The sequence below is a fragment of the Garra rufa genome, chromosome 8 (genome assembly GCF_049309525.1).
Source record: "Garra rufa chromosome 8, GarRuf1.0, whole genome shotgun sequence".
NCBI lineage: Eukaryota > Metazoa > Chordata > Actinopteri > Cypriniformes > Cyprinidae > Garra > Garra rufa.
Genome location: NC_133368.1, coordinates 31,159,419 through 31,303,597, shown reverse-complemented (window position 1 = coordinate 31,303,597; position 144,179 = coordinate 31,159,419). Strand labels below are relative to the sequence as shown.

The following is a 144,179-nucleotide window of genomic DNA, read 5'->3' as shown; positions in this document are numbered from 1 at the left end:
ATTAAAAAAAAAAAAAAAAACTTTTGTGGTCCATGGTCATATTTGTCTAGATATTTCATAATCTAGTTTTTAGCAGTATGGTCAGTGTTCATTTTGATGTATTGTGTCATAACGAAACTTTTATTTTCCTTTGTATCAGGCTGAGAGACAGAGTGACCATTAAAACAGGTGCCCGGCATATTGTCCATGAGACGGAGGAAGGCAACTTTGAGATGATTATTAAATCAGCACAGAAGTCAGACTCTGGTGTTTACACCTGCAAGATCATCAACGAGTATGGGACTAAACAGTGTGAGAGCAAACTAGAGGTGAAAGGTAAGGGCTTCATGTTCTGTTCTGTTCTGTACAGTTTCTTAAAGATGATGGGTGTCATTTGCAGCATTAAAATACTTTCTTCTTGCCCTGAAAATCCCTCTAGTTGAAGTACTTTACATTATGAGCAGTTTGTAGCTTTCTCAAGCTTTTTTGGGCATAATATGCATTATATAAAGACAGTTTACCCAAAAATGAACTTCCTGTAATTACCCTTTGTTCATCTTCAGAACACAAATTAAGATATTTTGATGAAATCTAAGAGTTTTCTGACCCTGCAAAGACATCAATGTAACTACTACATTCAAGGCCCAGAAAGGTAGTTAGAAAGTCCATGTGGCATCAGACATACGATTTTTTAAAGCTACATAAAACAAAAATAATGACTTTATTCAACAATTTATTCTCTTTCGCTGATGTCACATGGACTATTTCAACAATATCCTTACTAGCTTTCTGAGCCTTGAATGTGGTAGTTGTGTTGCTGTCTACGCAGGATCAGAAATCTTTCAGATTTCATCAAAAATATCTTAATTTGTGTTCCGAAGACGAACAAAAGTCTTACAGGTTTGGAACGAAATGAAAGTGAGTAATTAATGACAGAATTTTCATTTTTGAGTGAACTATCCCTTTAAGATCAAGTCTGCAAAAGCTCAGTCCAGGCAATTTTGAATTCCGGGTATAATTTTGAGCTGATCCGTACTGAGCCATGAACGGATTATGCTGACAGACAACGTATTAGCATTTTATCCTAATATTTCAGCTCTGCTGTACAACACATGCTATTAGCAGACTATGTCTCCTATATCTGCAGCAGATTAGACCCACGCAAAGACTCCTGTGAGCTTTAAACTTAAGCTTTGGACTTCCTTATATGGGGTGCTTTTCTTGACCAAACGTTGATTGATCTTTATCATTTTTCCTGCAGCTCGTCCAATAGAGCCAGGCCTGGCCATCATTCGGCCAGTGAGGGACGTGATGGTGAAGGCAGGGGAGACTGCCTTGTTCGAGTGTCATGTGATCGGCCCGCAGGACACAGATGTTGATTGGCTGTCAGATGGGAAACTCATCCAACCAGCTCTGTTGAACTGTAAGATGCACTTTGATGGGAAAAGGTGCAGGCTGTTGCTTAACTCAGTACATGAGGATGACAGTGGAACATACACCTGCAAACTGAGCACAGCTAAAGGTGAGCAGTTTTTTTTAAATACACCAACAAGTCTGTATCACAAGGAATTGCATTTTCTTGGCTGGGTGTAGCACCTGACCCTTATTAAACTGCCTGTTGTACTTCACATGTCATGTGATTTATAGAGGAGCTGACATCTAGTGCCAAGCTAAAGGTCGTAGCATCCATAGAGCCCCTCTTCACCCGTAAGCTGGATGTACTAGAAGTTATCGAGGGTCGTAATGCTCGATTTGACTGCAAGGTCAGCGGGACGCCACCTCCTCAGGTCATCTGGAGCCACTTTGGTATGAGTCTAATTCCCTTGAGTGCCTCCCAGTGTCAGTCCTGTAAAGTAACATTAAGATGGTTGAGTCATTTGTGTGTCATGTCTTGTGTCAACAGATCATCCGCTGGAGGAAAGCGAAGACGTTCGAATTTTAAAAGAAGGAGGACGGCATTCATTAATCATTTCTCATGTTAGTAATGAAGATGAGGGTCTGTACACAGTAGTAGCGCGGAACTCGTACGGGGAGGACGAGTGTGCAGCGGAGCTATATGTGCAGGAGCCCAGACCGGCAATATCCTCTCAAATGTATGACCTTGTGACTAATGATTTACTCTGACGTTGTTTTAAAGGTTTAGCTCACCTAGAAATGAAAGTTCTTCTTCTTTCGCGAGATATAATCTCAGATATAAACACAATTCTGAAAGAAATAATCCTGAGAAAAAGTCTGAATTGTGAGATATAAACTGGCAATTTCCAGAAAAAAAGTCAAAATTGTGAAAAGTCACCACACGGAATAAGAAAAAAATAAATAAAAAGGTAATTGTGACTTTTTTCTTGAAAATTAAAGAAAAACTGACATAATTCTGAAAGAAAGAGTCAGAATTACGAGATATCAACTCTGAGAAGAAAAGTCTTATTTTTGAGATATAAATTAATACATCTACATATAAAAATAATTGTGAGAAGTCGGAGAAAGGAATAAGAAATAAAAAGGTAATTGTGCATTTTATCTCACAATTGTGAAATTTTCTTTAATTGTAGGTTTATATCTAACAATTAAAAAGAAAAGTCTGAATTTTAAATATAAACTTGCAATTGCAAGAAATCGCAAGAAGGAATAATATTGATAAAAAAATATTTAATAAAAAATAAAAGGCAAGGCAAGTTTATTTATATAGCACATTTCATACACAATGGTAATTCAAAGTGCTGTACATAAAAAGGGCAATTGTGCATTTTTATCTTAAAATTTTGACTTTTTTTCTTGTAATTGTGGTTTTATATTTATCTGGAAAAAAAGTCTTAATTGTGAGATATAAACTAGCAATTTCCAGTAAAGAAATATAAAAAAAAAAAATGGTAATTGTGACTTTTTTTTCTTGCAATTTTGAGAATTGCGACATAAACAATTCTGAGAGTAATAGTCAGAATTGCAAGATATCAACTCATAATTCTGAGAAGAAAAGTCAGAATTTTGAGATATAAACCTGCAATTGCAAGAAAAAATTATTGTGAGAAGTCGCAGAAAGGAATAAGGAATTAAAAAAAATAATAACTGTGCATTTAATCTCACAATTGTGCATTTTTCTCATAATTGTGTGTTTATATTTAACAATTAAAAAAAGTCTGAATTGTGAGATATAAATTTAGATTTGTGAGGGGGGAAAAGTCAGAATTGTGAAAAGTCACCATAAGAAGGTAATTGTGACTTTTCTTGCAACTCTGAGGAAAAAGTCATAATTGTGAGATAAACTCATAATTGTGAGGAAAAAAGTCTGAATTTTGAGATATAAATCTGCAATTGTGAGAAAACAGCAGAATTGTGGGAAGTCTCGAGAAGGAATTAAAAAATAAAAAAATAAAAAGGTAATTGTGCATTTTTATCTCACAATTGTGACTTTTTTTGTCATAATTATGGGTTTATATCTAACAATTTGAGAAAAAAAGTCTGAATTGTGAGGTATAAATTTGCAATTTTCCAGAAAAAGTTAAAATTGTGAAAAGGCGCCACAAGGAATAGGAAATAAAAAGGTAATTGTGACTTTTTTTTCTTGTAGTCAGAATTGCGACAAACAGTTTTGAGAGAAATAGTCAGAATTGCGACATGTAAACTCGCAATTTTCAGGGGGGAAAAAATCTAATTGGGAAAAGTCCCCGGAAGGAATAAGAAATAAAAAATAAAAAGGTAATTGTGACTTTTTTGCTTGCAATTCTGAGAAAAAGTTTTTAATTGTGAAATATCAACTCAAATTGTGACACAATTTTGAGAGAAATATTCAGAATTGTGAGATATAAACTCATAATTCTGAGAAGAGAAGTCTGAATTTTGAGGTATGAACTTGCAATAGAAAGAAAAAAGTTAGAATTCTGACAAATTGCAAGAAGAAATAAAAAAATAAATGTGCATTTTTATCTCACAATTTTAGCTTTTTTTCTTACAATTGCAAGTTTATATCTAATAATTCGAGAGAGGAAAAAAAAGAGTGAACTGTGAAATATAAACTCCGAATTGTGAAGGGGAAAAGTCGGAATTGTGAGATAATTAAGACAATAAAAAAATTTTGTTATTCTTTGACAGAAAAAAACTTCCATACAAACCTGTATGGAGTTATTTTGTCCATGGAACATAAAAAGGAAACATTTCAAAGAATTGTTGTAATTTTTTTTTGTAAGGATAGTTCGACGTGGCTGTTTAGTTCCACACCATAATGTTGTCTATACAGTCTTCAGAATGGATATTATAGCTTTGTGCACAGATTAAAAACAGCATTTTAACAGGTTTAAGATGACAGCTTTCATTTTTGGGTGAAGTGTCAAATAACAAAAATCACTAAAATGTTCTTTCATGTAACCATTTTGTCCATAAAAATGTAACATCTTGATGGTTTTGGTTTTTGATTTGATCTTTACCAGAGCAAAGCTGGAAAAAATGCCCTCCATTCCCGAAGAACCTGAGGTGCCTGAAAATGAGGTGGAACGTTTCACCATGCCAGACTTTGTCAAACCGCTCTATGATCTGGACGTAGTCGAGGGCAGAGAGGCTGTGCTCAGGTGCAAGGTGGCCGGCCTGCCGTATCCAACCATAATTTGGTTTCACAATGGCAAGAGAATCGACAGCACAGAGGACAGAAAAATGACACAGTGTAAGTTAGTTGATAATATAATTCAATTAGCTTAAGCTCTGCTAAGCTTTTCCAGAAAGCAGTCCCTATGGAAATGATAGTGTGAGTGGCGGGAATAGCAGGAAAATAAAGTGTTTGTTCTCTATGTTCTCTCTTCTGTAGTCAGAGATGTTCACAGCCTGGTGATCCGCTCTGTTTGTCATGCCCACGGAGGAGTTTACAAGTGTGTCATATCCAATAAGGTGGGCAAAGCCACCTGCTATGCCCATCTTTACGTGACAGGTGAGTTTAGTATATCATTGGCTTCGGCTATCTGTATTTGACAACTTGAATATGTTAGAAAAAGTGCATCTTAAAGCACTTTAGTTGAATTTAATAAAAATGACTCTGTTCAAAGGTTTACATACACTTGATTCTGTGTTGTTACCTGAATGATCCACAGCTGTTTCTGTTGTTTAGTGATAGTTGTTCATTGTTTGTCCTAAACAGATAAACTGCCCACTGTTCTTCAGAAAAATTCTTCAGGTCCCAAATTCTTTGGTTTTTCAGTATTTTTGTCTATTTTAACCCTTTCTAACAATGACTGTATGATTATGAGATCCATCTTTTCACACTGAGGACAACTGAGGGACTCATGCAACTTTTACCGAAGGTTCAAACACACACTGATGCTCCAGAGGGAAAAACGTTGCATTAAGAGCCCGGGGGTGAAAACTTTTGAACAGAATGAAAATGTGTACATTTTTCTTATTTTGCCTAAATATCATATTTTTGTCATTTAGTACTGCCCCTCAGAAGCTACAGAAGATACTTACATCTTCCCCAGAAGACAAAATAATTTAAATTTAGCCTTTTTTTCACCCCCCAGATCTTAATGCATCATATTTCCTTCTGAAGCATCAGTGAGCGTTTGAACCTTCTGTAATAGTTGCATAATAGTTGAGTCCCTCAGTTGTCCTCAGTGTGAAAAGATGGATCTCAAAATCATAGTCATTGTTGGAAAGGGTTCAAATTGACAAAAATACTGAAAAACCAAAAAAAATTGTGGGACCTATAGAATTTTTCTGAAGAACAGTGGGCAGATTTAACTGTTCAGGACAAACAAGGAACTCAAGAACAACTACCACTCAACAACAACAACAAAAAAACATAGCTGTGGATCATTCAGGTAACCACATTTTTAAGAATTAAGAATCAAGCGTATGTAAACTTTTGAACGGGGTCATTTTTATTATTATAAATTTGTTATTTTCTCTTGTGGACTAATTTAAACATCTTTTATGTGAAATACCTTATTCAGGTTACTACTAAATAAAAAAATAACATGCATTTTGTATGATCCCTCTTATTTTGCAGATTCTGCAAGGTGTATATAAACTTTTGACCTCAACTGTATTCTAAAACTCTTATATTTATAGATTTCTGTTGGGAATCATTTTTAGTTTAGATTAAATTAGAAGTTATTTAAAATTAAATAAAATTAAAATTGAACCTAAAATTCTGATAATTACCTAAAATTCATTGGTCAAAGGTGTATTTTTCAAATATTTTTCTTTGGATTTCCAGTGCCTACTGCTGACGTGAGTTACCCTAAAAGATTATTCAGACACTCCCAAGTTAGCAGCCCGATCGGCATCATATAACCAGCTTATTTCAGATCTTTTCCACATCCCAGACTGTTCAAAATAATACTACAATTTATTTTAAGGCTGCAGCATATGCATGCATGTGTGAAAAATAGCGAGAGACTCCTTTGGCACCAAATAAATATTCTGACTGACACTTTTGCCGTTTTAGACATCCTTCCTGACCCGCCAGATGGGGCCCCCGTCATTGAGTCCATCACTGGCAAGACTATCACACTAAGCTGGAAGAAACCCAGAAGACTGGATCCATCCATTGGTATAATTAAGCATGTTATTTATGTATATATTCATTTAATTTAGAAACTGTTCTTGTACAGTAGCCGTTCTCATTTAAAGGTTTGCAGTTCCCCAAAGGAACATTTTAATTGGTCAGTGGTTGCTCTTTCGTAGCTGTAGGATAATAGAGTTATTCTTAATGGAGTTCACAATTATGTTTCGTTTAAATATCAATTGTTACTCAGATACTTAGGGGAAGTGAAAATAGACACTCTATAGACAAATTTTAGATTATTGTTTTTTTAAGCACAAAATCAGAGAAACGGGACTCTTAAAAGTGAAGTGTGTCATTTCTGCACCACTATTTGCACCAGAATTGCTTGATTCGGTTCAACCAGTGGTGTAAGTTTGGGACTATGGGACTATTTCTACTACTTTTGCGCTTTATTTTAAGTCTTCTAAAGCCCTATGACAGCTTTGTGTAACAAAAGTGCTTGAATTTAACAAATATAAGATGATAAATGACACAATTTTTGGGTGAACTCTTCCATTAAAGAGATCTCATTTGTGATCTTTATTTCCAAGAGTCACTCTATTGGCATCCTCTCTTTATACTAAATGTACTCTGTCAGCATACAGTAAATATTGATAGAGCAACAGTGTGGTGACGCTGGTTGGATAGCATCACAGATGATTAACCTGACCTCCTCTTATTTCCTTAACACATTTCCAAGTATGGTCACCTGCTAAATATAGCTTACTAGCACTGTGATACAGTAACATTTTATTTATTGCTTTTTAGCAGATATTCTGTGTTGGTGATGTTGTTGGAAACAATCACAGATTTACAGCTGCATTGACTGCCCAAGTCATAAAATTTGAGTGTCCTTGTTCCACATTGTCAAGCACTGTTTCCTCTCCTTGCAGTGTAGTTGAAAAATGTATCGGAAGTAATCCGATTTCCTTTTATGGTTTTGGGTTTAATGCAAAAAGATTTTTATTTTTATTTCCAGATCCTAGCTCCCTGATGTATGCTGTTCAGCAGCAAGCTCTAGGGTCGATCCAGTGGACCATCATCGCTTCTTGCCTGAAACAGACCACCTATACCATCACCAATCTGTCTAAAGGTGTCCGCTATGCCTTCAGGGTGCTATCCATCACCAGCAAGGCCTTTAGCAAGCCGTCGCCTGCCACCGACCCAGTGCAGCTGCTAGATAGAGGTATGCCTCAGCAGACAAGGACAGCCACAGTCAGACGGGTCAATGAAATGTATGAGTTACAGCAGGAGACTGGCTTTTATCTCTCCGTCTGCAGGTCCGTACCTCCAGGAAGCTCCTGTAATTATTGACAAGCCGGACATTGTGTATATGGTGGAGAAGCAGCCCTTAAGCATCACAGTCACTCTCAACCACGTCAATGCATCGGTCACATGGAAGAGGTATTTTGCAGTTTGATTGCATTGAATTTTTTCGGAATCATGGAAGCATGTTTCTGCCACTGAATTAAAAAAAGGTAATTGTGACTTTTAATCTCACAATTCTGACCTTTTTTTCTAGCAATTTTGACCTTTTTTCAGAACTTTGAGATATAAACTTGCAATTAGCAAAGTAATAAAGTCAGAATTGCCTGATATAAACTCCCATTTTCGAGTTATGTCAAAATTGTGAGGTAAAGTCAGAATTGCAGGATATAAACGCAATTGTGACTTTTTTTTCTTTCGAATTGCAAGTTTATATCTTGCAATTTTGACTTTATATTACACAAGTCTGGCTGTATAACTCACAATTGTGAGTTTATATCGCGCAACTCTGACTTTATAACTTTCAACTGTGAGTAAGCATCACAGTCACTCTCAACCACTTCAATGCATCAGTCACACGAAAGAGGTATTTTGCATTTTGTTCCATTTGGATCATTTTGTAATTAAGGCTGTTTCCGCCACTGAATTAAAATAATAATAATAATTGTGACTTTTTTTCTTTTTTCTTTTCTCAGAATTATAATATAAACTTGCCATTGCAAGTAATAAATTCAGAATTGCATGATATAAGTTCGCATTTGCAAATTATTATGTCCAAATTTTGAGATAAAAGTCAGAATTGCAGGATATAAACCTTTTTTTTTCTTTTTTTTTTTTAGAATTGCGAGTTTATATCTTGCAATTTTTACTTTATATCACGTAATTCTGAGGAAAATTAAAAGGTAATTGTAACAGTTCTTTTTTATGCAATTCTGACTTTTTTTCTGAGAATTGTGAAATATAATTTTGCAATTGCAAGTAAAAAAAGTCATAATTGGATGATATAAACTTGCATTTGCAAATTATAATATCAAAATCATGAGATAAGGTCAGAATTGCAGGATATAATTAGCAATTGAGACTTTTTTTCCTCAGAATTTATATCTTGCAATTTTGACTTTTTTTCAATTCTGACTTTATAACTCAATTGCAAGTTTATATCATGCAATTCTGATTTTATATCATGCAATTCTGGCTGTATAACTCGCAATTGCGAGTTTATGTCACGCAATTGTGAGTTTTTTTCTCACAATTCTGAGAATAAAAGTTTGTATCACGCAATTCAGAGTAAAAGAAGTCAGAATTGTGAGACAAAAAGTTTTATTCAGTGGCAGAAACTGGCTTCTATATGGAATGGGTATGTTTTGCTATGCGTAATAATTATTCATAACTTATAAAACTGTTGATACAAAACTTAAAAGGATAAATTGCTCAAATTAAAATACTCTCATCATTTACTCATCCTTATGCTGTTTCTTCTGTCAAACACAAAAAAGATGTTTACTAGAATGTCTAAGATGCTCTTTTACATTCAACAAAAGTGGTTGGATATATACTGTATATTTGCAAGCTTCAAGACACAAACTCCAGCTTCAGATCTAGTCTGGCTGCGTCTGCCACAAAAATTTATTTGTTCAAAAACACATGCTAAACTCACAGCACAGAGCTTACTGCATTCATTCACTGTAAACGGAAACATTCTGAGGCACGGAAAACACCAGATCACGAGCTGATCGCCTGAACGAAGTGCATGCTTCACTTTAAAGCGCACAACGTAAACAGACTTGGTAAAGGGCTTAAGCCAACCGATTTCGGTTTTAGTTGATTTGACAGATACTGTGCCAAAGCATAATGGCTTTAAATATATTTTAAAAATGGCATTTTTTGCCCGGAAGACCTATCGTTTCATATCGTCACAAGACAGTTTTGCTATCGCGATATCACAATATTGATAATATCGTTACATCCCTATTATCTATACAATTGATTGCCTTCCATCCTTTTCAAATCATGATTCCCAGAATAACTTTGTATATAGACGTGCCGCACAAGTTTTTCCCTATGCTAATGATTCTTTGTTGCTATAATTTAAGAAAAAAAAAAACAGTACTTTTTTTGAAGAAAAAAAACCCTGAATATTTTTATTCAAGTCTAAAGTAGCCTAACAGCCTACTACAGAAATTGAATGTAATTATTTGAATGTAAAATAAAAACCGCGTCTTCACTGTAAACATTAAACATGCTTTGTTTCCTATTAAAACTACAAAAGTCCTCCATTCAAGAGCAGTGAGTGATGTTTCTCTTTGTATTTTTACGTTTTAGTAATATTAAGCACAGAGACGGCAGAAGGAATATTATTTGTTGCCGCTTACACGTATTTTCATTCTCAACTGTTTATGATAATTTAAGATATAACTGACAAGGGTTTACATGAATAATCATAAACCGCCTCATTTTGAAATATATTTGCGTGCATTTGACCATTTAGGCGCACACCTTTAGCTAAAAGATAACTTTACATGTCCGTGTTCTGCTCCGTCTCTGAGCGCATATACAGAACAGCGCTAGTGTTCTTTCTCGCCTTTAAAAACACAACATCAAAGAAACATTAATAAATCAAAAAACGTTTTACACCTAATTCCATTTGGTCTTTTGTTTCTTGCATCTGTTAAATTGTATAGTCATATAACCTAAAATATTTTGCTTTTGCAAGGACATATTAAAGTAGTTGGCCAAAAGAAAACAAGTAATTATTCTGCTGTTATGTTTTCAGAGGAGCAGTGACATTGTCTAACAGACCGGGTCTGTTTGAGTTGAGCATGCCTGATGATGACCAGCATACGCTGAAGCTGTGCAAGGTAAAGAACAGCGATGTTGGTCTGCTCACCTGCATCGCCAGCAACAAGTACGGCAGCGACTCCTGCATCTTAACCTTGGAAATGGCAGGTATGTTGCTGATTTCAGAATAAAACTACATGACAAACTATATTATTGCACATATTCTGGGTCTCACTGATTTCTCCTCTCTAGTGGCACCAACTTTTGAGACCATCATGGAAGACCTGGATGTGAATTTAGGCGAGACTCCTCGTTTTGCGGTGGTGGTTGAAGGCAAGCCAGTCCCAGACATCCTCTGGTACAAGGTGTGTTTTTAGAAAATTCTTTTTTAGGATTTATATACTATTAAAGGGTTAGTTCTCCCAAAAATGACAATTCTGTCTTTAATTACTCACCTTCATGTTGTTCCAAACCCGTAAGACCTTCGTTCATCTTTGGAAGACAAATTAAGATTTTTTTTTAAGATATTTTTTGATGAAATCTGAGAGGTTTCTGACTCTGCATAGACAGCAATACAACTGACACATTAGGTCTAGAAAGGTAGTAAGAACATTGTTAAAACTCTCGAATTTCATCAAAAATACCCTGTTTTTTTTGTCCCAAAGATGAAGGAAGGACATAAAGGTGAGTAATTAATGACTGAATTTTCATTTTTGGGTGAAATATCCCTTTAAATATGGTTCTCTTTTAATAAATCACTTATTTAAAAACAATTATTTTCTATTCTCTTTTCTATTCCCCATCTACAGTCAAATTAAATTTATTCAGACACCTTCAACATTTCTCACATTATCACAGTTTATTCTCTATAGTTTAGAAAATGGTAATAAAATATGACGAGGATTCAGCGTTAAACCATGTTAAAACAAATTTGTCTTGATAATCACAAATGTATTACAGTCAAACCAAAATTTATTCAGACACCTTCATAATTTCTCACATTATTTTTAGAAAATGGAAATAAAATATGACTAGTTAAACTGTGTCAGAACAAATTAATCTTGATAATGTCAGATAACTTTGATAGGGTATACATTTTTGGGTATAATATGTCACAGTTTACTTTATTTTGCTATCGTCACTTACATAAATGAACTATAGTGTCCTGTACCCACTAGTGAAAAATATTAAAAAATTTATCTGGTGTCTGAACAGTGTTGTTTTTGACAACCATCTTAGATTTAGTCTTAGTCTTAGTCTTTTGGACTAAAATGCTTATTAGTTTTAGTCAAATTTTAGTCACTTCTATATGTGATAGTTTTAGTCGACGAAAAGACAAAAAGGTTTTAGTCTAATTTTAGTAAAAAAAAAAAAGGGGGAAAAAGTAGTCTTTTAACAAATTAATGTAGGTCATTAAGTATTTTGCTGTTGGGTAGTGTCACTTATAAATTGTGAAAATAGCAGATCTATAGTTCAACACATTGTGAGCTTCCGGATTGACTATTTTCACCAATAATTACAATAATGAAGGAATGGTTTTAGACATAAAAGACATATATTTGAAATACACCCATAGGTCCTCTCGCCGTTTGCGACCACCCTGTGTGCAAACTGCCGCCATCATGGTTAATCGTCTGTCTGTCTGAGTGACAATAATGTGACGTGTTGAGCACGTTGTGCGCTGCACGCCAGGTGGTGGGCGTAACCAAACAAGAATAGAATGCTAAAACGCTTGCCATACTAGTATGGCAAAGAGTATTTAATGTTAAAACGGCTTGCCATAGCGGCAGATACTTTTTAGGTTTTAATTGGCATGCACAATAAGCAGAAATGTCATGCATTTTAAACGTCTGACGGACCACCCACTAACATTTTCGTCTATTCTCGTCTCATCAACGAAAACTCACACACGTCTCGTAATGTTTTAGTCATCAAAGAGCCATTTTTATCTCGTCATCATTTCGTTATCGTCATGAAAAAAAGTGCCGTCAACGAAATGATTTCGTCATCGTCATCGTTGACGAAAACAACACTGTGTCTGAATAATTTTTGGTTTGACTGTACATCTGAAAAAAACTTACTTCAAAGGTAGATCTGACTTTTATTCAAACCATGTCAGCCCCTCCTTCTGATCTCTCACTAACATCGCTTCCCTTGAGCTATATCCCTTGGGAGCATCACATACTGTAAATCATGCTAATTTATGCTTTGAATGATACTGTTGGATATTCCATCTCCTGCCTCAAGGCTGTGGCTTCTATTTAATTCGTCACTACCCTGTTCACCTCAAACCCACACAAATGCATTTTAGATTCAAATCACAACAGCGGGATGGCCACTCAGCCGTTTTCCTCTGATTTTTCAGGGGGACACCCTGCTGTCCGAAAGCAGCCATTTCACATTTGTGTACGATGACAATGAATGTTCTCTAGTGGTACTGAACACTCAAGCCGACGACTCAGGAGTTTACACCTGTACTGCTAAGAATCTGGCTGGTTCTGTGTCCTGCAAGGCTGAGCTGACCGTCCACATCAGTAAGCACTTTCACTTTAATAAAGGAGCTTGTATTTCTAAGCACGTTGTTTCCACCTTACTGCAGCCTCGTGTCCTAACCAGGTGAGATAGAACAAAGTGATAAATCCAGCACTGTCACAGGCCTGAGATCAAATTTTTATGGGTGATACCTTTGTCCTTCTGTGGTCCCTGAAGTTTCGATCTATCGATCTGTCTGTCTATCTATCTATCTATCGTTCTATATATCTATCGTTCTGTCATTCTTTCTATCTATTGTTCTATCGTTCTTTCTATCGCTTTATCGTTATCTATCTATCTATCTATCTATCTATCTATCTTGTTGTCGTTCTTTCTATCGTTCTATCTATTGTTCTGTTGTTCTTTCTATCGTTTTATCTTTCTATCATTCTGTCGTTCTTTCTGTCAGTCTATCTATTGTTCTTTCAATCGTTTTATCTTTCTATCGTTCTATCGTTCTGCTGTTCTTTCTGTCAGTCAATCAATATTTGTATCGTCCTATCTATTGTCCTATCATTCTTTCGTTCTTTCTATTGTTCTAACATCTATCATTCTATTATTCATTCTATCATTCTATCTATTGTTCTTTCTGTTCTATCATTCTTTGTCGTTTTTTCTATTGTTCTTTCTATCGTTCTATCTGTTGTTCTATTGTTCTTTCTATCGCTTTATCGTTCTTTCTATCGTTATATCTATCTTTCTATCTGTCATTCTTTCTATCGTTCTGTTGGTCTGTCTATCATTCTATCTATCGATCTTTCTATCGTTCTATCATTCTGTCATTTTTTTCTATTGTTCTATCTGTTGTTCTATCGTTCTTTCTATCACTTTATCATTCTTTCTATCGTATTTCTATCATTCTATCTGTCATTCTTTTTATCGTTCTGTCAGTCTGTCTATCTTTCATTCTATTGATCTTTCTATTGTTCTATCATCTATCGCTCTTTCTATCGTTCTATCATTCTTTCTGTCGTTTTTTTCTATTCTTTCTATCGTTCTATCTATTGTTCTATCATTCTTTCTACCGCTTTATCATTCTTTCTGTCATTCTATCTATTTATAGTTCTGTCTATCATTCTATGTCATTCTCGTCATTCTTTCTGTCGGTCTGTCTATCTATCATTCTATCTATCGATCTATCTATCGTTCTATCATTCTTTCTGTTGTTTTTTCTATTGTTCTATTATTCTTTCTATTGCTTTATCATTCTATCTATCGTTCTGTCATTCTTTCTGTCAGTCTATCTATCATTCTATCACTTTATCGTTCTTTCTACCATTCTATCGTTCTATCTATTGCTATTTGTATCAATCTTTCTGTCGTTCTGTCATTCTATCTATCGATCTTTCTATAGTTCTTTCTGTCGTTCTTTTTATCTATAGCTCTTTCTATCGTTCTGAAAAAAAAATACACATTTATTATTATTTATATATATTTATATTACAATTTTTGTGTACATTAAAGTGGTCATGAACATGTTGAAATGTTTGAAAATAAGCATCTATTAAACTTGTAGTGCATGTGTACCCTGATCAAGCAAAGCTTGCCAGTTAATTTGGACTGGCTTTTAGAAATTATCTTTGTAATTCCTGATTGCTTTTCTTGACTTTCTGTGTCTAGCTAAACAGTACAAAGACGACCCCATGGAGGATGAGGCGTCCATCCTAAGAAAGATGCGGAGGCTCACTGATTACTATGACGTTCACAAGGAAATTGGGAGGTGAGTCATTCGCCCTGAGCCTCACTTGGACATGCACCATTTATCTCTAATGATTTCCTCTGTCGGCCTAGAAACTCAAAAAGCCGACTCCATCAGCTCTCACTGATGACAGATCTCAGGTCTTCTGACTCATCACACACACGTCTAAGGTTTAATAAAGCGTCAGCCGATGAAAGAGTTGGCACATTATTAAAAATACACTTTTGGTAGGGTATTTCAAGCTCCATAATCAAAGAATGATTCAGCCACTTCAGAATAGGCCACAAAACCCTTGAAATTTCACAAGTTGTAGAAAATTGGATCTCTGTGACTCATACAGACCTTTTAGGTTTGTACAAATGCAAATGTTGATTTAAATGTGGTTAATTAATCAACATATTATGCAATTAAATCAACAGCTCTAGTCAGTATGCTCATTGTGCTCCTTAAACCATTTCAGGTCAATTTAGCATTAATGTGACTTTAAAACTGTTTAATGTAAGATGGTCAAAGCCATATTTTTAAAGGGAGGGTTATTTGTTTGACACAGTGGTACACTGAGCACTCGACTGGGCGGAGAAGAGTGCAGCCATTGTGGCGCTGTATCTCTGCTCTGCATGCTGTCGCTCTCTCTTTGCTTTAATTATAGTCTTCATGGCCGACTGCCACCGTTCTATTAAGACCTGAACCCGACACATGCTACAGCACTACACGCATAATAGCTCTTTTCCAAAACCTAGTGAGCTGTTTGCACTAAAAGGATGTTAGGGCATCATAGGTGCACTCTTTGATTCCTTGAATGTTTTGCCAACATTTAAACTGCAAATGGAGAACAAAAAAAGATGATTATGAATATGAATTTAATGCAAAATTGAGTATTTTACACAACATTTATCCGTACACCATCACAGAAATTCTAATGGTTTCCCCTACAAATGCCATTACAAATATTACAAACCATCAACTTTTAACCATTAAAACCATTGATTTTTTTATGACACATTCCATTAGGTTTTAAAAAGCCACCAATAGAAGGCGACCAATTACCAGTACAAACCCACAGGGTTTCCATTTAAATCAATACAAGTCCCACTACAATCAGCAAAACCATTACAAATTCTGTGATGGTTTCTTTTGTTTTTATCTTTTCATTGGCTGAATTATGCTATTATTATGCTATAGTTTTTCACCTTTTTTCCCCAAACAAATGTTCTATTTTCTATGATTTGATGAGAAATGTTATTTTCTTAGAGGGGCGTTCTCATACGTGAAACGAGTGATACAGAAGGCTGGAAAGAATGAATATGCAGCCAAGTTCATTTCCGCTCGGGCTAAACGGAAGACCTCCGCTCTGAGAGAGCTGAACATCCTCTCTCATCTAGACCATGAGAGGATCCTCTACTTTCACGACGCCTTTGAGAAGAAGAATGCGGTCATCATCATTACAGAGCTGTATCCTTTAACATCTTTGAGAGCTTTAGGGATCACCGACCATAAAAGCAAGCTTAATTAAGCAAAGTTTAAGTTTTTATTTTAAACTTTGTGACATTTAAAGTTTGCCATGATGACTTATAATTTTATGAGTCAGAAGTACAGATGAATAGTGGCCTTCTGCACTGAGAGGTGTTACAGCTGCTTGTGTAATCTGTGCCATATATATTCACACCTGCCTTAGAATCGTTCCGGTGTGTATTGCTTCAGTCCATCTGTTCTTCGACTGTCACAAATAGTTGGCTTATGTGTCCTTCAAGGCAAAGTCTCCTGGGAAGACAACAAAGAAAGGACATCTTACATAAAACATGCACTTAAATTGATGCAATCACAGAGTGGAGACTGAAATTCTTGAGTCCATATTTGAATCTGGAATTCAAATCACATTTAAGCAGAAAGTTTTAGGCTTTTTAAAAATTGGAAACAGAATAGTTTAAAATGAATATAAAATATAAAGGTTTTCCACTACTTCTAGGTTGCAAACGTAAAACAAACCAAATACTGATACTGTTATTTTTTTATAATTGAACACTGAACTTATACTATTATTATTAAAATATATAAAATAATAATTGCTGTGTAAAACAGATGTGTTTTCGCTTTTGGACCCTGCTTTGTACACTACCAGTCAAAAGTTTTTGAACAGTAAGCTTTTTAATGTTTTTTAAAGAATTCTCTTCTGCTCACCAAGCTTGCATTTATTTGATCCAAAGTACAGCAAAAACAGTAAAATATTTTTACTACTTAAAATAGTATTTGTATTTGAATATATTTTAAAATGTAATTTATTCCTATGATTTCAGAGCTACATTTTCAGCATCATTACTCCAGTCTTCAGTGTCACATGATCCTTCATTTTTATTATTATTATTATTATTATTATTATTATTAATAATAATATCTAAATAGATGAGTACTTTTTTAGGATTCTTGGATGAATTAAAAGATCCAAAGATCAGCATTTATCTGAAATAAAAAGCTTTTGTGACACACAAAATACAAAAGCTTGGAGTCAGTGTAATATATTTATTTTTTGGGGATGAGAATAAATTATAGAAATTAATACTTTTATTTAGCAAGGGTGCTTTAAATTGATTAAAAGACATTTATAATGTTACAAAAGATTTCTATTTCAGATAAATGCTGTTCTTCTGAATTTTCTATTCATCAAATAAACCTAAAAAAATTCTATCCAGCTTTTCAAAAAACATTTATTTTATTTTATTTATGATAAATGTTTTTGAGCAGCAAATCAGAATATTAGAATGATTTCTGAAGGATCATGTGACTGGCGTAATGTTGCTAAAAATTCAGCTTTGAAATCACAGAAATAAATTACATTTTAAAATATACTGAAATAGAAAAAAGTTATTTTAAATAGTAAATATATTTCAAAATTGTACTGTTTTTGCTGTACTTTGGATCAAATAAATGCAGGCTTGGTGAGCAGAAGAGACTTCTTTTAAAAACATTAAAAATCTTACAGTTCAAAAACTTTTGACTGGTAGTGTACACTATCTCAAATCCAATCTGGCACAATCACACTTCATCTCACAAGTTGTAGTGATGATTAGTTGATCACAAGCTTTGCCCCATCACTGTGATTGTCCTTGACAATGTGTAAAGTTGCCATGAGGAGCTTCTCGACAGACTTACAAAGAAATCAACAGTAATGGAGTCAGAGGTGGGTGAAGCAGTTTGATTATTTAAAGTTTTAACAGACTATTCTCTTACAGTTTGCCACAATTGGATTTGTCCTGGGCCATTTCTCTTTGCATCCTCTAGTTACCTAGAGGATAAAGAATGTATTCTTTTATTTCACAGTTGAAAGTAGCCTCAGATTTTAGAGAATAAGGACAGGAGTAGCAAAGGTGATATGTATCCCTAAACTGTCTGAATTGTTTACTACAGATTCGATCCAGCGTGAGGCAACTGTTGGAGGGTATTAGTTATCTTCATCAGCATGACATACTTCATCTAGACATAAAGGTAAATGTTATGTAATTGCTGTCATTGTCATTTCCCTCCATAAGTAAGCAATAATCACAGTAAGAAAACGATGTGTTGACTAGACTCTTCTTTTTTCCGCTTAGCCTGATAATATCCTCATGGCAGACCCTAGTAGTGATCAGATCCGCGTTTGTGATTTCGGAAATGCTGTAAAGTTCACGCCTGATGAGGCACAGTACTGCAAATATGGCACTCCAGAATTTGTCGCCCCAGAGATTGTTAACCAGACACCCGTCTCCAAGGCAACGGACATCTGGTAACGCACCTGGTCCCTCTATCACAAAACAGCTCTTGAACAAATCTGCATGCAGCCTCTAAAGTATCATGAATACAGTAGTGTCTCACAATTTAACTTTTTTTTGTTGCAGGCCTATTGGAGTTCTGACATACTTATGGTAGGATTATTTCAATTGTCTATTAGAATAAAATGATATTATGTTAGTTATTTTAGAGTTGTGTTATGCAACTGTATGTTATAAATGAGCAATATCACATGAGTAGCCGTGTGATATGGCTGTATATAGTTCCGTAGGTAATCACAGCATGCCGATATACAGCCATAACACATGGCTACTCGTGTGATATTGCATTTATACAACAATTCGACAGCACAAGTCTGTAAGTACATAAGAATTAAAAACGGAGTGTCTTTAAAAACCCTGTTTTGTGCGAACTACTTCCTTTCAGATTCAAATCTCAAGCTGACAGTTTAACAGCTGAGCCCAAGCCTCTGTTACTAATTTGAAAACATGAAAATGAAAATAATACTAAAATACATTAAAGTATTACTGTATTAAAAGATTACTGTATTATTTAGAGTATTATGAGAGGGATGTTAATCTTTCACAGCTCAATCTCATATTCACAATAAAACATTAGTTTGAATGTCCGTTGGCGAAAGCGTTATCTTTGTCGTACTATCCATTTATCTAATAAGTGTGATTTCCAATGACAGTGCTGCTCAGTGCATTTTTTTGGCTGTGACTTACAAGGTGTTGCTGAAAGGAAATGAAAGGAAAGGTGATGTGAGGCCAAGTATGGTGACCCATACTAGGAATTTGTGCTCTGCATTTAACCCATCCAAGCACTAGTGAACACACACACCGTGAACACACACCCGGAGCAGTGGGCAGCCATTGCTTGTTGGGGGATCGGTGCCTTGCTCAAGGGACTCACCTCAGTCGTGGTATTGAGGGACCTTTGGGTTACAAGTCCGACTCTCTAACCATTAGGCCACGTCTGCCCCCGTAATTAAATATAACATTATAACACAGCATTAAATATAATGTGATGAGATTTTGCCCTCAGCCAAAACTATTTGCTCTAGAAGAAGTAAAAGATCAATGAGAGCAAAGACTGCCGTTAGATTTACTCAAAAGTAAGCAAATTTTCAAATAGACCTTATCTTTACTAACTAACCGCATATAGAAAGAACTGTTGTATAAAAATATATATTTATATTTACTTATAAATATATATAATATATATATTTTAATTGTAATAATCAAACAACTCTGTTTTGCAGTCTCACTGGAGTTTCTCCTTTCGCTGGAGAAAACGACCGCAGTTCTGTTCTTAACATCAGGAACTATAACGTAGCTTTTGAAGAAAGCATGTTTACCGACCTCTGCCACGAAGCTAAGGGATTCGTCATTAAACTGCTGGTGGCTGATAGATTGTAAGTAGAATCTACAGTGCTTATCTGCTGCACCACACTCCTGTTTGTAATTTATTGTGGATAAAATTATTTCTACTGCTAAGAGCACTTTGTGTTAACTGGCAATTTGTTTAATGTTTTTTTTTATCTGCAGGAGACCCGATGCTAATGAATGTCTTCGGCACCCCTGGTTCAAGGTAACAACAAAGTAGAGGAGAAAAGACGAAATGTTCCTTTTTAGATCCTTGGCTATCCAAATGTGTTATTTAAATTAATACAACATCAAGTTAATTTTATGTATTTAATGGAAACAGTTATTTACAGTGATTGTTAAAATACATATTTTGTTATTTTAGACCCTGAATAAGGGTAAGAGCATCAGCACAGAGTCTCTTAAAAAGTTTTTGTCCAGAAGAAAATGGCAGGTAAGATAATATTAACGACTTGCTCAAAACGTTATAGATTATTTTTGTATGTCATTTTAACAATGTTCAACTATCTCTTTTAGCGATCTCTTATCAGTTATAAATCTAAGATGGTGATGAGGTCTATACCTGAGTTACTGGATGACTCCTCCAGCCATATTTCCATTGCTGTTCCACGACATCTGAAACAAGGCTCACCACCACCTTCGTCATCTTCAGATTCGGATGAAGACATTGATGAGCTGCCTTTTATCCCAATGCCCATAAACACGGAATTCTCAGGTTCTAGAATGTCACTGACTGAAATTGTAGGGGATGATGAATTGACTGGTAGACCGAATGGAAATGCTGAGCGGCCTGCTTCAAGCCATCAGAAGCAAGAGCCCATGGAAGTGGAGACATTAGAGGGTGGAGATGCAGCCGCTAGGGGTAGAGCCAGGAAGAGGACCACACAAGATGAAGAAAAAGGCTCATCTGATGAAGAACCAGCAGAATTGGCCAAAAGAGCAGAACAGGCAAAAAGACCAATGCGTAGAGGTTCAAGCATGGAGTCAGATGAGCCAGAGGGAGCACGTCGCAGAGGAGAGTTACGCAGAGGGAGCTCAGCTGACAGTGCCCTGCAGCTCCACATCAAATCAGAGGAGGGCACAGAAGAAACTTCTACTGATGGAAGCAGAATTCTACAAAAGTCAGTATCTATGGAGCTTCCAAGGAGAAGCCCAAGTCCAGGAGCTGCAACGCTTAGCCAGGAGGACTATGCCCTGAAACTGGAACTGATGAGGCAGAGACTTCTCAGGGGTGGCTCTGTAGACAACAAGATGAGTGGATTGCGTGGCCCATTGCTGGAAACATTAGGCATGGGGGATGAGAAGCGCTATGTGCGGGGGTCTCGCCTTGGTAACCCTCCGCTTGTTAGAGCGGCATCCAGCGAGTCACCTAGAGATGATGTCCCAAAGACCAAGATACTCCGCAAGAGTGCTTCCTTCAGCCAGGGTGATTCAGAGCCCATGCCCCTGCACAGACGGATGGGAGCACCTCTAGAGATCCCACTGGCGCAAATAGAAGAGAGACGATTGCAGGAAGCTGTATCCATGTCTGCTCTCACAGAGCCAGTCAAGGATGCTCGCCCCCTCACCCCAAAAATTCACACGCCAGAACCAGAAAGACGTGAGAAAGAGAAAATTGAAGAAGAAGAAGAGTCAGAGGTCTACAAGGAGAACAAATCCGAAGAAGTCATTGTTGTGCCAAAGACTAATGCAGATGAAACCAAAAGTGTTGATCAGAAATCTTGGGAGATTGATGCACAAGAGAAGGTCCAGAGCAAGTTAGAGGAGCTCAGTGAAGAGTCTGAAAAAGTGGCTGAAATTAAGCCAAAGACCCCCATAGCAGAGGAAACAATTGAGGAAGAGAAAGAAAGAGAGGATCAAGAAACAGAGAAAGAAGTGGAGCCTCCTGTTCCAGAGATTGAGGTTAAAGAAGTTGAGGATGATGTAAAGGCATCACCAAAGTCTCCAGAGGTCATCATTTCCACCAGCTCAATCATGGTGACCCCAACAGCTGCCCCTACTCCCAGCCCCCAAAGTGTCGTCTCAACCTATGTGACTCCATCGCTCCCTGCACGTACAGTGCTCCCAGATGGAAGAGTGTCTGCATATGCCAGTATCATGCAGACCATTATGGTACCATCAGTCCAGGCATCTAGCCAATCTGATCCTGTGCCTACACCTACACCAACAACCCCAACAACCATCCCACCATCAGTTCCAGTCTACGCACCCATTTCCAGACACATCTCAGAACCAACCCTTTTGTCAACTTCTTCATCCAAACCAGACCTTCATCAAACCACTGAACATCCTGCAGTCTATTCTCGAGTTGCCTCAACAGAACATCCTCCTAAAGAGCCAAGTCCTCCTAAGACTCCCACTCGTGCCTCCCCTAAGCGAGAGCCATCTCCTGGAAGCAACTTTCAGGACCTTGCATCTGAGGAGGTCTTTGAAGCTCGCTTCAAGAAGCGTGAGTCCTCTCTAACACGTAGTCTTAAACGGTTCTCATTCCAGAAGACTGAAGAAAAACCTTCCACCGTTGCTCCAGAAACTGCCGAAGAAATGTATCGGCCAGGGCCAACTGGTGCACCTTTAGAATTCGTACCAAGGAGGTTGGAAGAGAAGTCCAAGTCAGTTCAAGATCTTCGTGAGGCGGAGAAGGACCCTGGGTTCATGAGAAGACTCTCAATGCGCTTGAAAAGAACCCCATCATTGGAGAGGCAAGAAGAGAAGCTCAAAGAGGAGGAAGCTTCAGCACCCAGGCGTCGTCTGTCCTGGGCACTGGGACGGAGGGGATCCCAAGAAAAGAAAGAGATTGAGATGGTGAGGTTGGATGGAGGTCCTGAGCCTCCCCCAGAGCCTGAGTCCAAAGCACCCTCAGAGTCACCTATCCTTGCCATGCGCAAGAAGATTGGCAGTACCATGGCAAGCCTATCCACAAGGATTAGGAGCCACTCTGAAGACAGGAAAGATGATAATGAAATCAAGATGGAGAAGAGGACACCTATATTCACAAAACTGCGGCGTTCCACCTCAGAGGGTGGCAGTTTGAAGAGGATGGGTGTCCCACAGAACCAACTGGCTGCCCAATCGGGGAAAGGGACTTCATCAGAATCTCTCGATTCCATGTCCAGCATCCAATCAGAATCAGCTGTTAAAAGTATGCTATTTTTTTTTTTGGTTTGATGCTCTTAATTTGATACCTCCTTGTTGTTACAAGGCCATATTTTTTTTCCAGGTGCAGAAGTTGAGCGCAGATCACGATGGGATCGTTGGGGGTTGACGAGGGGGAAAAGAGACAAGACAGTTTCCCAACCAGACATCCCAGCTTCCATTGCCAGGGAGAATGGCTCCCTTCGCTCTCGCCAGTACACACGTCTAACATCTGGTATTGCACATTTAATTTCAGGAGACATCTATTTGATTACGTCCGGTTTCATTATAAAGATTTACATATATCATGAGTGAATCAATTATTCATATGTACTTGCTTTAGCACAGCTGTGGGAGATAAATTATAGTCCCTGTCTCACTAATCTTTTCACTGATTCTCTCAACAATTAGACTTCCCTCCTGTGTTCCATATCAAACTAAGGGATCACGTTCTTTTGGAGGGAGATCCCGTCACTCTCAGCTGCCTCCCTGCTGGCAGTCCTCACCCACGCATCTCATGGATGAAAGGTCTGATTCAAATTGTAATAAAAGCTTCTGTGGGACTAAAGATAATATAATCTGACCTAAATTGAGTGCAATATCCTTAACTGAATATTCTGGATATGACATAACTTTGCAATAACTATATTATCTCAGTGCTGTAGAGATTTTGTTCACTATATTGGCTTCATGGTTTTTTTTTCAATCTGTAGAAATTAGTTCTTTCAGTCTTTCACAATATACCGTCTCAGCCAATATAGAGTACTTTGAGAGTTTAAGAAAAATTATTAAACGCATATATTTCTTGGCATATTGTTCTTTGATTAGGGGTTCAAGCGCATAGTGCCAAAACGTTAGAAAGGGGCAGGGCCACTTTTAGTAAAATGCCTAAAACTCTTGAACGGAATGAGATATATTTGCCAAACTCGGAACAATTATGTAAGAGCTCAATCTAAAGTCATAGAACAAAAATTGTGGTGCTTGGCCACTTGGTGGCGCTATAAAAGGGTAAAAAAAGCCTATACCTACTCGACTATTTGTCCTATCAACAAGAAAATTGCTGTGCACGGTTTTGGTCTAAAGTGCCACAAGTGTCTATAAGGACATTTGTGTATCTCAAAAAACAAGGCCCGCCACTGGCCGATGAAGTTTGAGCACCTATAAGACAAGGTTAATAGAGGCAGATCGGAACAAAACTTGGTGGGCCTGTTTGACTCATGGCCCCAAAGGTTTGTAAAAAATTACACTGGGGGGTGATATCGCATTTTTCAAAGGTGTAAACGATTGTACATTACATGGTTTTTCGCACATACCTGCGATATTTGTATCATATGATAGAACTCTTCATTCCAGATAACTTTGCCTCTAGAACCACTGCTATCAATCAAAATGTCTGTTAAATGATTGAGAAGATGTAAAAAAAAAAACTACTTTTGCAAACTAGTCATAGGTTTTTCGCTCAATCTGAAAAAAAAAAACACTGCAGTAGAATTAGGAAAACTCAAAACTTCACGAAAACTGGTGAGCACATGCGACAGGTGATTCTAAGCAAGCATGCAAAGCTTTAAGCTTTAAAGGTCATAAATGTAAAAAAAAAAAAAAACTATTTCTATGGTACCTGAATTTCCCAAAAATTTAGGTGGTTACAGGCTTACTAAATAATACCATTTACTTATGTGCTTAAATGCCTTAGTTGCTTGAACCCGGTAACTGCTGCTTGCAGCTATATTTGTTATTTATTTTTAAATAGGGGATAATCTATAGTATGCTGGGCATTATCACAAAATAAACCTTAATATGGTTAATAGGACTCCATTGCAAATGATAATATTAGATAATTGTACATCAAATTATTCAAGTTTAAATTATTTTATAAGGAGTTTCAGAGTGATTTCTGATTTTTTTTTTATTGTCCTTTAAATGTGTCATTCCTGGCATTAATTTAAATGTGTTGTTGCACTTAACTATGCATTCTTGCTATTTATTTTATTTTAATAAACTATTTATTTTTTGGTTATATATAGAAGGATCTCTTTTCACCTCAAAGGAATGCCACCAAAGTCAAAGTCTAAAATGTCAACATTAACATTAGAGCAGAGCAGATTGTGGCTTTGAGATTATGATTTTGGAAAAAGTTCCTGACTAACATTTTTGCTTTTTAACTTTGTGTATTCTCAGATAAGAAGCCACTTGAGATTGACCCAAGAATGAACATGATATCCTGCCCTGACGGGAGACAGCTGCTGATGATTATGAAGACCACCAAGAAGGACGCAGGCCTTTATGAATGTGTGGCTTCAAATGCACTGGCCACTGTCACCAGCTCATGCGTTGTGTCCCTTGCTCGTAAGTACAAGACCAGAAGCAAATGAGAAAGTGAAAGAAAAATAGATGGGTAAATGAGCAATTGATTGAGAAAACAAAGCAGAGAAGGAAAAGTGCAAAGTTAGGGTCACTGAGACTTTAAATTATTTAAATGTTATTCATTCATCCAAAGCAATTAAATATTCTGCTGGGGGAAGTGTTTGTGTATAAATTGAAGCAATGCAAAATAGTTCATATCAAGACTAAGAATGATTATTAATACACTTGTCAAACTCAAACTTTGACTGCTGATAGTTTCTGACATCGGATTTCATGCATCACTATTCTCACACTTGATGTTTCACTAGGCATGCCCATATTGCATTGCCAATCTCTCATTGAGAATGAATGAGATCTGGTCATTTTGTTGCAGGGAAGTGCTGTCAGTGTGAAACCCCTTCAGGAGGAAATAAAAAGAAAAGTGCTACAACGCAGCGTTGTAGAATTTCTCAGAAAAGTAAAGGCTAGAACAGAGATGAAAGTAGGACATGGTGAAAGAACAGTTAAATTTATTTTTTAAGAGTGCATAGCTCACAGCTAGACTCAGGAAGGAGCTCTTTTAGCCTTGAGAACAGAAATGCCATTGGCTTTTTAACATCGTGAGCAGGCTAATGCACTGCTTATCATTGTGCAAAGCTATTTTCTACAAGAACAGCAGGCCATAAATTATTCACTCCTTTTTGTGCTTCACAAAGCTGATTAATATGGAAAGTTGACTTGCTAGCAGAGGTGCAAATATCATGTAGCTGTCTTACCTGAGACAGTTTTTTTTCTATTGTATTGTATTGTATGTATTTATTTATTCTTTTTGCATTAGCGTCTGCATATATTATAATAATACCCTTCACCTGCAAAGGTCAAAGAAAAATTTAGAAATTGCACAAATGTGGAAAACCATGTGACTTTCTGTAGGAAATATAAAGGTTTTTTTAAGATATGTTTAGCTCTAAAATGTCTAATCAGCTAGTAATGTGATTGTTTGTCAGTCCAGTTTCTATAAAATTGCCTTTCAAAAGGTTTGGTGTTGGTAATATTTTTTCCATTTTTGCCATTATGAAAGCCTCTTATGTTCAAAAATAAAATAAATCAGTAATATTGTGGAATATTATTACAATTTAAAATAACTGATTTGTATTTGAATATGTTTTAAAGTGCAATTTGGCAAAACAGATTTTTTTTAAGCAGCTATTTTTATTGTCACATGATCCTTCTAATATGCTGTTTTGGCATTTAAGAAACATTATTTTCAATGTTTAAAACACTTAAGCTGCTTAGTATATTTTAAGATACTTTGATGGATAGAAAGTTCTAAACAACATATTTAAAATTGAAATTTTATAACATTCTAAATGTCTTTACGGTCTGTTTTGATCATTTTACTATAAAAACTTACTAAACGCTCGATATTATTTTGTAGGTCTGCCTAATTGTCCTGGGACTCCTGAGGTTCCTCAGAAGTATAAAAACACTGCTCTGATGGTATGGAGACCCTCAGACACCACAGCACCATGCACCTACTCTCTGGAGAGGAAGACAGAAGGTTAGTAAACAGCATTCATTATTTATCTTACTTTGACTGATGATTGAGAGTGGGATTTGTAAAGTATGTTGTTGAAAAGATTGTCAGTTAGGTTCTTTTTTTATTTTAAATGCAAAAATTGTAATGTTTTAAAATGGTAATACTGTAATATCTTAATTGGTTTTGTCCATATATAAATAAAAAAAATTATTCCTTCATTTCCTTTTGCTCTACTGCCCTCTTTTGGAAAGGATAGGTGTTGCAACTAATTCTTGTACTCTATTTCTATACAAGTAACAATGTAATATTTATTTTCCTAGGTGAGACTAACTGGCTGATAGTAGCCACAGGTGTGGCTGACTGTTACTACAATGTCACAGACCTTCCAACTGGTGCCGCATACAGGTTCAGAGTGGCCTGTGTCAACAAGGCTGGCCAGGGACCTTACAGCAATCTGTCTGAAAAGGTTGTTCTGGACTCAACAGGTGTGCAGTCTCATCTGTTTCATGCTGTCAGCAGCCAACAGTTTATTTTTGCTCCACAATATTTAATGCATTTTGGGTTGTTTTTCATGTTCTTTGAATACAAATGGCATGTCACAAAACTGACAAATTTGGCTAGCTTCTACCAAATGACAGACACAAAATACACTGATTGGATGCATGGCTTTTATATAATATATACTGCCATTCAATAGTTTGGGATCAGTAAGATTTGTAATGTTTTTTAAAGAAGTCTCTTATGCTCAAATTCCATTTATTTAATTAATAATATATATAAAAAAGTAATATTATGAAATATTATTGCAATTTGAAATGTTTTCTAATTTAATATACTTTAAAATGTAATTTATTTTGAATTTAATTTAATTTTAAGCATCATTACTCCAGTCTGTAGTGTCACATGATCCTTCAGAAATCTTTTTAATATGCTGAGTTATTATCAATATTGGAAACTATTGTGCTGCTTATTTTTTATTTTATTTTTTTGGAACCTGTGATACTTTTTCCAGGATTCTTTGATGAATAAAACGTTAAGAAGAACAGCATTTATTCAAAATAGAAACCTTTTCTAACAATTTATGTCTTAATTAATTTTATGTCTTATCACTTTTTTATTACATCCTTGCTGAATGAAAAGAAAGAAATAAAAATTACTGACCCCAAACTTTGAATGGTAGTATATATATTGTTACAAAAGATTTCTGTTTTAAATAAATGCTGTTCTTCTTAACGTTTTATTCATCAAAGATTCCTAAAAAAAAATAGCACAGGTTCCAAAAAAATATTAAAGGAGTAGTTCACTTTCGGAACAAAAATTTACAGATAATGTACTCACCCCCTTGTCATCCAAGATGTTCATGTCTTTCTTTCTTCAGTCGTGAGGAATAGGTGTTTTTTGTGGAAAACATTTCAGGATTTCTCTCCATGTAATGGACTTCTATGGTGCCACCAAGTTTGAACTTCCAAAATGCAGTTTAAACGCAGCTTCAAAGGACTCTAAATGATGGAAGAAGGGTCTTATCTAGCAAAATAATCGGTTATTTTCTAAAAACATTTACAACTTATATACATTACTACTGTTTATATGTATTTTTAATCAAACAATTGTAGCCTTGATGAACAGAAAAGATGTTAAAAAACATTAAAAATCTTACTGATCCCAAACTTGTGTAATATAATATAATATAATATAATATAATAATGACTACTATTTTTAAAATTTGAGGTCTGTTACATTTTTAAATAACTGTTTTCTGTTTGAATATATTTTAAAATGTAATTTATTCCTGTGATACAAAGCTAAATTTTCAGCATCATTACTCCAGTCTTCAGTGTCACATGGTTTTTCAAAAATCATTTGAATATGCAGATTTATTATCAATGTTGAAAACACTTGTGCTGCTTAATATTTTTTGGAACCTGTCGTACTTTTTTAGAATTCTTTGACCAATAAAAGGTTAAAAAGAACAGCATTTATTTAAACTAGAAAGGTTTTCTAACAATATACACTACTGTTCAAAAGTTTAGGGTCAGTAAATTTGTATTTTTTTTTTTTGAAGATTTATAATTTGAATAAATGCTGTTCTTTTTTACTTATTATTCATCAAAGAATCCTGAAAAAAAGAATCACAGGTTCCAAAAAATTATTGGCAGCACAACTGTTTCCAATATTGATAATTCTAATAATAAATCAGCATATAAGAATTATTTCTGAAGGATCATGTGACACTTAAGACTAGAGCTTTATTCAGCTTTGCATCATAGGAATAAATGATCTTTCATTTTGCAATATTACTGTTTTTTTCTGTATTTTTGATCTTACTGATCCCAAACTTTTGAGCAGCAGTGTAGCTTTGATCACAGAAATAAATTACTTTTTAAAATATATTCAAATAGAAAGCAGTTATTTTGAATAGTAAAAATATTTCACAATATTACAGCTAGTTTGCTGTATTTCGGATCAAATAAATGCAGGCTTGGTGAACAGAAGAGAATTCTTTAAATAACATTCCAAATGCTACTGTGCAAAAACTTTTGACTGATTGGAAATTATGCATCTCTGCTTCATTTTTCATATTCAAATTCTTTTCGACAGCACCCCAAAAGTCCAGTGGAACAGTCGTTGTCAAAACGCTTTCATCAGCTCCGGCTGCTGCACCTGCAGTGGTAACATCTACCATGACTTTACCTGCAATGAAGCCTGCTGCCATTAAACAGGCCGCAGAACCACCAGCGACTTCAGCGCCCTCTACAGTCCAGCCGGTAAAGCCTGTGTCTTCTCCTGCTGCACCTGCATCAGTCACGACACCATCCCCTGCCGCCCGTCCCCCGAGTCATCGTACTGTACCTGATCTCCGAACTCCATCCCCTAGTGCTCCTACCCCAGCTAAAGCTAAGACTACTCTCAACATCACTATGGCCAAACCCTCCTCAGCAACTCCTGCAGCTCAACCTCCTCCTCCCAAACCCTCACCACCCGTCGTCCTGCCCAAACCTCTGACCCCTGTCAATGCGGTCTCCCCTCCATCACAAACTCCTCCTGTGTCTCCGCCTCCTCTGGTGTCCCCTCCGCCTGCTATCGGCAAGCCGATCTCCTCAGTGCCTATGTATGTCCCGACCACCACCACAGCACACGTGACCCCAGTCACCCCAAACGCGCCTTCTCCTGCCCTGTCACCACCGGTGGTGTTAGTTACAAGTCTGAGTCCTGTAGGGGAGGGTACTGGCACACCCAATCGTCTGACTCCAAGTGGAAGAGCCACTCCTTCTGGACGCATCACTCCTACAGGGCGCAGGACCCCTATAGGAAAACCTGGAGATTCGACTCTAAGGCAGGGAGTCCCTCAGAAACCGTACACATTTATGGATGAGAAAGCAAGGTAAAGTGCATTGGATGAGCACGTTTATATTCTAACAGTGTCGCAAAACTTTTTTATGGCCGTTTATGAAATCAACATCAAATAATAAAATCAAAACAACAAATACAAGAGTAACATCATAAATGCTTAACTAGAGTAAAAGAATTGGTTACTGTCTATAATCATGTAAATCAGGTTTTGATGAAATTACTGTTCCATGTTGAGAGTTTTACGTTTATTGTTATTTATTTGTTTGTTTTTATTATTTATTATTTTTACTTATTTGTGTTTTGTTTTTAAACATATTTTATTTTAATTTTAAATGTATTTTTTATACCAAGTAGCTTGTTTGTATAAATTTTTATTTTTGTTACTTTTAATTATATTTTATTTACAGATGTGCATGTTTTATTATTTTATAGTTTAATTTATTTATTTAGTTTAATTTATGTATTTATTTTTATTTATTTATTTTGATTGCTTTGCTTGTTTGTATTAAGTTTTAATTTTGTGACTTTTTAGTTATATTTTATTTACAGATGTGCATGTTTTATTATTTTATAGTTTAATTTATTTGTATTAATTTGTGTATTTATTTATTTATTTTTTATTTATTTTTTTTACTTTTTTCAGACATGCTTATTTAGTTTTATTTGTATTTTTTATTTTTACAATTGCATTATTTTGTTTTATTGTTTTTTGTTTATTTTATCATTTTATTTTGTTTTATTTTTTATTATTTTATCTTATTTTGTTTAATTGTTTATTTTATTTTTGTTTTCTGAGGGGCACTAGTGGTTGTCTTTTTTGTTTTTATTTTAATTAGTTTTGTTTTGTTTTTATTATTTCTTATTTTTACTTATGTTTTGTTTTCAAACATGCATATTTTTAAATGTTATCTTTTATTTTAATAGTTGTATTTATTTAGATCTAATTTTGCATGTTTTAAACTTTTTATTGTATATTTATTGTATATGTATATTTTATTATTGTGTTATTTATTTTTATTTGTGTATTTGATTGTTTATTTTTACATTATTTTGAGACATGCATATTTTGTTTTAGTATTTTTACTTTTTATTATTTTATAATTGAACTTATTTAAAGAGTTGTATTTATTTATTTTATTGTATTTTTTATTTTTGCTTTAATTTTATTTAGTTGTTTTTTATTTTATTTATTTTAATTTTTGTTACTTTTATTTAGTAAAATTTTACTTAATGTGCATGTTTATTATTTCATAGATTAATTTATTTTTATTTATTGTGTACTTCTTTTTTGATTGCTTATTTTGATTTCTCTTCCATGACATCCATGTTTTGCTTTATTTTTACATTTTATTACTTTTTATAATTGTATTTTTTATTTTATTTTTTTTATTTATTATAATTTTTTTATTGGTTTGTTTTATTTTAATTTTATTTTGTTTTATTTGATTATATTTTATTTAAATTTTTTTTGTTGTTTTATTTTCTTTTGTTTCATTGTATTTTATGTTTGTTTTATTATTTTCTTTTCTGTTTTTCGTTTCTTTTCTTTTCTTTTTGTTTTCTTAGGGGGCACTAGTCCTGGGAAGCTAACCAAGATAAAACATAACTAAAACCTTTTTATTTTTTTATACAGTGGCATCAAAAAGAACACTTAGTTTGCACACCTAGACTGCATTTATTTAATTTTATTTAATGTTTTTGGACTATATTACATAATATCAAACCAATGATATTTAATTATATAAGGAAATACAAACACTTTTAAAGCAAATAAAATCACAAAATAGTTTTTTATTATTGTAAGATAAATAAATTCGTAAACCTGAACTTGACGGCCATTAATCTACTTGTATTTTCTTTACCACAGAGGTCGTTTTGGTGTGATCAGAGAGTGTCGGGAAAACGCCACCGGTAACCTGTACATGGCCAAGATTGTGCCGTACGAGCCTGAGAGCAAGCAGGCCGTGTTACAAGAGTACGACATACTGAAGTCCCTCCACCACGAGAAGGTCATGGCTCTGCATGAGGCCTACGTCACCCCACGCTACCTGGTGCTCATCTCTGAGTGCTGCTCAGGGAAAGAGCTGCTCTATAGTCTGATTGACAGGTCAGAGACTGCTATTTACTGATTGTCTTTGTCCTCAAGTACGTGCTTCTCAATCTTTCCATGACAGTGTCCCTTTATTAATGAATTAATTAATAATTAAACATTTTAAAACATTCATTAAATAATCTTTTCTGGTTATTGATTAGGGTTCGACCGATATGTCTTTCTCAGGGCCAATGCCAATACCGATTATTACAGATCAAATAGACTGATAACTGATATTTTGAACTGATATATATATGTCTGGTGTAAAAATGAAAATGAAAATTTTTTTAAATTATTTTATCTGCAGGTTTTTATAGTTGTATTTCTTTTGTTTGTTGTTTTGCTCGTTTGTAATTTTTATTTTTGTTACTTTTTAGTTATAATTTTTATATATATATATATATATATATATATATATATTCTATAATATTTTAATTAGAGACGTGAATGTTTTATTGTTTAACAGTAAAATGCATTTTTAATCATTTGTATTTATTTATTTGTTTATTTTTATTATTTTTATATATTTTAAAATTGATTTAGTTTTATTTTTACATTTTAGTGTTTTTTTTTTTTTAAGTTGTAAAATTAATAATGTTATCTATGTTCCTCAATATCTTCTCTTGTGTGAGTAAAGTAACAGTTTTAATTTAAATTTTTGGGCGAACTATCTCTAATAACTAATTATTTAATAAGTAATAATAATGAATTAATCAATAAATAATAATTAATCATTTAAAAACATTCATTAAATCTTTTCTAGTTGATGAAAGGATGATTAGGGGTCAACCGATATATATGTTCTGAGCCGATGCTGATACCGATTATTATAGATCAAGTAGACTGATATTTTGAACCGATATACATGTTTGGTGTCAAAATTAAGAATACCAAGGGCTCTGACAAAATCTATTTAAATATTTTTAAATTATTTTATTGCCAGTTTTTTTATAGTTGTTTTTATTTATTGTTTGTTGTTTTGTTTGCTTGTATAAATTTGTATTTTTTTGGTACTTTAAGTTATATTTTATTTACAGATGTGAATGTTTTATTATTTTACAGTTTAATCTATTTTTATTAATTTGTGTATTTATTTATTTATTTATTTATTTTTGTTTTATTTTCACTTTTTATTAATTCTATATTTGTAAAAATAATAATGTTATCCATGTTCCTCAAAACATCATCTTTTGTGTGAGTAAAGTAACATTATTTTATTTTTTGGATGAACTATATCTTTAATAACTAATTATTTAATAAGTAATAATGATTAATTAATAAATAAATAATAATTCATCATTTAAAAATCAGATCATGTAAACCGATAACCAATATTTTGAACCGATATACAGTGTGGGGTAAAAATGAAAATAAATGTCAAATTAAGAATATCAAGGGCTCTGACTAAAACTTTCTTTAAATGCTGTTAAATTATTTTATCGGCAAATAGGTTTTGGAAAATTACAGATAACCATAAAAATTCTTAATATCGGCTCTGATAATCGGCCAGGGTGATAATCTGTTGACTCCTATTAATGATAATTAAACATTATTTTTTTATAGTATTTTAAGTTTCTCTGCTAGCATGAATTTTATAAAAAAAAAAAAAATGATGGTTATGATGCTCTTTCATCTGTCTTTCTAGGTTCCGATACTCAGAGGACGACGTGGTGGCGTATATTGTACAGATACTTCAGGGTCTGGACTACCTGCACAGCCGGAGAATCCTGCATCTGGATATCAAACCAGACAATATTATTGTTACTTACATGAATGTGGTTAAGATTATTGATTTTGGTAGTGCACAGACCTTCAATCCACTGTTCCTGAAGCAGTTCTCCCCACCTATTGGAACACTGGATTATATGTGTAAGACAAAAATTGTAATATATTGTTTCATGTATTTTCTTGTTAATTTAGTGTTTCAAAAATAATCCCATAGCTTTTTAAGTTAAATGTACCAAACTCAACCATTCCCCCTCATTTAGGATTTTAATTATGTATTTATTGTAATTAATTGTGCATTTCGTCACACTTTCTAATGTGTTTTAATCTCTGCTGATTACTGAAAGCTCCTGAGATGTTGAAAGGAGATGTGGTGGGTCCACCGGCTGATATCTGGAGCATTGGCGTATTGACTTATATCATGTAAGTGTTGACCACTGCAGCTCTGTCTCTGAAAGTAAATGGGGTCTGTTTTGATATCATATGTATTGTTACCATTTGTGTTGTCTCTTGCATTTTGTCTTCACATTCCAGACGCTCTCTGGAGCTTGTGAGCTGTCAGTGCCTGTGATTATGTTTGACATGAATGCTATTCTAGTGTGTAACTTGAAGTTTTTGTCATGCCGTACACTATTCAGGCTCAGCGGGAGACTGCCGTTTACAGAGAATGACCCTGCTGAGACAGAGGCTAGAATTCAGGCAGCCAAGTTTGACCTCAGTAAGCTCTACCAAAATGTGTCCCAAAGTGCCTCTCTGTTCCTCAAGAAGATCCTGTGCAGCTACCCTTGGTGAGTAAAACAGTGCTTTAAGAAATAGTCATCTGGGCTATATGGGTAAATATCAAGAAACCTGTCAAGACCATGTTTGGGTCACATTTAATCTGAAATCAAAAGGAAGAAAGAAGCCTTTTTGCCTTGATATTATGTGACTTTATATTCATTACAAAGTAAACACATTTTCCTTTGAAATTCTAATGAACATAACTTAAAAAAACATAGTAATGCACAAAAATATGTATTATTTAAATGTTAAATTATTTATACACCATAGTAGAGTTAGTCAGACATTTTTATAGTGATTTTAATCAAATATATACACTGCCTTTCAAAAGTTTGTGATCAGTAAGATTTTTAATGTTTTTAAAGAAGTTTCTAATGCTCAACAAGGCTCTCTATTTAATCAAAAATGCAAAAAAATATATAATTTTGTGAAATATTATAGCAATTTAAAACAAGTTTTCTATTTTAATGTACTTTTAAAATATAATTTATTCCTGTGAAGCCAAGCTAAATTTTCAGCATCATTACTCCAGTATTCAGTCACATGATCCTTCAGAAATCATTGTAATATTTATTATCATTTTGGAAACGGTTGTACTGCTTAATATTTTTTGGGACCTGTGATACTTTTTTCAGGATTCTTTGATGAATAGAAAGTTGAAAATAACAGTGTTTATTCAAAATAGTTTTTTTTTTTTAAAGAAATTAATACTTTTATTCAACAATGGATAAAAAGTGATAGTAAAGACTTATATTGTTAGACAAGATTGCTATTTTTGAATAAATTTCATCAAAGAATAATCAGTAGGAAACCAACATTAGAAATTGCAATAATATTTCAAAATATTATTCTGTATTTTTGATTATGTATATTATATTTGAATTTATTGTAAAAAATAAAGTTTTATAAAATAGTTAAAATAATAGCAGTAAGTAATGTGTGTGTGTGCGTGTGTGCGTGTGTGCGTGTGTGCGTGCGTGTGTGCGTGTGTGTGTGTGTTTGTTTATTATATAGTGCCTTTTTTTTTCTTTTTTTTTTCTTTTTCTTTTTTTTTACAATCAAGCAGACAAATATGTGACCCTGGCCCTCAAAACCAGTCATATAGGTTAAATTTTTTTTAAATTGAGATTTATGCATCTTCTCAGAGCTGAATCAATAAGCTGTCCATTGTTAGACACAACTATTTGAAAATGTGGAATCTGAGGGTGCAAAAAAATCTAAATACTGAGAAAATCGCCTTTAAAGTTGTCCAAATGAAGTTCTTAGCAATGCACATTACTAATCAAAAATTACGTTTTGATATGTTTACGGTAGGAAATTTACAAAATATCTGCATGGAAGATGATCTGTACTTAATATCCTAATGATTTTTTAAAAGAAAAATGTATAATTTTGATCCAAACAATGTACTGTTGGCTATTGCTACAAATATACCCATGCTACTTAAGACTGGATTTGTGGTCCAGGGTCACATTGCATTTTAAAGTATTTGTATGTCATAGTAGTCTTTGTTGTATTTTTCGTTTTTTGATTTCAGGGGAAAAAAAACTTTTTATTAAAAGTGAGACATTATTCGGTCATTATAATTATTCTGCTTGCTGTAATGCTTCTTGTTAACTGATTCATGTATATCTTGCATGGTGTGTTTCAGGGCCCGTCCTACAATTAAGGACTGCTATAACAACTCCTGGCTGCAGGACGCTTATCTAATGAGACTGCGGAGACAGACTCTCACGTTTACCACCACACGCCTCAAGGAGTTCCTGGAGCAGCAGCAGCAGGTCAGGGCCGAGGTGGCAACAAAGCACAAAGTCCTTCTACGTTCCTACCAGAGTACCCCGACCACCCCTACAACACCCGGCACCCCTGCAGCACCCATCTCTCAGTGAGCACAGGACGTCCTCCAGAGAGATGAGAAAACGGCTCTGGGGTTCTCCAGGATAAGGACAGAGAGAGACACAACCTCAGGACATCCCAGCCCCTATAAGCTGCCCTTGGTGGGCCCTTAAGGGGGGGCCGGTTAACGTGTGTAGTGTGTGTTAGCAGATCAAGCACAGGATCTTTTGGCCTTGACACCTTGGGTCAGTTCTGAGACAAAAAACACACACATACACACAAACAAACAGAAAACCTCTCGTCCAAAAGCGTAATGGATTTCAGCGCATTTACCTCCGTTAGCCAGCATGCACAGTGCAGTTGTGTTTTTGTCCAGGACGATGTCCTTACTTTAAGCTCTCTCGTCCAACACCTTTTTTCTTATGACTTTTTGACAAATCTATTTTAGCTGTTCTCAGCATTGGATCTCTAGCGAACGGTCAGGAACTTTGCACCCATCGTGGTTGAGAAGAGTGACTGCATTTCATATACAAAAATCAAGAAGACAGCGATCTAGTCCATCACTTGACGCAAAAAAATGTCATGTCAATGTGTAATTTTTTTGTGGTGTCTTCCAATTGTGAACCAGGGCCTTGAGATTTGTGGAAAATGGTGTAAAATTTGTTTTTTGAACTAGTTTTTATGGCATTAGTAAAACTTTTATTACGGCTAGTTGTTATACTGTAGTGATTATCAGTACATATGAAAACTGTTGACTGAAATCAAGTTAAGCACTCTAGTCAGACGAGATGCTTTTTGTCTTTTACTAAAGTGTTTTGACCTAAAGTGGATTGGTTTTATTGTAACATCGAAAGGCCTCAGTTTTAGGGAGTGACTTTTTGCAAGAATTCCCATTGCATTAAAGCACATACGGTTTGGCTTTTCCTGACACCTAACGAATTCAACTAATTTTGATATGTTGAAGTCTTTGTTTAACAGCAGGAATGTATTATATATTGCCGATTTCAGTGCATACAGTAGCATACGCATGCATCGGTACAAATTCCTCAGTTTCACAGAAAACTCAGTGACTGTGAATGCAAAAGAATGGTATAACGGCCAAAGTTGTCTTTATGTAGAGATCAGCTGGTGACTGGAAACTACCTAGTGATCAATGAATGAAATGGAAATGTCTCAGAAAAGTGCCATTTTTTTCCTAAAGGGACTAGAATATGTTGTAAAACATATGTTAGCTGCTGCATTGACAGTTTATGAGAGTCTTTAGTATGTTATTTGAACATTTTTGCTGTAAGATTCATTCATTTCTCTTTAAATCAGAGTAACTTTATGGTCAAATGATTATTATCTTTGCTCAAACTCATTTTGGTCTAAATAATACAAAATATATAAACTATATCAAGATTTATTTATATAATATATTAAATGTGTTGTCCACAAAAATCTGAGATTTTTAATGACTGAATGATCAAAGTTCTTCAACTTATCTCCATTTACAAATGTAAATTTATGTCTAAAAGTGTTATGAATCCAAAAAGCTGATTTTATTTTGATTTTATAAGACTATGAACGGGTGTTGATCTTGATTTGATTTTATTAGAGACACTGTTATATTACTTACATACACTACCGGTCAAAAGTTTTTGAACAGTAGGATTTTTAAATAAGTCTTTTATTTGATCTAAAGTACAGCAAATACTGTAAAATTTAAAAAATATACTATTTAAAATAGCTGTTTTCTATTTGAATATATTTTAAAATGTCATTTATTCCGGTGATTTCAAAGCTGAATTTTCAGCATTATTATAAAAATAATGTTTTTTGAGCAGCAAATTAGTATATTAGAATGATTTCTGAAGGATCATGTGACCCTGAAGACTGGAGTAATAATGCTGAAAATTCAGCTTTGAAATCACAGGAATAAATTACATTTTAAAATATATTCAAATAGAAAACAATTATTTTAAATAGTAAAAATATTTTAAATTTTTACTGTTTTTGCCGGACTTCGGTTAAAAAAAAAAAAGTGGGCTTGGTGCGCAGAAGAGACTTCTTTCAAAAAAAAAAAAAACATTAAAAATCTTACTGTGCAAAAACTTTTGACTGGAAGTGTAGTTTGTATTATTTGGATTTATTTTTGAACAGTTTGCATCCTGTTTGGTGAACATACTGTAGAGTCACAGAGTCAGTGCTTGTTTTAATCTTTTGTATTTGTTTTTTGTTTAGTTGTTTATTTAATGGACAAGTGAGTGATTCACATGCACAAAAAAAAATCATATAAATCATATTCACAATACAGCAAACAAACTTTAAAGCTGCTAAGCAAAGTGAGAAAATTTTGACTTTTAAAATGTACTTTAATTTGAAGTAAATTGTAAGCTCAGAAATATTTCATTGGATAGAAATTGATCTTTGTGAGTTCAATTTCCATTAAAATAATTTTTACAATACCTTATACTGTGACCACAACAGGAGCAGACAAGGAAGCCCATTGGTCTTGAGGAGTGGGAATGTTGCAGTAAGGTCCTCATTGTTTTTACACAGTCCTATTGTGTCCTCATCTGACCGCAGACAGCAAGTGATCACCTTTGACCTTTATCACACACAAACATTGGCTTAGTTACAAATAACTGTATGCTTAGTGCTTAGTGCAGTGCTTACTATGAGGTTCAGTGCCAACTCTCTTTTGTTTTCCATCACTTTGCATAAATGCAAACATTGGGTTTGTTCTTCTATCCAATTTGTTTTAACTTGGGTTATTCAAATCGGTCAAACTTCTAGTTTCAAATATGTGCGAGAACTAAAACTGAGAAGAAATGCAATCAATAAAGAGGAACGAATTCAGACTCGATATGTTGTTGTGAATAGGGTTTTATATTCTTTCATTTTTTGCGTGCGCGTGTGTTCGCTAGTCTTTCAGTCATGCCGAGCAACCCTTTAATGTGAAACTAAATCAAGCTTTTCTGGAATGAATTATGTTGCACTAAAACAGTGACAATGTGGAGATAACATGAATGTTTTACAGTAGAATGAAGTGTGTATATGTCGAAAACATGACTTTTAATGAATAAAATCAGCTGTCAGCAATACTAAACAAACTTGAATTTATTATCATTATTATTCCAAGTGCCTCTAATGGTCTGAATGTGACTAGGAGACGTCAGAACATACTAATTCAATCAGATGTGATCCATAACATGCTTCACATGCTCAAATAGGACCGTTTTAATTTTCCGACTTTGGCTTTCCACCTGTGCGCTCTTTCATTTTTGACAATTTGTTTCACATCCCTACTTCAGAATCTGACATCACCACCTCAGGGGTCTTTTCATTACGGGTTGACTACAGCACAACTGTTCACTCGATCTTTTATCGACCTCATTAAGTCATTTCAAAGATCAAGATCCACAGAGGACCAAATGCTTTGGTATTTAAAGAGCTCCTCCACCCAGTCTCAAGATAGAGGACTCTCTATGGACCTGTATTTATAAACTCAATCATAATATGAGAACAACTGGTTCGGGTTGTTCGGCTTTGCGTAATTACATCATGTCTATATCCATCTTTTTTCTGATTTGTAAATTTTCTGGGTCTGGCTTCATCTCTCATCCGCATCCAGCTATTTTTAGCTGTACAAAACAGCTTGTTTGCTGCTTGATATTGCAAAATGTGTCTTACCATATTATTTTAATGCATTATCTTAATTATGAACACACTGCAAGTTGTTATTTTTCTCGTTATTTCCTAGCGGCTAATGAACCCAAAGTCTTGCCCATAGGCTTACTTCTGCATTGAAGAAAAAGGTAGATACTTAAAGAAAGAGTCCCAGGTAGACGGCTATATCGCATATATGGATTCTGCAGCTGGTGAATCATTTGTAGCCCCTTAAGAATAGAGTCTTAAGCGGTGCATGATGCTAATTAAAACACATGACTGATATTAGATTATATTACAATTTCAAATGTGCATCTGATATGTGGGATTACACTGTATTAACAAAAGATTTGTATTTCAAAGAGAACAATGAACATTAAATTGCGTTTTGAGGTTAAAAGAATTTCTTTCGATGACATTCGAATGGTATGAAAAGTAGAGATTAGGCTACAGAAATTGAAATCTGTCGTTACAGATAACTTTAATGCACACTAAATACACTTAGTCACGCAATGCTGATGTTGTCAACATCAACAATTTGAGAACAAAGTATAACAATAATAATTTGCATGGTTTGACGTAATCTGAGATAACTTTATGATTTGAGTGTTGTCCTGATGCATCATCAATCTGCCATATTGGCGTCACGGAGCGTAGACAGTGCCACTGAACCGAATGAAACTCACATATTTTGCTGATTATTGCTGCTGAAAATGGTCAATTATTTACATGTTTTGGGCTGTACTGATCGGTCAGACTGGGAAAAACATTTAGAGTACTAAAGACTTCTAAAGATTTTAACAAATCAAGGAGAAGAGTGCAAAAACTGGAAACCAGGATTTCCAGGGCAAGCATCTTGACAACATTCATGTTTGTTCTTATCATTTTCAGTCAGGTTGGTGAAATATTAGGCTAGTATATTCACTAATACTGCTCATACATCTCTTTACCACCTATTAACTTTAGTTTGTCAAAATATTTGCCCTTTCCTGCTTACTATATCCTTCTCTATATGATTTCCCTGCTGAAAAAAAAACAGCTAATAGCCTGGTCTTAGCTGGTTTAAGCTGGAAGCTGGTCTCCCAGCCTGGCCAGGCTGGAAAAGTGGCCAAAACCCCTCTAAAACCAGCCTGCTGACCAGCTAAAACCAGCCAACCAGCCTAGGCTGGTTTTGGCTGTTTTTTCACCAGGGTTAGCAGCTTCACCACCGTTTTTCCGTGGTTTAGACAGCAACACTGCTGGAAAAAAAAACAGCTAAAACCAGCCTAGGCTGGTTGGCTGGATTAAGCTGGTCATAGCTTAACCTGGGTTTTGGCCACTTTCCTGGTCTTAGCTGGTTTTGCTGGGAGATGACCAGCTAAAACCAGCTACTTCCAGCTTAAACCAGCTAAGACCAGTCAACAGTTTTAGCTGTTTGTTTTTTTTCAGCAGGGAAATTAGCATAACAACATATTCAGTAGTACATTAACCATTCTATCAATGCTGTTGTTTACATAAGAGTATGGCCAATATGGCCGCACATCCGAGTAACTTAACTGACCAAACCCTCTGACAGTAGCGCGATTTATTGTAAAACTTTTTTAGTTTGTCAAAACAAAACTGGCAGACATGTTACTTACTTGTTCAGATGACATTTTCAGGTGAAACTTCCTATTTTGGACATACTTCCAAGGCGTAGTATCTGTAATTCCCCAAAACATTATATTCATCCGCGCTGATCGCCGTGTCGACGCTCAATTAATAAGTAAATAAAGGTAGTTCCGCAAATAACTGCAATTGAAGGTTTCAAACAGAGGCGGCGACAAAGAGGAAAAACTTACAGGCTGCATTAATTCTTCGTAATATATGTAAAGAATATAATTCGAGTTTTAAACATAACCTTGAAGGATTTGTTTCTATTTACTGGAAGTTTCAGTGTACCAACATTACTTGGTGGACCTGCCCTATCTTTCCCTCTTTAATACGTGTGTATCAGAAAAATACTACAAAACGCTTTTAAGTTATTTAGCCTACTATTTATGGGTATAATTTGTATTTTTTTGTTTTAAATGACAAATATTATTATCTCTAATATTGCTGTCATTTGCATCACACAAAGCATTTTGAGAGTTTTTACAATAAATAATTTAATACATACTATCAAAATGTTGAATTTTTCCCCTCATAATTCTGTTTTGGTCTCATATACTGTATTTATTTGTTTATTTAATAAAAAAAAATGCAGTAAAAACAGTAATATTATTATATGTTATTACAATTTTAAATAATTGTTTTCTATTTTTTACATATTTTATCATTTATAGTCATTACTCTAGTACTTCAGTGTCACACAATCCTTCAGAAATCATTCTATGCTAATTTATTCAATTTATTTAGTAATGTTGAAAACAGTTTTGAAACCTGTAATTTTTTTCAGGATTCTTTGATGAATATAAAGTTAAAAAGAACAGTATTTATCCAAAATAGAAATCTTTTCTAACAATATAAGTCTTTACTATCACTTTTTATCAATTTAACACATCCTTGCTGAAAAAAAGTATTAATTTCTTTCAAACAAAGAAAAAAGGTAAAACTTACTGTCCACAAACTTTGAACGGTAGTGTATATTGTTACAGAAGTTTTCTATTTTAAATAAATGCTGTTCTTTTTCTCCTATTGATTATTTTATTCATTAAAGAATCCATAATGATGCTGAAAATTCAGCTTTGCACCACAGAAATAAATTCCATTTTAAATTATAATAAAATAGAAAACCACTGTTTTAAATTGCAATAATATTTCAGAATATTACAGTTTTTTCTGTATTTTTAATCAAATAAACACAGCTTTGATGAGTAGAAAGACTTCTTTAAAAAAAAAACATTAAAAATCTTACTGATCCCAAACTTTTAAACAGCAGTGTACAGTCGTGGCCAAAAGTTTTGAGAATGACACAAATATTCGTTTTCACAAAGTTTGCTGCTAAACTGCTTTTAGATCTTTGTTTCAGTTGTTTCTGTGATGTACTGAAATATAATTACAAGCATTTCATACGTTTCAAAGGCTTTTATCGACAATTACATGACATTTATGCAAAGAGTCAGTATTTGCAGTGTTGGCCCTTCTTTTTCAGGACCTCTGCAATTCGACTGGGCATGCTCTCAATCAACTTCTGGGCCAAATCCTGACTGATAGCAACCCATTCTTTCATAATCACTTCTTGGAGTTTGTCAGAATTAGTGGGTTTTTGTTTGTCCACCCGCCTCTTGAGGATTGACCATAAGTTTTAAGATCTGGGGAGTTTCCAGGCCATGGACCCAAAATATCAACGTTTTGGTCCCCGAGCCACTTAGTTATCACTTTTGCCTTATGGCACGGTGCTCCATCGCGCTGGAAAATGCATTGTTCTTCACCAAACTGTTATTGGATTGTTGGAAGAAGTTGCTGTTGGAGGGTGTTTTGGTACCATTCTTTATTCATGGCTGTGTTTTGGGGCAAAATTGTGAGTGAGCCCACTCCCTTGGATGAGAAGCAACCCCACACATGAATGGTCTCAGGATGCTTTACTGTTGGCATGACACAGGACTGATGGTAGCGCTCACCTTTTCTTCTCCGGACAAGCCTTTTTCCAGATGCCCCAAACAATCGGAAAGAGGCTTCATCGGAGAATATGACTTTGCCCCAGTCCTCAGCAGTCCATTCGCCATACTTTTTGCAGAAGATCAATCTGTCCCTGATGTTTTTTTTTTTGGAGAGAAGTGGCTTCTTTGCTGCCCTTCTTGACACCAGGCCATCTTCCAAAAGTCTTGGCCTCACTGTGCGTGCAGATGCGCTCACACCTGCCTGCTGCCATTCCTGAGCAAGCTCTGCACTGGTGACACTCCGATCCCTCAGCTGAATCCTCTTTAGGAGACAATCCTGGACGTCTCTTGGACGTCCTGAAGCCTTCTTAACAATGCAGTGGAAAGTTTTTTTGGGGATTAAGTTAATTTTCATGGTAAAGAAGGACTATGCAATTCATCTGATCACTCTTCATAACATTCTGGAGTATATGCAAATTGATATTATAAACTAACTTAAGCAGCAACTTTTCCAATTTCCAATATTTATGTAATTCTCAAAACTTTTGGCCACGACTGTATATTAAAAAAAATGCAATTTAGAAACATTTTTTTAGCATCTCACACAATATCAAAAACCCATGATCAGATCCTTCTCCAGTACGTCATAAATGTTATAACTTAGGTGAAACATAGCTTGAAATTTAATTTTTCACATTCACTTCTAATTGCAAATCACTTATGCAGAGTACATCTGTTGAAAATCTACACCACAACATCCTGGACGCACTTTGACCATGAATGACCCTTGAGTCCAAGAGGCAGCTATCCACATCCAGCTTCATAGCGAGAGCACTGTGAGTCACAGTCGCGTATAGATGGAGCTCTATTTAATGCTGTGTGCCTCAGCTGAATGTAACAGCTGACCTTTGATTTGTCATCTGTATGAATGTGCACCATTGTCTGTCTAATTCGAGGAAAGAGCTGCAACAAAAAAGGGCCCTCCAACATGTGTCTGCAGGAACTGAAAGATGTGGTTCTGCTGGAGGGCAGCACAGTCCTTCACAGACCCCTTTATCCTGTGGTCAAAGACTGGAAAACCGCTGAAGAATGGACCAATATGAATCAATATGTTTTAAAGGATCCTGATCCTGAGGCCCTGGTCATGTGTGAAGCCATAATGGATATACAATGTCTATAATGTCTTATATTGACCTCTTAAATAACAAAGGAAGTGATTGACATGTAAATTGATAAGTGTTACATTCAGTAGTGAAAATACTGAGAAAGTCCCTTAATGGGGTTTATTTTGCCCAGTAACCATCAAATGGCTTAACCAGCAGACTCAAGGAAGTATAACATCCTCTGAGCAGTTAAACAGACAAACAGAGACACGGTTCATCTTGTCTCTTGTCTTGTGGTTTATTGTCTTCAAATCATGTCCTTTGTCTTCAATTGACAGCAAACAGTGATTCCTCTGTCACTATGCTAAAATAAAGGGCTTGCTGAAGACATCTTTACCCTGTAAAGCTCACTGGATCATATTGGATATGCACATTTTAAGGCCTGTAAATGATCAACATGAGCAAAACTTTGCTGAAAACCCTGTTGCACACAATCTACGACATGCCTTTTGTCGTTTTACCAATTGTTTTGACTTTTTAGCAAGTAAAAGACCTTTTAGTATAATTCTAAAAGCATCCATCTTCAGGTTGTTTTTACAGATTTTTATAAGAAGTAAATGTAAGAATACCTTTTCTGTTGTTATAATATTTCAAGATTAGCACATAGTGGACTGAAGCAAATTATAAAGCAAATTATAATCATACATTATTTTTTACAAAAATAATGTTAAAATATGAGTACTGAATATGATACATTATATTTTGAGAAAGGTTTATTTATACATCTCTCAGTTATCATTGTACTGCATTGCAATATATGTTTTGTCTCTCAAATTAAAATTACAGACCTTTGATCATAAAATTAAACATTTAAATAAATGTATTAAGACTAATTCTTTGTTTTATTTTATTTTAATGTTGTTTTTAGTTTTTTTTTTTTTCTAATTTTTTTGGTCAGTTTGGGTAAAACATAACAAACAAATAAAGGGTTTAATTTAATTTTGGCCATATAACCATATCAGCAATTGCACCTAATTATTTTATTTTATTTTATTTTATTTTTTCTCCACTTTTTTGATCAGTTTGGGTAAAATAAATAAATAAATAAAAAATAAACATAAACATAAAATAAATAAATATAGTTTAATTTATTTTTATAATCAATTTTATTATTTTGTTTTATTTTTTTCTTAATTGTTTTGCTCAGTTTGGGTCCAAAAATAAATAAACAAATATAGGGTTTAATTTAATTTTGGCCATATAACTATCAGAAATTGCACCTTATTATTAATTTAATTTAATTTAATTTAATTTAATTTAATTTAATTTAAATTAATTTAATTTAATTTAATTTAATTTAATTTAATTTAAATTAATTTAATTTAATTTAATTTAATTTAATTTAATTTAATTTAATTTAATATTTTCTCCAATTTTTTGCTCAGTTTTTTATTAAAAAAATTAAATAAATAAATATAGTTTAATTTATAAATTAAATCAATTTTAAATCAATTAATCTTATTATTTCGTTTTATTTATTTATTTTTCTCTCAATTTTTTTTGCTCAGTTTGGGTTAAAAAAAGATCAAAACACAAATAAATAAAGGTTTAATTTAATTTTGGCCATATAGCTATCAGCAATTGCACCTAATTATTTATTATTTTGTTTTATTATTTTGTTTTATTTTTTCTCCAATTGTTTTGCTCAGTTTAGGTAAAATAAAAAAATAAAAAATTAATATATAAATAAATAGATGTATAAATAAATATAGGGTTTAGTTTAATTTTGGCCATATAACTATCAGAAATTGCACTTAATTATTAATTTTTTTTTATTTGGTTTTATTTTTTTCTCCAATTTTTTTGCTCAGTTTGGGTAAAATAAAAAAACAAAAAAATAATATATAAATAAATAGATATATAAATAAATATAGGGTTTAATTTAATTTTGGCCATATAACTATCAGCAGTTGCACCTAATCATTTATTATTTTATTTTATTACTTTGTTTTATTTTTTCTCCAATTTTTTGGCTCAGTTTAGGTAAAATAAATAAATAAAAAATTAATATATAAATAAACAGATGTATAAATGAATATAGGGTTTAATTTAATTTTTGCCATTTATCTTTCAGCAATTTCACCTAATTATTTATTTATTTATTTAAGTTAACAATTTAACTTAACTAATTCATGAATCATAGATAAGGAAAACTAATTAGATCTTAGATAAGGAAAACTAAATGTATCTTTAATCAAGTTTGTGTATATATAAAACATTTTTTAAACAAAGCATCATGCATATGCATATATATTATCAACAGACTTTGAAAGACACCTACATTTAAATCAGGGAAATGCAGGGCCGTGACCACACTGAGAAAAGTGTGAATATAATGTGGTCGATCATTAATCAGTTCATTTCTTAAACTTGTACATTTTGTTCCCGTGATGAGGTTACATCCTTAATCTGATGCATATAAAATGGCGCTAAAAATGAAGAAAAAAGAACTATGATATTTTTGGAAAAGACTTGTGATGTGACAAAAAAAACTTCTAACTCATAATCTGGAGGGTCTTGCTCATGTTTAGAGTGAATGACTGTCGACTGTTAAGTGTAGTGTGTCATGAATACCAATGATGTAAACTTTGTAATCAACATGACAGAGTGCGCGAACTTTGAGGACTCTCCCTGAAGACGGTCTCAAGCCCCCCGCGCTCGCAGCTCAAGCCAAAAAAGTTCGCAAGAAAGTTGCCTCATTTGCTAAAACATAGAAAATACACACGCATTCATTTCAAAATCATCCACGCCTTACTTCTTATGATATATATCATCCGTGGGGCGTTAGAAAAACGTGTTTAAACCTAGAATCGAGCGCTCTCTTACGCCGAGGCCAGATCTTTTAAACTTTGTTTGCGTATTGAAGTTTGTAGATTTTAAAGGGGCAACGCATATTAATCAGACAGGAGTCTGAGCGAATAGTACACTATGTACCAAAGTCAGATTTCTTATCCAGTTCAAGTAAAATATGGAGAAAAAAATAATAAAATATAAATATAGTTAGAACGTTGAAAATATTTATTGGTGGTTTTATTTTTCATTTAAAAACAGTAAAATCAAAAAGTGGTCCCCACCACAATTAGAGGGTTTGCACTTATGTCACGATTTGGTCAATTATCCAGATTATGTACTACAGTGTATTACGGTAAATGCACTACTAAATACATTGTTCTGCTAATTTATCTATGGAAAAAAATATGTGAAAGCCGGTAAATCATATAGAGAAGGACCTAGTACACAGGAAAGGACGCAATATTTTGACAAACTAACTTTAATAGGTTGTAAAGATACATACAAGCAGTCTTAATTAAGATATGCGACTAATATATCACCTACCTGACAGTAAATTACAAGAACAAACACATGTTGTCAAGATTCCTGCCCTAGAAATCCTGGTTCAGCTTGGCAATAACCACAAACACATTTTGTTCCTCAGTTTTTTGCACTCTTTTCCTTTATTTGTTAATGTAAACGTTTTCCCGGTCCAAATGATTAGTACAACCCAAAACATAATACTTGACCATTTTCAACAGCAAAAATCAGCTAAATATATTGTACTATATTTTTGTGTTTATCTAAACTATAGTTCCGCTAAGATGTTTTGGTTTGCGAAGCCAACTTCGTATTGATTATTAAATGTTGCTTTTCAACAAGTACTAAAAGAGATGCCTACAGATGGAAATACGCTTGTTTTTCTTCTGATTCCTAACATATTAGGCATTCATAAACTGCCTCATATAGCCCAGTGGTCATATAGCCTTAAAGTTGTCGTTGCCCCTTTAAGACGAAGGGTGCCTTGAAACCGTCGAGTTCCATGTTTGTATGTTGAAATTGAGAGCAGAGCCGAACTCCATGTTGTGAAAAGTTATCAACTAGGAACTGAACTTTTGATAATTATTTTTATTTAATTTTCTTCATGTCGTCTAACTTGTAACAGCATAGGTATCCCATTCGGCCGCGTATGGTGTCGCATTATGAATGTTTTTAAGCGGTAAAAGTCTTTTGCTTTTTTGGGGGCATTTGCAGGGAGGTTTTTTCCTTTCTTTTTTCAATTCAATCGTAGCCAGCGGAAAGATTTTAATACGGAAACCCCTTTTAACTTGCGATTTTACTGGCTTTACGGATCTCATGGACCACCCGTCCTCCTCGATCATCACGCAAGTGAGCAGGGATGAAGAAGCCAGTGCTCCTTTACGGGACAGAGGTGAGTTGAGAGAAAGTTTGGAGTCGGCACATGTCAAAATGTGCGCGGCCGCCGCTTCGGCTTCATACAAACTTTCATAACGTCAAAATGCCGCATCGACTAGACTTTATAGAAAACAAAGTGTTCAGTCACACATTTCCGCACATCAGAACACTACAAAAACATGTGATATCCACTGGGCTGGTGACAGTTGAGGCATCTTGAGGATGAAGATCGAGCCCATTCATTATAATACTACAGTGCAGGTTCATTGCATTCACCAGCTTCATTTGCATGCCATTTCAGAAAACAACTTTTATTATTATCATTGTTATTTTTCTATGAGTGAAGGCTTTGAAGTTGAGGGGGCGTGTCCTTGATGACACTCTTCACTGACGTTTGGGGAAGGCTGTAGTTCTTGTTTACTTTGTAGTGTGCTGTACTACATCGTCTGACTCTAACCTGTCATTTTATGCTTATGTACGCACTTAACTTATAATGAATGACTCTGAGTCCCTCCTCAGGTGACAGGTTATCACGAGAAAAGATTGCATGGTGTAGTCATAGTTTGGTAATGGCAGATTGCTAGCCTCTCTTATCTCTGATTTTCAGATTATGTCTTTTTGCTATGGTGTCAGTGCGAGAATGCACATGAACTGTTGTTGTGTTGATGTTTATTGTCTTAAACTGTTGTGGTTGGCTTGAATGTGCAAAAGATTCATTGAATGATTAAGAAAGCGCATGTAAAATGAAAATTAGTTATTTGTTAAAATTTTGGATGCGCCTGTGCATGCTTTATTGATTTTGTGATGATCACAAAGTCATCAAAATTATAAAATGATAAAACTGGAAGTGGTGCAATTGTGTAATTCTAGCTTAAAGCATTTAAGACTTTTGATGGCAAGTTTGTAAGATCTTGCAAAATAAAATCAGTGAGCTGTATGAACTTTTGACGGATAATATTATTGAAATGTCATAGGTTATAATGTCACAGTAAGCAAGATAGAGTGTTTGCAGGTCGAAGGTCAGATGCAAAGTGACTCTGTACTCGATTATTTGACTTTTTAGGTAAATATGAACAACTTTAGCTACTTTGTAGGGACACAAAGGTCTCTTGTAGCTATTTTCTTGCAGCATTTATGTGAAAGCTTTTTATTGCAGGTAAATGCTGATCTTTGGATCTTTCTATTCATCAAAGAATCCTAAAAACCCTGTAAAAACAAGTTTTAAAATATTATTAAAAAAATGGCTTTGGTCACAGGAATAAATTAGATTTTAGAATATATTAAAATAGAAAGCAGTTATTTTAAATGGTAAAAATATTTCAGAATATTACTGTCTTTGCTGTACTTTGGATCAAATAAATGCAGGCTTGATGAGCAGAAGAGATTTCTTTAAAAAAACATAAATCTTACTGTTCAAAAACTTTTGACTGGTATTTTAAAAAATCTATATTTATGTTAATATTTGAAAAAAAAAATGTCTCAGTAAGCAAGGTCTCTTGTAGCTATTTTCTGATTGTTTGATTTGTTTTTTTTTCTCTTTGGAAAAATGTTGAAGATTTCAGATGCCAAAATGTTTTGACTAAGCCTTCCCTGCAGTGTTGCTTATCTGCTGTCTTTGGTTTGTGATTTCTGTGATGTAAACTAAATATATTTTCCACATTGCTAATCACATCTAGCTACTTCTCTTATTTTGTTTGCTTAGCCATCATATTTATATATATCCATGCATATACATAAAAAAAAAAAAACTAGTAAGATTTATTAAATATACACTAACAGTCAAAAGTTTTTAAACAGTAAGATTTGTAATGTTTTTCAAAGAAGTCTCACCAAGGCTGCATTTAAGGGCAAAAACAGCAACATTTTAAAGTATTTTTACTATTTAAAATAACTGTTTTCTATTTTGTTTTTCTGTTTTAAAATATAATTTATTCCTGTGATTTCAAAGCTGAACTTTTTTCATCATTACTCCAATCACATGATTCTTCAGAAATCATTCTGACATTCTAATTTGCTGCTCGAAAAACATTTATTATTATTATTACTATGTTGAAAACAGCTGAGTAGAATTTTTTGAGGTTTCTTTGATGAATAGAAAGTTCAGAAGAACAGCATTTATCTGAAATTTATCTCAATTTAAAGCATCCTTGCTAAATAAAATAATTAATTTCTATCATTTCTTCACTTTTTCTATTCATCAAAGAATCCCCCCAAAAAACCTGTTGAGAATGTTAATATTGCTAATGATAATAAAAAATGGCATTGGCCACAGGAATAAATTAAATTTTAAAATATATTCAAATAGAAAGCTGTTATTTTAAATTGTAAAAATAATTCTATATTTATTTTAATATTTGAAAAAAAAAAGAATGTCTTAGATTAGCACTGCATTTAAATTACAATTTGGTATAATTGGCAATAATTGATTTATTTAAAATATTAATTTTGATACCTTATAATTAGTTATATTTCGTTATTTCGTTAAAATTCTAAAGCAGATAGTTTTGATGTTTAATATAGCTTTTTATAGTCTTTTTCATACATTAAAATGTGTCCTTTTTTGTGAAGAAAAATCAATGGCTATATTGTACATATTTAACATGATTTACAGAAGACACCTGCTAAAATGTCATAAATGTCATTAGGGCTGGGCCGATAAACGATATCATATCGAATCGCGATAAAATTTATGTTAATAACGATGATAGGCTCTAGACATTTTTTGCTCGATATGGATTAATCTAAGAGCCAATCACACAGTAGAAATATGCAACAACAGCCAATCAGCGTACAGCGTGCTAGTGCACGTTAAAGTACAAAGTTCATTTCCTACCGCACTTTGCGAAGCAAACTTAACACCAGTGACGACAAAAAAAAGAGAGAGGAAGCAGCGACGAAAGTGAAACTAACTTCGAGTTATTATCCAAAGATGTTGAAATTGTCGACAAAAAAGGTAGCACGAATTCCGTTATATAAGTGGTTTGGCTACCTGAAAAGTGACTCTTAGCTCAGCTGAGAGTTTGGCGCGATTGTTAAAACTGAAACCGAAAGCAAAAAACGCACGCGCATTCAAAAGCAATTTTAATCCCCCCAATGCACGCAAATAAGGCTACATGACATATCTAGGCTGTTATTTGTATGTAGGCTATGATAGGTTGTGTATGTCTATAGCTCTGTATCATGCTTGAAATATCCGTCTCTATTTGCACTTTGAATATTTAGAGAGTAGCCTACTTAGATTATGGCTGAATTATCTGCACTTAATACGATTAAGAAAGAACCGTGTCGTAATTTTTTGTTATTTATACTGTAGATTGTTTCAAAATACAGTGGTTGCCTCTAATTTAAATAGCTCAACCTATAATAGAGAAAATAAACAATTGTGTTAATAATAATAATAAATAAATAAATAATTGTGTTACAAATTGTTTTTACAATAATTTTATGTTTACATTTTGTACATTTACTCTCATTTACCATACTCTGTCACAACTTTTATTTTTTTAATTTATTTTAGTAAGTTGTTTTAATTTTTAAGGCTAAATCTGTAATCTGTTTTTGTTAATAAACTATACTTTAAATGTAATTTAATGAACCCTTTCATTTTTGTGGCTTTAGTCATTGTTGGGATACTATTTTAAAGCTGGCAACATCAACAGCTTATATCGAAATATATATCGTTATCGTTCAATATGGGGAAAAAAATATCGAGATTACATTTTTGCCATATCGCCCAGCCCTAAATGTCATTCAGTACTTCATATGCCAAAATAATCTTTGCCACCATTCTTTAAATTGCTTTAAAAGTTTTACCCATTTTTAATAATTGAAATTATAAATATATATAAAGTAGGGGTCAAAATAAGTATGATGTTGTGTATTTCACACATATGTATTTTAACATTTTATTTTGATAAGTTAGGCCTGTTTGAGCTATTACACTCTTAAAAATAAAGGTTCTTTATTGGCATCGATAGTTCCATGAAGAACCTTAAACATCCATGGAACCTTTCAAATGCAGAAAAGGTTCCTTATAGTGGAAAAATGTTCTTTAGATTTTTTAAATGTTCTTCAAAATGGTTCTTTTAAGAACGATTCACTGAAAAGTTCTTTGGGGAACCAAAAATGGTTCTTCAGTGACATCACTGCAAAAACACCCATTTGGAGCTTTAATTTTTTAAAGTATGGACAGTTTGCAACACTATTGATGTAGTTCTGCTTTAGTTTTGCTTATTACATTCTTACTTTTGGCTTTAAAGGGATAGTTTACCCAACAATGAAAATTACCCCGTGATTTACTCACCCTCAATCCATCCTAGGTGTATAGGACTTTCTTCTTTTAGTTGAATACAATCAGAGTTATATTAAAAAATCCAAGCTTTATAATGGCAGTTGAATGGCTGTTGAGATTTGGAAGTTCAATAAAGTGCATCCATCCATCATAAAAAGTACTCCGCATGGCTCCAGGGGGTTAATAAAGGCTTTCTGTAGTGAATTGATGCATTTGTGTGAGGAAAAATATCCATATTTAAAACTTTATAAACTATAAATCATAGGGTAATCCTATAAATAAATCTTTGTAGAGTTTAGCAGTTTCTTATGTTTTAAAACTAATGCTGAAATGTTTCAAGAATGTGTTTGAATGAACACAAGTGTGCTTTCTAAATGATGACGACTACATTGAGAGCAGGGGAGGATCGTCTACAGGCTAAAGCCATAGCAGTCAGCCTCACTGCTTGTTTTTCCAACCGCTGTGTTTTTCACCAGCACTCCTTTTTCCTCTCTTGCGCACACAGAGATGGAGATGGCTTACAGGCCTGTGTTTTGATGAAAACCACTGCCTGTAGCAGGTTCAGTACAGTGCACAGACCCTTTCCATCTGCCTTAGCATTTCATTTTTATGTATTAGGTATTTGTGCTCATATCTAAAAATCTCCTGTTGAGGAAAATGATACACTGGAATATTTAGGAGGGTGTATTATATAGTTAAAAATGGGGCAAGTCTTTGTGATGTGCCTAGAGAATGTTGCAGAACTAGGTAGTTACATCTCTGATTGCCCCTATGAATGTAAAACGAAACAGATTGTTATAAGGCAAAGTATGACGTGGTTGAAAAGGAATCAAGAGCATGTACTGACTGTACAGCCATGTGTGATATTAGGTTTCAGAGTCACTCTTTAAACTCTGAACATTGCTGACAAAACCACTGATTTTTCCGACCATTGTTTTCAGCAGTGTTGGACTAAAAGCGACTTGCAGAAACAATCTGACTGGAAGTTTTAATGAGAATTGTCAAATTTAAGCAACTTGGAACAAAGTTGAGAAAAATGTAACCTTATGCAAATGTGAGGTAGGAATATTTGAATGTAATCAAGATCAAAAAGTCTAGTGAGTACATGCACATAGACTGGATATGGTAAAATATTAGTGATTAAAAATCCATGTCAGAAATTGTATTTAATGTTGCACTACTGGAATTTATGTACTAGTTAATATATACAGTTGAAGTCAAAAGTTTACATACACCTCGCAGAATCTGCAAGATGTTAATTATTTTACTAAAATAAGAGCGATCATACAAAATGCATGTTATTTTTTTATTTAGTACTGACCTAAATAGGAGATTTCACATAAAAGATGTTTACATATAGTCCACAAGAGAAATTAATAGTTGGATTTATAAAAATGACCCTGTTCAAAAGTTTACATACACTTGATTCTTAATACTGTGTTGTTACCTGAATGATCCACAGCTGTGTTTTTGTTTGGTGATAGTTGTTCATGAGTCCCTTGTTTGTCCTGAACAGTTAAACTGTCTGCTGTTTTTCAAAAGAATCCTTTAGGTCTCACAAATTCTTTGGTTTTTCAGCATTTTTGTGTATTTGAACCCTTTCCAACAATGACTGTATGATTTTGAGATCCATCTTTTCACACTGAGGACAACTGAGGGACTCATATGCAACTATTACAGAGGGTTCATATGCTTGCTCATGCTCCAGAAGTAAAATGATGCATTAGGAGCCAGGGGTGTAAACTTTTGAACAGAATGAATATGTGTACATTTTTCTTATTTTGCTTAATTATCATATTTTTTTCATTTAGTACTGCCCTTCAGAAGATACAGAAGATACTTTCATGTTCTCCAGAAGACAACTGATTCAAATTCTTAATGCATCGTTTTTTCCTTCTGGAGCATCAGTGAGCGTTTGAACCTTCTGTAATAGTTGCATATGAGTCCCTCAGTTGTCCTCAGTGTGAAAAGATGGATCTCAAAATCATACAGTCATTGTTGGAAAGGGTTCAAATACAGAAAAATGCTGGAAAACCAAAGAATTTGTGAGACCTGAAGGATTTTTCTGAAGTTTAACTGCTCAGGACAAAGAAGGGACTCATGAACAACTAAACCAAAAAAAAAAACCCACTACTGCTGTGGATTATTCAGGTAACAACACAATATTAGTATCAAGTGGATGTAAACTTTTGAACGGGGTAATTTTTATAAATGTATAATTTTATTGATGGACTATGTGTAAATATGTAAAATATCTTATTCAGGTCTGTACTAAATACCTCTTATTTTGGTAAAATAATTAACATTTTGCAGATTCTGCAAGGCGTATGTAAACTTTTGACTTCAACTGTATATATAACGTGAGTCTTTCTCAAAAGAGATTTTTTTTACAGGCACTTATTATCTGTTGTGATCAGATTCATGTTTGATATGTGGGTTTTGCCTGAGCTTAGGTTATGTTTTCATAGGACCCTGTTATTAGCCTGGCAAGCCAGACCCACATAAATGTAGGGTCTGGGCACTCTCCATAGACAGGGCTCAACCGGAGGGGTGGGATAAACGGTTGTCTTTCAAACTCCTCTCCACGCAATAGGATAGCGCTACAACCAATCAGAGACGTAGTCGGTCAGGTGACGTAGTCAGAGCGACGAAGATTTTTAACAAAAATCAGTGCACTGTGCAGTCTGTCAGCCAAATAATAGACATAGATGGGCACTAAACCTTTAAAAGTAAACAAAAACATGCACAGACAAATCCAAATTACACCCTGCGGCTCGTGACGATACATTGATGTCCTAAGACACGAAACGATCGGTTTTTACAAGAAAATGAACAGTATTTATATAATTTTCTTTTTACCTTTGATACACACCCACGTCCATCTGTCATGAGCACGAGTTTAGCATATCTATGATTCGACTCGTCACATGTGAACGCGCTTTGATGTAGTATACGCAAACACCGAAAGGGGAAATAAGTAAAAAAAAAAGTCCAGGATGAGTTTGCGCAAGCAAACGTAATCTTTTTCAGCTTTAAATGGGTTTGAACAACCAGGACAAGCGCAAGTAATTACCATTTTGAATAGCCGCTATATCCACAATCTCTTGTGCTGTGTAAACAATGAGTGTCGTATACACGCCACAGATCGCTTCCGGTGTTTGCGTATTCTACACCACAGCGCGTTCACATGTAACGAGCTCCTGCTCAGGACACATGGACGTGCCTGTGTATCAAAAGTAAAAAAATATATAAATACTGTTCAGTTTTCCACGCTTAATTCACGGAACCAGGAATTCATGTCTGACGGAACTTATGGTCGCAGGTCAGTCGTCATCATGTTAAGCCCGCCCACCGACTCGTGATTGGCCCGGTACATCTTGGATTTTTCGGAAATTTAAGTGAATTGAGAGTAACTAGACTGACCTTGGAAGCAAATGTAATTTGCTGCCGCTAGGGGTGCGTCTAGATTCTAGGCTACCCTGTTATGGCTTGTCTGTCAAAAGTGCTGCCTCATCAGTCGTGGGAAGACTGAGTAGCTTGAGGTGTGCATTAGTCAAATGGTGCTTCTGTGGTCTTCGAGGCAAGGACTATTCGTGAGATCTTTTTACACTTTCATTTTGTAAACTGCCTGTTTGTTCTGAAAGGGAGGCACGCTAGTTGGACCACATCAAAGTAACTAAATTAGTGCTGTGGCACGTACAGTAAACATGATAGCACCTGCCATCACGTGTGTGAGTCCAGCAGTATAGTTCAGTTCTTCATGTGTGGCTTGTTTCGACATGCCTTGATGCTTATGAGGAATCCATGGATATTCTTGACTTGAGGATCTGCACTCTCAATTTTGCCGACAATAGTGCCGCTTTGAGGTCATGTCGTAATGGTTGTGTTTACAAGTTTTACACTCTTGAACGCCACTACAGAGTCGTAATTACCAGTTGGAAACTCTGTTTTTTCTTCAACACACCTCAAACGCAGAAGTCAGTCTTGAAGGATTGTGGTGGAGGCAAATTAGTGTTATTTATAGTATGCTGTAATAGTGTATGTATGTTGTTGACAGTTTAGATTGTGTCTAACAGTAAGGTTTTTTTTGGCCTTCACAGATTTTTACTTTTCCAATATAATGACATAATGCAAAACAATGCTGTGGTTTACAAGTTTCAGCTCGTTCTTACTAGTGCAGTCACAAATTATTCTTGCAATTTAGCCAAAACTTCATCTGTGCTGGCTGACTAGAAAATGTTACTTTTAGTTTGTTACCAGTTTAAAATGGGTGAAATTTGCATCCACAATGTCTAGTGTATCACAGAAATCCAACTGTTTATATTTTCATGGCATAAAAACACATGCACAAGATCAGCAAATGTACTTTAGCGTAGTGGATTGAGAGGATATTCATTTTAACTGCATACACTTCTTAACTAATGGTTAGAGAACTATTAATAACACAACTAATTATTTAACTAGTCAAATAAACCAACTGTAAATGGCCGTTTAAGCCAGAGACACTGAAGACGAACACAAAGAGGAGAAAATAGAGGGTTGGCACTTACGCCACAATTTGTTTAGTTACCTGGATGCGTGGCCACATTGGCGATACTCGGATGTAAACAACAGTATGGATTGTATGGTTAATGTACTACTGAATATGTTGTTCTGCTAAATTATGCTGTCTAAACCACTGATAAAAGTGTGAAAGCTGCTAAATCATATAGAGAATGACTTATAGAGAAAGGGTGCAATATTTTGACAAACTAAAGTTGAATGTGAATATACATACAAGCGGTATTACTTAAGAAATTAGCCTAATATTTTACCTACCTGACTCTTTTTTGCACTCTTGCAGTCTATAGTACTCTATAGAATGTTTTTCCCGGTCCAACCAATTAGTACAGCCCAAAATATTACAATAATTGGCCATTTTCAGCAGCAATAATCAGAAAAACATTGGAAGAAAATCCTTAATACTTAATTGGGAGTTTATATGAATCTCTGAGGGAAACTGTCTTCAGAAAACTTCTTTTCTTTTCATCTCACTTTAATATAATGCATAGTAATGTAGTATTTAAAAGTGAAGCGCTGTTTTGTTTACAACATTAACTAAGCTTACGCTATATCACCGCTGTTCCTTAAGCGCCACCTGCTGTCAGAGAGTGAATTTGTGCTCTCATTCATCCTGTCTGCTGTTTCTGTTTTGTGCATATGTGGTTTTTAAATTAATTTTTGCAGAAAAATTATATTTTCCTATCTCTGTTGCAGCGCAAGAATAATAATGCTGCTAGCACCATGCTCTACAGTTCGATGCACTTTAGTTTTTTTTTTTTTTTTTTCATGTAGTTGCAGTCTTTATAATATAATTTAAAGAGCTGGTCATATGGATTTTCGAAAAATATCTATTTTGCAGTTTGCACGTAGCTATCCTTCAATGTAAACAGTCTGCAAAGTTATAGTAAGATATTGTCTCTTAAAAGAAAGAGTCGACTCTAAACCGCCTTAAAGGGATGGTTCGGAGTAGAATTGACTTCATTGCTATGTACTCCGAAGCCCATGTAAATACCCCATCCGAAGTTTTTTTTACCTTAGTCAAACATTTATGGAGATATTAGAGTTTTTCGAATTGCTTGTTACAGGAGTGAATGGTACATGTGATGTATCTCGTAAATTGCACCACTAAACGTGCAAGTAATCTTACCAAACTTGTACAGTAGTGTAAATAGGTTATGTACTCACAAAACGCTGCATCGGAACATTTGTAAGTCCACCATGAGTGTTTTAAAAACACGTTTTAGCCGATCCCTATTAGTCTCAAAAACTACAAATGGCGACACGTCGACGTCATTTCCCTGGTTTGAAAAAAGCACGTAAAAGTCCTCCTACAAGTTGACATGCAGACAGATGTAGTAGGAGGACTTTTACGTGCTTTTTTCAAACCAGGGAAGTGACGTCGACTTGTAGTTTCTGAGACTAGTAGTTCTCGGGTAAAACGTGTTTTTAAAACACTCATGGTGGACTTACAAATGTTCTGATGCAGCGTTTTGTGAGTACATAACCTATTTACACTACTGTACAAGTTTGGTAAGATTAATTGCACGTTTAGTGGTGCAATTTACGAGATACATCACATGTACCATTCACTCCTGTAACAAGCAATTCGAAAAACTCTTAATATCTCCATAAATGTTTGACTTAGATAAAAAAAACTTTGGATGGGGTATTTACATGGGCTTCGGAGTGCATAGCAATGAAGTCAATTCTACTCCGAACCATCCCTTTAACGTGTCGTCATATTTTCGAATTTTCTGCCTGTAACCAGTAACATATTAGCATAATCCCCACCTGCCAGCGAAATGTGAACAAGCTAGTTTTTTTGTTTTCACTGCCAAAACATAATACCACAGCAATACAATTTGAACCTTTTGTTGTGCTCGTCATTTTACTGAGGACTGCTTCTCTAATCTTGGCAAGTATAATGTGGGATTTGCTAATACCTTCTTTATTTGGACCAACAAGCCACAACCTGTAAGTAGGGCTGCAACGATTAATTGAACGATGTTGTGAGGCGCGTTTAGTCAATGAAGCCGGTACTTTGATTAGTATTAAATCCCCATCACGTGCGTTCAGCTGGAGCAGCAATTCAAACACCCCGCCTTAAATCACTGACAAGCCACGCCAAATCGCGCTCAAAATCGAATTCGAGTACCAGCTTCATTGACTAAACGCGCCTCACAACATCGTTCGATTAATCGCTGCAGCCCTACCTGTAAGTATAATTAATACGTTATGTGTACTTTTTCAATTGAGTGCTCAAAATATCAAGTTTTTTGTGCTAATGTGTGATGTATACCTAGTGAAGCTTTAAGGGTGTACTCACACTAGGCAGTTTGAACCGTGCCCGTGCGTTTGACCACCAAAGCGCGGTTCGTTTGACTAGTGTGAGTGCTCCGAACCGTGCCCGGGCGCGGCTCGTTTAGCTGTCCCTGGCCCGCTTGGAAGAGGTGGGCCAGAGCATGGTTCAGTTGGACTCGGGCGCGGTTCGCGTGCAGTGTGAGCGCTAACCGTGCTGAAGCACGGAACAGGACGCGTGATGTCACGCTTTTGCGAGGTAATCAACGTTTTTGTAGTCCGTAATCAAAGCTACAAAGTCATTGCTGCACTTCAGCTGATAATTGAAAACCTCCTCATACGAGCAGCACGATTGCGTGAAAATTGTCGTGCCACAAAGGCGATAGACCTGTTTAACAATAGGCGTTGAGAGGGCTGTGGACCACTGCGGACCAAACGATTAAAAATAATTATCCACAAAGTTAACTATTTCGCGTTCAGCGCGAGCGTTGCTCTTCCTGTTTATCCTGAAACCATCGCAACATAATGACGCAAGCGTGCTCCGGCACGAATGCTGAAACCCTATGTGAGTGCAGGCCAGAGGGGGAGTGGGAAGGGGGGACAATCGTACTCGGGCTCGGTTCAGGGCAACCGTGCCTAGTGTGAGTGCACCCTAAGGTTTCCAGGTCAACCACAATATTACTGTCTTACTGAAATAGTTTTGATAATTCGCTGTGAACCCACTATTTTCTATGCCTTTGTCGATTAGCGTAGACTGTTGTTGTTCTAATTACTTTGTTTAATAATTGTAATATTTTGGTTTACAAACTATTATTTCATCAGTTAGTCATGTTAGAACTTGGCTAATGTGTACACCATTATTTACCGTTTAGCAGCTATGAGCGCAATTCGCTTGCATTGTATGCGAAAAGACCAATCACAACAGACTTGGCCAGCTGACCAATCAGAGCAGAGTAGGCTTATGGAAGGGAGAGGTTTACAGACCTTAAAGGGATAGTTCACCCAAAAATGAAAAGTTGATGTTTATCTGCTTACCCCCAGGGCATCTAAGATCTAGGTGACTTTGTTTCTTCAGTAGAACACAAACAAAGATACTCTTCAGTTTCTTGCACAGACCAATTGTTTGGTGTCTTAAGACCTCAATGCATTGTCCCAAGGTGCAGGGTTTAATTTGGTTTAGTCTGTGTATGTTTTTTTGACTCTCAAAGCCGTGGAGCCCATTGACCGCCATTATATGACTGACAGACTGCAACAGTTTGAGTTAAAATCTTCGTTTGTGTTCTACTAAAGAAACAAAGTGATCTACATCTTGGATGCCCCGGGGCGTAAGCAGGTGAACATCAAGTTTTCATTTTTGGGTGAACTATCCCTTTAAGCTCAGAACTGCTTCAAACGAATTTCGAAATCATTGCTAAATGATTCTAAATGTATATTCTGAGAAAATTGTTTTCTGTTTTCTGACCTTAGATGCATTTAAAACTGTTGTAGAGGACTCCAACACAAAATTAGGACACTTTAAAATACCATATGACTTACTCTTTAATAATAAAAGTGGAAGTTGCATAAAATGATGAAACTTCAGATGGAATGAGTGCAATTCATGTATCTTAAGAAACAGAATCCCTTAAAATCAGTGCATGACTGAAGTCTTTTCCTGGATACTGGAGTTAGACTAAACTCTGACTCTGACGTATCTCGTCTGGCCGTACAAACACACGGACCGCTTGCATAATGCAGTAATCGTTGTCTTAACGGCTTGGTCTTTGAGCTAAAGAACATTTTAGTACCTGGATTAATATGTGTGCGCTGATTAATGCACCGACATAGGAGATATGTCACTGGATGATGCTGTTTACTGAGGCTTAGCTTTTGGCATGACCCTGTGAAAAGTGTGCCAAGACATTGTCCAGGTCCATCGGATACATTTTCGGCACAGAGACGGAGCACCTGTTCGCCACTTTGTTATAGTACTGTATTTTTAGAAAGGTCGAACTTCAAAGCTTTGTCCTAGTTGTTTCTCCATGTTTGGGATTGACAGCAGCCATTGGCAAGTCTGCTTGCATATGTCAAATATGCCTAATATTTCAAAAAAAACCTTTTTGTTATTTCGTATCTTGGAAGGTGTTACGGCTTCAGCGAAGTGGGTCAGTGGATGTGGTCAGTAATCGGAATCCCTCCTTGTCTGCACGGCATTGTGGATTATCTCGGCATGGTGTTCCCAAGCCTTCCCCGTTCTTTACCTGTTTTGTTTTCATGTGAAACATGACCTGGCTGATGGAAGTCAGAGGCGGGACACAATGAAGGCTCAGTGTGGGCCTTCCATTGCCTTGCGGCGGCTCTTACTTCACTTCCTCACACTTCCTGTTCCTATTTTGGTTTGGCCGGGCACAGTGCAGCAGAGTTATGGGCCAGAGATATGGCTGCATTCCAGGGAGGGTGCGCGAGAGGGAGACAGGGAGGGAGAATGAGTTCAGTGGGGCCCCTGGAGGGATTCTCATGCTCTCTGAGGCTAATCCAAGCGGCAAGACTGTCATTTTACGATCTGCTCTGTTTGTCTTGCGTTTCCTTTCTGGTACTGGCCACTTTGTTATTAGGTAGTGGGTGGGTTTGACCCCTTTTAGCAGCTTCTGGATTGTATTTCATATTACATGTATACATAACGTTTTTGGACAGTAAGATTTGTAATGTTTTTTTTAAAGAAGTCTCTTCTGCTCTCCAAGCCTATTATTTAATTCAAAGTCCAGCAAAAACAGTAAAAATTTTAAATATATTTTTACTACTTAAAATAACTGTTTCTATTTGAATATATATTAAAATGTAGTCCCGTGATTTCAAAGTAGATTTTTTGATTACTCCAGTATGTGATCCTTCAGAAATCATTCTAATTTGCTGCTCAAAAAATATTTCTTATTATTATTATTACGTTGAAAACAGCCGAATAGAACTTTCAAAAATTTTCAGATTTCTTTGATGAATAGAGTTATTGTAATTAGTAAAAATATTACTTATCTTAAAAATATTAAGTCTTGAAAAAAGTATCACAGTTTCCACTTAAAAATAGAATGATTGCTAAAGGATCATGTGACACTGAAGACTGGAAAAATGGCAGCTAAAAATTCAGTGTCACCATCACAGGAATAAACTGTTTTAAAATGTATTAAAATACATAATAGTTATTTTTAAATTGTAATATTTTTTGTATTTGTTCAAAAAATGCACCTTCTTTCAAATACGTAAAACAAACAAAACAATTAAATTAAATAAGTAAATAAAAACAACATCAGCTCAAACTTTTGAATGGTAGTGTAAATTTCAATCTGTAAAGTCTGTAAAGACACAATTTCAGTGCTCCTATTTGCCATGGGAATTTTCTAGAAATAAAATTTAACTTAATTTTATAAATATATATTTTTTAAATAGTGATTTCTTGAGTAAGGTAATATGCATTTTATATATATAAATATATAATATAATATATATATATAATATGATGATGATGATGATTATATATATATATATATATATATATATATATTAGTGGTGGGCCGTTATCGGCGTTAACGTGCTGCGTTAACGTGAAACTCTTATCGTGCGATAAAAAAAATATCGCCGTTAATCTATTCTCAAATTTGGGTTGGGAGCTGGGTCTAAACTACGCAAGATATGATGACTTTCACCTTGATAGTTTAACGCAGATGTATACCGAAGACTGTAGAATATGGTCGCGCGTTTAAGTCTAATCCGCCAAAATACAGACGGGATCGCGTCGTCCTCCATTCATAAAAACCGAATCTACTATAGCAAAATGCCACGTAAATTCGTCGTTTTTTGGATTCATAAATCAACTGTTGGTCTGTCACTTAATTCAAATCGCGATATGGACTAGTGTATGTGAAAACTGAAATGCAAAAAGACCGTTTTAATTTGAATCCGTTTGCCTAGCTGTATGTATGCATGGCGGAGACAAGCTTTTACTACACGCATACTAAAACACACGTGACGCTCCCGGTAATTTTTGGCATTTTCATCTCACATGAACAGATAAACTCAATCTCCCAAACTGCTGTGAGTGTCACTTTTACCGTTTCATTTGAGAAAACTAGCATCATATCATACTGTATACACAGAAACTTCACGGCAACCTGTCAAAATAAAAGTATGGTGTAACATGTAATGGGTTGGGTAGGTGTTGACGTTAAAAAACCCCACAATCTAATAGGTAGAAAAAATTATTTCATTGTTAGTTAGTTAGTAAACACAAGTACATCTAATTGAACATAATTTATTTTCATCAACAAATTATCATAGAACAGCTTTATGAGCTTTATGATCCATTCTCAAAGACTTACATTTAGTCATTATTTGGGTAGCACACATATTCTGAATGGCTTCAGCAGAATTCAAATTAGCCATTTTAATCTAGATTAATCTAGATTCATTCCTAGATTTAATCTAGATTAAAAAAATTAATCTATGCCCACCCCTAATATATATATATATATATATATATATATATATATATAGGTCAAAGATGAAAAAGGGTTTAAGTGTAATATATATATATATATATATATTAGGGATGGCTCGATACCACAATTTTGACTTCGGTACGATACTAGGATCTAATACCTTGGTATCGATACCAAATCGATACCATAGGTAAAAAAAAAAAAAAAAAAAAAAAAGGAAACAGGCAAATATAGGTGAATTGAAAACTCTATGAGCAACTGTGCAAAGAAATTGTTACAAAAAAATAATAAAAACTACAATTTTTATTTTAGAAGAAACAAAACTAAAGAGATCTAATTAAAATAAAGTAATCTCTTAATATATGTGACCCTGGACCACAAAACCGTCTTAAGTCGCTGGGGTATATTTGTAGCAATAGCCAAAAATACATTGTATGGGTCAAAATTATTGATTTTTTTAATGCCAAAAATCATTAGGAAATTAAGTAAAGATCATGTTCCATGAAGATTTTTTTGTAAAATTCCTACTATACATATATCAAAATGTATTTTTTTTTATTAGTAATATGCATTGTTACGAACTTAATTTGGACAACTTTAAAGGTGATTTTCTCAGTATTTTGATTTTTTTTTTGCACCCTCAGATTCCAGATTTCCAAATAGTTGTATCTCGGCCAAATATTGTCCTATCCTAACAAACCATACATCAATAGAAAGCTTATTTATATAAATGTAAGCTTATTTATATGTAAGGTTTTGTGGTCCAGGGTCACATATTTTCAGTCTTTATCACAAAGAAAATGTGAATGCAACCAGAATGCAACAACAACAACAACAACAACAAAAAACCCAACAGAGTAGAGGATACAGGTTGGATTGTGATTTTGGGACTGAATAAAATGGGTTCACATATACATATCTTTTTAGTCATTTTTTTGCTAGCTCCTTTGACCGCTGCAGAGCGCGTTTCATCTGTGTGATCCATTGCCGTTTGTCTGTTATCACGCTTGCCAGTTTTACGCCAGTTTGCGGAACACTGCCGCATAGTGGTGAAAATCGGAACAGCGGATGAAATACCGAACTGAGCAAACTTTTGATATTGTACCGTTTAAAAAAAATAAATACCGGTATTTTCACAGTACCGGTATACCGCACATCCCTAATATATATATATATTTTTTTTTTTTTTATTTTTTGCACTAGACACTTGTTTATAGTTTTTGAATGTTTTGACTTTTTATAACAAGTGTTTGCTTTCAAGAAACCATCAAGAGCGCTTTATGGTATCGTTGCAGTACCAATTTGGATATACCACAATATAGATACCACAGTATGTGCCAAATTATAATCCGTGAATTATAGACTTTTGGAATCTGAAATCTGGAATCTGAAGGTGCAAAAAATCTAAATATTGAGAAAGTTGACTTTTAAAGTTGTTCAAATTAAGTTCTTAGTAATGCATACTGCTAATGACAAAATTAAGTTTTGATATTTACGGTAGGAAATTTACAAAATATTTTCATGGAACATGATCTTTATTTAATATCCTAATGATTTTTGGCATAAAAGAAAAATGTATTATTTTGACCCATACTATGTATTTTTGGCTATTGCTACAGATACCCGTACTACATACGATGTGCTTTTAACATTCTATCTCTGTATTAAAAAATGTATTTAGTTACCAATTGTAGTTCACTTGAACCCATCTTTCATGCACTAGTTCTACAAATGGTAACTAAAAAATTTTTTTTAAACAGAGATTGTATATTTAAAGCACATTTTAGTTCATATTCATTTTAAGTACACTTAGATGTTCTTAAGATTATTTTAAAAAGTACTAAAGAATAATTTTTAGTATATTACATGAAAATTAAAATCCGTGAATTATAGACTTTTCCACCTGTGTAAAATCTGTTTTAATGATCCTTGGTTGTACGAAAAAAAGTCATAATGTTGTTTATATTGTTGTGTTGTTGTACAGTTTTGGTTTTAAATGTGTATATTTTGGACAAAATATGCTTTACTTTCATCAGGTATACTAACTGGTTGCAATGATAATATCACCAGGTTTCTATTCAGTTTAATTTTTCATTTTAAAGGCTTTAACATCCTACTTTCTGTAGAATTTGGCGCCACCAGTTCCACACTGTAAAAAGTTAGTCTAGATTTCTTCAGTGGACTTGTGCAGTCTGCTTTGCAAACCAGCTGGCCTTCCCTTTCAAGGGGTGGCATGAAACAAGTTGCGAGTTTGTAACATGGGATCGCATGTCACCCTCGTCAAGTCAGTCGCTGAGTGGCCTCTGTCCGTCGGGATTGGAATAGCATGGGGACAGACCTACATAAGTATGTGGACAGAAACTAAACTGGGAGGGGTGAAAAAGTTGTAGCCTAATTATCAGCTCTGGAGAGCTGAAGTGGATTTAGCCCTTAGGCTCATTATAGAACACCAAGGAGTCAAGTTTTCCTTATAATTGTCTCGGCTAGCTAGTCTCTGTTTGATCTCTTTCTGTTTACGAGTTCAGGTTTGTTGCTTCAAGCTAATAGGTTACAGCTTTTCAGTCTTTCATCATAGCATCCATCAAGGTATCATATGTACAGCAAGAGATAAACATATGGTTGAGCCATTCCCTCCTGTCCCGCGGCGGGAACACAACAAAGTTTTGTGTCGCGATTCCGTGTATGGCGTGGTCTATATTTGTGTCGAATGCCATCAATAACCACTGTCTACAGCTGCCCGCGGGCGCTATTTAAAGCCCTCTTATGTGTAATTTCAGAGGAGTCGGTGTGAAGCGGTGGATGCAGTTCCTTCACAGTTCCCTTCACCTGCCCTTTTCTTCACATTTGTAAACCTGCCACTCTCGTGTCCTGTGCCGGGATGCAGGTGCGATCACTTAGCGATGTTTCACTATTACGACCTGTCAGATTCTCTGGATATTTACAGGGGGTCACATGCACGGTTAGCGTGTGTGTGTCGTTGACAAGGCAATGTACATTTCATGTTTGAAGGTCAAGAGACGTGTTTTATATCCCGATGATGGGCTGGCAGCTCACGGCATATATGTTCCTTGGGTTAAGTTTGGTTTTGAGGGCAACTTTTATGTTGTAGGACATGTCAGAATGAAGATAAATCTAATAGGGTAATCTAAATTTAAAACAAAAACCCAACCTTCGGTTTCTGATATTGTTCTTTTACTGACTCAGGGAAAGTACTAAACAGCTCGGTTTGATACATGAGCTTTAAGTTTGTATTTTGAATGGCATGCTAATCTTCCCTGTTGACAGCTGCCTTGGCCGTTTTGGCCGCAGCCTAATTTGTCAAAGATTTTGTCTTGCAAAGTCCAGCTTTCGTCGCTGTTGTTCGTGCTTGTAAGTCGCCCGGGGCTGTGCTGCTGCCCCGAGCCCAACATAGATCCGTAATCACGTGGATTTCCTGTAATGTGTCACTATTCACGGATACTTTGTCTCTGTCTGCTGTATTTGGTGACAAATATCTTGCTTATTAGCTGGAGTATGCATGTGTAGTTTGAATAATTGTGTATTTAAGTACTCTAACACTGATTTACAAAGTATTTGATGCCAAGAAACCCTGAATACGATGATACCCTTTGCAAAACAAGGTGGTTATATATTTTCATGTATGAAGGCCCATTTATGCTGTTTAAGGATATTATTGAAGCCAAAATTAAATAATTGGCTTTTTTGTTCTTACTGTGCTAAAGCCAAATCAAAATCTTAAAATATTTAATGTAAAATATTCCTAGTTGAAAAACAAGTTCACTTTCATATTCTTTTCACACACTAATTTTGTACTTAAGTGTACTCAAATGTGCTATTTTGGGACACCATGCATGAATATAAAGTAAAATGTATCCCTGGGCCACAAAACCAGTCATAAGGGTACATTTTTTGATCATCTGAAAGCTGAATAAATAAGCTTTCCATTGATGTATGGTTTAGGACAGGGCTGCTCAACCCTGTTCCTGGAGATCTACTATCCTACAGAGTTCAGCTCCAACCCTAAACAAATACACCTGAACCAGCTAATTAACCTCTTAAGTAGCACTTGATAATTACAGACAGCTGTGTTGGAGCAGGGCTGGAACAAAAGTCTGCAGGTAGGTAGATCTCCAGGAGCAGGGTTGAGCAGCCCTGGTTTAGGATATGACAATATTTGGCTGAGATACAACTATTTGAAAATCTGGAATCTGAAGGTGCAAAAAATCTAAATATTGAGAAAGTCGACTTTAAAATTGTACAAATAAAGTTCTTAGCAATGCATACTGCTAATGGTATGAAATTTACAAAATATCTTAATGGAACGTGATCTTTATTTCATATCCTAATGATTTTTGGCATAAAAGAAAAATTTATTATTTTGACCCATACAATGTATTGTTGGCCAAACCCGTGCTACATACGACTGGTTTTGTGGTCCAGGGTCACAAATGTGCTTTTAACATACTGTCTCTGTATTAAAGAATGTATTTAGTTACCACTTGTAGTTCACTTGAACCCATCTTTCATACACTAGTTCTACAAGTGGTAACTAAATATTACTTTTTTTTTTTTTTAAACAGAGATTGTATATTTAAAGCACATTTTAGTTCATATTCATGGTTTTGAGTACACTCAGATGTTCTTAAGATTATCTTAAGAAGTACTAAAGAATTTTTTTGTATATTAGGCATTATGGAAATAAAGCATTTTAAGTACATTATGGAAGTGCAATTTTTCGCCTAGGTTAACTTTATTATTTGTCTTTTCTTTTAGTACTTCAGAGCAGTTTTATGGTTAACTTTAGAGTTAATCGTTTTTTTTAGTTAAAACTTTTTTTCTTAAATTCACCTTTTTTTTGGGAAGAGCCCTATTGCAACCCTCTGATGAAAAAATGGCCTACTGAAAATTAAAATTAAGTAAAATGCAAGATTACTTGAGAAATTCTTAGCAGAGCTGCAAAGGACAATCAGTTTGTGCTATTTGAAGGGATAGTTCACCCAAAATAGATATAGACAGCAACGCAACTGACATGTTCAAGGCCAAAAAGGTAGTAAGGACATCATTAAAATAGTCCATGTGACATCAGTGGTTCAACCGCAATATTATGAGAACACTTTTTTTCTCGTGTGTATGTCAGACGACGCATATGCAATAATCTTGTGAAGGTGAATCAAAGACTAATATGGAAGAGAAGACATTGTTCCATAAAGTTATTATTTTTACTTTCTTTGCACACAGAAAGTATTCTCGTAGCTTCATTAAATTTTAAGGTTGAACGACTGATGTCACATGGACTATTTTAAGGATGTCCTTACTACCTTTCTGGGTCTTGAACATGTCAGTTGTGTTGCTGTCTATGCAGGGTCAGAAAGCTCTCGGATTTCATCCAAAATATACTAATTTGTGTTCCAAAGTTGAATTGACAGATTTTTTTTATTTTTGGGTAAACTATGCCATTAAGTAGTGTTTTTAGTGGTTGACTAGTTAGTTTGAGAGGGATAAATGGCATGTTCACTATTTTGCATACTCGTTCTGCACTGAGTTAGACTCAAAAGCGTTGTTGTAAGTCGTATGTTGAAGCTCAGATTATATGGGGTAAGTTTTGGGGAACTCATGGGTGTGACAGACATGTGTTTCCAATTAATAATTCCTCCACTCCACCCTTTAAGAAATCCATAGACGTAGTTCCACTCTATACAGTTAAAACACCAGTTAGGCTTTCAGTGAAAGATTTTACATCAGACATACTTTAGATTTGGCCTTTATTATTATTGCTGAATCAGTTAATTGGGAATTTTTTTTTTAAGGGTTGTCCATTTTTTATTTTGATGTTTGGACTCATCTGTATCTATGTAATATAAGACCGGTTATTACCAGTAGTACAGTCATCTCATAACGAGCATAAGCTGTCGGAACTAGCTGGGCGTATCATGTATTCAAAGATACATGAAGGTGAACAGCAGGGTAGCTGTTAGTGTAATATGATTGCTTTTCGTTTCCCAGGTACCCCTCCGCATGCTGCATCCTCATCGAAGAAACCCCGCAGTCGTGGCATTTTCCACAGTCTCTTCTGCTGCCTCTGTCATGACGAAACGGATCACGTGCCCGTCAATAACAACGCCCCGCTGCTGGTGGAGGAGAACGGAACCATCTCAAAAGTAGGAGTTATTTCAGTTCTGCTAACTTCTTATTTGCTTGCCCGCCCTGTACTCTCTAGAGTTTTCTGAATACTGGCCAGCTCGTGGTTAACACGGCCGAGAGCCACATGGAGAGCCACATGATCAGCTGTGATAGTGAGGAAACCAAAACCTCAAGTTAGCTTTTGCACAATTCTTTCCTGTTTACGAGCTCTGACAGTTGAATATAACGTGATGAGAATGAATCTCATTTGTGTTCATGTAAAGCCTAAATTACTCTAAATTAATGTGTTTAACTTTTAGAAAAAGCAAAGCTGTCTGTTCTCATAATTCCCAACTAATTGAAAGCTGATATGAAGATATGTCAAGTTTTGCCACTCATAATTGCTTTGAGCTAATTATTCAGGGAAAAAAATCATGGTGGTGAACAACTACGAGCAGATCGGATGTCAAGACGCTGTAGGTGTCGGGTTCAGATTTATGCCTTACTTCAGCTTTTTATAGTGATTTGATACACTGGAGTTATTTGTCACGTCTCTGAAGCACCAAAATAAATCGGTAGGTGTCCTGAAGGCGGGCTGAGTGCAGGGTTCAGTAGAGTCTCAACCCCTCTGTCATGTCAACGTGCACATTGCTACTGGTGTCTCAGGCAGGCTGTGGGCTCAACGAATCCCTTTAGCCTTGCGAGCCTCCTCTGCAAACGCAGATCTCTGATTCTACTTGCACTCTCTTTGGAGAAAGCAAATCTATGGGAGAATGTTTGGAGTGTTTCCCTTCTTCTGACCTCTGCCAGTGCTTTGGAGAACGGATGTCTTTTGTCGAAAGCAACATTACCAAATACTTGGAATCCTCTGCCTTTTTTAAAAGCGAGCACTCTGAAGTAAACATGCCCGCTGAACTATGCTTTGGCCATTCTGAGGTCTCTGGACAAGGAGATCCTAAAAAGGAAAACCAGGCTGCAGAACTGTGCACAGAACAAGAAGCGCTTTTTGAATCCGGTGCACACCAAAACACCATTGAGGCTGATGGACTTTGCATTGAAAATGGTCAAATCAATGGTGAATTTTCAGATCAGTCTTGCTCCTCTGGATACGGCTCTTTGTTGGACAGCTGCTCTGAGCACAGTGAGTGTTTTGAAACAAGCAGTTCTTCAGTTGACTTGGTTGAAATAAGGCGGAATGATGAACTTAGCATTGCTTTTGAGCCGAGTGATCAAAGTGAGATTTCTGAACACGATGCCGAACAGTTAACTTTATCTGAGATGAGCCTAGATGATTGCGAGTCTTTCCAACAAGATGATGCAGAACAGATCATTTTAACTGAGATGAGTCCAGATGATTGTGACTCTTTTGAACAACAGTTTATTCCGCAAGATGAATTTAGCCCAGAGTGTTTTCAACAAGATGATGCACAAGAAATCCTTTCATCTGAGATGAGCCTAGATGATTGTGAATCTTTACCACAAGATGATGCAGAACAAGTAACTGAGGGAGATCTTTGTGATTCTTATCCACAATCTGATGCGGAGTCCTCACAATTAGATCCTTCAGATCATGAAACGCTTTCTGAATGTGATGCAGAACTTCAGGAACAGTACAGCGAGTGTGAAAACAGCACATCTGAAGACAGCCTATCTGATCAAAACAGTGTAGTTGAACTAGATTCTGAAGACTGCGAGACATCCAAACAGTCCGAGCCTAACAATCAAAACAAGCTTGATAAATACCATGCCACACATTTCGAATCCCCTGAACTGTGTCAGGACTCTAAAGAAAGTAAGCCATCTGACCACTGTGTGTCCCTTGAGCACACACAGCTTTCTGGGCAAATGGACACCGCTGATGACAGAGTTCTTCTAAACAGCCTAGATGTTTGCACTTGTTCGTCTGAGAACTTTGATTGTAGCCAGACCTTTGACTCCCCTACTGAAGGGCACCGAGACTGTAAGCGACTCTCTGAGTACAGTGAATCTTCTGTGTGTTTTAAGGTTTTAGAACAATGCACAAGCTGTGGAACGTACTTTGAGAAATGGGATTTCCGTGAACAATGCACTCCTTCTGTGCCCACTGACCATTCTTCTTCAAGAGAACACAGCTCTGTCTTTCACAACCCTGAAGTAACCAAAGAAAATTTGCCTAATCATAGCAGAACTCAGGTTAGGAAACCTGAGTCCGATGCCATGTTTTCTGGATCGATGGAAACCTTTGAGGCTCGGTGGCTTTCTCAATTTCTTACTGATCTTTTAAGACATAATAAGGAGACCTCAAGTCTTCAGTCAAATGAAGAAGCAGAAACTCCTGAAGTTGTAGATTGTAAACATGAAGCTCAAGCTTTGGATATCTGTAGGAAGCTCTGTAGAAAGTGTGACGAGTTGGAGAACGGGAATTGTTGTAATGGTGGAACTCCTCAATCTTTTCAACTTGATGATGATGATGATGATGAGGAGGAGGTAAAGTTTGAACAACACTCGAGTTTGGACATCTCGCTGGATGCAATGACCACAGCAGCTTCAGATGAATGGAGCGAGGAGGAGTATGGTGACTGCATGGATGGTAAAAGTCAAGGTAGCTCTGAAACCGATGAGTCTTTCAAAAGTTTTGTTGAGTCTGAGTCGTTTGAGATCTTCTCAGATCAACCATGTGAGAAGGAAAACCTCTTTACAGAGGATGAAGAGTCCTTGATTCACAATCTACATTTAGATGAATACTCTGAAGATAATGACAAGAACTTCAATATGTATACACAGGAAAGCTTAGACGCTTGTGAAGATGCATGTGAGATTGATTCTGAGCAACATGTGACAGGAAAGGAAAGCATTAAAACATATGCTGAAGCTGTAGCTGTTGGACTTCCAATTGATCGAGGTCAGATCCATGAATGTGCCAAACCAGATGAAGTTTGTGAAACTGAAGATTATGGGCCTGGTTTAATGGATGAATGCTTCTCGTTGTGTCATAAGGTCAAGGATAATGACCTTTCCCAGAAAAATGGAGAGGTTGTTTATGTTGATATAGATATGCAAGTATCCTGTGTTGCAGCTGAAGAAGTGGATGAAAATGCTTTTGATGGTGATTCCACAGAATTGTGTGTTGTGCAGGACACATTTCAAGAAGATGATACTTCAGAATCACCTGTTGAAGAAAGTACATTGTTAGAAAATGAAGTCAGTCAGGATTTAATTGACGATTACAGTACAGAAAACGAAATTGATGAAAACAAGCAGACACACTCTGACTTTGATGAAACTGATGGGGCTCATGGGCCTTGTTGTGGAGAGATTGAAACTACTGAAGATGAAGAAACAACCCTGTTTGACTTTGAGGATGTTGTGGGATGTTCTGAAGAAGGTAAAGAGACCCCAACTGCTGATCAACTGGTCTCTTGCACTTTTGAGGAGCTGTCAAACACAGAGACTAACACTCTTTGTGTATCAGATGGTCAGCTAGAGGCCAATACTGAGCCAAAAGACAACTCTGGGCTCCTTGATTCCCCTGAAACAGATCTGTCTGAGCAAAATCAGAAAAATGAAAAATTAGAGGAGCTTATACATCAGGTTGCAAGATGTGAAGCATCTGAACAAGACACGGTATTAAAGTCTGACCAAAAAAACGGTGAACAGAGTCATTCTTACGACGAGAGTGATGTATCTGAAGATGAAGAGTATCCAGAGGACTGTGATTGTGAATTCTGTCTTCCACCAGTAGATCAGGTAACTGATTTTAGGAGTTTAAAGCATGGTTTAAAAAGCCTGTGCATGGATTTAGTCTGTTTTGAGCTGCCGGACATTCTTATCATCTTGGTTTTTGCTTCGCATTTTAATTAGTATGAAGTCAGTAGCAACAGAACTAAAATAAGATACCATGCTGGGTTCTGATTCCATGTCATATGTTATGTTATTTAAATCAGAGTCATCTGTACACTATCCGACTTGGTAATGAATCCGGAAGAGCCTGCAGGTCTTGAGATACTCATTCTGTAAACGTAGGACAGAGTCGGTTTCAGACTGTGTGTGCTGTGTACTTTTCTATGAAAATTGGTTGGCCAGCAGCTTTGCAATCCCACCCCAGCTGCAGCCAGTTACTTGATCTTCCTCAGCTTACGGAATGCTAGTGCTAAAAGAGCTACCTTATGCCCCCTTATGGATACTTGTGTCTATAACTCATACAGCCTGTTTGGGTTGGGCTGTATGGCCAGTCTTATCATGGTGTATTTACATAATGGTAATTGTGCACTACTGATACTGTGCAAACGTTTGGAGTCAGTAAAAAAAAAAAAAAATGAAAAGAAATTAATACTTTATTTCAGCAAGGACAAAAGTTAAAGACTTAAGCTTTTTGGTTAAAAATGTGTTTTTACCAGCACAAATTTTGTTTTTTTTGAAGGATCATGTGATGGTGAAGCGTGGAGTAATGATGGCTAAAAATTCAGCTTTGCTATCACAGGAAAAAATTACATTTTAAAATATATTTAAAAGAAAACAGTTATTTTAAATTTAAATAATATTTTACAATATAACTGTATTTTTGATCAAATAAATGCAACTTCGGTGAGCAAGAGAAAGAATTATGCTGACCCCAAACTTTTATAGTTTTGTTATATATTTTTTTTTGCTTAAAACTATACTAAACTATATATAAACTTTATATATTAACCATTTGAATCCAAAAAAATGTTAAATCACTGAGCTCAACCGATACTTAGGGTGCTTAGATGAGTAAAAATTGTAATTACTTCAAATGAAAAAGCAGGATCCATACTCACTTGTAAACATATAAAATTTTGATTGTACAAAAACACAAATAAATAATCAGGATCATCAAACAATTAAAAAAAAAAAAAAAATTAACTAGTGCTGGGCAATGATTAATCGCGTCCAAGTTTTTAAATACATAATTTATGTGTGTGTACTGTGTATATTTATTATTTATATGGAAATACACACACGTGTATTTAAGAAAAATTTTGTTTATATATTAAATATATTTGTATATAATATAAATTATATAAATATAATATGTACATGTAAATGCATATAAATATTTTCTGATTATATACTGTATGTGTGCCTTTATCTATACATAATAAACACACACACACATAATATCTAAACAAAAACTTTTATTTTGGATGCAATTATTCGTGATTAATCATTGCCCAGCACTAATATTAACCATTTGGTAATTTGGTTTTTTAAAAGTCCAGTAAATTAAATATATATATTTTTTGTATTTAATTTTTTTCTATATTTTTCATTTCTTTTAATTCTGGACAGGTTTTTTTTTTTTTTTTGGTAATTAGTTATTTTTTTTTTTTAAGTCCAGTAAATTAAAAATATATATTTTGTTTAATTTTTTTATATTTTTCAGTTTTGTTTTGTTTTTGTTTTTGTTTTTTTCAGTTTTTTTTATTCTGGACAGGTTTGTATTTGCATTTTTCCATGCAACTTTAAACCTCACATTTTACACGTCTTTACAGCTCTAAATATTGTGAAGCAACCCTGTCCATCAATAGAAACTCAGGCAAATGTATAGAATATCCAATAAAATCTTTACCACTTGACACATTTTACTGTCCACCATACAGTACATACCGTTACACCAGCCAGCCCTACATATATTACTCATAAAACTAGATAAAAAGCTGACATGCAATTCCAGTCTTTATTTGTATGGTACTGTCTAGGACATAAGAACCTGTACTGTATTTTCACTGTAAAATAACTTCTTGTTGTAAATGCCAACTTGGCTACTTATTTACCAGTGTCCTTGAAATGTTTATTACAGGTCCCAGCCAAACCACTTCTTCCACAGATAAAGTCTAAAGATGTAGGGAAGATCTGTGTAGTCATTGATCTGGATGAAACACTAGTCCACAGTTCATTCAAGGTAAGTCAATGCGTTGAGCCCTCTTTTTCCATCAATTTATAGCTAGCAGCGGGTGTGAATAAACTATATGTCACATGTGCTGTTGGCAGCCCAACTAATTATGGAAATGAGATGCACTTGACTCAAATGTTGTAGATAGATATTTAACACCATTGCATGCATGCATTCACATCTCTAACTTTAAAGCTGGAGTGTGTCATTGATCCAATGTTCTCCTGTTCAGGCTTGAAGGGATAATTTACCTAAAAAAAAGAAAATTCTGTCATAATATACTCACTTACCATCATGTTTTTTAAACCTGAAAGACTTGCTTTCTTGACTCAGTGTTTTAGTGTTTCTTGTCTATACAATGATAGTCACTTGGGTCTAGTGTAGTTTTGGACACCACCGACTTTGATTATATGGACAAAAAGAGTTGAAACATTGTTAAGAATAATACTGGAGATAAAAGCAATACATGTTTCTTACAGGTTCAACGTAAAGATGAGCAGTGATGACAGAAATTTCATTTCTGATTGAACTATCCCTTTAATGTGCATAGACATTTATAAGTAAGTTTTGAAATGTTCTGTGATGCTGTCATGCTATCATGTTTGTCTGAGCAGCCTGACCAGCATCATAAACCTAACCAATGGCATTAGTTTGAGAACTGACTTTCTGTTTGTCAAACAAATGGTATTTGGGAAATAGTATGTATAGTCAGTATTCATTTTTAAAATACAAATTGTTGACAGCAGTGGTGCAGAATGCTTTAAAGTGTCATGAAACCTCCCTGTTTTAGCACTGGTTGTTCACACCTCAGATTTGAAAAAGACTCAAGAAATGGGGCGTGCAAAGCTGTAGAAAAGTGAGAGTATAGAGGGTGGGAAGAGGGGAGAAAACAACCAATAAAACAGACCTACAACACACTCATTATACAGACAAATGAATATTAAAATATGAGCATCAAAGCAAACAATTGTGCGATATATTAACCCAGAAATAATTGCATTACTATTGTCATTTGAAGACTTTATGATTTCTAATTTTAAGATTTTATGCCACTGAATATATAATCATAATATAACAGCATAATAATGCAAGAAGGCCTACATACATTCACAGGAAACTTTTCATTAAGATATTCATGTCATTCTTTCTTCAGTCGCAAAAAAAATTCAACTTTTTCTCCATATAGTGGACTTCAATGGTGTTCAATGCATTGAAAGTTACAAATTCAGTTTCAATGCAGCTTCAAAGGGCTCTACACAATCCCAGCCAAGAATTAAAGGAGTAGTTCACTTTCAGAACAAAAATTTACAGATAATGTACTCACCCCTTGTCGTCCAAGATGTTCATGTCTTTCTTTCTTCAGTCGTAAAGAAATGATGTTTTTTGAGGAAAACATTTCAGGATTTCTCTCCATATAATGGACTTCTATGGTGCCCCTGAGTTTGAACTTCCAAAATGCAGTTTAAATGCAGCTTCAAAGAGCTCTAAATGATCCCAGCCGAGGAAGAAGTGTCTTATTTAGCGAAACGATCGGTTATTTTCTTAAAACATTTACAATTTATATACTTTTTAATCTCTACACAGAGTACACACAGAGCTAGAAAAGATGAGCATTTGAGGTTAAAAGGTATATAAATTGTAATTTTTTTTTTAAGAAAATAACCGATCGTTTTGCTAGATAAGAACCTTCTTTCCTCTGCATTTTGGAAGTTCAAACTGGGGAGCACCAAAGAAGTCCATTATATAGAGAGAAATCCTGACATGTTTTCCTCAAAAAACATAATTTCCTTACGACTGAATAAAGAAAGACATTAACATCTTGGATGACAAGGGGGTGAGTACATTATCTGTAAATTTTTGTTCTGAAAGTGAGCTACTCCTTTAAGGGTCTCATTTAGTTAAACGATCAATCATTTTCCAAATTTTAATTTTAATTTTTTTAACCACAAATTCTCATCTTGTCTAACTCTGCGATGCGTATGCGTTCTCAGTGCTCTCCAGGTTTAAGACAGTTAGGATATGTCGAGAAACTCTCCTCTAATGTCAAAATCGTCATACATTGCTGTTTTACTTATTTGGTAAAGGACGTTTGACCATCTTTCTACATTCACTTTATAGAGTTTTTCGACCTACCCTAACTGTCTTGAACCGGAGTGCACAGAGTATGCATGCGCATCGCAGAGCTAGGCAAGATGAGCATTTGAGGTTAAAAAAGTAAAAAAAAAAACCCAATAATAATTGTTTCCCTAAATACGACCCTTATTCCTCAAATGGAATCGTGTAGAGCCCTTTGAAGCTGCATTAAAACTGCATTTTTAACCTTCAATCCGTTGAGCACCATTAAAGTCCACTATATGGAGAAAAAACCTGAAATGTTTTCATCAAAAAACGTAATTTCTTTGCGACTAAAGAAAGAAAGACGTGAAAATCTTGGATGACATGGGGCTGAGTAAATTATCAGGAAATTCTTATTTTGGTGTATTTAATAATACACAAAGTGAATGTTCCAGTTGTTTTCATTGATGTGCAACCTGTACATATCTATAAACAGTTTTCTGACATTTAATAAATATGATTTCTTATCATGACTTCTACTAAAAAAAAAAACACTTCCAGTATCAGTTACAGTTGCAATCAAAATTATTCAACCCCCCAGAGACCGCAGTACTTTACAAATAAAAGCTTGTCTGAAGTTTCAGGACTTTATAATTTCAGGACTTTATGTAATGTGTTTGAGTTCTAGGATTTTTTAAAAACACAGCTGTCATAATTATTCAACCCCTATTCAACACTGCCGTTTTAAGTCATTTATTTTTGTGGTAGGGAACAAAATTGTCCTAAAACACAATTAAGCCTTTAGAAACTATTAAAGAAACTGAATCAGCTTGAGATGTTACACATCTATACATTTATCCCATGCATGTGCTGAAGTTGAGTAGCAAATATAGTAAAGTCAACAGAGCTTTCACAAAAGCTATAGAGAAGAAATAGTTTTATTGTATTAGAAAGTCTAAGGCTACGTGAAGATTTCTAAGACATTAAAAGCCTTATTCCTTGGTTTAAAATGTGTTGTACCAGAAAACCTTTGAGGGTGTTGAACCAAAAATGCACAATTTCATAAAATGTTTGATCAGAGCAACTGTGAAAAACCTGCAATGTACAGCCAAAGACTTGCGAGATGACCCGATGAAAGGGGGAAAAATATTTCATTCCAGAGTAGAAGATGAACATAAGACAAGCATGGCTTTCATGTTGGGGCATCTTGGCGAATACCATTCTTGATCAAGAAGAACAAAAAGGTCAGCTTGAATATGCTTAAATTTATTTGGATAGACCTGTGGAGTTCTGGAAGAATGTTTAATGGAGTGATGTGACCAAACTAGAACTTTTGGACGTATAGATCAGCGGATTGTCTGGTGCAAAAAAGTGAAAATTAATGAGCAGAAGAACACCATCTCCATGGTCAAACATGGAGGTGGGCTGATCCAATTATGGGGTTGTTTTACTGTAGCATGAAGTGGTAAACATGACCGTATGAAGGAAACCATGGATTCTTTGAAGTATCAGGCCATTTTGCAAAGAATTGTGATGCCTTTGGTGCAAAGACCGAAGAAGATGATCAATGGACTTTCCTGCAGGACAATCATCCCAAAGTAAACATCCAAATCTACTTATGCTTGGTTCAGGGATCAGTCACAGAATGTTCTTGAGTGCCCTGTTCAGTGTCCAGATTTAATTCTCATTGAAAATATTTGGTCGAATTTGAAGAAAGCAGTGGCAAAGTGAAAACCAAAGATTATCCGTGATCTAAAAGCTTTTTCAGCCGAGGAATGGTCCAAGATTGCAGTAGAAAGGTGATCAACGCTTCTAAACACTTTCAAACAGCGTTTATTGGTGGTTTTAAATAATAATAAAAGATTCTCCACCAAATTTTACTTTTGGGGGTTGAATAATTTTGAACATGAACGTTTAGAGCCAATTTGATATTTTTCCCATTATTTATCAATTTATGTTCTCAGAATTACTCAAATGTATATTAAAACACTTTATCTAATAGTGTACTAATGCCTTTGTAGATTTGTTTTTAGAAAAACAAATTATCTGGAACAAAATGTCTTGCATGTCAAGGGGGTTGAATAATTTCGATTGCAACTGTAGTTCTGTTCTCGCATTTTAATATCTGCAGGCTAATGCATACTTTAAACAATGTAGAGTGCAACTTTAATGTAAATGATGTTTGCATTGTAACAGGACACATGCAATATCTGTCTCAACATATTAACAACTAAGAACGCAATAGGAAGTGCTTTTGCAAATTCATCTATTGCAAAATTGATTCCATTCTTTTTAGTTACCAGACTCAAGTTATTTTCCAATCGTTAGTTAGCATGGATTGTGCCAGTGTAAATACAAGTAAGCTTATTTGAGCTGGAAGAAAGCATCAAATGTCTAGAGAAGTGCAGTATGCCACTTTTGGTTGAGTTATTCTGTCTAATGGCGCCTTCACTGTTTGTTTTTACACGCATGCATGCACTTTTCCAGAGAAATGCGGCATTCCCCGATTTGACTCTTTATGGAAGGATTTTTTTTCCCCACTGCATGACATCATAAATGTGCTATGTGCACAATTTGGGAAAGCAAGGGAAAAGGAATGCTTTTCTCTCTGGAGTGTTAGCAGCGACACTGTTCAAATGATGTTGACTATTCGCAATCAGAAAGTGAACTTAAAGTACATTGAGTATATTAAATATAAGGTGTTTGTTTAAAAGTAGTTCAGCCAAAAAAACAAAAAAAAATTGTCCTTATTTATTTTTCCCTCATCTTTTAAATCTACATTTATTTATTTCTTACTGTGGAACACAAGGAGAATTGAACTTTGTACCGTGCAACAGTTCCTAGTAACCACAAACTCCAAAAATGATCAAAAAATTACACCAGAACTTGATATATACAAAATATTGATTTGAATAATGACTTAAATTTCAGTCTATTCTTCACAGAAAACGTCATATGGTTTTGGAAGACTGAGATTATGTTGTAGAGTCAACTTTTACATTGTTTTTCATATTTTTTTGAAGCTTACCAGCTATGGTCATTATAAACTGCTAAGTAAAGATTTTTAAAAATGAAATGAAAATGAACAGCATACAGGTTTGAAATGACTTGAGAGCGAATAAATAATGACAGTTTTCCTGTTTGGGTTGAGCTTTTCCTTTCAAAGTGAGTCAGAAGTAAAACAAGTGTGATCTTTCAGCATAATGTTACTTCATGCCACATCTGTGAATGTAGGTCACACTGTGCTGACATCTCTATAACGCATAAACGTGATTATCCCAACATTTGAGATTGAGTTTCTAGACCTATCTAAAGAGCACTCTTAGGGTCTGTGGCAATGCTCTAAATAATGACTGGAGCCTGCTGGCTGTTTACACATCATGTTCAATAACATCTTGTCAGTCATTGATCCAGTCACCTGCAGTATAGATTTAACCTATTTTCTTTTGCCTGCAACAGTTCAATCAGATTTATTGTGCTTTTTTTTTCTTCCCAGCCGGTAAACAATGCTGACTTTATCATTCCAGTGGAAATTGATGGGACAGTACATCAGGTGAGCATAACCTGTTCTCATATGAGGGTATTCGTAAATAACTGATGAGTTGAAAGTCAGGCTGTGAAATTAAAACGGTTAGCTGTAGGCCTGCAACAAGATCAAGATTTTGATAACTGCTGTTTCAATAATGGCAGTATCCTCAAAATATGCTTCCATAAAATATAAAAGTGTGTAAATACACTGCTGTTCAAAAGTTTAGGATCAGTAAGATTTTTAATGTTTTTTGAAGTCTGCTCATCAAGGCTGCATTTATTTGATATAAAATATAGAAAAAACTGTAATATTGTGAAATATTATTGCAATTAAAAATAGTGGTTTTCTATTTTAAAATACTTTAAAATAGAATTTATTCCTGTGATGCGAAGCTGACTTTTCAGCATCATTACTCCAGTCAAAATACAGAAAAAAAAACAGTAATATTGTGAATTTTCATCAGCCATTACTTCAGTCTTCAGTGTCACATGATCCTTCAGAAATAATTCTAATATGCTGATTTATTATTAATATTGCTTAATATTTTTTGGAACCGGTGATACTTTTTTCAAGATTCTTTGATGATTAAAACGTTCAAAAGAACAGCATTTATTTAAAATAGAAATGTTTTGTAATAGTATACACTACCGTTTAAAGTTTAGGGTTCTTTTCTTTCTTTCTTTGAAAGAAATTATTATTTTTTTCTTCCAGCAAGGATGTGTTAAATAGATAAAAAGATAGGGAAGACTTGTCCTGTTAGAAAAGATTTATAGTTTGAATAAATGCTGTACTTTGTAACTTTTTATTCATTAAATAATCCTGAAAAAAATTATTAAAGGTTTTTAAAAAAATGTTAAGCATCACAGCTGTTTCCAACATTTATAATAAATTGGAATATTAGAATGATTTCTGAAGGATCATGTGACACTGAAGACTTCAGAAACGGCTGATGGAAATTCAGTGCTGCATCACAGAAATAAATGATATTTTAAAGTATATTAAAATAGGAAACCAATATTAAAAATTGCTATAATATTTCACAATATTACAGTTTTTCTGTATTTTTTTTTAAATACATACAGCCTTGATGAGCATAAGCAACTTAATATTAGGAATCTTACTGATCCCAAACTTTTAAACAAGTATATAGTAATTGTAACAAAAATTGTGACAAAAATATTATTTTAAAATATAAAAATATATAAATTTGAAAATATTGATATATATCAAAATAAAATATTTATTTAATATTATTTTTAAAGCTAAAGTAAAGCTATTACATTATTATCTGGAAAAAATGTTTTTTTCTACCAACTTTTAAAGGTTATGTTAAATGCGTAGATCTGAAAGGAAGCATTTGCAATTTTCAATTCAGAATTATTTAGTGCTTTTTATTAAATATTGTTTCAGAGCAGTTTTACAGATAACTTTCCACTCCAGTATTTTTTTTCCCTCAAATTTTCTACGGACCCCCTAGAATCCATTTGCCAAGTCCTTGGTTCTCCCAGACTCTGGGTTGAAAGCTGTGGATTACAGTGTTCGATCAAAATGATGTATTGACATGTTTTGGCAATGAATGCGAATTGCAGCCAATCATAGTCCATTAACCATGTAAATGCAGTGGTGACTCATAAGGGTTTAAATAAGTCTCTGGGCTTGTCACTACTCATGCTAAATGAACGTTTTATGTTTCACTTCTGTTCTGAGTGTGTGAAACTGTGATAATCTTCAGTGACAGCTTGATTATAATGTGAGCACTGTCATGTTTTCCTGTTACTTGCTTCCTGCTTACAAACATAAAAATGGTGTGCAGTTGTCCCACACAGTATAGGTATTTATTTGAATGCAGTATATGTTCATTAGAATCAACAACTGTGATGATATATCAAGAAAAATAATTGGAAGTTATTTTATCAAGCACTCCATGTTAGCCTCTGAGCTCTGTTTGTATGTCTACCGTTGCCAGTGTTGAAACGGCGCAAACTTTTTCTCTTGTTTACATATTGCCGCTTAACTCTGGTGTGCTACCTGACAGCATCGTTGCCATCTCCACTGATGGGTCAGAGCAACAGGTGGCTATTTCTGGGTCCTGACGAAATGGAGAAACCCTGACAGGCTTCTGAGAAGTCACTGGCCATCAATCTGTCCTCAGAGCGTGTCTCTTGGCTTTGACAGTACGATGCCTTGGCCCTTTAAAGGCCAACGGCCCTGGTTACACCACGAGGCTGAAGACGTCTGACAGACAAGGCTTTTGCCTGTTTCAAGTAATCCAGGATAGGCTTGTGATGTTAGGAAAGCCTATTCGGGATGACTTGGTTCAGGAATAAGACCACCAGCTTCATAAACAAGCTTGGCTGACCTAGTTATTAGCGTAAAGCAACCCGTTTTATTGCTTCTCTTAAAACGGGTTTAACATTCTACGATCACATAAAACTCATCGTTATGTGAAGAAGCATCATATCAAGATGCAGGCTAATATAAATCTTATTTATTTAGTAATGTATCTTCATGAATGTGACCCATGAATTCTCATATGCTGGTTTTCCCCCTTCACATAGTAGCTGAATGGAATCCTTTTAAGTAATGACTCATATTTTAACCGTTTTTCCTCTGTCTACCTTCTGTACGTAGGTGTATGTGTTGAAGAGACCTCATGTTGACGAGTTCCTCAAACGGATGGGTGAACTGTTTGAGTGTGTGTTATTCACTGCAAGCTTAGCCAAGGTAAGAAATGCAAAAGGAGTTTTGCACCATGCAAGGTATTCAGCATTAAGTTTATTAATAAATAGGATTTAACAGCACTTACCATGTGTCTGTTTTATAGATGTTACAGGGTTCCCACAACTGTGGAAAACATTGAATTATTTTAAAATGGACTTTTGCAGGCCTGTAACAGAATAAATCTAACAAAATCTGTCTTTTTCATTGATTTATTTGTATTTTTTAAAACGTTTTACTCCTTATATACCTTCTATCTTGATACATCTTGATCTATACAGTATCTCACAAAAGTAAGTACACCCCTCACATTTCAATAACCATTTTAGTATATCTTCTCAAGGGGCAATACTATAGAAATTAAGCTTGGATATATTTTAGAGTAGTCAATGTGCAGCTTGTATAGCAGTATAGATTTACTGACCCCTGAAAATTACTCAAAAGTGAATACACCCTAATTGAACTTGTCCAAATTGTTATCTGGCACTGCCTTAATCACCCTGGGCATTGAAAAGACCAGAGCTGCACATGTTGTTGCTGGGATCCACTTCCACACATCTATATTGACATTACAAGCTGCTGGATGTTAGACACATGGTGCTTCTCCACCTTCCCGCTTGAGGATGCCCCACAGGTGCTTAATGGGGTTCAGGTCTGGAGACATACTTGGCTACCCCATCACCTTCAGCTTCCTCAGCAAGGCAGTTGTCATCTTAGTGGTGTGTTTGGGGTTGTTAACATGTTGGAAAACTGCCCTTTGGCCTGGTTTCTGGAGGGAAGGCGTTATGTTCTGCTTCAGAATGTACAGTACAGAATGGAATCCATGTTTCCCTCAATGAACTGCAGCTCCCCAGTACCAGTAGCACTCATGCAGCCCCAGACCATTGACTGTAGGCAAGACACAATTTTCTTGGTACTCCTCACCAGGGCATCTCCACAAATGCTGGACACCATCTGAGCCAAAAAAGTTGATCTTATAGTCTCATCACACCACAGGACATGGTTTCAGTAAGTCGTGCTCTTGGACAGGTTGTCTTCAGCAAACTGTTTGCGGCCTTTCTTGTGAGCCATCTTCAGATGAGGCTTCCTTCTGGGACGACACCCATGCAAACTGACTTGTTACAGTGTTCACCATATGGTCTGAGCACTGACAAGCTGACCTTCTACTTCTGCAACCTTTAAAGCAATGCTGCCAGCACTCATGCATCTGTTGTTTGAAGCCAGGTTCTGCACCTGACGCACAGAACGAGTGATCAACTTCGTTGATCAACCCTTGCAAGGCCTGTTCTGAAAAGAACCCATCTTGGAAAACCTCTGTATGTAGTGTAGTGTAACTTGGTTTCAGGATGTTACTGAACCTCTAATAGCCTTGGCCATCTTTGTGGGGAGCAACAATTCTAATTCTCAAATCCTCAACAGAGGTCTTTGCCATGAGATGCCATATTGAACATCCAGTGGTCAGTATTAGAGAATTGTACTTAAAGCACCTAATTTTAACTGCTCTAATACAAGATGCACAAGTTTTTATGGTCCTGTCAAGCTGACAAAATCATAAACATGTTGAATAGGACATGTCTTTGTATGGTTAAACAACATACTGCTGTCTGCCACTTTGACAATAATGGCTGTATGTTGAGTTATTGTCAGAGGACAGTAAATCTATACTGCTATACAAGCTGCACATTGGCTACTCTAAAATATATCCAGGTTTCATTTCTATAGTATTGTCCCTTGAGAAGATTTACTAAAATGGTTGCTGAAATGTGAAAAGCGAAAATTTAGTTTGATACTGTGTATAAATATATATGTCAAAATGTAATAATAAATGTATTTATATAAATATCTATTTATTTATTTATTTATAGAAACATTTTCTATACCTAGTCATCACAAATGACTTAAAACTAAGAAATTCACTAGTGTGGGTGCCCTAGATTTTAGAAAGGTGTTCACATGTTTTGTTTTGGATACTTGGCACTCTTTTGCTCTTTTGTCTAACCGTGTCCGTCACATTACCGGCATATTGTTTTTCTAGTATGCTGATCCCGTCTCGGATCTGCTGGACAAGTGGGGAGCTTTCCGAAGCCGTCTTTTCCGGGAATCTTGTGTTTTCCACCGTGGAAATTATGTCAAGGACCTAAGCCGTCTAGGCAGGGATCTCAACAAAGTCATCATTGTGGACAACTCGCCAGCCTCCTACATCTTCCACCCAGACAATGCTGTACGTTACTGCCTTGCTTTGTTCTTTTGCACATATGACTGCTTTGGGTCTCACGATAAACCTTGTGAGAAACTATTTGTCTGTTGTTTGTCACTTTGTCCCAGTATTCAAACTCTTCTCTGACATGTTCAGGTACCTGTAGCTTCCTGGTTTGATGACATGTCTGACACAGAGCTGCTGGATCTTATCCCTTTCTTCGAGAGACTGAGTAAAGTGGATAATGTCTACACTGTGCTGAAGCAGCAGAGGACTACTAGCTAGCACGACACTAAAGGCAGCTGTCAATATGGGGCCAGGGAGGCTGCTGGGCTCGGAGCACCACACTGCTTCCCCCTAACAGGACCAGCCACTAGCTCAGTCCTCATCACCTACCCAGAATTCCATTCACATGATGTTTGATAGAGAAAAAGAAGTCGAATGACAGAAATGTGAAGGACTGCTTTAGCTATTACCCGCATAAAATAAGAAGCTGATTGTTTTAACACTCAATTGTGAGAATTTCAGGAAAGCAGGCCATATTTCACCCTGAATTCGAAGAATAGAAGTTACATTTTGCTTAAAGGCTGTATCAGCGATTCTAGGCTGAAACATAAAGTGTCAAATTCAGCTGACCCTTCTTCACGATCCGCTCGCTCCCTGCCCCATAAATTGGCTGTAAAAAAAACACGTCTCTGTGGTCAGCCTAGGGTCCGAGATATGCCAAAAAAACAATCGGTGCTACCAACCATTCGACAGAAAAACAAACAGTGTTCCAACCAATCAAGTGATTGGTTGGAACACTGTTTGTTTTTCTGTCGAATGGTTGGTAGCACCGATTGTTTTTTTGACCACAGAGACTCGCTTTTTTTACAGCCAATTTATGGGGCAGGCAGCGAGCGGATCGTGAAGAAGGGTCAGCTGAATTTGACACTTTATGTTTCAGCCTAGAATCGCTGATACACCCTTTAAAGAAAATGATGAAAGACATTGTTTTGACAACTAAGCACATTCCCTCAGATTTTTGCCATAATGCAAAAATGCAAACTTATATTTACTGTAATGTGTAAAAAAAAATTATTTAAATTGTATTGTATTTATACGTTATGGTTGTATTCTAGTACTGCCTTTAATTTATGCTTGTTTATGCAAAGTACTGTATTACAGTAATCTAATGAAAATTACCATTGTGAATAATAACGGAAATTAAAAAAAGAAAAAAAAAAAGTATTATGTATTATGGTAAAAATGAGGGTCAGATTGTTTAATTGTCAAGAAATGCTGTTTTCTTTATGCAAATATTTATTTTTCGTTTAAATTTAAGGACGAAATGTGGCCTATAGATGTTTTCATGTGATTCACCCAAAAACGTGTTACTTTTACTTTCCAACACTTTCATTTTCATGGTTGAGGGAATCCCTGTTAAAATGAAACGAGTTGATTGTCCTCTTCGGTTGGTGTTTTGAGAAGATCTATTTTTCAAGAAAATGGCTTTTCTTGGGTTCATATCTTGAGTTAAACGTTCCTCATTCCCTGTGTTTAATGAGTTTACTTCAAGATCTCAAGTGAGGACAAAACCATGAATGGCAATCACATGGAATAATATGCTGTCTTTTTTATCTCCCAACTTTTTCGGACTCTAAAACAAGCATGCATTATCCCTTTATTTTCAAAAATCATGTTGTTGTTTTTCCCTCCTCTTCCGAATTTTTAAATCAGATTTGAAAAAGACTCATGATGCAATCAGCCAGCACTTGAAATTCAAGTTTCACAAAGCAACAGATGTAAGAAAGGGAAATCGGTCTGGCACTTGTCGTGCCGCACGGCCCGTTTTCACTCCGAAGGTTAAGCTAACGCACCTTTCGAATCATATTCAGTATGCTTTATTTTATCTAATGCGAGGTCATTCACAGTGGCCTTAAAATTACTGTAGCAGAAATTCGTCAGACAATATCAAAGTGGTCTTATTTACAAAATCAGTTTGTCTGATACTGTATAGTTTTAAATTCATAACAGTATGCCATTTGTGTGTTTGTATTAATCAAAACGAGTACAGAATACTGGAATCAAACCTTGATTTGTCAGTGGAAACAGATGTTCGACTTGTAATGCCTTAACTCTCCATTAGATCACTAAGCTGTCAGATGGTTCTATGAGAAAGTGATTTGGGCATTGGCGTAAACATGCCTTACTGTGGACTGGAGAGCCCCTGTTAATGTGCAGTTGACGTGCCTTCTTGTTAGTTGCCATTTAATATGGATGGTTTTCCTTAAGGGGATCGTATACTTGCTCAGCACTATCTGAGCTGATTGTTTCGCAAGTGCCAATATTGATGTTTCGAGACATAATGGTGATGTTCGTGTGTCCGGAAGAGAGTGGAAAGATGATGTTATGGTTTTTAATACTGGTGTTTTGTCCATTTTTCAGTGTTTGACTTTTTAAATAGATTTGGTGATGGCCAAACTTTTGCCATCTCTATATTTGTGATATTAATGAAAATAGTGCTGTGCCATGGAGAAAAAAGATTTTGTTATTCATAAAAGTTTAAAGAGCAGCTTGAGTGATTTTACTTCTTAAAAGCACATTTTTCTCTTTTGTACTTGAATCAAACCCTTCTATTTTATTCTGGTATTACTTTCAATAGTATTGGCTGTGCAGTTACATGGTTTGTGTGTGTTATTTGTGACCCTAGTCTTTAATAGCACCAGCATAGCCAAAAATACATTGTATGGGTCAAAATGATCAATTTTTCTTTTATGCCAAAAATCATTAGGATATTAAGTAAAGATCATGTTCTGTGAAGATATTTTGTACATTTCCTACCATAAATATATCAAAACTTAATTTTTGATTAGTAATATGCATTGCTAAGAACTTCATTTGCACAACTTTAAAGGTGATTTTCTCAATATTTAGATTTTTTTGCACCCTCAGATTCCAGATGTTCAAATCCTAACAAGCCATACAGTACATCAATAGAAAGCTTATTTATTCAGCGTTCAGATGATATACAAGTCTCAATTTGGGAAAAAATTTACCCTTATGACTAGTTTTGTGGTCCAGGGTCACAAATCATTATGAAAGTCTTTAAAGAAAAAAATAAAATCACACAAGTTACATAAAATCCACCATTTCTAACGTCATGACACGCAATTAGGAAACTTCAATGAACTTCAGCCTGAATTTAATAGGTACACAAGTACATAGAGTCTTTTAGCATGTGAAACTGATGATCCAGTAGAGAACATGTTACTGAATCGCATGTCTGACTTAGTACATTCTCCGAGGTCTGACTATTCATCAATCTCAGTAGGACTTCTCACACTAGTCTGCTTATGCAACAAGACCAACCCAGGCCCATGTTTTTCAGAGCTTATGTAAGAGTCTTGCTAGTGCTTGTTTTGAATAATTCGCCACCTTTTAGATATTCTAAGAGATGCATGAGAGGGGGCATGGATGCATTTCTCTTAATGTGGAATTGTTGAATCAGAAACGTATAATATTTCTGTTCTTTTCCTGAACAAAATGTGAGAGTGCTTAGCCTTCAGTGCTTGTAGCTTTGTGAATTGTTTCACTTTAATTATCTGCAATGAGTAAATAGTCCGTTTCCTCTTTATTAAGACAAATGAAGACTAGAATTAAAAACGTATTGCCTTAAGAAAACTAAGGGTGGTGCCGATTCCTAAATTTATTTGAACGTTAATGGCTCCCTCTAGTGTTAGATATAGAAATCGTTTTTACAACAATAACCAGATAAAGTGTGCCATGAAAATAATTTTTAACAAAATGTTAATACATTTAAACAGACAATCACATTTTTAACTAAAGTCTGTTTCAAAATGTAATATATCACATAAAATAACTAAGAGCCATCAAAACTATATACATATTACTTTAAACGTACACAATAGCACCTAAATATTACCTTTTTTGAGTGAGAGTGACAAGTGACAGTTCTGGTCATGTTTCTAAACGGGGCTTTTTTTCTTCTTAGCCTTTTTTCTAAAACTGCTTCTAAAAATAGTATTCTGTGATGTGACATGCATGTATTTAAAAAAATATGCAATTAATTTACGTATTATGATTCAGACAACATATTAAAAAGTAATAGGTAGTCAGGCACAGAATATATATATATATATATAATTAGATATTTCACATAAAGACAGTTACATATAGTCCACAAGAGAAAATAATTCTTTGAATTTATAAAAAATTAGCCTGTTCAAAAGTTTACATACACTTGATTCTACTGTGTTGTTAACTGAATGATCCACAGCTGTTTTTTGTTTAGTGATAGTTGTTCATGAGTCCCTTGTTTGTCCTGAACATTTAAACTACCTGCTGTTCTTCAGAAAAATCCCACAAATTCTTTTTTGTTTTTAGCATTTTTGTGTATTTGAACCCTTTCCAGAAATGATTATCATTTTGAGATTCATTTTTTTTACACTGAGGACAACTGAGGGACTGCAACTATTACAGAAGGTTCAAAGGCTCACTGATGCTTCAGAAGGAAGAAATATGCATTAAGAGCCAGGGGGTGAAAACTTTTGAATTTGAAGATTGGGGTAATATTAACTTTTGTCTTCTGGGAAACATGTAAGTATCTTCTGTAGCTTGTGAAGGGCAGTACTAAATGAAAAAAATATGGTATTTAGGCAAAATTTGAAAAAAATGTACACATCCTCATTACGTTCAAAAGTTTACACCCCTGGCTTTTAATGCATTGTGTTTCCTTCTGAAGCATCAGTGAGCGTTTGAACCTTATGTAATAGTTACATATGAGTCCTTCAGTTGCCCTCAGTGTGAAAAGATGGATCTCAAAATCATACAGTTATTGTTGGAAAGGGTTCAAATACACAAAAATGCTGAAAAACCAAAGAATTTGTAGAACTTTAATGATTTTTCTGAAGAACAACAGGCAGTTTAACCGTTTAGGACAAACAAGGGACTCATGAACAACTATCACAAAAAAAAAAAAAACATTCAGGTAACAACACAGTATTAAGAATCAAGCATATGTAAATGTGAACGGTGTCATTTTTATAAATTAAACTATTATTTTATATGTAAATGTCTTTTTATGTGAAATATCTTATTCAGGTCAGTACTAAATAACTTATTTTGTATGACCCCTCTTATTTTGGTAAAATAACAATTGGTAAAAAATAAAACATTTTACGTTTCCCCCAAAAAACATAAGTTTTGGAACAAGGTAAGTAGGTAAATTAAGACTGTCATGTACATAACTTTCCTTACAGCTATTTTTAGCTTTACAAAACAACTTGTTTTGCTGCTGGTTATTGCAAAAATGGTACCTTACCATATTACTTTAAATAAGAAATGATAAGAACAAACATGAATGTTGTCAAGATTCTTACCCTGTAAATCCTGGTTCAGTTTGGCCAACCACAAACGCATTTTGTTCCTCAAACAGTTTTTTTGCACTATTTTCCTTGATTTGTTATAACGTTTGGCAGTCTATAGTACTCCTAATGTTTTTCCTGGTCCGACCGATTAGTACAGCCCATAACATGACAATAATTGACCATTTGCAGCAGCAATAATCAGCAAAATATGCGTTTTGTTTGGATCAGTGCCATTATTTACCTTCAGTGCCGCCAATATGGCCAATTGATGACGCGTTGTGAAAACACTTTATAGCGGATAATAAACTGGAAGCCTCAACAATAGACTTACTTCCGTGTTGAAGAAAAAAAGAGGCAATACAACACTCCTCAAGAAAATTTGTTTTCAACTTTTATTGAAAGATAATGATAAACAAGGGAAAAATTCCAGCACTTTATTTGGACACTTCAGTAAAAGGCAAGAAATGTGACATACCTTCTGATTACAACAGAAGCAAACAACTAAAACTCTCAAAACCATTTACATTTATTTGTAAATGTTTCCCTACTTTGTAAAACGTCTGTATTCAAGAATTCAGTGTATTCGTTATATATGCTGAAGTTACTTTCCGTCCCAAGCCCTCTTTTGATCATCTTTGGCCCTGCACATTTTTATTACATGCCTTAACCTCACTTTAACCTGCATCCCACAAAACAAGAATTAAAAAAACAACACAACGGATATCTATACAAGGATATACAGTCGTACACAAATGTCAAAATTAAATACCAAATTACTGTGCAAGAAATTTAAGTTGTAACAACGTGGGTGATTTCCATGTCTGGGTGTCTGGCCCAGTGTGTATTTTTTTTATAAAGCACAATGTGTTTGATCATAAAATTATTAATAGAATCATTATGTAATAGATGGTAAACCATGAAGAGCAGGATATCATGTGTAAAACATAGCGTAAAAGTTATTTTAAATTTGCATTTCAAATAAATTAATGATAAACCTCCCACTTTCAGAAACATTAAAAGAGTTAATAGTTTCATCATTTCATTTTTCGTTGAGTATAATGCACTGTAAGGGCTTATGTGTTGTCTCTCAGGGGTTACCTGCCAAAAAGAAAAAGAAAAAGATTAATAAGTCAGCAGTCACTTGATAAACCCTTACCCCCGGCTAGATACCACTGCAAATCACATGGCCCATGCTATTAGTGTGTATCAAGTTCTTATTAAAACAAGTCCAGACTCCATGTCTAAGAATAGGCTTCAAAAACGTCTCCTATTCAGAGTAAAGGTAATGACATACAGTAGGCTTATGTAGGCTATGTACAGTATTTAAACACATATTATAAACTTTTAATGTATGCATTATATCTTCTATAACAAAATATATAACTTACTTTTGATTTGCAAATGTGCAGTGCTTTTGGCTCTCCCTATGATAAAGCACACTGTGCCGCTCATGTCTTCAGATGTTTGTTTGAGAGTGAGCTTATGAACCGTTCCCATTTTCTCCACCACAACTTTAGGACCAGGATGCAGCGTCTCCCCATTCAGGGTCCAGGTAGGTGCCTTGGCCACAGGCAAGGAGACTTCGCATTCAAAGCATGCATCTGCAGGAGCTGTTATATTCACATCCTGCAGCTCTCGCACCATCAGGATTGTCTGAGCTGTTTTAACAAAGAGGAAGTGACAATCCATATCCATAATAGCATGCTAAATTGTCTCAGTTATGTACTGTAAATGCAATGTTTTAAATGATTATCTATTTAAAAAAACACTTAAGCATTTCTGATAGGCTATAGTGCTATTAAAGGAGTAGTTCACTTTCAGAACAAAAATTTACAGATAATGTACTCACCCCCTTGTCATCCAGGATGTTCACGTTTTTCTTTGTTCAGTCGTAAAGAAATTGTGTTTTTTGAGGAAAACATTTCAGGATTTCTCTCCATACAATGGACTTCTATGGTGCCTCCGAGTTTGAACTTCCAAAATGCAGTTTTAATGCAGCTTCAAAGGGCTGAAAATGATTCCAGCCAAGGAAGAAGGGTCTTATCTAGTGAAACGATTGGTTATTTTTCTAAAAACATTTACAACTTATATACTTTTTAATCTCAAACGCTCATCTTGCCAAGCTAGACAAGATGAGCATTTGAGGTTAAAAAGTATATAAATTGTAATTTTTTAGAAAATAACCCATCGTTTTCCTAGATAAGACCCTTCTTTCCTCGTTTGTGATCGTTTAGAGCCCTTTAAAGCTGCATTTTGGAAGTTCAAACTCGGGGGCACTATAGAAGTCTATTATATTGAGAGAAATCCTGAAATGTTTTCCTTTAAAAAACCTAATTTCCTTATGACTGAAGAAAGAAAGACATGAACATCTTGGATGACAAGGGGGTAAATGCACATTATCTGTACATTTGTGTTCTGAAAGTGAACTACTCCTTTAATGTTTTAAAATATTTCACAATCAAATTGAGCAAAATCAAAGTCAGTATGAGTAACTAACGTGCAGTTTTTTTCAATGTCTGAAACCAACATAAATATTCCCTGCTGAAAAAACAATAGGCACCAGGCACCTTCACAAACTTTGTAATGGTTTTACTGGTTATAATGGGGCTTGTATTGGTTTTAATGGGAATTGCAATGGAACTGTGGGTTTCTACTGGTAATTGGTCACTTTCTATTGGTGACTTGGTAAAACCACTAAATCCTAATGGAATATGCCCCAAAACACTACAGAAAACCATTTTTTATTGTCTTTCATGGTTATAAGTTGATGGTTTGTGATGGTATTTGTAGTGGAACCCATTAGAATTTCAGTAATGGTTCTATTTTTTTCAGCAGGGTTAGGCCTAATATGACATTTTATAGAACTTGGCAAATGCTTTTTGAACTAGTTTTTAGGGATAATTCGTAACGGAAGCGTAGTCTACTGTCGGTTTTAAAGGGAGACATCGCCATCTGCCGGTTAATCGTAGTAACCACAGAGAACTTTTGGCGCCCTTACAGTTGAGTGACAGATGGCTGAGGGTGAGTTGAACGCCCAAAGCAGGCCATAGATTTATTCGTCTAAAGTACTTACAAAGAACAAATTGCTTAAGTAATTGTGTTATGAGTCCTGTTGAAAAGCATTTTTCATGTATTTGGCGTCGAATAAGCGCTGGAATACTAAGGTAATTAGGTAATTTCTCACGAGACTAGGCGTTGTGTGAGCAGTGGCGCCACCAGGATTTTTTTCATAGGGTGGCCGAAAGGGGCCAGTAAAAATGTTAGGGTGGCACAATACAATGCAAAAAATTGAATGCCTAAATCTGATTGAAGACAATACTTTTTGGCATTATTTCTGGTAGCATATAAAGTTATAGGCTTCAAAACTTAAGTATTACTATGCTCTGTACAGAGCAAAATAGAAAAAGTCGCTCTGCAATTTAACTGCAAATAACCTCGTCTTTATTTGGAGTGCAAATTAATTTAAAATGAGATTAATAATAAACAAGAAAGCATAGATATTTAATCGGCATATTCATCAAAATAGACACAAGCTTAATACAAGTGCAGCCCGAGCCCGACGGCTCTTCAGTGCAGTTTGAAGAGTTGCGCGATCATGCGCATGCAATAGCCTACAGCTTGCCACGAAGCACAGGCAGAGGTAATTACCATGAATGTGTCGGGGGAAATATTAAGGTAATATTTAAAAAAAAATTAAACTGACGATCCTGACACGCCATTTCCTCATTGGACGCGTCTTTAGAGAGAATTGCATTTTTAAGGATTTCATAGCCTAATAAAAGATTTTGCTTTCGGTTTCGGTTAATTATTGTAAAACGCTTCTGTTCAAGACCAAGACGACAGTATCAAGGCCGTAACCAGGGTTTGAAAATGAGTGAGGTCCGAAGTAAGGTGTTAAGAATTCTGCTATAATAACACCCACAAATGCACTACATATAGTCTAGCGTCAGAGGAAAAAAAAAAGAATTACGTTTGTTGTTTCTTTGACTGCACACTCCGCGACCCACCAGTTGAGAAACACTGCTTTAATTAATGTTTTTTGATGACTTAAGGTTAACTAAAGAGCACGAGACGTCTTCCTGCTGGCCAGTAGGCTATTTCATTCTGTAACAAACAGATTTGTATTATGCTATTGTTTTTGATAGTGTTCTATATTTCTTTCAAATAATAACGATCACTGCGTTTGTCTTACCGATTGTGGTATCTTCCTGTCAGCAATTAAGTTACAGGTAGTCTATAAGCTTTTTTTATGAATATACAATGTTGCCAGATATTGCTACGAAAAACAAGCAATTACCAAAAAAAAAGAAAAAGATATCCGAAATAAGTTCAAAGCTTTCTTTTGTAAATATGATTAATATATCACTAACACTAACGTTCAAATTTCCACTTTATAAACGTCCCAAAGTGTCACACTAAATTGGAAAAACGAGTCAAAAACACGTATAATAGGTGGATCTGGCAACAAACAGAGGCTGCACCCGCGCTCTCACTCAACGCGCTCTAAAGCCCAGTTCACTGCGCTGTCTTCTCGCAGCAAGATGAATTGCAAACAATCATGTGATATGAGGTGGCTAAATAATCGGCTAAATTAAACGGCTAAATAATCATTCAGAGAGCTTGACATTTTATTTTTGAATATAAAAAAATGACCGAGGTCCGGACCTCGGTGACCTCATTACTGGCTATGGCCGTGGACAGCAGCGCATCTTCTATGCAGGGGTGTCGGACAGGGGGTAATAGTGGAACAGAGTAACAGGGGCCCTTGGCGAGGGGGAGCCCATCGCGAACCCCTCCCCTCCCACTGAACGTGGTCTTCTATGTTTTCTTTTTTTATAAAGTAACAAAGTTTAAAGCCCAAAATTAGCTTTCACTTTCCGCATGCACAAACGATTGGATATGGGTCTATCAGCGTACATTTATATAGGTTAAATGTTTAAACTAACATATATAATATGATAGAACAGTTTAATATCCAGAGATTTTATTTTAGGCAAGTCGTGATTATTTGAGAAGGCTAAATTGATCAAACATAGGTTATGATCGACTCGCTGGTCGTTTTGAAAATCAAAAACTAACATTTAACGAACAAAAAAAATGCTCCAAACGCTTTTCTAAATTAACTTAAAATAATAACGAAACGAAATATTATATAATCTCTTTGTCATTGCATACAGAACTGAACTATTTATGCATGCTTCGCGGTGCGGCTGCGCTTGTGAGAGTGCTTGAAGTCGCCGCAACTCAAGAGGTGGAGGGGTTGAGAGCGTATTCTACATTACACATCATAGAAGTTTATTATATTTATTTCTAATATTGTGTTTTGTCAATGTCCGTGTTAATTTATAAAATAAAATTATTATTCTAAAAAACTCCACTCTTGCTGGTTGGGGGGGCCAATGGGGTGGCCAGTGTCATTTTAGGGGTGGCCGCGGCCCCCCCTGGCCCCCCCTTGGAGGCGCCACTGTGTGTGAGACAAGGTTTTATGACGATTAGTTTTAGTGTCAAAAACTCGTTTGGTTTTAAATAAGAACGGAATGACTTTATTGTCCTAAACTTCTCTTTAGACACTAGCAAGTAGACATGTTGTTATATACTAAAGTAGGAATGCACCAAAATTGAAATTCTGTCCAATACAATAAGACGTTATGTTTGTTAAGAAAAACATGCTGTTTTATATGCTTAAGGATTAGTTCACTTCCAGATTAAAAAAATCCTAATAATTTACTCACCCCTATGTCATCCAAGATGTTTATGTCTTTATTTCTTGAGTCAAATTAAGGTTTTTAAGGAAAACATTTTACGATTTTTCAGATTTTTTTCACATTTTTTTGATGCCCAAAGGGTTAAACGTCTATTTGCAGTTTTAATGCAACTTCAAAGGGCTCCATACAATCACAGACGAGGAATAAAGGTCTAGCAAAACGGACTCATTTTCTAAAAAAAATTAAAATTTATACACTTTTTAACCACAAATGCTCGTCTTGCACTAGTTCTGCAATGTGCAGGCCTGTCTTCACGCATTGTATAATCACGTTGGAAAAACTTCAAAATCATCTGATGTTGTTGCTTTACCTTTTTTGTAAAAGGTTTTCCTTTTTACTTTCTTTGCACATTTTCTTTGTAAACACTGGGTTGGTACTTTTGCCTGCTTCACACGTGCGTGATTATGTAATGCGTGAGGTCGAGCTAGTGCAAGATGATCATTTGTGGTTAAAATGTATATAAATTAGAATTATTTTTTGAAAATGACAGATCCTTATTCCTTGGCTGGGATCGTGTAGATCCCTTTGAAGCTACACTGAAACTGCAATTTGGACCTTCAACCCGTTGGCTACCATTGAAGTTCACTATATGGAGAAAAATCCTGGAAAAAATCCTCAAAAATTAATTTCTTTTCGACTAAAGAAAGAAAGAGATTAACTTCTTGGATGATATATGGGTGAGTAAATGACCAGGACATTTTTATGAATTTTGGATTCACAACATTATAATGTACAACACGAAAGATAGGTAAATATTGTTTTGAAATCTTGGCCATTATCTCTTTCTATGTGGAATTTTATGTTGTGTTTTCTAACTTCCACAATCAAGATAACGTTCCACAATCAGAATAATGTAATGTAACATGTTTATTTTTGATTTATTTATAAAACATTGGTTTGCTGGGCAAACAACGCTACATATTATAATAGAACAAATCGGATAATTTTCTATGAGAAATCCTGGTTGAAAGCCTAAATGAACAACTGACTGACAGCTCAAAGAACTACTGATTTTTTCCTTCTTTTTTTTTTTTAATTATATGACAGTTCTGTCAATCAATCCAACTGTTATAATGCTATAATTGGTTTAAATAGACTGAACTTGCCTCACCTTCAACAGTTAGTTTAGCTGAAGATGTGTAGTTTCCAACTTGGACACTGTAGGTGCCCTCATCCTCTAGCAACACCTGCTGAATCACAAGTTTTCGATAGCACCCTTCACTGCAGATCTCAAAGCGCTCTGAAGGCAGGATGACATTCGGGCCCTTATACCAGCGAATGCTGCAACGGGGATTGGTCACAGTGCAGTCCAGTATGACGCGGGTTTTTTCCAGAGCGGTCTTGTCCTGAAGTGGTTTCACAATGTTTGCTGGTAGTGCTGTAGAAGATCCAAAGTTGTAGTTTTAAGTCAGTGAAATAATTTGCACCAATGATAAAAACAAAACAAAACAAAGTATAGATGAAACACTGCTTGGGAAACTGTTGGTCATTGCTGCTTTCTACCTTGTCGGGACAGTTTAAATACCCAACGTTTGGTTGGCCACTTTTCAAATCAGTTTGAAATGTCATAGCATCTGTGACTTGTCATCAAAGGGACTGACAAGCTTTGGATTTGTTGTGAATGCTTGACTTAAACTAAATACAGACCTTCCACCTCAAGGTAAGCTGTAGTCTCAACATTCTTGGCAACAAATTTGATCTCTCCAGAATCGTCTTCTTTAACATTGCATATCAGGAGGAAGTGCTTCGTACCTAAGTAGAAAGAATGTGGTTCAGAAAATTCATGATCAGATATTGATTTGTAATCAATTTTTCTGGCAAAGTTTAGCAACAGGTGCTGGAATAACCTTCCTGCCGGATCTTAATGGTACTGGTTGGTTTTATCTTCTCGCCATTCTTAAACCACTCTCCGGGCACATCATCCAGGGACACTTCACACATGAACACTGCATTCTGACCTTCTTGAATATCCAGATCCTCTAAGCTTTGTAGTATCTCCAGCTCCCTGTCTGTTGAAATATTAATAAACATAAAAGCTGTTGCATAATTTAAAACAAAAAAAGGATACATGATTCCCACTTTGTTAAATTCATCTCTGTACCAGTAGATGGCAGTGTTGCACTTCAAATGAATTAAACTGCTGTTCAAAAGTTTGGGATCAGTAAGATTTTAAGTCCTATTACTAAGACTTAAACTTACTAAGATTTAAAGATGTTTTTCGGTCTTTTCTGCTCAACAAAGTTCCATTTATTGGATCAAAAATACATCAAAGCTGAATTTTCAGCCATTACTCCAGTTTTCAGTGTCACACTGATCCTTCAGAAATTATTCTATTATGCTGATTTATTATCAATGTTGGAAACAGTTGTGTTGGTTAAAATTTCTTGGAACCTGTAATACTTTTTTCAGGATTCTTTGAATAAAAAGTTAAAAAGAACACATAGAAATCTTTTCTAACGATGCAAGTCTTTACAGTCGCTTTTTTAAATTATTTTATAAATCTAACGCATCCTTGCTGAATTAAAGCATAAATTTTTTTAAAAGAAGGAAAGAAAAAAAAAAGTACTGACCCCAAGCTTTGAACAGTTGTGCATATTGTTACAAAAGATTTCTGTTTTAAACAAATGCTGTTCTTTTTAATGTTTCATTCATTAAAGAATCCTGAAAAAAGTATAACAGGTTTAAAAAAGTATATATATATTAAGCAGCATAACTGTTTCCAGCATTGATAATAAATGAGGATATTAGAATGATTTCTGAAGGATCATGTGACACTGAAGACTGAAGTAATGATGCTGAAAATTCATCATGCATCACAGGAATAAATTCTATTTTCAAGTATATTAAAAATGTTTTAATTGCAATAATATTTCACAATATTTCAGTATTTTTAATCAAATAAATGCTGCCTTGATAAGCAGAAAATATTATTTAAAAATATTAAAAATCTTACTGATCCCAAACTTTTGAACAGCAGTGTACTTCGGCAGCAGGATTAAGATTTCATTTTAAATAAACAGTAACACCAGGAAAGTATATAACCTGCAGATAAGTTTGGTGATTATCTAACAGACTTTCTGTTATTACCATAAATATCCACTGAACAGGATGTTGATGCATCCCCAGCATCACACACATATAAACCAGAGTCTCCCGGCTCACACTTCAGTATTTGTAGAAAGCACTTTCTTCCCATTGAGTAAATGCGATGGTTCTTTCCTGGTTTAAGCTGAACATCATTCTGAAAGTAGAAGACATCTTTATTTGTAGATTTTTTTCTCACATAATTATTAGCAGTGGCTTGGAACTGAAAAAGTGTTTTCTACTTACTGCAAGGATGTCATGTAATCTTACCTTTGTCCACTTTATGTCCACATTGTGGCGTGAGAGCTCACATTCAAGGGTTACACCAGCTCCCTCTGGTTGCCTGATATCCTCAAGCTTTTTAAGAATTGATACTGGAATTTCTGAGGAAGCAAAGGAGTCTTGTTAGCCAAGTTGACATAAAAACATGTTATATATATGGGTTTGTTCATCCAAAAATGAAATGAAACCACATCCATGTGTGGTACTCTTGTGAATGTGTGTCAGAGACTGACACGGAATAGAAGAATTGGTGAATAAAGTGGTTATTTTTGCATTCTTTGTTTCTCGTAGTTTTATAAAATTAAGGTTAAACCACTGATGTCACATGGACTATTTTAACAATGTCCTTAGCATCTTTCTGAATGTAGTTGTGTTGCTGTCTACAGTATGTAAGGTTTGAAAGCTCTCGGATTTCATTAAAAATATCTTATATTTGCACGCTGAAGATGAACGAAGGTCTCACGGGTATGGAAAAATATACCAATTGGGTATTTTTGATTACATTTGAAAGGCTGTGATCTTCAAAGCCAGTCACTATTTCTTATTATTATTTTAACAATTTACCTCTGGTTGCCCTGTTTGACTTTTGAGATCACATGAGTCAACTGTGTACGTATCAATCTGTCTAGTACAACAGGAGCTTATCGGTTCACCACACCTCAGCTTTGTGCCTAGAGGACTTTGAGATGAGTCCTTTGTTGTTGTGGCATTTACATGTTATTGTCATCCTCTGTGACAGCTCTGTGACTCCAAAGGATAAGCTCTATTGAGTGACTTGGCATAGAAGAGATTACCTTACACCGGCACCTTATGCTTGTGAATGTTTGAAATGTTTCAGTAGCTGTAGTCTGATCATGTGATCCATATCTTTTTATATGTGTAACCTGACACATGGTAAGAGCAGTAGCAAAGCTGTCTGTCCATGCCATTGTACTGTCATCAGCATATGAAATTTAACCAGGTTGTGACTTACATCATTGCTCTGGACTGTCTTACCTCCTACGACTTGTTGATCATGGCCAGTTTCCACCCCTTATATGTTAATTCTTGCCAAAGCAATTATGAAACAAAATACGGATTATTGCAAGCCTGTATTCATCGGGGCAGCCGTGGCCTAATGGTTAGGGAGTCGGACTTGTAACCGAAAGGGATTGTAGGTGGTGGGGGTGAATGTACAGCACTCTCTCCACCCTCAATACCACGACTGAGGTGAGTCCCTTGAGCAAGGCACCGTTCCCCCAACTGCTCCCCGGGCGCCGCAGCCATGGCTGCCCACTGCTCCGGGTGTGTGTTCACGGTGTGTGTGTGTTCACTACTGTGTGTGTGCACTTGGATGGGTTAAATGCAGAGCACAAATTCCTAGTATGGGTCACCATACTTGGCCTCACCTCACTTCCTTTCCTTTCCTTTCCTATAAGTGAATATGAGTATATGCATGACCTTCATAGTTTATTTAGGGCTTTGGATATGTCTTTTTGATCATTTTGAGTGTCCGGATATGTATTACGGATGGCTAAGTCTTTCAGAATTGGTAAATCACTTAAAGGCGATTTGTGTAATTTCTGCACTGCTAGTTCACAGGTTTTCTAAACTAACAGTAAACAACCGTTCAAAATAAGAGTTGTCCTGCCCTGAACTCATGACGTTGGTTAAACCTGTAGTTGATGTCAGTCAGTTTAAATAAACAAAGTAGCTAATGTTTTAAAAGTGCCACACAGCCACAGAAGTCAGCCTGTAAATGACTTACTTTTAGTCGTCCTTCCACTTTAAACTAGAAAGTGTTTTAACACTGAATCCCAGATTAGTACTTTCATCTAAATTTCCAGTTTAAATGTCTACAGATGAAAGATGAATTTACTTGAGAAGCAACCCTGCATAAGATGCTAAAAGAGGCCATTTTCAAAAAGATGTATAATGTTCTGTGAAGTCCATTTAGAATGTTAGCAAGATTTTCATTTCAGATCAAAAAACATAATTTACTTATAATTAGTAAAAAAATGAATCCACAATAACTAATAAACTAACAGTGTCTTACTGACAAGATCTGGAACTTTCTTAAAAACAATATTAATCCATGCTTTTAGAATTTTACGAGTGGCTCAGTGCAACGCGACTGTTAATCCATGTTTTCGTCATTTTACGAGTGGCTCAATGCAATGCGACTAAAGAACCCACTATAATCAGTGACACTGTCTACACTGGATACGGCAAGTGCTCACGTCAGAAATAGATTGAGGCACCAGTTTGCTGTCTGGGATTTGCCACATTGCTCTGTATCTGGTGTAAACGGTGTCTAGTGTGGACAGAATCACAGATTTTAAAGCGTTCTATTGTCTTTCAACACGTCGAGTCACGTCTCTTGCAACCAGTAGACACAGTGTTAGGATCACAAGGAAGGCAATTATTGTTTTTTTCTACAACTTGGCACTGCACAACATCTTGTAATCCTCAGAGGTCCCTTTTGTATTTCACTTCCTATTACATGCTTGAACCAGTGGACGGGGCTAAAAAGGCAATAATGTATAAGTAGGAGTTGATCTTCTGCTGAAGTGTTTTTTTCTTGCATATTGTGTCATACCGAGACAACATCTAAAACAAGTCATTTTGACAGTTTGGTTTCAATAAATGCTTTCTTTTGGACTAAGAAGGAAGTTTTGAGTTATGAAACTTACAGGTTTTTCTAGTACAATGACCTCTATATGTCCAAAGATCAAGGGAAATATTTCTCAATTTCTCCCATAAGACTTGTTTTCAGAGAATGTGTTTTTAACACTGGCAGATTTTACATACAGTCACAATATCTTATGCTGTGTTGCTTTTATAGTAAATTTCTCTTTTTTCATGATTTGTGGATATACATACAGTTGAGATCAAAAGTTCTGCAAAATGTTATTTTACCTAAATAAGAGGTATCATACAAAATGCATGTTATTTTTTACTTAGTATTGACCTGAATAAGATATTTCACATAAAAGATGTTTACATATAGTCCACAAGAGAAATTAATAGTTGAATTGATAAAAATCCTTTCCAACAATGCCTGTATGATTTTGAGATCCATCTTTTCACACTGAGAATAACTGATATTGTTGCATATCATGTGCAACTATTACAGAAGGTTCAAATGCTCACTGATGCTCTAGAAGGAAACCCAATGCATTAAGAGCCGGGGGTGAAAACTTTTTGAGCTTCTAAAGGGCAGTACTAAATAAAAGAAAAAGATATTTAGACTAAATAAGAAAAATGTACACATCTTCATTCTGTTCAAAAGTTTTCACCCCCAGCTCTTAATGCATCACTTTTTCTTCTGAAGCATCAGTGACCATTTGAACATTCTGTAATAGTTGCATGAATAGTTGCCTCAGTTGTCCTCAGTGTGAAAAGATGGATCTCAAAATCATACAGTTGAACGAAATAGTTTGAATACCCAAAAATGCTGAAAAAAAAAAAAAAAGAATTTGTGGGAGCTAAAAGATTTTTCTGAAGAACAGAAGGCAGTTTAATTGTTCAGGACAAACATGTGACTCATCACTAAAAATAAAAAATAAATAAAAATAAACATAATTCAGTGGATCATTCAGGTAACAACACAGAATTAAGAATCATGTGTATGTAAACTTTTGAACTGGGCCATTTTTATAACTTCAACTATTATTTTCTTTTGTGGACTGTATGTAAAATATCTTATTCAGGTCAGTACTGAATAAAAAATATCATGCATTTTGTATGATCCTTATTTTGGTAAGATAATTAACATTTGGCAGATTCTGCAAGGTGTATGTAAACTTATGACCTCAACTGTATTACTGGATAACAAATTTAAACAACAATAAAAACCAAGCAAGCTGTCATTTCTTTTGTAGTGAGTGAAATTACAGTACACATTTAAAGGGATAATTCACCCTGGTGTTATTCTAGTGCAGTCTGCACTTCTTTCTTTTTCAGACCACAAAAGGCAAAATAAAAAAACAAAATGTTTTGCTCATGCTTATCCACATAATGACATAAATCATGATTAATAAAAAAAACACTACCTAAACCACAACACCTACAAAACCAAAATATTATCTGTGTACTCTCTTCTGTGAGGTGAGTATCTTCAAACCTGAACTCCAGTTGTCAGATGACAGTTGGAATGAAAGCTGATAATGTGAACATGCAAACTCATTTTGGTGTTGCTACAACTGGAACACAACAAATACATTTACTTGCTTTCCTGGACAAGCCATGACCCACAGCACTAATACAGTCTTGTGAACATTTAGTTGTGCACAGCAGACCAGTGGCCGAAGTCGGGAATTAAATTAAAGTTAAGGTTTGTTTTTTTACCTAACCATGTTGTATGCCCCCTGGGCACTTGGAATATATAACATGGGATCATTCTGTGATCAAGTTTGAAGCTAGTGTCTTTTCACTGCCATTACAGTATGTGGATGAGGACGTTTTAGAACATTTCTCATTTTGTGGTCCAAAATTGAAAGTAGGGTATACAGTACAGCATTAGGACAACACCTGGTAAATAATGTAAATAATGACTATATGTGACCCTGGATCACAAAACCAGTCTTAAGTCGCTGGGGTATATTTGTAGCAATAGCCAAAAATACATTGTATGGGTCAAAATTATTGATTTTTCTTTTATGTCAAAAATCATTAGGAAATTAAGTAAAGATCATGTTACATTAAGATTTTTTGTAAAATTCTTACTGTAAACCTATCAAAATGTAATATTTGATTAGTAATATGCATTGTTAAGAACTTAATTTGGAGAACTGTAAAGGTGATTTTCTCAGTATTTTGATTTTTTTGCACCCTTAGATTCCAGATTTTCAAATAGATGTATCTCGGCCAAATATTGTCCTATCATAACAAACTATACATCAATAGAAAGCTTATTTATTGAGCTTTCATATGATGTATATATCTCAGTTTTGTAAAAATTTAACCTTATGACTGGTTTTGTGGTCCAGGGTCACATATTTTCCTTTTGGGTTCTGCAGTCAAAATAGTTTTGATTTGCACAGTACCTTTAACTTCCAATCTTGCTATTGATCTGATGTTGTCAACAGAGAATGTGTAGGTGCCAGTGTCATCCAAGGTCAGGCTGGAGATGGTTAGACTGTGTACTCGTCCTTTTGCAGTCATACGCAATCGGTTGTTGTTTTTGAGAATGTGCCCATCCTTCTGCCATACACCTTCCACATTGCTATGTGACAGCTCCACCTCAAAAGAAGCGGTCTCTCGTTCGTGAGTCTGAATCTCAGTTAGACCTTTGCGAATCTTTATTTTTCGTGCTGTGTAAGAAGCACAGGTTGTTAAACACAATAAAAGTAGTTCAATAGTGATGCAATTAGAAATCAGAGAATTGTTTGGAAAAGAAAGAGAGATTATGATGAAAGCTAAAGGTAATAAAGAGAAAAAATAGAACAGCAGTTGTTGAATTAGCTGGCACGGTTTTGTCCGCTTGGTGTTAGCAATACATTAAATCCTGCCTTCGATCAGAGCTATGCCAGCATTTTTTTTTAAGTTTTCCAAAACAGACAGGCAGACAGGCATTCCCCGTGGAAAAGAGGGGTTTATTTTAGAGAGTTGGTGACACCACCCTAGATTTTGAAGGCCAGTGCATAAATTTAGCTGCAATGAAAACAGATCCAGATTCATAGTTGGTGCCAGGAACAGCCAAAGTGCAGCCTTTCTCTCATCACTTGCTCATTTGCACAACACAGCTTCATCATCTTGTCCTATCCTTAAACGAATGTATATCACTGGTAATTAATTGGTTGTTTTCTAAAGAATAAAGTAATTTTAGCTTTTTTAAAAGCTTGTTTGGTAAGTTTGGCTAATAATTATATTGAAGGCAATGTGTAGAACCACATGGAACTTTCATGCTCCTCTCATAATATCTTTGTTTCACAGGCAACTAAGGGGAATTAAAAGGTTACTTAGCCAGGACCTTCTACCAGCTCTTGATCCAGTTCTCATTTGGCATGCTTAATTAAATTATCATAGCAGTTCTGATCTAATGTCAATACAGAAAGCTGTTCCCCAGGACTCAGTAAGTAGTTTGCCAGTCACCTGTTTGCTGCTGTCAAATCGTAGAACAAGTGTCACTAAAGTAGCTGCCTCTTGCTCGCATTGCTCTTGGTCACTTGATTCAGTTTAAGACAACAACATCGCAACGGGGAGTAATGAGGGACCATCGCTGTAAAGTAATGCTAACAACAGCACATAGTGAGAAAGAAAGCAGCACGTGCAGACTCACGTTCCACTGTAAGCTTGGCTTGTGTTCGGTCATGAAGAGTTTCACAACTGTAGTTTCCCCGGTCTGAAAGGGTGAGTTTGTGGATTGTGAGAGAACGTTTTTTGCCATTCTGCTTCAGGGTGAATTTGGACCCTGGATGTATAACCACTCCTTGTCTCATCCACTGCACCTCCGCAGTCTCATGGCTGACCTCAACCTCAAGCATTGCCTCACCAAACTCCTCTGCAACCACTGGGTCCATGCACTTCGTGAAAAGCACCTGTGCCTCTGAATACAGATAGGGTTAAATGATAAGATTGTTCCCCATAGCATTTTAACCCTTTTAGAAAACTCAAAACCCATGAGCAAAGCCAATGGAGGATGGCATTATTTCTTGTGCTCGGAGTACAGCTCCTCACTCTAGATTGCTATGTGCTGTAGTAACACTTGTCTCTGTCAGTTAAGAGTGGAATTCTAACTGGAGAAGCTGTTAAGCACAAGCCATCATAAGCACCTTTTCAACAATTCAGGCATGTCTGAAAGGGTCATTATTAAACTCAAACATGTTGACATGGCATTAAGGACCTGCACAGGCTCTTAAAAATATACCACTCTTAGCACTCCAAAAATTATTTTGTAGAACGTTACCCATAAGAATACATGTTCATAAGTCTAATTGATTTTTAAGCAAATGAAAATCAAGTAAAGCAGTGAAATGTAATGATGATGGATGGTGTTCTACCTTGAACCTGAAGGATTGCTCTGGAAATCACACCTTCAGCCTCGGCTGTCAACTTGCAGCTATCTGAGACTTGGCAGTTGTTGATATGTAGCATATGGCATAATCCATTACTTGAGATGTTGAACTTCTCATTTGATGAAATTGGCTGGCCATTCCTAAACCAGGCCAATTTTGCATCCTCTGGAGATACCACACACTTAAATGTTGCGTCTTCTCCTTCCATGACAGTTATGTTGTGTAGCTCTGCAACAAACTCCACAATGCGAGGAACTTGGGACGAGAAGAGAAGGAAATTGGCATTAAATTAATATATGATTGTCATCCAAGATGTTAATGTCTTTCTTAAGTCGAAAAGAAATTGAATTTTTTTTTGAGGAAAACTTTTCAGGATTTTTCTCCATATAGTGGACTTCAATGGTGGCCAACAGGCTGAAGGTCCAAATTGCAGGTTTAGTGCAGCCTCTGATCCTAGCTAAAGAATAAGGATCTTATCTTTTCTAAAAAAAATACAGTTGGAACTTACAAAAAAATTGAAGAAATTTTGAACATCCATGGAACCTTTCAAATGCAGAAAAGATTCTTTATATTCGAAAAAGGTTATTTAGATTTTTAAAATGTTCTTCAAAATGGTTATTTTAGGAACTGTTCACTGCAAGGTTCTATGGGGAACCAAAAATGGTTGTTCTATGGCATCACTGCAAAAACACCATTTTAGAACCTTTATTTTCCTCGGCTGGGATCGTGTAGAGCCCTCTGAAGTTGCATTGAAACTGCAGTTTGGACCTTCAACCCGCTGGCCACCATTGAACTCCACTATATAGAGAAAAATCCTAGAATGTTTTCCTTGAAAACCTTAATTTCTTTACGACCGAAGAAAGAAAGACATGAACATCTTGGAACATCTAGGAAATTATTATTCTGGAAGTGAAGTAATCCTTTTAGCTTCATGCAGATTAACGCAAGGCCTTTGGTAGAATTTACAGTAACTTACTGTTGACCACTACAGTAGCTGATGTCCTTTCATCTTTAGATTCACAAGCATACTCTCCTGCATCATCTTCTGTGACATCATGTATTGTCAGGCTTCTCACTCGACCCTCAGCTCTGATTGTGAAATGTCTGTTTGCTGCAATCTCTTTGCTGCCCTTCAGCCATTGAACATCTCCTTTTGACTTGTACAGTTCACATTTTAGAACCACATCACTACCTTTCAGTCCCATTACGTTCTCAAGTGGTTTGGAGAATTTCACCTTCATTGCTGATTAGGAAATATTGGAGACAACCTTTTACTGGAGACCTTTTGCAAGCAGTCAACTTAACAATTTATGGAGTTGTAGAATTGCACAGCCCATTCCTTGGTCTTACCTTTAACATGGATGCTGAAGTGCATCTTGTCAGACTCCATGTGACATGTGTACTCTCCAGCATCACATCTCTTAAGTGGGTTAATAGTGAGGTAGTGGGTGTTACCATCACTTGTTGTGTGGAAACGATCACCTCTGATTGGATCAAGACCTCTCTGCCATTTCACTGGGGCATTGACCCGGTTAACAGTGGTACGTAGTGTCACACTGTCTTCTTCATAAGCTGAAATATTAGTTCTTTCATCTTTTTTGATGAATTTGAATGGTAGTTCTATGAAAAAGAAATATTATTTAATAATTTTATAAACAATGTTTCCATTGAAATTGTTTTCTTTGCTATGCTATTGGTAAATTTACCTTGAACTGTTAGCCTAGCTATCATTTTGTCATCAATGGCATCGCAGAGATACTCTCCAGAGTCGGATGTCTGGAGTCCTGATATCACAAGTTTCCTCATTGTGTCTCTGCTTTCAATGTGTGTGCGGGAATCCTCTTGTAGTAAACGTCCATTGCAGTGCCACTGGACTTCAGCATTTACTCGAGATACCTCACATTCCAGGATAAGCTCATCTCCTGTCATTAACATGTGGTGTTCTGGCTTCTCTGAATTTCCAACAATGGACACTGGAGCCTCTGAACAAAAAGAATTAGTTATTTTTGTAAAGTAGAGAAAAGTATGTGCAAAAATCTTTAGGGATATGGCAGCTTATCAATAGGGCAGTACCCTCTAAGGTACAGTGTACTTTACCTACACCTAAGTGGGTAGATAAGATGCAAAAATGTACTTTTGAGCTGCCCCAATGACAAGCTAAAGTTACAAGTTTTGTATATTTTCTTCTTGAACATGTACATGCTTTTTCATTGGGTACATTACCTTCTACAGTAACACTGAAGACAACTTTATCATCTTGTGCATCACAAATGTACTCCCCTGAGTCTTTCAACTCAGCACTGAGGACAATCAGAGATCTGAATGTCCCTTCCTCTTCACAAATGAAATGCTCATTTCCCTCAATCTTCTCATTGTCTTTAAGCCAACTGACCACCCCATTTCCTCTTGAGATCTCACATTTCAACACAATGGCATCAGATACTAAAAATCTGCGTTTGGTTTCTATGTCATCTTTCCGCAGAATTTTTAGTGGCGGATCTGTTGGAAGAGGGTAGAATTTTAGTTAGTTGCACTGATGGATTTAACAAAGTGTCTTTATTTCTGAAATTTACCTTTGATTTTCACTAGGAAGTCCATTACATCATCTCTAGCATCACAGACATATTGCCCTGCGTCTTCAAAAGCTGCAGAGTGAATGGTTAACTGTCGACTTGTGCCATCTTCTGTGATAGTTATGTTGCTGTTCTCCTCAATCTCTTCTCCATCTTTTTTCCAACTAACTTCAGCATTTTGTCGAGACACTTCACACTCAAGAACCACAGTGTCTCCAACAAGTTTCTCTACACCATAGGCCATTTTTCTTGGCCGAATAAATCTAACTGGTGGTTCTGCATGAAAAAATAAAGTCAAAATGGACATTTGAGAACTTCTAAGGTCTTATGAATTATTAGATAGAGGGTCTTTGACAAACCTGCAATATTTACAAAGAAGGTCACTGAATCATCAGCGGTGTCACACACATATTCTGCAGAGTCTTTGACGGTTGGTTTTGGGATAATAAGTCTCCTATAGACACCATCAACCTCAAGAATTAGACTGTCACTTTCCTCCACTTCAAGTCCATCTCGATACCAACGCACATTGGCGTTTGGTCTAGAGATTTCACAGCTCAGGACCATTCTTTCAGAAGTCTGTTGGCACAGTTCCATTTGGGACTGGCTTGGAGAAACTATGCGCACTGGTGGTTCTATAAAGAAACATTACAAAAGTCAGCATGACATCAAAATGGACATTATTTACTTAATTCATGTTTCTGATATCATTGGACACACTTCATGCAATTCAAATGTCTTCATAATCTTTTGACCAATTGAATAACTTGAGCTGATAACAGCTTTCCCTCTGGCTGACATCACAAATCTCTACATTTAAACCTAAATCTGATACCTTTTATGTTCAGATTGAAGAATATTGAATCATCAGCTGTGTCACAGACATATTCTCCAGAGTCCTCAATACCACTACGCAGAATTTTTAGCCGTCTATAGGGACCCTCTGTCTTCAGCTTTATGTTTTCACTCTCCTGTAGTTTCTGTCCATCCTTGAACCATGTCACCTTTCCATTTGGCCGTGAAAGTTCACAGCTGAGGACAATTTCTTCAGGAACATGGCGATCAAGGTGGACGTCTTCCTTGGGATATACAATCATCACAGGAGGTTCTGCAAAGCAAAAGAAAATAGTTATACAGCCTTATAAATGTAATCAGACTAGTTGGTATAAATATATACAGTAAATACATACAGTTGTAGTCAAAAGTTTTCACACACCTTGCAGAACCTGCAAAAAGTTAATTATTTTACCAAAATAAAGGGGGAACATACACAATGCATGTTATTTTTTATTTAGTACTGACCTGAATAAGATGTTTCACATAAAAAGACATTTACATATAGTCCACAAGAAAATAATAGTTGAATTTTAAAAAACTTATCTTCAAAAGTTTACATACCCCCCCCCCCCCCCCCTCAGGTCATTACTAAATAAAAAAATAACATGCATTTTGTTTGATCCTTCTTATTTTGGTAAAATAATTAAAATTTATCAGATTCTGCAAGGTGTATATAAACAACTGTATATTTACTCACCTCTTACGTTAACTTTAAATATTACTGCGCTATCTCCAGCACGACAGGTGTACGTCCCAGAATCTGAGAGTTGAGCTGACAAGATGACCAGCCTTCGTATAGTATTTTCAGCTTCTATGAGGACGTTGTCAGTAGGCTTTAGCTCTACTCCATCTTTGTACCATTGTACAATAGCATCTGACCTGGACACTTGAGAGCAAAGGAGTAGATTGTCTTGTTCTACAATATTTCTGTGCAGATCATCTTCTGGTATGTAGGCAAATGTGACAGGAGGTGCTGCAATGAAAAGGAAATGGACATTAGTGTTACATTGCACTGCTTTTACTTTCTCACACAAGTATGAAGTGAAGCATGCAATTCAAGCACTGATGATAATGATTGCATGGGCAGCCCTGTAGAACTTTCTCCACTCTAAAAGCCAAATGAAATACTAAGAAAAGAGAATACAGTTAATGAAAGCTTTGTGAGAATGAAGTGCTGTTAAGCACAGATAATAAAGGTTACATGCTTGCCCAGCGTAAATGGCTTTTAATAAAAATAAAGAGAAACAAGATGCTGGTTAAATAGCATCTAAGAGTAGTAGTAGTTGGTGGAAATATTGCAAACAAACTTGTGAAGCTTCAGATATTTTCCTGCATTAGGGAAATGGTTAAGGAGCCCATAAAGCAGCAAGAATGGATCTGTCGAAAGTAGAGAAGAATGCTTTCACCCAATGAAAACGGAACTCTACAAAATGATGTATTTGTTAGTTCTAGAACAGAATACTTTGGATATTGTATGTCACCTTTTACATCCACAAAAAATTCGCTGATATCATCAGCAGTATTACAACTGTAAAACCCAGAGTGGGATACATTTGCTGATTGGATAACCAGTGTCCTCATGGTGTTCTGTGATTGGATGTAAACCCCAGATTGAGGTAGAAGCTGTAATCCATCCTTGTACCATTGGACCGGGGCTGTAGGATCAGATATCTCACATTGGAGAATGATTGGCCTGCCAGCTTCAATGGACTTGTTCTTCTCAGTCTCAGGAACAGCTGAGAACATCGCTGGTGGAGCTAAGAGGATTTTCGAGTAGTCAAATTCATAGAATTACCAAAAAAGGCTTTCTAAGATATGAAAATGAAATGATGAAAAAGATTAAAACTTGCGTATGGCTAATGAATGAGACACTTTGCTGATTCCGAGTGTTGCTACTGTAGCGTGTTCTTCTGAGCATATAAGTTAATGAGCATGTCTAAATTAGGTGACATCTATACAATATAGTAATATTGTATAGCAATAAGAGATTCGCAAGATGTTCAAAAACCTTTTTACAGTTTGTTTGTGTCAGCAAAAGTGGTAGGGAGATCATTTTAGTGTTTAACAAATGGGGTTGATTATTTGGTTATGAATATTTACTGTGTTAAACTCTGATAAGGGCAAACAGCATTTAGTGGATGAAGCGTTATTTGACACATTGTTAGTGGTTTTGAGAAAGTATGTAGACTCAAAATCACCTGCAACATCCACCTTGAATGCTATGCGATCATCCACAGCCTCACAGCTGTACACGCCTGAGTGTTTGACCTCAGCCGATTGGATGATCATTTTCCTCATAGTGCCCTCTGACTGGATGTCAAGTCCACTGTCTTGTTGGAGTTCGACTCCATCTTTGAGCCAGGAAACTTGGGTAGTAGGGTCTGAGATTTCACACTGAAGTATAATGGGACAGCCTGCTTCGATAAACTTGTTCCTCGCAATTTCTGGGAGTGCTGAGAACCTAACAGGATATGCTATGAAAATTTGGAAAATTAAAAAAAAGTAGATTATTGACAAACTTGTGCAAATAAAGTACAAATCTGTTGAAAGACAATTAGGCAGTCTTAACCTACAAATGTGTTAGTGTGCTATCAAGTTATCAAGAAGTGAGAGAAGCAGGGTTCAAATGGATGGTAAAAGACGTTACAGGAGGTACGTTTTCAAAAGGGAGTGATTAGAAAGTAAAGAAGTATCTAATGTGCCATGAAACAATGCACACATTATTAATAGTTAAATTGTGTGGTAGTGTTGTGAAAATCACCTTGAACATCCACCTTGAATGATACGGTATCACCTGGAGTGTGACAGGTGTTGTTTCCAGTATCAGACAGTTCTGCTGATTGAACGGTTAGTTTCCTCGTATTTCCGTCTGTTTGGAAATTGAGCCCAGAGTTTGGGGCCAGCTCTCTACCATCTTCGCACCAGAGCACCTCAGTGGTAGCGTCTGATAGATCACATTTCAGAACATTTGGTGAGTCTACCTCAGTGGACTTGTTCTTCTCCACTTCTGAAATTGGAATGAACTTCAGTGATGGAGCTACAGAGTTGTAAATGGCATAGAGTAGGGCTGGGCGTTATGACATTATATATTGTGGCGATGGTACAGTATATTATTTATATTACAGTATGTTAATATATCAGCATTAAAGCAGTATTACTAAAAGTTCTTTACTCTTTAGAGTGATAAAGAAACATGCATTATTAAGAACGTAAAGAGTGGCAAATGGACTCAATGGCGTTTATGCTGACTGAAGGTGATTAACTTTTTTGAGCAATGTTGCCGTCAACACGCAACCAGGTGAGACACAGGGCCCATGACTGATTTAAAGTATCCAGATAGAAATTTGTTGCCCATTCTTAATGGGAAAGTACCCAAGCCACATTGCCCGGCAGCATTGCTCAAAGAAGTTGCAAAGTACGCACACAGAAAGCCACCTCTCTCAGACAGCATTTGCCATGCAATTGCAAATTCGAGACGTGCATGATGTTAAAATAAATTTATTAAGTGAAAAAAATTTATTGCAGTGATCACGCATTGACTAACACAGCTGAAGCACGCACACAGAAAGCTGCCTCTCAGAAAGCATGCAATGACGAATTCAGCTCTCTTTTGAGTCTTATTGCACTTGAATGGTCAAATACACACAAGTATGTCCAGTATTTATGTAAATACAGTTGCTAATAGTTTTAAGTGAATGTAAACAGTTGAGAGAAAACTGTTATATTGTATGTCATCATTTTCTTTGTTCTTATTTTTAATAAGATCAAATAACTATATAGTGATTTATATGGAAGCCTGTTTCTCCCACTGAATAAAAAAATACAATACAATAACGCACGATTCAAATGACTTTTTTTCAGAATTGCGTGATATAAACTCGCAATTGCGGTTATAAAGTCAGAACTGCGTGATATAAACTTGTAGTTATGAGTTGTAAAATCAAAATCAGGAGATATAAACTTACAATTCTGACTTTTATCTCAGAATTGCATAATATAAACTCGCAACTGCTAGTTATAAAGTCAGAATTGCGAGATATAAACTCACCATTCAGGCTTTTTTTTTCTCAGAATTGCGTTATATGAACTCGCAATTGTGAGTTATAAAGTCAGAATGCTTGACAAACTCGCAGTTGTGAGTTATAAAGTCAGAATTGCGAGATATAAACTCACAATTCTGACTTTTTTCTCAGAATTGTGTGATATAGACTTCTAAAGTCAAGTTCTGAGGGGGAAAAAAGACTGATATGTTCTCAGAATTGCAAGTTTATATCACAATTCTGACTCGATAACTCCTAATTGTATTTTGAGAAAAAAGAGAAAAAGTTAGTATTGTGAGTTTATATCTCACAATTCTGACTTTATAACTCGCAATTGCGAGTTTATATTTCACAATTCTGAGAAAAACAGTCAGAATTCCGAGATGTAAACTTGCAATTGTGAGAAAAAAGTCATAAAGATAAAAAGTCGCAATTACATATATTTTTTGTGCAGTAGTGAAAATGGGCTTCCATACATATATAATGTTATCGTGACATTACATGTTTTTCATATCATGAAATAAGATTTTGGTCATATCGCCCACCCCTATCATAAAAAAACCCTGCAAGTTTTAGTGAAAAATCACTTCCTAGTAGGTTGTTGTTGTTGTTTTTTTTCTATTCATGAATACATGTGCTTGAGTGACAGTCTTTTGAGGGATAAAGGCTAAAATATTTGCCTTCTACTTTCGAATAACCATAGTTATAAAAGAGATTGCTTGGTATGCTCTGTTTACACATCTCATGTGGTGTCTTCATGAAAGAAAACATCAAATCACCTTTGATTTCCACATGGAATGAGATGGCATCATTGTTTGTCTGGCAGCTGTATGTTCCGCTGTGACATAACTCAGCACTTTGCACAGAAAGCGTTCTCATTGCTTCCTCACACCCAGTAACCACACCATCTTGAGGAAGCACCTCATTCCCATCTTTGTACCACCAGACTTGTGCATCAGGGTCTGAGACTTGGCATTGTAGTTTAACGGGTCTTCCTGACTCAATGCATATGGTCCGTTGAGCCTCAGGGACACTGGAGAACGTCACTGGTGGAGCTACAGACAATTTTGTACAGACACATTTACTTTTATATTGTTTTTTTTTTTTTTTTTTTCAAAATATTGACTTAACATTCAGTGTTTTATGAAAGAGCCTGTTTGGCACAAAAATTACTGTAAGAATATATTGATGATTTACTGTAATGATCAATAAATTGAAAAAAAAAAAAACATGGAAAACACATGAACTTCAGAATATAAGATGAAAGATTAGTAGCGCAAGAGTAAAGGACAACATTTAAAGTCACAGAAATTTTTCAACAAAGACAAAACATGTGCAACAAACACCAAAGACAAACATAGTGAAAATGAATTTAGTTTTGTTACTTTTGTACATATCAGGCTTTTGCCTTTGTACATTAGTTAGTGGTGGAATTTCATGTAGTATCCCTAAGAAGTATAATTTATTAGTAGTAGTAGTTGTAGTAGTAGTAGTAGTAGTAGTATAGTAGTTTTTTTTAATTACTGTTTTGAAAATGATTTAACTTTAATTTAACTTTCCAAGATGGTTCTATAAAAGAGAAATTTAAATAAAAAAGCATATAAGCAAGTCATTTCTCTACTGAAATGTTCATCAGCAGTAACAACAACCTATTAGTCTGGGTTTTATCCGAACAGATTCGACAAAATTAGTTACTACTGCATGATTGAAGTGGTTAGTTTGGTAATCGAATGGATTGAGCTGGCGTAGATGACTGATGAATCACCTGGTAGGTCCACTGCAACCTGGACGGTGACATCTTGTGTCTCACAAGCATGTTCTTCAGCGTGAGACGGCTCTGCTGTTTTCACAACAACAGCTCTGAAAGTCTCCTTAGATTGGGTGATAATGTTGCAGTCTTGGAGTTCCTCACCTTCCTTGTACCAGCAAACCTCTGCCGTTGTGCTCGATACCTCAGGTCGTGGAAAATTAGCAATGTCTGTTTCATCATTTGACTTGCTTCCATCAGTCTCATGGATAGTTGAAGTTTGCAAAGATGTCGCTAAAGGGTTTAATTTAATAGTTTTAATGCAAGTAGATGATTTGACCTGAACAGGTAATATTTAAAATAAATGTTTTCATGCATGACAGGGAAGTATCAGTTACTTCTTTGTGATAATTGTCTATAAATGTTTTTTAGATCTAGTCATTTCATGATTTTTTTTCTTTGATTCTAATGTATTTTTAAATAATGTTTAAATGACTGGAACTAATGTTGCAGTGTGGATTTAAACTAATTTAAAATCACCTTTGACATCCACCTTAAATATTATGTCATCATCCTTTGCCTTGTTGTTGTATATGCCTGATTGACCCGAGCCTATAACGGGAACATTCAGTCTTCGCACACTTTCCTCAGATTCAAGCGTATATCTGTTTTCAGTGCAGAACTGTATTCCGTCCTTGTAACAGTGAACTGGAGAATCACCTTTAATGGCTCTGACAACTTGATCTTCCGATGGTAGTGTAAAGAATTCTGCTTTATGACCCGGTTCTTCAGTTTTGAGGGGGACAAAGCAATGTTTTATAGTGAGTTATCTACTAAGAGTGTAAGTGTGAATCAACTTGGTTGACTAGGGTACAGAACATTTAAGCAAAAAACCAGACAATGTTAGTTGCTTTTGTTCATTAAAGCTTTGTTAAAAACAATCTTGAGTCACCTTTTGCTTCCTCTTGATGTACAACAAATTCATCCTTGGTAACATTCTCATATGCTTCTTGCTGGCACATCTTTAATGGCTGGATGAGCTCTTTCTGTGTTGTAGGTTTATTGGATATTATGGTTGCCACATCATCTTGACAGGACATAGGTTTTTCTTGGATTGCGTGGTCAGATTTCTTAGTTAGCAGTAGACTGGAACAGTCTGCATCAATGCTCTCATCCATTCCACAAAATTGTGTGGAATATATCCTCGAAGCTAGGGACATTTCAAGTTATATGAAAAGAGACATGTATTACAATTATGAAACATTACATTGTATACTTTACCTTAACTAAGCTAAATAAACTGTACTTATTTATAGCTTTCCAATCAATAATCTTACTTTAGCCTTGTATCTTTTTTATCACTTACTGTAGGCTAGAAGTTAGATTCAAGATGATACAATAGCATTATTTTAGTGAGGTGATCTTTGTTAGATAAGTATTTGGTGATGACTTCTATAGGTGAATAATAGAAATAGAAAAGAGCTGTTTTTGTATCTAAGTCAGTAAATTGACGTTTTCTGAGTTATTCAGATTCAGTAATGGATCCAAATAGAGAAGAATGGCGTTAAGTGGTTGTTAGGTGGCAAATGTCAATGACATATATTTTGCTCCCATCATTATTTTCAGAATGATGGAGCTAACTATTTAAATCACCTTCAACATCCACCTTAAAAGCTAAGACATCTTGATCCATGCCACTGTCCTGTATTGTGATGCAATTCGAGCCTTCATCTTCAGAAACCAAAGCATTTTTCCGGTTTGTTGGTTTCAGCTGTGGTTGTAGCATTTTTTGTAGCCTTGGTTGTAGCTCTGATTGTAGTATTGGTTGTAGCTCTGATTGTGCTATTGGTTGTAGCTCTGATTGTAGTATTGGTTGTAGCTCTGGATGGAGAATTTGTTGTTGCATTGGTTGTAATTGTAGCTGTGGTTGTAGCATTGGTTGAAGCTGTGGTTGTAGCATTGGTTGTAGCTGTGGTTGTAGCATTGGTTGTAGTTGTGGTTGTAGCATTGGTTGCGGCTGTTGTTCCTCTTCAATCAGTTTGAAGGTTGTAGGTGTAGACACTGGGGTATCCCACTGAATCTCTTCTCGAGATCCTTCCATGGTGAGATTGTTCTCTTTTTCAGAAATGATCTCAGCCTTGGTTTCTGATGTTCTCAGGACCTCTTCTATAGTTGAATTGTTTACACAAAGAAAAGGTGAAGTTTTTTTCTGTCTTCATAGACAGAAAAGCTTTTAAAGATGTAGTTTTATCGATTGGTTAATTTTTAAGAGTGTTTCAAGATTGTAAAAAGGTAAGAGAGATGACCATATCACGTAGTGGTCTAAAACAAGCCAAACAGTTGTTAAAACACATTAAAAACAACACATGATTACACAAGAAGTCATATCACCAACTTTCATTCACTCAACTGTTCATTCTGTATTTCAGCTCTCTGTAATATAATTCAGGACATTCAAGACAATACTGATGATTCTGAATGACAAATGGACAAGATGACTCAAGCAGATGTAGCCGTGTACTATTTAAGTTTAAATGAAATGTACTTCAATGAAGAATGAAGATAGGTAAGTCTATGGAATGAGTGTTAGTTTGGAAGAAGGGTTTGCAGACCAACTGGATGTTGGATAAAGACATGATAGCATGGATTAGTTCTGGGAGCTGTTTTTGGGTAGGTAACCAAGATGCAGGGGACCAGCATCTCCAGGAAGAGCCATTGGATAGTTAAAACCACCCTTGTTAGTGGCACTGGGTTAAATGCTTGGGTTGAGGTAGCATTATATCACCTTTTATATCCACAGTGCACTGATCCACAGAGTCATCATAGGTCTCACCACTGAACACCTCATAGTGAGACAGTTCTGCTGTTAGAAAAGCCACAAAGAAAACAATAACTGACTTGCTTCAGCCATGTTAAAGCTCCTAATTCAGAATGGCGTACAAATAAGTGGCAAACCACCTTGGTACATTTCAAACGGGATGGGATCATCTGGTGTCTTTTGGCTGGTTACTTCAACAAGAGATGTCTCAGGTGCATCGATGATTACAGGTCCTCTGGATGCATCTGAGTGAACTTCAGGTTCACATTCAGATTTGGATTCCAATTCAGGTTTAAATTCAGGTTCAGGCTCAGATTGAGGAAGCATGACCTTCTCATCTTTTGTCTCACTGACACATGGAGTGGTATCTGAAATTTCGTAATGTAGTGCAATGGGTTCCATTTCTTCAGTGCATTTGGTCTTCTCATCTTCAGGATCAGCCAAAAACATTGGTGGTGGCACTACAGATGACCATTGACAGAGGAATGCTTTATTCAGAGTAAGTGACTAATTTTCTAAACTCAGAAAGACAGAACCAATTATGGCCACTGAAGCCAAGGACATACAAGTAACATTGTCAAAATACATTTAAAGAGAATTAAAAAAGCTACGTAGAGCACACAATTGTTAGTAGTCACACAAAAACATTAAGTAGATTAGAAGCAAATATTTGAAAATCACCTTGGTCTTGTACATTAAACTGGATGACATCACCCGTTCTCACACAGTCGTACCATCCAGAGTTGGAGGGCTGTGCTGTCTTGACAGCTAACGTCCTCCTGGTACACTCCGATTTGATATGAGGCTGACTTTTTGAGACGAGCTCTACACCATCCTTGTAACAACACACATTGGCATTTGGATCTGAGATCTCACTGTGCAAATCAGTGGAGTGGTCTGCTTCAACCAGCTGGTTCTTCACAGTGTCTGGTAATGCTGAGAACATCACCGGTGAGTCTAAAGGTGATCCGTTGCATTATTAAAGAATATACATAATTAATATCCTTCATTAAAAAGTCATCTAGACTGCCTATCTGTGATTTCTCAGACCATCTGCCAAGAAGCAAGTTAAATAATGCAAAACATGTAACATCTGTATCAAATCAGTGCCAACAAATTGGATGCAATGGTGAGAGGCATGTCCATAACAGCAATGCTAAGAGACACAGACAACAAAAAGCTTGATTGTTAGTATGCATCTATTTTTGCAAATGTGTTACTGGATGTACAAGATTCTCAAAAAGTCATTAATCACCTGTGATATCCACAGTGAACTGGACAGAGTCGTCAGATGATTCGCAGCGGTACAATCCAGAATGACTGGGCTCAGCTGGATTGACTACCAGTGTCCTTACTTCTCCCTCTGACTGAATATCCAAACCAGTCTCTGCCTGAAGCTGCGAATCGTTGTGGAACCAGCTGACTTGGGCTGTAGGGTCTGAGATCTTACAGTAGAGTTCAAAGTGGCCACCAGCTTCAATGCATTTATTCTTCTCAGCTTCAGGAACATCTGAGAACCTCACCGGTGCAGCTACAGATGATGGTTTATATCAGAATCATCAAGAATTACAAGAAGACCTATTGCTTTAAGATAACATGCAACAACTGAATATACAAGAACATCATGACATAATGAAAAGATAAATCAAAATTGTAAAGCTAAAGCTGGAAAAATGACAACAGAGGCATTGTGAAGCAAAAAAAAAAAAAAACCTTGAAACATTACTAAAGAATGTGACGAAAGAGCAATACATAAAGCAGTGATTGTTAGTGGCATAATTGCAAGAAGACATACAGTTAATTTGTAAGTTAGGAATAAATTTGGCCAAAATCACCTCTTATCTCCACATGAAACTTGATGACATCATCCTTTGTTGTGCAGCTGTACACACCGGCATGAGACGGATGTGCTGACTGAATACTGAGTGTTCTCATGCAGTCATCTGAATTGAAGTCTACTCCAGATTCTACAGGGAGCTGATCCCCATCTTTGTACCACTGGACCTGTGCAGTAGAGTCTGAAATCTCGCACTGCAGAACAATGGGGCAGCCTGCTTCAATGCACTTTCTCCGCTTAACCTCAGGGACAGCAGAGAACCTCACAGGTGGAGCTACGGATATTTTAGAGTGTTTAAGTCTTTACTTTATGATTTTATTAATACAACTGTTATCAACTTGTCTTGCCACTGTTTGTCAGACAAAATACAATTGTAATTTAATTCACTAGTTAAAATTTGAATCACCTTTAATATCCACATTGAAGTGGACAGCATCACCCCTGGTCTTGCAGCTGTACACCCCTGAGTGGTAAAATTCGGCTGACTGGACAATCAGTTGCCTCTTTGTGCCTTTGGATTCGAAGTCTAGTCCACTTTGTGGTAGAAGTTTTACACCATCTTTATACCAGGAGACCTGAGCAAGTGGATCTGAGAGCTCACACTGCAGTGCTATCGTTGAGCCTGCTTCAATGGATTTGTTCCTCTCATCCTCCGGAAGAACTGAGAACCTCACTGGTGGGGCTGTATGTGTTTTGGTTCAGCATTATTTAGTAAATTTTAGAGACTTCAAAGTGCAAGATTCCATTGTTGGACATACTCATAGTTCAAAGTTCATAGAAATGCAAATTATTGTTATTAATAAATGGCTTCATTCTTAGATTTCCGACAACATTATGAAGCTGATTAACAACTTTGAAGAAAAGAATAGTAAGAACAAAAAAGACTCACCCTCGACCTCCACGTTAAACCTGATAACGTCATCAATAGCGTCACAACTATAAACTCCTGAGTGGGAGAAATCGGCTGATTGGATGACAATCCTCCTCATTGTTCCTTCTGATTGAATGTGGAGACCTTCCATTGACTGAAGTTCAACACCATTCTTATACCAGCGGACTGGAGCCTCAGGGTCTGACAGCTCACAGTAGAGCACTATAGGGTTGCCAACCTCCACAAATTTGTTTCGGTCCATTTCAGAAAGTGGAGTGAATTTTACAAGAGGAGCTGATTGATGGGAATATATATAAACAAGTTCAACAACACAAGTACAACAGTTGAAGGATTAGTTCAACCAAAAATGAAAATTCTGTCATTAATTACTCTACCTCAACTTGTTGATCAAAACCCATCAGACCTTTGTTCATCTTCGAAACACAAATTAAGATATTTTTGATGAAATCCAAGAGCTTTCTGACTCTGCATAGACATCAACAAACTACCATGTTCAAGGCCCAGAAGGTCTTGTGAATGCGCATTGAACCAAAGGTATTACAGGTTTGGCAGGGCTCGCAAAATCGCTAGCCCGACGTCCCGGGGCTATTGTGTTTTCCAGTCGGGCTACCAAAATGTTTGACCGGACTGCCCGACGGGCTATCTTAAAGTAGAGGGCTCCTGCAGGTCCTTAAAAACTCCTCAATTTAGTTGTATCAATTTTAAGGCCATTAAAAGTTTTAAATATGTTAAATAGTAAAAGAAAAATCTTAATTATAATATTAAGGGTTCTTACAGTTGATGACAGAAAGACGAGAATCGCGATAGGGCTGGATAAAACTTCAAAAGGCAATGATATCATTCAATAAAAAACATACGTACTGCACGTTTCAAAGTGAAATCGCCACACGGATGTCTTTATATCAATGTATCTGAAGGGAACCGACTGTCCTCAGAAACTTGTCGTTGACATTTTCATTTCATGCCTGATAAAACAGCGTTAATGCTGCTTTGTATACAGCCGTTACTAGGGAAACCGTAATATTTCAGCGATCCTAAAGCGCCCCCTTGTGACAGTTAATGTGAAAGAAGTTAATGTGCCATCTAAAAATATAAACAATTAAGACAGTAATATTTATGTTTTGAATAAATATAATAAATTATATTCTTAATTTATCCCTTTTAAATGGTATAAAGGCTGAAATGCCATTGTATAAGATATTTTGTTTTTGTGTGAACCTGTATCTGAATTATAAATCATGTCATTTTATGGCTTAAAATGCTACTGTACATTGTCCAACCCCACTCATACTGTGTTCATTTTACTTGTGCAGCTCTTCAAAATAAAGAAATTGCCTTAAATTGATATTTAAAAATTCTGCAGATAAACTAAATAGTGAAATAAAATTCCTTCCTTGATATTTGTTTATATTTGTGTATTGAAAACATTTTTGATTGACGTTTAGACTCCTATCTGATTTTCTATGTTTAAAAAGAAAATTGTCTTTTTTTTTTTATTTGGGCTAGTTAAATTACTTTTCGGGCTACCAAAATCTGAAGAGTACCTGCCCTAAGGGCTACCAGAGATTTTGAAATTTTGCGAGCCCTGTTTGGGATGACATGAAGGTGAGTAAATAATGTCTTCAATAATGTTTTCATTCTTGGGTGAACTATCCCTTTAATGCCCTTACAAATATATCTCAATGCAAGGAAATCAAAGTTATTAAGTGTTTACCTTGGATATACAAAGCAGCAGAATCTCGAATTCCGTAGGCAATGAAGGTGATCTCTGCTCCGTTGTCTGTGTCCCGTACCCCACGAATGCGTAGGGACTGGTGTGTACGTGAACGCCTTATTGAGAAACGTTCATCATCTTGAAGCTGATTTCCATTTAAAAACCAAGTGCCTATAACTGAGGCAGAGAGCTCAATGGTAAAGCAGGCATCCTGGCCCTCTGGCACTAAGGCATCTTGTAGAGGTGCTTGGATTCTGGCAACAGGAACTGGAATTGGGAATGAAATTTTTTAGTGCTTTTTTGTTGTGTATGCAAAGGATAGTCTTAAATAGGAGCTTACCAAGGTGAACTGCTCGAGGGAACTCTACATTTCCACTCCTTCCATATTTGTTGACACTGCATATTCGAAATCTGTAGTCTGCTTCACATGGAACGCTATCACCAAGAATCTCCACTGAGGTTGCAGAGTCTGTGGTCAAACATTGCAGCCACTCTTGTGAGCCTACCTCTTGTCTCTCAATGATATAACCTGAAGGTGGATTCTTTCGAGAGTCTTGTGCTGGAAACCAGGAAAGGAGAGCCGCATTCGCTCGTTCTGTGTTTATCTGTACTCCGATAGGACAGCTTGGTGGACAGTGCCTTGCAGCTGAAATTACCACAAGAGAAGATGATGTTAATTGACGTTCAGGAATAGGAGAGTTTACATATTCCAAACAAACATTTTCTTACCTTTCACCCTTAGCTGAGATGATGTCTTTGATCTGCCCACGTAGAACATGACCATACCAGAGTCTTGTGGTGTGGTATTGACAAAAACCAAGATGTGTGTCCTTCCAAAGGATTTGAGAATGGTCTGATGGGTCTCTCTTAGCTCTGTTCCATCTTTGTACCAATGAATGTCCATTTCTTCCTCCTCCACTTCCACACAGAAGGCTGCATTTTCCCCCTCCAGGACATCAACTTTTCTTGGCAGCTTTCTTACAATTGTACCTTTAAGAGTAAGTTTACATTTGACTGAAGTCAGATGTAAGCAAGTTCTATCAAAGGGAAAGTAAGTCTTGGAGTGGCGCTGTCCTGCAGAGTTTAGCTCCAACCCTAATCAAGCACACCTGAACAAGCTAATCAAGATCTTCAGGATCACTAAGGCTATACGCCTTATTCAGCCAGCCGCCATTTTGAATCGAAAACGAGGCTGTGAGGGATAGCAGTACAGCAGCGCCCACTGTTGCGTATTGTTGCGTCCCGGGATGTAGATCGTATAACCGTAAAATAATAGGTAATTTCAAGTTTTTCCACAGGACAAAGAGCTCCAGAAAACATGGATTGTTCCACAGGACATATAACCTAACTTTCAGGTAACAATTTTGCATTTATTTAAGAAAATGACTGTGGAAAGACTACTAATTTCTAATGTGAGCATGTTTATCTTCCTTTAAACGCTTACACAGAGTTTTTCAAATGATGTTTTATAGAATAAAATGCTTAATGGTTTGTGTTAAGAGCCTGCAGCTAGGTCATAAGAGTCTTCCCGACCTTTATTATGAAATTACGATAAACATGACATTTTCCTTGTCTAAAGCAAAACAGAGACAAAAAATAATGTTCTGAATATCATTTTGCGATTTTAAAAGTGGTTTACCTCAAACACTACACGGCAAGCTAATAAATAAATGTTATCATTTGATCGCTTTGCATAAAAATAAACTTTCTGTTTAAACCTACTGTTTTTTGTATGACTTCACATGTTGTCTGAAAGAGGCTTACGATCTAACTGCAGGCTCTTAACACAAACTATTAAGCATGTTAATCTTTAAAACATCATTTAAAAATAATATCTTTTTCACTTACGATCGCAAGGTTTTCCTTTCGTGAGGCTTTTGAGTCCAGGTAAACACAGACGGAGCTGAACCCTCCTTATGCTTCCTAATTCCAGTCAGTGTTTTTGAAAAACAATCCCGAGTAAAACGTTGAGCACACTGTTGTGTTCTTTGTAATCTATACAAAATGGAGATATTTAGTTTAGTTGTTGTAGTAAAACATAACATTTTAGCTCTGCGTAAACGTTTAAAGAAAGATAAACATGCTCACATTATAAATTAGCAATTAGCCAACCGGCTAGTTTCCACAGTCATTTTCTTAAATAAATGCAATATTGTTACCTGAAAGTTAGGTTCTATGTCCCGTCGAACTTTAATAATACACATTTTCTGAAGTTCTTTGTCCTGTGGAAATTAGTGAAATGATATTTTCTCTTTATTTTTATGACTAAACAATCTACATCCCGGGACGCAACAATACGCCACAGTGGGCGCTGCTGGACTGCTATCCCTCTCAGCCTCGTTTTCGATTCAAAATGGCGGCTGGCTGAATAAGGCGTATAGGCAGGTGAGTTTGTTTTTTCAGGGTTAGAGCTAAACTCTGAAGGACCAACGTTGCTCAAATCTTCAGAGAGTTGTCATGATAGAACAGGGATCTATCATGACAGCTTTCTGAAGATTTTAGCATGGTAATGAATTTGACAATGGTAATGTATCTGGTCTTGGTGGAATAGATCTGCTACACTGTTGAATTGCTGCAGCTGTTGGTTAATGATGTTGTTGTAGATTATTGCTGCTGCTGCTGCAAAGCAAGTACAGGAACTGGGTACTGATAATACACACGCAGATACGGTGCTGTGAGTATTTAAGACATACAGCTGCTACACAAGTAGCATATATAATAACCCGTAGCAGATCTATACAGATGGAGCTGGCAAAGGTGGAGGGTTTCAGAGTAACTCTGAAAGCACGCTGCGAAATGCTCTAGTGGAGGCCAATAAACCATTTAAATGTAAAGCAGCAAGCTTATTTGCTGCATGCAGCATGAACCAATCAGCTTGTGCCAAGTAGTTTGTGACAGAACGTTTGTATTTGTATTAGAACTTTGTCACATTTAATGTGACTGACATTGTGTGTTTTTTTTTTTTACCTTTGACTGCTACCTCAGCAATGCTTCTGCCCCCATCAGCCATCTCACAGAGATATATCCCATCATCATCAACCCCAATATCACGAATTGTGAGTCGCCGCTTTGTCCCCCACTCCTCCATCCCATATTTGGCTCCAGGCTGTAGTCGTCTGTCTTCTAAGTACCACGTGATTGGAACAGAGTCCTCAGGAACTTCACACTCAAGAACAGCCAAGTCTCTCTCCCATACTTGCAAGTCATTCAGTGGTTGCTTAAATCGGACAAGTGGCTCTGTTGTTACAAGAAGGAAAGAGGCCAAAAAGGAATGTTTTTAAAAGTTTTTAAGCAAATGTCAGTAATGGATAGATCTGCATGATCTCTGTAGAGATTATGCCATTCCTGCTGACAATGACAAGCATATGTTGTGTTTTGGGTGATGATGTGCTTGGTTTTAGTTTTCCTATTTAAAATTCTTGAAACACTGTAAATTTACTTAAGAAACAACCCTGCATAAGATGTTTAGACTAGTTTTAACAATTGCCCCTTGTGGGATTAATAAAGTACTAAACTAAAACAAAACTAGACTAGTTTTAAAGAGCAGGTCATATGGATTTTTTAAAAGTATCTCTTTTGCAGATTGTAACATAGCCATCCTTCAATGTAAACAGTCTGCAAAGTTGTTAATCAAAAAAGTTAAAATAAAATAAAAATAAAAGTCGACTCAGAATAAGGAGTCGTCATATTTTCGAATCTTCTGCCTGTTATCTACGTCATTGGGTAACACATTAGCATAATGTGCTGTAAAAAAAGTTGTTTTATTGCTGAGAAATGATGATGTGAAGAATCAGTGGTTAAAATATTTTTTTTTTCCATGAGACCACAGCAATGCAGTTAAAAACTTTTTGCGTGCAGAGGACTGCTTCTCTAATCTTGGCTTTTATCTTCTTTGGCTTCTAATCTTCTTTATTTGGAGTAACATTGCCTCCGAACCACAACCTGTGAGTACGATTGATATGTTACGCGTAAATTTTCAAGCAAGTGCTCAAAATATCTATTGTGCTAATGTGATGTATACCTATAGAAATGTTGCTTTTCATTATCTTTCTTCATCTTTTATATCTTTTTTAATAAGATACATTATCCATTATATAGCTTTTAAGAACTATGTTTTAAAGAGTACACCACATCCCTGACAGTAAGGTTTTTTTTTTTTGTTTTTGTCTTGTTAATGCTTGCTTTAGTAGTTTAGGAGCTGGCTTTGATACAATATAGTCATGCAAAGCGATCAGTTTCGACTGTTTGATGGTCCATGTGAGAAATATGAGCTTGCCTCCAGAGATTTCTATCACATGTGTGGGCCTCAGGCCTTTCATGGCCTAAGTGACTTTGCAGATATAGGACTGGATGGAATCTATTTCATGTTAATGAGTTTGGCCAGGTCAGTTCATTTTAAAGCTCCCTTGATGCAGTTTCTACAACTGAATCATCATAAAAGTTACTGTTGATTAGGGTACCAAATACTTAACATAACAGATGGCAACTGGCTCTTTAATTGTATAGGCCATATAAAGCTTATGCAGTTATATTGAACTGCATTTATTATATCCCAAATAAGATGACTCTTACCTTTGACGATAAGGTGTACAGCACTCAGGGTTTGCCCTGCAGTGTTTGAAGCAGAACAGACATAAACTCCATTGTCCTGTTGTTTGCAATAGAGAACTTTAAGTGTGAAGTAGCCCTCTCTGTCTTCATACAAAAGATACCGTCTTCCAGACAAGATAAGTCTCCCATCTTTCCTCCATAATATTTCTGGTTTTGGCTTCCCTGTTACATAGCAGCGAAACTTTGCATGCTTCCCTTCTGTCACTGCAAACATTTTCACTTTGGCAGAGTTTGGCAGCGGGTCATCTTTCAGCCTTGTCGCAACCTGCCTACCACTTCTCTGTTTTCCCTGATGTGCTTTCCAATGGCCATTAGTATATCCATTACGGTTCCCCTCATCTTCATGCCCTGGTCCGGCATCCACCAACAGCACAGCCCCTGCCAGACTCTCTCCAAATTCATTCCTTGCCTTACACGTGTACACCCCTCCATCTGGTGCTCTTGTCTTAAAAATCTTAAGCTGGAACCACCCTCCATCCTGATAGCTGATGGCGAAATGTGTGCTTTCAAAGATCTCGTTTAACTTCTTGCCATCCTTCTCCCACATCACTTCTGGTCTAGGGTTTCCCCACAGCTTACAGGAGAACACAGCATCCTCTCCTCTTCCGACTCTAGTCGAGAGGGGTTTGATGAGAAAGCGTGGCTTGTTTTCTTCTCGAACCTCCATCTCCTGTGCTTCACCTTCTACTTTTAAAGTAGCTGCTGCGTATGTCTCTCCAATGCAGTTCTTGGCCTTACAGATGTATTGCCCACTGTCCTCCATTGTCACAGAACTTATGATTAGGTTGTAGACATTGCCATCCTCAAACACCCGATATCTGCCCTCTGGATCAATCTTCTCGTTGTTTCTTTCCCATATAACTGCTGGTCTGGGATCCCCACCGATCTGGCATTTCAGAACTGCATCTGTGCCACTTTGTACTACCACAGGGCGAGGGTAGGCCAGGAACCTTGGTGCTCCACCAAACACATCCATCCCTGCTCACTTGCCAACCTCCACTCCGATTGACAGGCTACAGGCATTCAGTCTCTATATTATTCTGGAAGAATTTTGTTGTCCAGCTGTTTATGAAGTCTCTGATTTAAAACAAAGAAAAATACATTTCATTTATGTTTTGTTAATAAGCAACAGTTTCATACATTTATAGAATACATTATGTGCTGTAAAAAACAAGGTGAAATTCCAGTTCAAATTTTAAATTCCAGTTCAAGTCCTGAATTTGAATTGAGGTAGCAAACATAATGCAGAACTGTGGAAGTCCAGCTACACATAAAAAAAAAAGCCATATGATATTTTTTTATTTTTATTTTTTTACTAGAAAAGGAAATTTGAATGTTGGCTTGTTCGATAGTATAGGATCTTTGTACAGCCTTGGGACCAGTTTTACAAACAGCTTGCACCAACGCAATGTTAAAATAGTGTTTGATAGAATTTCACTAAACCCTGGTAAAATAGTCCAGGAGCCACCAAAAACTATAGACCAATTATAGGTTTGTAAACATTCAGGATGTGCGTGCATCGTGGTTGCAGAAAACTCAGGAGAGATAGCCTTTATGGCTAGAGAATTACACTGATACGGTACAAAATAGATTTAAAAAGATTATAGATTATATTGATTTGATGTCATTTTCAAAACGTTTTCCACATATTACAAGAGCTTGTCACCTAGCAATTTTGTTATTCAACAAAATTGACATTGGATAGTGAGATAGTCTTACAGATCTTTTGTGGGCAGTTCAAGTGGCAGTCTATGGAGCCATGGAATAAAAGGCTCTCGGCTCAGAATATGAGTTTAAATCCCACACTTCTGGCTTTTTTCCCTCAGAATTGACAAACTCGCTAGTTTTGAGTTATAAAATGCGAATTAGGAGATATAAACTTTCATTTGCAAGAAAAAAGCTAAAAAGAGAAAAGAGCTAAAATAATTAAATGTTATGTAAAAATGTTAATAGTAATAGGTTTAATAATAGTAATAGGTTTAAATAATATTTCATTTCACATAACTGTAGGGCTAATACAATACGTCCTCTATGAACAGCATATGTAAATATTATGTAGAGTAGACATACAGTCGTGGCCAAAAGTTTTGAGAATGACACAAATATTAGTTTTCACAAAGTTTGCTGCTAAACTGCTTTTAGATCTTTGTTTCAGTTGTTTCTGTGATGTACTGAAATATAATTACAAACACTTCATATGTTTCAAAGGCTTTTATCGACAATTACATGGCATTTATGCAAAGAGTCAGTATTTGCAGTGTTGGCCCTTTTTTTTCAGGACCTCTGCAATTCGACTGGGCATGCTCTCAATCAACTTCTGGTCCAAATCCTGACTGATAGCAACCCATTCTTTCATAATCACTTCTTGGAGTTTGTCAGAATTAGTGGGTTTTATTTGTCCACCCGCCTCTTGAGGATTGACCACAAGTTCTCATTGGGATTAAGATCTGTGGAGTTTCCAGGCCATGGACCCAAAATTTCAACGTTTTGGTCCCCGAGCCACTTAGTTATCACTTTTGCCTTATGGCACGGTGCTCCATCTTGCTGGAAAATGCATTGTTCTTCACCAAAGTGTTGTTGGATTGTTGGAAGAAGTTGCTGTTGGAGGGTGTTTTGGTACCATTATTTATTCATGGCTGTGTTTTTGGGCAAAATTGTGAGTGAGCCCACTCTCTTGGATGAGAAGCAACCCCACACATGAATGGTCTCAGGATGCTTTACTGTTGGCATGACACAGGACTGGTGAGTTGTTTATAATCTTCTCTGTATACAGTTTTTTTACACCTCTTCCAATGTTTTCTTCCAGATAAATTTGACTTTCTTGATCATAATACATATATAATTATTAAAATTGTTAGATTATTAGAATTAGATTAATTAATTATAATTATTAGAATTTTGACTCCACTTAAAGCGTTAGTTCACCCAAAAATGAAAATTAGCCCATAATTTCTTACCCTCTAGGCATCCTAGGTGTATATGACATTCTTCTTTCAGATGAATCCAGTCAGAGTTATATAAAAAATGATCCTGGCTCTTCAATATAATGGTGCTGGGTGTGTGTTTCTGTTGAACAGTCCAAAAGAAGTCCAATAAAGTACATCCACCCATAATAAAAAGTGCTTCACACAGCTCGGGGGGGTGAATAAAGGCCTCCTGTAGCCAATCAATATGTTTTTGTAAGAAAAATATCTATATTTAAAACATAATCATTTTTCTCTTAACTTTCGCACATGTAAGCTGTTTCGGGTGGATAGCGTAGGACGTATGCGTTGCGTGAGTATGCGTTTGAGAGCCCAAAACAAAACACCGGTCATGAATTAGAAGTGCAAAAAGAGGATTTATTTGGGATGCACCGAATGTTCGGCAACCGGAATTTTTCGGCTGAAAATAGCCAAAAAAAAAAAAGAAGCTCTTTCAGTGTTCGGTAAATTATACCGAACAATGATGTAACTTGATCAATAAGAGGAGTGCACTAATGCAGCAAACATGTCGGCATTGTGGAAGCATTTATAACTGTCCGAGAAAGATGCAAAAATCATTACAAGCACCGACAGCGAGACTGTTTAGTATCGCATCGCATGTCTTCCATTAGAAGAGAAAGGGGTGGTTGTGGCCTTAAACCATTAGTAAATTAACTACAGAACGTTATGTTGTCTAATACACACACGAATTGTATTTATTCTGACAGCGCTGCACGAGCTCGTTAGCCAGGGTTCAAAGTCCAAAGTGCAAGGGAAATCTGCGTGATGAGAAAGTTAAAAATGTTCAGTGTTAAGTAAATATATTTAAATTGTTGTTTGGTAATTGATTTTTTTTTTTTTTTGAAAAGCAAGACAGAACTGTAAAAAGCACATTTTAGCTATTTAATTTATGCAATGGTTGGCTATTTGGCTGTTTAGTTTATGCAAATTGGCAAAATACATGGGGGAAAAAACATGAAAAACCATGCTCGTTAATTGCCCAGTGTTTAATTTTGTTCGGCTTCAGCCAAGAATTTTCATTTCAGTGCATGCCTAGGATTTATAAAGAAAAATGTCAGAGGATTTCAATATAATCCAAGAGGACACTGGTTTTTCTTTGCTAAAGTAAGGAAACGTTGCTTCCTTTGCTCCTGTAAACAAGTGTTGGTTTTCACAAGACTCACAGGCGCATGCGCCACGCCAACTTCATACATCATCCGCCCAGAATGGCTTCAGTGTACAACAGTGAGTGCAAGCTAGATTAAAGTGGTGATTATGTTTTGCATACAGATATTTTTCTCTATATTCACCCCCCAGAGCCATGTGCACTTTTTACTATGGATAGATGCACTTTATTGGACTTCTTTTGGACTGTTGAGCAGAAACAGATTGGATTCGACTGAAAGAAGAAAGTCATACACCTAGGATGCCTTGAGGGTGAGTAAAACATGGGGTAACCCTTTAAAAGCAGAATTAGCCTTGGCATGGGATCTGGCAATTGGCTTTTTGCCATCATTTACAAAAGTAATATAGTTTAGTGTTGGTTCAACCTTCCAGCAGTGACTTACCTGTCTATTAACTGTATTTGTCCCCTCAGAGAAAGAAATGAATAATCAAACTTTTATGTCCCAATAATCTTGAAAAAATGTTTTAGCCATTTTTCAAATCATTAGCGATCTGCTAAAGTCTACAGGCTCATTAAAAACTAGTTAAGTTTTGGAATGTGTACTAACATCATTTGATAATGTGGGCTCTCCCCAGAGACAAATGGTTGTAGTACACCACAGTATTATTGGCCAGAACGTTCTTAGATATTATGCGTTGTGTGAGAAGAGCTCAAGCCAACCGTCTAGAGGTGAACTGTCTTTTAGCCCTACTGCAACAGCGACCACAACACATAACTAACACAGCTGGTGCTGTATTTCAATGGGAAAGTGCTTTATATAGTATGCCCTAAATAAAGACCTGTGAGAGGGCATGTGTCAGGTATCACAAAGCATGCTACAGAACACGCGTGCTCATACAACACAGGTCTCGCACACTCACGCAGGACACACCCCATGGGGACCTCTCAGTCAAAATATGCTATGCCTCTCTCACACCCCTTATAGCAAATGCATTGACAAATTTAGGTGCTAAATGTCATTGGCAAAATTAGTCATTCGTTTCAAGAAACACTTGCTATGTACTTTTAAGTAATATCTGTCCTGTGTTGCATATGAAGCAATCCATGTTGGTTTATTTTTTTTTATGTGTGGCTTCTCAATTTCAATCACGCTGCTTGTTTGGCCTCTGAAGTGTACAGGGGACTGTTTATACGCCAGGGCTGGTTTATCTGTTTTAGGATGGCTGAACACATGAATCGCTAGCCCAGGGCACCAGAATCTATGACGCAAACCGAACTTCAGGAAAACGATCCGGTGTCCTCTTCAAAACCTTAAACGTCTGCTGGTTATTCATCATGCTATGTATTTAGGTTAGTGCTACGCTACAAACAAGACAACAACACATGATATATGTAACTACCTTATAAGAATCTCCCAACAAAAGCTTTAAACACTAAATCTATTACTTGAACTATACATTTAAAAAAATAATAAAGGTTCCAAAGGGGTGTTTTTGGGGTGATGCCATAGAAGAACCATTTTTGGTTCCCCAAAGAACCTTAGTAAATTAAAAACCTAAATAGAACCTTTTCTGCATTTGAAAGTTTCCATTTATGTTTAAGGTTTTTCATGGAACCATTTATTTCTAAGAGTGTATTGTCCAAATTAAGAAAACACATGTTCAGATGTTTCGCAATAAGTCAACATTGAAAAACTCATATCAGAAAGAAACAAATACGCAAGATATTCTTCAATGGCATTAACGTTAAAGGTTTAAATGTATAACATCATGTTTCCAGATTAGGAAATTCCCATAAGACTTTAAAAGGAGATTAACCTCCTGTTTGTTCTTCTAATTTAATTAGACTGACCTTTGACCTCCGGGAAACTTCAGTTTGTAACAAACATGTCCTACCTCTCTTCGGTCCTTAGAGACAACTGTCAATATACATTCCGTGGCAACCAGCTTCTCCTGCTTCGCTGGTGTTTTTTTAAAGAATAATCCTTTTCCGGTAAATTTGTTGTGATATGTCCTCTTCATTAACATTTAGTCTGTGTCACCTGCCCATGTTGCCAAAGCTTTTACATGCCCCTTTTAAAGATGATGTTAGCCTTATCAGACAACTTTCCTTTGAACGCTCCAGCAGTCCCACAATCTCTGTGGCGTTTAGTTCTGAGACACCCCTAGTGTCATTGTTCGTAGAAGACCGTTAAATGCTTTTGCAGCTGCTGCTGTCCCCTAAAAATACTGGCAGCCTCGATGACAGCAGTGAAGATAAGTCAGGCTCTCCATTCACTTGCTCGCAGTGGCTAAAGATAGGTTGGATGGCTAGTCCTGAGCAGATTGCTTGACTTACTTGAGACCTTGCAATAAAACTTAAGGAGAAGGGCAGTAGTCGTCTGGCCTCCTAAAACTTTCAGCTTTTAGTTGAATGTTCAGAACCTTTTGTTTGTGTTGGCAGAACTGCCATAGCCAACCAAAGGCATTCAGAGACTGCTGAGGATTCCTGGTAATGGCCATAATTTTATGGGATCTGTCATCAGCCTTAGTAGAGGTGTAGCCCTACAAATTACTAGGACAAGTATGCTGATCACACGTACTCTGGTGTGTTTTAAAATGACGACAACAACATGCCATAATGTGTCAACATGGTAGCCAACGGTGTTATTTCGAAATGCATCCTGCATTTCATTGTCAGAGAAGGTACAGCAAAGTGTCCTTAAATAAACCGAGCAACTGCGAAATGCCTTTGTGGAAATATCTAAAAACGAAGCTTTCAAAGAACAGATCCAGAGGGGAGCTGCATGCACGTGTGATTCGGCTTATGAATGTGTGAGGGTGAACACAGAGAGCAGTGACCCCTCAGCTGTTTAGAGGCTCACGTCTCACAGGATCAACGCTGCCTCCTCTGATTTCAGCCATTGGAAGTAATCTGATCCAACCCTGAACCCTGAAACCAGCATCCTGGCAATGAAACGGTTTGTACAAGCCACTTTGTGAAAACCTGCAGGGATTAGCGGTCCTCTTTTTGAAACTTCTAAATTCCGCCAGCCGCTAAAGAAGATATTAGCAAGTGCGTTGTTTCTTTATGTGTTGCAGCCTGTCGCAATATGGACTGTGCAAAAGGAATAATTGTAAAAACAACACTGAGGGTCTGTTAATAGCTGATAAAGACCCGGTGAAATCGCAAGTCAAGTCCAGTTGTCTTCTGGGTTGATGTATTTTCTGTTAAAACAAGAAGGTTTAGTAAAAGATTTCTTTATGTTGGATATAAATGTGATTTTGCTACTTGCTACTTACCAGATACAGGTGTATAAAGGGTCAAAGGGTAAGACATTTCTTGTAGTTGGCCACCAGGTTTGCAAACATCTCAGGAGGGATTTTGTCCCACTCCTTTTTGCAGATCCTCTCCAAGTCATTAAGGTTTCAAGGCTGATGTTTGGCACTCGAACCTTCAGCTCCCTCCACAGATTTTCTATGGGATTAAGGTCTGGAGACTGGCTAGGCCACTCCAGGACCTTCATGTGCTTTTTCTTGAGCCATTCCTTTGTTGCCTTGGCTGTGCGTTTTGGGTCATTGTCATGCTGGAATACCCATCCATGACTCATTTTCGATGAGGGAAGGAGGTTCTCAACCAAGATTTGACGGTACATGGCCCCCGTCCATCATCCCTTTGATGCGGTGTAGTTGTCCTGTCCTCTTAGTTCTTGGGGTCATAGCAGCCTTCCTCCTCCTCCAAACACAGTGAGTTGAGCTGATGCAAAGAGCTCTATTTGGTCTCATCTGAGCACAACATTTTCGCCCAGTTCCCCTCTGAATCATTTAGATGTTCATTGGCAAACTTCAGACGGGCCTGTACATGCGCTTTCTTGAGCAGGGGGACCTTGCAGGTGCTGTAGGATTTCAGTCCTTCACGCCGTAGTGTGTTACCAATTGTTTTCTTGGTGAGTATGGTCCCAGCTGCCTTGAGATCATTGACAAGATCCATCCGTGTAGTTCTGGGCTGATTCCACACTGTTCTCATGATCATTGAAACTCCACAAGGTGAGATCTTGCATGGAGGCCCAGACCGAGGGAGATTTACAGTTATTTAAGAGTCCTTTTAAGAGAGTGCTCCTAATCTCAGTTTGTTACCTGTATAAAAGACACATGGGAAACAGAAATCTTGCTAATTGATAGGGGATCAAATATTTCACTTATTTCACTCATTAAAGTGCAAATCAATTTATAACTTTTTTAAAATGCGTTTTTCTGAATTTTTTGGTTTATGTCTCCCACCATTTAAATAAACCTACAATTAAAATTATAGACTGAACATTTCTTTGTCAGTGGGTAAATGTACAAAATCAGCAGGGGATCAAATAATTATTTTCCCCACTGTAGGCTATATTTACTCCAGAATAGTAACTCAAGGCAGTAACAATTTAAACAACATATTTTATTTGTGAACTTATGTTCAGATATTCTTTTTAATAGTTAGCTTCAAACTATTTTTGAATTTTTTGAATCATCAGTCATCAACACTTGAGTAAATATTGGTCACAGACACTGAGATTTACTTTTATTTTCACCAAGCTGATTACTCACTAAAAAGCTGATTACTTCCACAGATCATGTTTTCAGGTAATTTTAAGTCTTATTTTGACATAACAAAGTGGTTATATGGAAGTGTGTGAGTTGTTTACTTACTTTTTAAATTAGTCTTCCCATTAGCGCCATTATATTTCATTCAGACTGAATCGTGAACGTGCATAAACACAAGAGGCGGGATTTATCTTATGAACCAATCACAGCCAATCATAACCAGTCATATCCAATCAGAGAGATGCGGACTCCCGCTGTAACTTTACCTGATGGTGTCGCTGTTGGACAGTGTTTCTTTATTTAAAAAAAAAAAACGTTTTTTTTTTCTCATCCAATATTTTGAGACACTGCTTCCCTTACCTCCTCTGAGGAAATGTCCCTGATATGAGGCCAATTTTGATACCTTCTATATGAAACCTGAAACTTTTTTAACCTGAAAAACAAGTTGAAAAAGCCTGTATTTACCATAATTTATATACAGTATAACCCCATTTTGTAGCTTATTTGTGAAATAAGTTATACATTTTTATAAAATAAGTATAACTTTAAAAAAAAAAATTGAACTTTGTTTGTAGTTTACAATTTGTTATTTGTTATTTATAGTGTTGTGATGATGGTAAGTGTAAGTGTATCTCTGGAGAGCACTAAACAGCTCTTTCCTTCCCTCTGCTGGCAAGAGAACTCCTGCAGCTGTCAGTATCCAGTTTGTTTATTTGTGACCCTGGACCACAAAACCAGTCATTGGGGTGATTTTTTTTAAATTGAGAGTTTTACATCTGAAAGCTGAATAAATAAGCTTTCCATTAATAGTATTATTAGGAGAGGACAATATTTGGCCGAGATACAACTATTTAAAAATCTGGAATCTGAGTGTGGGGAAAAAAAATCTAAATAATGAGAAAATCGCCTTTAAAGTTGTCCAGATGAAGTTCTTAACAATGCATATTACTAACCAAAAATTAGGTTTTGATATATTTACGGTAGGAAATGATTGAACATGAACTTTACTTGATATCCTGATGATTTTTGGCATAAAATAAAAATCTATCATTTTGACCCATACAATGTATTGTTGGCTGTTGCTACTAATATACCCGTGCTACATATGACTGGTTTTGTGGTCCTGGGTCACATTTTAAATGTTCAAACTGTTCAAACCGTTTTAAATTTAAAACAAACCAACAAATATCCCAGGAGCTGAAATTGTTGCAAAGCTGTTTTGCATCCTGGTAGAAGAATTCTAATTTTAAAAAGTGTCATCATTGCTTTATAAGCAACTTTCTTCTGACTGGCTCTGACATGTTGTAAGATCTTGGCTGCATGCCTGCTAGAACTATCCAAACATATTTCTAGCTATTTGTTTACAAAGGTGGCCGCTGGTCCGACAAGTGATATCTCCTTCTCTTAAAAAACATTGGTTTATCTATGGTAACCAAGCATATGATAGATAGAAGCACAGAGAGGAAGATATGTTATGAGGTTAGAAAGTGTAAAATGCTTCTACTCACAATATTTTTCCAATGGTTTAGTTTTGAGCTCCCCCAAGGAGTGGATTGCAATAAACAGTGGACCACACTGGGCAAGTACCAGATCTAATTTCAGCACAAACAAGAGATTAATGTCATGTTCATAGACAAAACACATAATTTTCATTATTCAGTATTCCATTATAGCAATTATTCTGCTGAATGTGGTCTATGTGGGCAGTATTTTTTATATATCTTTCAGGTCCCACAAATTCTTTGATTTTTCAGTATTTTTGTATATTTGAATCCCTTTCCAGCAATGAATATGATTTTGAGATCCATCTTTTCACACTGAGGACAACTGAGGGACTCATATGCAACTATTACAGAAGGTTCAATCACTCACTGATGCTTCAGAAGGAAACACGATGCATTTGAATTTGAAGATCAAGGTAAATGTAACTTATTTCGTCTTCTGGAAAACGTAAATATCTTCTGTAGCTTCTGAAGGGCAGTACTAAATGTAAAAAAAAAAAAATATTTAGGCAAAATAAGAAAAACATACACATCTTTATATTGTTTAAAAGTTTAATGCATCATTTTTTCCTTCTGAAGCATCAGTGAGCGTTTGAACCTTCTGTAATAGTTGCATATGACTCCCTCAATTGTCCTCAGTGTGAAAAAATGGATCTCAAAATCGTACAGTCATTGTTGGAATTGGTTAAAATATGCAAAACTGCTGAAAAACCCAACAATTTGTGGAACCTAAAGATTTTTTTGAAGAACTGTTTAGGACAAACAAGGGACTCATGAACAACTATTACTAAACAAACAAATATAGCTGTGGATCATTAAAGTAACAACACAGTATTAAGAATCTTTTGAACAGGGTCATTTTTATAAATTCAACTATTATTTTCTCTTATGGACTATATGTAAACATCTTTTATGTAAAATATCTTATTCAGGTCAGTACTAAATAAAAAAAATAACATGCATTTTGTATGATTTGGTAAAATAATTCACATTATGCAGATTCTGCAAGGTGTATGAAAACTTTTGACCTTAATTGTATGTAATTTTTCTTTAACAATTTTTGGTTTCTTTTCCAAAAGTTACGGTACTACTTGTGTTTACAGATGAGACAACAAAGATAGATATTACATTTTTGTCATTTTAATCTGTAATTTTCTGTGATTTTGTGTAAATTGTGAAAATACTATTTAGGGTATACAGTAGCCAACATCTGAAGTGGATCAAAACCTTTAATCGAAGTTGTCCTTAAACCAAAACAATACCAGTTCTTGTCTTAGGACAACTTTGATGACAACTTTTTTGATCCACTTCAAATGTTGACTATAATGGTCCGTGTACCTACGTATAATTGGTTTTCTCATTTTTGTTTTCAAAACAAACAAATAAATGATTGGTTTATGCAATATTTACATTTTCTGGGGAACACAAAAACGAATTTCATTCATATTTTTTTAGTACACCGGAAGAATCCGTGTATCATTCGTCCTTTCCATTTTCAATTGATAAATGAAAATCAAAAAATGAAAATCTGATTGGTTTTTTTGTTATTTGATTTTGAATCAGAAACGAAAAATGAAAATTGTCTTGTTTTTCATATTTTAAAATTTCGTTTTGGATCAAAAATACAAAATTGAAAAGGGTCCACACAACAGAATCTGTTTTTAATATTTAATTGCTGGGTTGTGCATCACCCTATGGAAGCCCGTTTCCGCCACTGAATTAAAAAAATAATAGGCCTAATAATAAAATGTTGCGACTTTTTTTCTCAGAATTGCAAGTTATATTTACATTTACATTTATTCATTTAGCAGATGCTTTTATCCAAAGCGACTTACAATTGGGAATACAACAAATGATTCATCCAGATCGACATAGGAAGTGCTCAAAAATACCATATGTCAGGCGTTGTAAGATGAGTACGGGCTAGAAAGGGAAGATCAGGAAAGAGAGGAGAAGAATTTTTTTTTTTTTTTTTATTGAGTCAGATAGTGTCGAAAAAGATGGGTTTTCAGCAGTCGCTTGAAGACAGTAATGGAGTCAGCGTTTCATATAGTCAGATATTGCGAGATATAACGTCAGAATTGCGAGATATAAAGTCAGAATTGCGAGATATAAAGATATAAAGATATAAAAGTCAGAATTGCAATTGGGTCCGTGTATCATCTGATCATTCAGTTATTCCACTTAGGGGCCGTTCACATGTCGCGCCTAAAAACGCATGGAAAACGCTAGGCGCGCCGCTTTTTTCCTTATCAACAAAGCGCTCTGACGCTTGCGCTCCGGAAGCGTCTGCCGTTTCTAAGCAACCATCAGCTGCGCTCTAGCTCCAAGCACTGAAGTACTGCATGTTATAAAAAAACTCAAACAAACAAACTTTAAATTAAAGCTGAATTTAAAAGAAAACCCTCTATTCAGTTCTAACTTTTTAACATAAATATACATATACAGGTTTAAAGCTCCTGAATTCTTTAATTCAGACATTCTTTACAACTTCAGAGTACTTTTTATTATAAGTAAGTGAACCTGCCAAACAGAACAACAGGGAGATGCCAAGATTCCACTCACTAAACCTGTCCATTTGAACTGGATTGACAGAATATCTACTGTTTGTATCCATTATAAAATATACAAATGAAAAATACAGCAAATCCATTCTGAATCTGTTGATGCTGGTGCTTATATGTGCATAAACACCACTGAGCCTTACAAGATCCACCTCTATGGGTGAGCATTCATTATAAAACACTCACAAGACATTCATTTTGACAACTATGCAAATATTTTGAAATTTCACGCAAAAATATAAGGATCAGAGCCCCGAAAGCATGAATAGTTTGTGAATCAATAGCGGACTAATAGCGGAATAGCGTGCCTAGACTACGATGTGTCATACATTACGCGCAAGTCCGTTACCATTACTCTGATCGTCTTTACCTTCAAATTAGCGCAAGGGTTTGTTCCATGCAGCCAAGATGTGAAGTAGAGACCTGTTTCGGTTACTTTTATGCGGGCTTTTGCTGGCGTGAGTGGGGGACAAAACACGAATGTCGCGGCGGAGCGGGACGAAATAACGTCTCTAGGTTACGTATGTAACCCTAGTTCCCTGAGAAGGGAACGAGACACCGCGTCCCCTAGGGGTCGCTATTGGGGAACGCTGCAGCGTGACTCGTGTCTGAAGAATGCATAGAAAAACTCCATGAAATGGCCGGCGACAGCGTATGACGTCACTGCGGCGCGCACGTCGCTGCTGGTACGTCACTACCGGGCGACACAGTATAAAGAGTCGCCGAAGTAAACATACAGCCGCTTCACTGTCTGAAGCTTCTCGTCCGAAGCATGGGAAGAAGCCTAGGGGACGCGGTGTCTCGTTCCCTTCTCAGGGAACTAGGGTTACATACGTAACCTAGAGACGTTCCCTTCCGAGGGAACTCTCACCGCGTCCCCTAGGGGTCGCTATTGGGGAACGGTATACCAACGTCTCCATGCTGAGGGGAGTGCATAGTAGTGAGCACTAAGTGTAAATTCTGTGAGGAATTATCCCTATAGGACGAGGTGACAGCTGTCAGAACGTAACCTCCCCGGCCAAAGCCTGAACTGTTACTCACTTACCTGAATGGGTCAAAGGACCCAGAGCACAGCTCAGGTTGGAATCGGAGATTCCTTCGGAGGAACGGCTAAGTTAATACTTAGACTTAACTAGAACAGGAACTGCCAGTACTACTGAGTCTAGTTCCCTCAGTGAACTGACTCAAAAATAGCGACTAACAGGCCTGTCCCAAGACAGAGACCGTTCTAGCAGGGGTTATCCTCAGATAACGCACCCTGGATAACAGATGGTCAGGAGATATCTGAGGTGATATCGAGTGAAGTTGGGCCCAGGGAGACCGGGGTTTTAAACCAACTCAAAAAATGGGAACGAGTACCGCGTAACCCATACCGTATAGGATTTTAGAAAAGAACCCAAAAACTTGGTGGGAACTTACCACTTATGTGGATTTTTAGGAAGTGCACAAAGATTCCGTGCGCACTTACCACTATTGTGGATTTCAGAAA

General features: G+C 36.0%; 3 protein-coding genes across 4 annotated transcripts in view; 2 read left to right on the top strand and 1 right to left on the bottom strand.

Annotated features, from left to right (window-relative positions):
• Positions 1–39,824, top strand: part of spegb (striated muscle enriched protein kinase b) — a 125,373-nt gene extending 85,549 nt beyond the window's left edge. The window contains 33 exon segments of the mRNA XM_073846352.1: positions 140–315; positions 1,241–1,501; positions 1,627–1,785; positions 1,883–2,072; positions 4,401–4,630; positions 4,772–4,891; positions 6,407–6,511; positions 7,485–7,691; positions 7,786–7,909; positions 10,545–10,717; positions 10,802–10,914; positions 12,915–13,083; positions 14,702–14,801; positions 16,032–16,232; positions 17,898–17,955; positions 18,183–18,260; positions 18,365–18,537; positions 18,650–18,676; positions 19,807–19,959; positions 20,093–20,135; positions 20,295–20,363; positions 20,447–23,069; positions 23,148–23,297; positions 23,474–23,590; positions 25,241–25,408; positions 26,844–26,966; positions 27,266–27,430; positions 29,544–30,327; positions 32,164–32,403; positions 34,034–34,257; positions 34,461–34,536; positions 34,752–34,901; positions 36,545–39,824. Coding sequence (XP_073702453.1) covers positions 140–315; positions 1,241–1,501; positions 1,627–1,785; positions 1,883–2,072; positions 4,401–4,630; positions 4,772–4,891; positions 6,407–6,511; positions 7,485–7,691; positions 7,786–7,909; positions 10,545–10,717; positions 10,802–10,914; positions 12,915–13,083; positions 14,702–14,801; positions 16,032–16,232; positions 17,898–17,955; positions 18,183–18,260; positions 18,365–18,537; positions 18,650–18,676; positions 19,807–19,959; positions 20,093–20,135; positions 20,295–20,363; positions 20,447–23,069; positions 23,148–23,297; positions 23,474–23,590; positions 25,241–25,408; positions 26,844–26,966; positions 27,266–27,430; positions 29,544–30,327; positions 32,164–32,403; positions 34,034–34,257; positions 34,461–34,536; positions 34,752–34,901; positions 36,545–36,782 — 7,987 coding nt within the window. The 3' untranslated portion in view covers positions 36,783–39,824.
• A 9,110-nt stretch (positions 39,825–48,934) lies between these two features.
• ctdsp1 (CTD (carboxy-terminal domain, RNA polymerase II, polypeptide A) small phosphatase 1) lies at positions 48,935–90,205 on the top strand. 2 transcript variants are annotated; one of them, XM_073845749.1, is made up of 7 exons: positions 48,935–49,307; positions 70,895–71,049; positions 76,812–76,913; positions 82,456–82,512; positions 85,120–85,212; positions 87,242–87,427; positions 87,560–90,205. In XM_073845749.1, exons 1-7 carry the CDS (start codon positions 49,082–49,084, stop codon positions 87,686–87,688), a joined length of 948 nt encoding a protein of 315 aa, XP_073701850.1. In that variant the 5' UTR covers positions 48,935–49,081; the 3' UTR covers positions 87,689–90,205. The 2 variants fall into 2 exon arrangements, with proteins under 2 accessions (XP_073701850.1, XP_073701849.1); XM_073845748.1 differs by lacking the exons at positions 48,935–49,307; positions 70,895–71,049 and adding an exon at positions 71,684–74,737.
• A 2,936-nt stretch (positions 90,206–93,141) lies between these two features.
• On the bottom strand, positions 93,142–130,994 carry obsl1b (obscurin like cytoskeletal adaptor 1b). Its single transcript, XM_073845365.1, has 23 exons — positions 129,932–130,994; positions 128,327–128,596; positions 126,089–126,349; positions 125,700–126,005; positions 125,360–125,626; positions 123,643–123,918; positions 113,924–114,068; positions 113,009–113,139; positions 112,310–112,582; positions 111,834–112,109; positions 111,475–111,750; positions 111,125–111,400; positions 110,608–110,883; positions 108,887–109,156; positions 108,166–108,432; positions 106,931–107,197; positions 101,892–102,004; positions 101,625–101,778; positions 100,385–100,546; positions 100,185–100,289; positions 99,649–99,915; positions 94,161–94,430; positions 93,142–93,870 (listed from the first exon to the last, which is right to left on the bottom strand). Exons 1-23 carry the CDS (start codon positions 130,944–130,946, stop codon positions 93,860–93,862), a joined length of 5,934 nt encoding a protein of 1,977 aa, XP_073701466.1. The 5' UTR covers positions 130,947–130,994; the 3' UTR covers positions 93,142–93,859.
• Between the last annotated feature and the right edge of the window lie 13,185 nt (positions 130,995–144,179).

What these genes read in the sequence shown, in the direction of transcription:
- ctdsp1 (XM_073845748.1), top strand. Translation starts at nt 71,777, where the DNA reads ATGGGAGAATGTTTGGAGTGTTTCCCTTCTTCTGACCTCTGCCAGTGC. An exon ending in TAGTCCACAGTTCATTCAAG is followed by an intron (nt 76,914 to 82,455) that starts GTAAGTCAATGC and finishes TTTTCTTCCCAG; the next exon opens with CCGGTAAACAATGCTGACTT. An exon ending in TCACTGCAAGCTTAGCCAAG is followed by an intron (nt 85,213 to 87,241) that starts GTAAGAAATGCA and finishes TTGTTTTTCTAG; the next exon opens with TATGCTGATCCCGTCTCGGA.
- obsl1b (XM_073845365.1), bottom strand. Translation starts at nt 130,946, where the DNA reads ATGGATGTGTTTGGTGGAGCACCAAGGTTCCTGGCCTACCCTCGCCCT. An exon ending in TGCTGCTTTGTATATCCAAG is followed by an intron (nt 123,919 to 125,359) that starts GTAAACACTTAA and finishes CCCATCAATCAG; the next exon opens with CTCCTCTTGTAAAATTCACT. An exon ending in CTGTTCAGTGGATATTTATG is followed by an intron (nt 100,547 to 101,624) that starts GTAATAACAGAA and finishes ATATTTCAACAG; the next exon opens with ACAGGGAGCTGGAGATACTA.